Genomic DNA, 143,202 nt, shown 5'->3' with positions numbered 1-143,202 from the left:
GAGAAACACTGATCTGGGGGAGGCAGTTTCTGGGCCACAAGTCATAGCCTGGCTTTCTCTACTTAAATAAGCCCTAGGTGGTGGGAAGAAACAGAAAACACAATTTCCTGCCTCATACTTGAGGCAACTCACACTTATTCACACCTCGGCAAGACTTCGGCACTGTGCGAACATCAGTCAACTTTCTGTTCAGTTCATTCAATAGTCTCTGCCAGGAGCAAGGCTGTGAGAGGCAAACAGGTGCTCAGACGTACTGCGCGGTCCACACCGTCTGGAAACGCACAGACGAGTGGGCGGTGAGACAGAAGTGCCGCCAGATGAGAATGTAAAACAAACGTAGATGCTCATTTATGGGCGAGGATCGATGGGAAAATAGTCACATCTCAGTGACAACCAAAGGTGAAGGAAAGGCTTATGAAGGAAGGTGGTCCTTCGGGCCCTTTTCATCCTGCTTCTAGCTTGGAGATGATACTTTATGAGGAAGGTGGGAGGTCTACTGCAGGGCAGGGTGATCTGAAACAATGTGGAGGTTAGAAAAGCAGGCTAGGGAAGTGTGATGGTGACAGTGTAGTCACGAAGCAACTCAACTGTCCCTAGCGTGTTTCTGGGAGCAAAAGTAGAATGGTAGGACACTGGTCAAAGCCTAGGACACCGGGAGGGGTAACTGTGTTTCCTTTTCCCATGCAATACTTTTGATATCAAACTCACAGCAGGCATTTGCTGTTTACTATGCTGTGCACTGCACTGGGGATTTTGTGCTACTATTTTATTCCTCAGTACAATACTTTTCTTTTTTCTTTCTTTTTTTCTGCTAAAGATATTATTTTGACAATGCTCAAGAATGCTTTTAGTTAGCGAACAGAATTGTAGGCTACAAATTGTTAGAAATTGCAGTGAACAGTAGAAGATTTTTAACTCAGAGGTTTTACATGTTTGATTGAAATGATTTGAGAATTTAATTTTCATGCATGCTGTAGGGGCCTGGAAGACAATGGTGCCAAAAACTATGCAGTCCTGGGAGGCCTTCCTTGCTCAGAAGGTTTCAGAAGGAAAAAATGTTGGGAGCTGGGCAAGAGGCCGTTCTTGTGATACTTTGGCAAAGAATCTGGGTTCCTTTTACCCTCATCCAAAGAACTTACCTAAGGCTACATTTAAGAGCAACAGACTAATTCGTTTGGCAGAAGTAAAGTCAAGGCTGCATAATATTGAACCTGTGGTTGTTGTTGTTTTAACCTTTATTTTTATTTTATGTGTATGGGTATTTGACCTACCTGTGTGTCTGTGCACATCATGCATGAAATGCCCTCAGAGGCCAGATAAAGGCATCAGATTCCTGGTATTAAAGATATGGACAGTAGTCAGCCACTGTATGGGTGCTGGGAATCAAACTACGGGTCCTCTGGAAGAGCAGTCAGTGCTCTTAGCTGCTGAGCCATCTCTCCAACTCTGGCATAGTTATTGAAATGGCTGCTATACAGGTTTATAAAGAGAAAGAGGAAATGGGTCAGAAAGAAATGCTAATTTACCAGGGTTTTGTTTGAGAAAAAGATCATCAGGAAACTTAATGTTTTAAGGGCAAGGCTTCACTCAGCTAAACTTGGGAACAAGAACCTAAGGCATTTTCTTCTCCTAAAAAAGAAACTGAGTCAAAAACTGCTGCTCCTGAGATTCTGGGGCCGAGCATCCATCCTGAACCGTCAACGAAACCTGGCAGTGCCGTGCACAGGGCGCCGCCATTAGACCCGCAAAAGACGCAAGCCTAAAGGGGGCCATAGAATCATCCTCTAGTCTCAAAGGAGACACTCAGGCCAGGCAGGGTAATCCTTATGTGAAGACCCCGAAAGGGCAAGAGGTTATGAGTGTCCGTGTGTGAAGCTACGAAGGTTAAATGTGACTTACAGCAGAGACCCCAAGATGTTAGACAATGCCAGAGCCAGGAGACATGTGCCAAGGAGAGCTGCAGGCAGAAAGAAGGGATATATGTGTCAGGCAGCAAAGTTGGTGGTGCAGAACCATCTAAGGCCTTTGACCTTAAAGTCCACAGCATCAGACACAGAGCCACAGGACTGATGTTCACCCTACTGGGGTCTGGTCCTGTTTGGGTCCAGTATTTCCTCTATGCTCCCAATTCCTCAATGTACATTAGAATAGTAATGCACATTTTGTGCCATTATATAAGTATGTGATTTTTTTAGTTTACAGGGAGTTAAAAGTATGAGACTGCCTTTAGTTTCAGAAGAGACTTTGAACTTGAAATCTTTAACTAGTATTGAAGCTATGAAAGACTGAGGATTTTTGAAGTTGGACTAAGTGCATTTTTACATAATGATGCAGCCATGAGGCTACAGGAGCTGCGGTGTGGAATGTGGTGGTTTAAATGGGAAGCACTTCTGTTCTTGTTACTTGAACACTTGGTCCCCAGTTAGGGGTGCTGTTTGAGAAGGTGTAGGGGGTACAGCCTTGCTGGAGGAAGTACGTGACTGGGGATGGGCTTTTCCGGTTCATGCTCTCTGCTTCATGCTTTAGTTCAGCATGCAAGCTCTTGGGCTTCTGATTCTGCTGCCTATTGCTATGCTATCCCTCCGCCTGCAAATATGTGTGCGTGCATGTGTGTGCGTGTGTGTGTCCACAAACCAAAGTAATTTCTTTCTTCTGTAAGATGCCTTATTCATGATGCTTTGTCACAACAGACAAGTAATTGATGCACAATAAAATTAGCAAATATAACAGATGAGCAAAGACCAGAGAAGGAATTGATTCATATGCAGCCAGGTTTTCTCAAGTGTCCAATCCCCCATCCCCACCCCAGCTATCTTTAATGAATTAGCCATGGTGAGGTTCTTAAAAACACTAATCTGGTTATGTTGATCCAAAGCCTAAAGCGTCAGAATAGTTTCAGGATCCTTAATGTATCATACAAGTTCTCTGTACACCTAGAAGCTTCTGTCTTTCACGTCCTGTTCCATCAAGCCCTGGTTTATTATATGCACCTAGAAGGGCTGGTATTTACTGAGCATATACTGTGTGCCAGACGCTATGTGTGCAATCTATGTATGTATTGATTTGTTTTTCTCTACATGACAACTTCATGTGGCCAATGTCATCGCAGCTCTACTCTGTGTTACAGGAAACTGATTCACACAATAGTTTAGCCGCCTCCCAAGGTTACGTAGATTGCAGAGTTACACTAAGATTGTTCCATTCTAGACAGAGAAATGCTGAATTTTGCCACAGACAGCAGGCTGTCTCCATCTTCCATGGTGTCTTAATGCTCTACTGCTGTGAAGAAATACCATGACCAAGGCAACTTATTGGGGGTGGAGGTGCACAGAGGCTTACAGTTCTAGAAGGTTAGAGTCCATGCCTATTTTGGTGGGGACCATGGCAGAAGACAGGAAAGAATGGTGCTGAAGCAGTAGCTGAGAGCTCACATTTTATCCACAAACATGAGGCTAGTGAGGAGAGGGTAACAGAAGTTGGGGTGGGGGCAAGAAAGAACTGGGAATGGCATGTGTTTTTGAAACCTCAAACCCTGCCCCCAGTGACACACCTTCTCCAAAAAGGTCACACATTATATTCCTCCCTAAACTTTTCCACCAATTGGGGACCACACACTCAAATATGTGGGCCTTGGGGGCCATTCTCATTCAAATTGCCTAGTGTGATTTGACTCAGTCCTCCCTTCTGTCTGACTCAGTCCTCCCTCTGTCTGACTCAATTTTCCCTTCTGTCTGAAACACCACTGCTCCTTTTCTGATCAAACACCATTTTGTCTTTCAAGATTTGGTCTAGAACTTAATTTGCAAAGAGTTACTACCCACTAAATTAGCTTTAAAATATTTAAACTTTTTCTAGAATGTAATTCAAGTAACCCTGTGTCTATTTCTGAGTTGCTGGCTTGTCTGTGTATAGGGCTAAAGTGATTAGAGCACAGACTGCATTGTGCTGGTCTGTATCTGACCAATCTCAAAGAGAACAAATCAGAAACCCTACTATTTCCTTCCTTCTTTCTTCCTTTTTGCCCATATATTTGAATGCTTGTTCCCCTGTTGGTGGACCAAGTTTAAGAAGGGTTAAAAGCAGCTTTATTAGAGAGGTATATCATGGAAGGCAGGCTTTGAGGTTTCAAAATCCCACACTATTCCCAGCTCGCTCACTCTCTCTCTCTCTCTCTCTCTCTCTCTCTCTCTCTCTCTCTCTCTCCCTCACTCCCTCCCCCCCACCTCATAATTATACAACTTCTGAATCATTCTTTATCATACCCATTGTTTCTCATGTCTCTCTTCACATCCTTTCTTGAACTCACCTACCCTAGGCCTCTGCCAAGAAGTTATGATCTCAGTTGGTTCCCTCTTGACCTACCAGAACCTTTTGCAGTTAGCAACTCTCTCCCCCTTGAGGTCCTCTCTGTTTGTTTAATTTTCAGGATACCAATGTCCCATTCTGCTTTTCTTCAGTCCCCTCTTTTCTCCTTGTCCTTTAAACATTAGGCAGAGTACCTCCAACTTCAATCCATGGGACTTTTGTTTTTTGTTTTTTTTTGTTTTTTTGGGTTTTTTTGTATTATTTTGTTTTGTTTTGTTTTGGGTTTTTTTGTTTTGTTTTGTTTTGTTTTTTTGAGACAGGGTTCTTCTATGTAGCTTTGGCTGTCCTGAAACTCACACTGTAGACCAGGCTAGCCTTGAATTCAGAGATCTGGCTGCCTCTGCCTCCCAGGTGCTGGGATTGAAGGCTGAGTGTGCCATCACCATCCTGCTCTTCTTCTCGTTTCTCACTCACAGACGTTCATGCCCAGGTGGTCATCTAGTCTCATAGCCGTAAATATAACCCGTGTGCTAATGAGTCTCAAATATGTATCTTCTGCTCAGAACATTGTTTTGAGCTCTGTCACCCAATAATTTGCTGGCTTTCTCCATTTGGGTGTCCTGTAGATGCCTTAGACTCAGCATACCAGAATCTCCTCTCTATATATACTCTTTTCTGTCTCAGGAAGTGACTGAGCCCTCATCCTGCCAACTTCAGGTAGCTTTTCTAGTTCTGCTCTATGACACTTCACACCAATCTATCAAAGAATCACTCCTATCTTCACAATGAGCCCAGATTTAACCAATCTCTCTCTCTCTCTCTCTCTCTCTCTCTCTCTCTCTCTCTCTCTCTCTCTCTCTCCATTTATCTTGGAACAAGCCATCCTAACAAATATCTTTGCACTGACCTCCCTGTCTCTACATTCTCAAATCTCAGTCTCCTTCTTAATGTGGCAGAGTACCATGGATGCTCAAAAGCTCCTACTGGCAGCCCAGAATCTACAATACCTTCAAGGTCCTGCATTTGCATTCCTTCCCTGGATACTACCTTGCTGATCTGTCCACCTGTCTCTTTACTGCCTCTCCAGTGCACACAACATATGGTCTTGCAGCAGTTTTATTTGCCTTGTCTCCTGTAGAATGCCTCACTAGATTTCTGCATGTCCAGCCTCACTAGATTTCTGCATGTCCAGCCTCACTAGATTTCTGCATGTCCAAGTCTCTCATCTTTTCAGTGAGCCTTTTCCCGCTCAGCCCATCCCCCTTATATTAGCTATTTGGTTCATTGCATTGAGAATATTATTGGACAATAGCAGTTAAAAGAAGACTTTTTTGGGCTTACACTTTTAGGGGATACAGTCTATCACAAAGATGAAGGCAGGAACACAGGGCAGGCAGCTGGTGATCCTGCACCCACAGTCAGAAAGCAGAGAGGAGTGAATGTTCACTTTCCTCATTTTGTTTTTGGGTTAAAAACACATCGCATAAAATGGTACCACACACAATTAGAATACAGTTTCCCACCTTAATTAACTTAATTTAGATAATCCCTCACAAACAAGGTCAGAGTCTTATCACTCCAAACTGAAACACACCAGTTTTAAGCCTTAACCTTCCAACTTCTGTCCCCATAGGCTCATAGCTATCTCATAATGAAAAATGTATTCAGTCCTACTTGAGAAATCCCCATAGTCATCGACAGTTCCAGCTCTTAAAGTTCAAAGTTGGCCAGCGAGATGGCCCAGTGCAAAGCAAAGGGACTTATTATGTAACCTCAACAACCTGAGTTTGATCCCAGGAGTCCACAGTAGAAATAAGAGAGAAGTAGTGACTCTTGAAAGTTGACCTCTGACCTCTACCCATACACTTGTGCATATGTGTATGCACACATAGAATAAAATAACTTATAACAAGCATGATAGTGCATAACTTTAATCTTAGCACTTTGGAAGCAGAGATGAATGGATCTTTGTGGGTCTGAGGCAGCAGACTTTACATAATGAGTTCTTGGCCAACTAGAACTATATACTCTCTCAAAAAAGATCTTAAATAAAATTAAACAAAAGTCTAAAATCTCTCCAAAGAGACAAGGCAATCTCTTTTTTTTTAAGTTTTTATTTAAGATTTATTTATTTTATTTATATGAGTATACTGTAACTCTCTAAAGATACCCCAGAAGAGGGCACCAGATCCCATTATTGTCAGACCCTTCTGGGCCTTGTCAGTGTTTGACCCTTGCTGAGCCTTGATGATGCACGTGGAAGCCTTTTGTTCCTAACAAAGGAACATCCTGACCTTTCTGTTTGGCCTGGGTGGTACACCTGGGCAATAACACTGTTAAGTCGGTTCCTGATTTTTGTTCCTGTTTTTTTTTGTTCCTGAGGGCATAAGCCTGTTTTTCCACTGTGCTTCCTGGAATTCTCTACCCGGTGAACTTGGGGTATATATTCTATGAACCTCAGTAGAGCTTTGGCATTCTCATTACATGAATGACCCAAGTATGTGTCTTTTTGTTAAACCTCGCAGGCCTACACCCGGTTCTTGGTACAGTGGTGGTTGTGAGCCATATGTGATTACTGGGAATTGAACTCAGGACCTCTGGAAGAACAGACAGTGCTCTTAACCGCTGAGCCATCTCTCCAGCCCAAGGCAATCTCTTCATTATGAGCTTCTATAAATTCAACAGCCATCTCCATACTTCCAATGAACAATGACACAGAATAAAAAGTCCCATCCCAGAAGGTAGGAATTGGGGAGTAGAGTAAGAAAAGATCAGGCCAGAGCACAAACTGAAGCACAGCAGTCTTGCATGGAAAACGCAGGCCAGCTCCATAATTGGCATTTGGCTCATGACACCAAAGGCTCACGCAGAACCACTCCCCTAGCCCTACCATCGGAAAAAGACATTGCCTATTTCTTGAGCTGTCCTCACTCGGGACTTACAACTTCTTTGTCAGATATCCTGTAGTCCTGTCATCTCCAACATCCTGTGTTCTCAAAGCATCTTAGGGCTCACCAACACAGCTTCAGGTAGTGGCCTATAGGACTCCTTGCAAAGATCCTAACTTTTCTGAGCATCACGTAGACTCAGCAGCTCTGTGGCACGATAATGCAAGGTTTCACGATCCCCTCAGTCTGGTATCTTTTATACCTGAAAAAAAAAAAAAAAACCCAATACTCCATGGGCAACACGGCCAAGTCCTGCTGATGTTTGGGATGGAACTTGATCTGACCCCCTCACTCGCACCAGCTTCTGTGTGCTGACCCTGAAGAGACGCTTCCCTTGGTAGTTACTTTTAAGGGACATGCAGCTGCTTCCACAGTGTTCTCATCTTAGGCTCTTTCCTACCCGGGAACCCAGATTCCATAAGCTGGAGTTCTTCATACGTGGGATCATGTCTTCAGGACATCCCTCCAGTTGTCTTTAAATGGCACTCACCTCCATAACAATTACAGCTCCCTCCAAGCCTGGTTCGTCTGTATGGTTAAACTTACTTCGCTCTATTTCCTCACCAAACAGCTCACCTCTCCTCTTTCTGCTCGGTTTTTTGCTCGTTCAGTGCAGACTTGACTGTGCCCAGCCCAAGTGCTATGTTGTCTTGAGATTTCCTCCACCAAACGAATCAGTCAATTTCTCTTGCCTTCCACTTCATTCAAGCACTCCTCTCAGGGTGCAGGCAGAATACACCCAGATTTGGGATCAGGGAGATGGTTTAGAAGGTAAAGGCACTTGTTTCCAATCCTGATGCCAAGTTCATTTCCCAGGACTCACATAGTGGAAAAGAGACAAAGCTCTGTAATTTGTCTTCTGATGCCCATACGCATGCCATGACATACATGTTAAGGTACATGTAGACACACACACACACACACACACACACACACACACACACACACACACACACAGTGGTTTTTGTTTTTTTGGGTTTTTTTTGTTTGTTTGTTTTTTGTTTTTTTCGGAGCTGGGGACCGAACCCAGGGCCTTGCGCTTCCTAGGTAAGCGCTCTACCACTGAGCTAAATCCCCAACCCTGTGGTTTTTGTTTTTAATTCAGCCAACTTCCAATAGAGTTATTTTTCCTCTCTAAGCTCCTTGTCTCTCTGCATTCCGTTCCTCAAAACTCCCACCAGAATGTCCGTCAAGCTCCCTTAATGCCAGACAAGGGCTTTTCAAGCCCAACGTTCCAAATTCTTTCTTATTTCTTCCACAAACATCTTCCAAGGCTTACAAACAACACAGTCCAGTTTATCACAGCCAAGGCCCCTCTTCTCTGTATTGGTTACATAGGTTACTGCTGCAGCCAATACCTGTCAAAATAGCCTCAGGGAGGGAGGAGTTATTTCAGTTTATAGGTTCAGAGAACAGTCCATCACTGCTGGGAAGGTTCAGTAGTAGGAAAAGGGGGTCACTGGTCTCAATGTGTCCTGTCTGGTCCAGTTGTTCTGGAGTCAGTTGTCTTGTCCTGCAGGAGTCAACGAGGGTGCAGAGGTACCTGGAAGAGAATGGGGGACAAGAGACGTGAAGGACGCCAAGACAAAAGTCTGATCAAGGCGACAAGTTTATTTTTTCCCAAGGCTGAATTTATACCATAACAGGGGTAACAGAGAGAAGGCGGAAGTGGGAAACATTTACACAGGCCAAGGCAATTGGCTGACATCAACAGGATGTCAGAAAGGTCACAGGTTTGTCATATCAGTGGGCCACCAGATTTGTATTAGTCTTCTGCAGCTGGCTGGCGATTTTCCATGAACCCAGTCATACTTAACTCTAACTATATTATTAACATCAATAATGGAGGGTTTTAAGGGCATCACTCCCAACAATGTCCCAGTCAGCAAGCAGAGAGGAAGGACCTCTTATGCTCTGCTGTCCCCAACATTTAAAATGCTATCTCAAACATTTAGGATTCCCATCTCAATTAACATAATCTAGGTAATTCCTCATAGACATGATCTTATGTAGATCTTAACAAGTTGGCAACCAATGATCTGTCACAACTCCAATATTTTTATAATTTCTTTTTACTTTAGTTCCTTAGCTCTCATCAAACTATACATATGTATTTGTCATTTTGACTAGTGTGTATTATCCATAAACGGAGAGATGATTTATGTCTGTCTTTTTGTCTGTCCTTAATCACTAGATGATTGAATGCACTGTGACCATAACACCTATACTTTACGAGCCTTGGTTCAAGCTGATGTACCATCCAAATCTCTTGGCAGTGAGCAGTAAAATTTCCAGGGCATTAAATGCTATTTGATTCATGTGTACATATAGAAACACAGCCCCATTCCAAAGTAAAATTACTGTATTCTTCCATATGCGTGCATTGGCTTGGCTTCAGCCTGTCTATTAGAGTGGGGAACAGACACCAGACTGGAATATGGTTCTCTTACAAGCAGAAGAAATGACTTGCAAACCAGCTACAGGATGAGCAAAGTTCCAGAAAATTCTCTCTTCAAAACATTGAAAAGTTTCTGGCTCACCTGGGAGGAAATTTCTGGTTTATTGCATCCTCTCCAAAGTTATGGCTTCCCAATCCTGCCAGAAACCTTTCAGAATAGGGATTCCAACTCTGATAATTGGTTTTAAATAGAGACACATTACACCTCCCCACAGAGCACTTACTAGGCAAGTACTACTTAGGCTCAGCTTACTTGCCAGATCCCTTCAGGCTGGGATATTGGTAGGGTGTGCCCCTTCCGGTCCCCAAGCCATGCCAATTGGCCCAGACATCTCCCAGCCCTGCGTCCCTTCTGAGTCTCTCTGCTTGGTACTATTTCTCTTGTTCTTCATCAACCATTTGAATTCCACAAATAATAGTTTGGTGTCTGTTTTTTTGACTTACACTGGGCTGCAATAGGTACTAGGAATGACGGGAGGCAGAACAAACATTTTGATGAGTGGAGAGAGGTGAAGGTGCTCCATCTCTCTCTGGTACACTGTGTGAGCGCTATGTTCTGTTAAAGCACTGTTAGAATCACTACTAGTCAGGCTGGGAATACAATTCAGTTGGAAAAACATTTCCTGCACAAGCTTGAGGATCCGATTTTGGTTCCCAAACCCATGTAAAAATACAATTGAATGGTACACACTTACAATCCCAGTGCTGGGAAGGTGAAGACAGGCAAATCCCTGGAACGTGATGTGTCGGCGCCAGCACCGACCTGGTACCGAGAATTGTCGGCGCCAGCACCGGCCTGGTACCGAGAATCGGGCGAAAGCCTACGGGATGAAAGAAGCACACACACACAGGTTATTCGTGTCAAGCCAGGAGAGGAAGAGAGAGAGACTCCTGTAGCTTTATTCACCACTTATATACCCAAGTTCCCCAGGTAATATCTGGGAAACACAGTGGGAAACCCTGGCTCGTGACTTCGGTAACAAAAGACCGACTTCAAGATCTGAATTAATTAGGGAGAAATCCGAGAAGACCAGCCTAAATCTCCAGGATAAAGGCTGAGGAAGTAAAAGGCAGAAGTAAGTTGACCACCACCCAGGTGTGGTCCAGGTGTGTCGGTTCCACATGCATCAGCCAGGCTCAGCAGAGGTCATGCAGTGGAGATATCAGTGTTTACTACTTGGTCTTTTCTTCCTGTGCCGTAAATACATGGGAGAGGCCTCTGTCCAACAATCCCATGACTTCTTAACTGTGGCCATGCAGTTGCAAAGCAGCCAGGCCCAAATCCAATATGGCACTACAGTGATGGACAACCAGACTAGCCTATCAATGAGCCATAGAACCTACTGAGAGACCCTGCCTCAAAAAACAAAATGAATAAAACAAACAAAACAAAAACAAAGTACATTTCAGGAGGAATGGACTATACACGTGCACATGTGCACACACACACACACACACATACACACACATATACACACACACCACACACACACACATGCTATGTACAGATATACTCCATGCACACACATATGCATTTAGCTCTATATGTACACACCTGCTATGCATACACACACACACACACACACACACACACACACCACACACAAACTCTACATCTACTAACCTACTACCCATAATCAATCAGAGCATTGCTAAAGAAAAGCTCTGTGAATTTGTATTCTGAACTCTCTTCATAGTGTTTGTTTTCCTGTAAATAAGGACAGATTAGTGGCTAGGCCAATGTGATTGCCTAATTAGCAGCTGTTGGACTCTCCTTTGCTACAAGAGCTGTCTTAAGCAAAAAGATTATCTGTCTAACAGCCAACAACACTTCCTTTTTATGGAAACACCAGCTCTCTTGAACACCCCTTCAATACCTTGAGACAGCTTTGCAAAGACTGAAGCTGATTGCCCTGGCTTCCTGGCAGAGCCCCAGTCTGGGCTTTTTTGAAGCAGTTTTTACTAAACTTTCTGCTCAGTAAATCTAGATGCCCTTGTAACTATGCCTATTTTGGCAGAGGGTAAACGTTTTCCCTGGTGTTCAGCGGTCCTGCTGTGATTGGTATTTTAAGGTCAGACCATTTTTGATCCAAAACTCAACCTTCGGTTACTTCAATTGGCACTAATAGGGAATGTAGGTTGCTGTCATTATGCAGGTGAAGGCAGGTCCAGGATAGAACAAGGCCTGTCATTGGATGAGAAGGAAGGATGGGTGGGAGAAAAGTTTTAGAGAGCAAAGAAGACCTGAGCAAGGAGGGAGCAGTTGAGAGAACATGGAGGAGGATGTTACAATTTCTCTCTGCAATTTACCATTTGTTATGACTATTCTTTTTTTTAAAATTTATTTATTTATCACATATAAGTACACTGTAGCTGTCTTCACACACACCAGAAGAGAGTATCAGATCTCATTATAGATGGTTGTGAGCGGGCTGGAGAGATGGCTCAGCCGTTAAAGGCTAGATTCACAACCAAAAATATAGATGGTTGTGAGCCACCATGTGGTTGCTGGGAATTGAACTCAGGACCTTTAGAAGAGCAGCCAGTGCTTTTTTTTTTTTCCTTAAAGATTTATTCATTTATTGTATATAAGTACACTGTAGCTGTCTTCAGATACACCAGAAGAGGGCATCAGATCTCCTTACAGATGGTTGTGAGCCACCATGTGGTTGCTGGGAATTGAACTCAGGACCTCTGGAAGAGCAGTCAGTGCTCTTAACCTCTGAGCCATCTCTCCAGCCCCAGCCAGTGCTCTTAACCACTAAGCCATCTCTCCATCCCTGTTATGACTATTCTTAAGGGATGGATGTGTGCAGGATTTTGTGTGTCTAGATGAGCAAACTATATCTTATCTAAGTGCGCAGTTTATATCCTTATCACTTGGTTGTAAGTTAATTGTGTGGATGTACTGTACATTGAGTAATTAACATATAAATCTGGTTGTTGGGTCCCAGTTTATTGAGTCATGACTTCACTGGGTTGTTGGGAGTGTGAGCAGAGTCCATGACAGGAAGCCGTGCTAAGCTATAGAATACTTGGGGCCAGCATGGCGTGGGACCGCACTAGCACGGCCTGCAGAATGCTATGCGTGTCAGGCATGGTAACACATGAAAGTGGCTGACAGAGAAACAGCAAGAGCATGCAGATCCATGTTGAGTGGGAACTCACAGGAACCATCTCCAGCACTTTTTAAATTATACTGCAACAAGGGAAGGTCGTGGTTGTCTAAATACCCCTTCTCTGGCCACATAAGCAGGCTTCCAGGGATTGTTCAGTGAGTCTTCTGGGAGCCACTCCCCTGTACAGTCTCCCTTCACTTGAGGGATTTTTGGTTGGTAGGTTGGTCGTTCCCTACATTCAGTAGTACAGGCTGAACTGGTGACACCAAGCAAGAAGCAGCAGTGACAGTTAGCATGGCTGAGACAGTTTAAGTGAGTTAATGGCCGAGCAGTTAGTTCCCGAAGACCTGAGCGCAGTAAGGCAGCTGATTACTTGATCATGAAGAGGTACTGGCAGTCTTTGGGGTGACCCTGGAGGTGACAGACATACAAGTGATTCTGTGGTGCACCTTGGCTTTCCAAGTGTCCCCACCTGGCACCCCAAATAATCCCAGAGGAGGAGGTACTCCGAGTAGTCCTGGCAACAGCTGAACAACTAGAGAGTAATGGTAGACAGGTGAGAAAGAAGGTTATCAAAAAGAGGAGACAGACAGACAGACAGCTCTGTGTGTGTGTGTGTGAGAGAGAGAGAGAGAGAGAGAGAGAGAGAGAGAGAGAGAGAGAGAGAGAAGAGAGACAAAGAGATAGAGACACACACAGAGTGGGGGAGGAAAGGAAAGAGCAAGGAAAGGAGGGAAAGGGAGAGAGGGAGAGAGAGGGAGAGAGAGGGAGAGAGAGGGAGAGAGAGGGAGAGAGAGGGAGAGAGAGGGAGAGAGAGAGAGAGAGAGAGAGAGAGAGAGAGAGAGAGAGAGAGAGAAAATGACAGATTGAAGAGCCAAAATTAAAATATAAAGGGAGACAGAAAGGAGTCTACAGGCCCTGATCACTGAAAAAAGCTGTCAGATCTTCAGACTCTGAGTTAAGAATGACAAAACTGGCTATGCCAAGGGTTAAGGATGCTAATATCCAAGACCTTTATAGGAGTGTGGTGCTTGTAGGGCTAAGGGCCCTGACACTCAAGGCCTACGTAAAGGCAGAAGGCTCCAGTTGCTGCTGCTTCTGCCTGTCTGCCATTGCCAAGTTTGGAGGCAACCAAAAGCTACCAGGGACCCGTAGGAGAGCTTCTCCTTGTTTACCCACAATCCCCACCACATGGTAAGGAAAACAAAAGACAATTATTGGCGAGATGATAGGTGACAACACCATTCATTAGCATTAGAGAAGACAGATGAATATGTGTGCAAACACCCATACACAGAATACACTAAATATACTAAATACTAAAAGAAGGCTTGAGACACAGGAATAGGTAGAGGTGATTCGTGGCAATGGCAGGATGTCATTGGAACTCTGACAAACTTGGTTCCAAGGCCCAAAGTGGTGTGAACACTGAGGCAGAGGGAGATGACATTAGTGGGCACCAGGCACACGTGTGGTGCATTTCCTTATATGCAGGCAAAACATTCCTACACATAAAATAAAAACTTTGAACGCATTGGTCGGACATTTTGTGAGTTATTTGCTTCTTCAAGGCCAACAGGAGATAATTCCTGCTGTCTCTTCTCCCAGGGCAGAAATTTCTTCTTCTTCCTTTCTACCAGGCTAGGCAAGCTACTCAGAATAATCCTCCTTTAAGGGTTTCAAAATTAACTGGACTAAAATCAATTTCAGACCTTAATTATATCTACAAGTACCTACACCAAGTTAATGTGTGATCCATCCCTGTCACTGCCTCCCCCCCCCGGGACCATCCAAGTCTATTCTTCACAGCCCTCCTCCACGCAGGACAAGAACTCAGCCCCACCCCTTCTCTTCTTGGATAAGATGTCTCAGAAATTAATTGGCTGGTTAGATCCCATATTGCACCATCTCCCTTAGCCATGGGGTGTATCTCTTCTACCACATTACCATATTCCAACCTCCACATCCTCCTAACACACCAAAATTCCTAACTACAAAACTTGTAGTAGACAAAATTTTTAAATTGTATTTTCTTTTACGTATATGAAAGTGTTGACTGCAAGGGTGTAGGAACACCATGTGTACCTGGTACCCACAGAGGTCAGAAGGCTACATTGAATCCCCTGGGACTGGAGTAACAGACGGCTTGTGAGACACCCTGTGGGTGCTAGAAAATAAATCCAGGTCCTCTGAAAGGAGAACAGATGCTTTCAACTGCTGTGCTGTCTCTCCAGACAAAATCGTTTTTGTTTCTTAAGCTGTTAAACTTGTGATATTTTGTTGCACAGCAATAGATATTAGTTCAGGGTGGAGGGGGGGTGAGGAATGGACAATGAAGTGTTAGATTATAGTTAGTTACTTTTTCTCTCTTTCCCAGAATTCAGACAGTAGCCTGGCCAACCAGCTGACAGATCTCTGCTTCAGAGATTAGAAGACCGGTGAGGAAGAGTAGGAAACGTAGGCATCATGTCATGTCCAGCATGAGAGGGAAGGAGAAGCAGGCCCAGTCTATCTTTACTGGGACTGTAAGATATTTATATTCCTACCCAGGGTTCGTCTCTTCCATGCTCTTAGTCATCTACGCTAAGCCAAACCAAATTGTGTGGTGTAAAACTTCCGGCCACCCTCTGAAAACCTATAAAAGTCAATGGAATTACAAACGGTTGCCAGTTTCCTGATGTAAATGCTGGAACCAAACTCTAGCACTTTGAAAGAGCAGCAAGCGCTCATAACCCTAAGTCACTTCTCTAGCCCTGGGTCTCAACTCCTGAGGGGGAAAAATACTAGTTAGCTAGAGAGATAGCAGTAGACCACCGATAGCACTTAGAGGCCACCGATGGCAAGCCCTCCAGGATTTGAGATGCTTTTCCTGACAAACAGGGACTACTCATCCATCTTCTGATGCTGCCCTGCCTTTAGCAATGTGGCTGCCAGTCACTTCCATTACTGAATCTGGTTCCTTTCTTGGATCCTAACTTAAGGGCATGTCTTTCTATGGTGTTTTTTTTTCAACTGGCCAACCAGTTTTATATCCCAGAGACTAAACTCTTACTCGGGACGCCACCAAAAGACACACCAGCAGCATTCTTTTCCTACAAAATTTCCAGTACTAAAGACTACCCGAGACCACCCACCAGGCTTCCTCCCCTTGTCTGGCTAGAAAGAGTTGTAAAATTGATACCTACATCTCCTTCTCCAACTATCTAATAATAAAATCAGAATTATTAGCCCAGCCCATGCAACTTTGTAAACCTATTTTGGTTAAACTGTGATAATTCTCCCAATGACAGTAATTTGGTTTCCAGAACTAAAGTAACTTATTTTTCTATTTTCTTGCCTCTCCGTCCTCAGTCTGATTGTAACCCTAGACTACAGGCTACTCATCGATTATGTGCCATGAGTCAGGTTTCTGTTGCTGTGATAAACATTATCACAAGCGACTTGAAGAAAGGGTTTATTTCATCTCACGACTTAGTCTGTTGTGAAGAGAAGTCAGCGCAGGAACCTGGAGGCAAGAAATAAAACCACATCCCATTGAGGAATGCTGCTTTCTAGCTTGCTCAGTGTGCTTTCCCATACAGTCCAGAACCACCAGCCCAGGGGGAGCACCACTCACAGAGGGCTGGGCCATCTCACAGTAATCATCAATCAAGAAAATGCCCCCACTGATAAAAGTTGCGATGGTTTGTATATACTTGGCCCGCCCAGGGAGTGGTACTATTAGAAGGTGTGGCCCAGTTGGAGTAGGTGTGGCCTTGTTGGAGTAGGTGTGTCACTGTGGATGTGGGCTTTAAGATAACCCTCATCCTTGCTGCCTGGAAGCCAGTCTTCTTCTAGCACCCTTAAGATGAAGATGTAGAATTCTCAGTTCCTCCTCACCATGCCTGCCTGAATGCTGCTATGCTCCCACCTTGATGATAATAGACTGAACCTCTCAACCTGTAAGCCAGCCCCAATTAACTGTTGCCCTTAAAAGAGTCGACTTGGTCATGGTGTCTGTTCACAGCAGTAAAACTCTAACTAAGACAAGTATTTTCTTTTCTTCCTCCTCCTCTTCCTCTTCTTCCTCTTCTTCCTCTTCTTCCTCTTCTTCCTCTTCTTCCTCTTCTTCCTCCTCCTCTTCCTCCTCTTCCTCCTCTTCCTCCTCTTCCTCCTCTTCCTCCTCTTCCTCCTCTTCCTCCTCCTCTTCCTCCTCCTCTTCCTCCTCCTCCTCCTCTTCCTCCTCCTCCTCCTCTTCCTCCTCCTCCTCCTCCTCCTCCTCGTCTTCTTCTTCTTCTTCTTCTTCTTCTTCTTCTTCTTCTTCTTCTTCTTCTTCTTCTTCTTCTTCTTCTTCTTCTTCTTCTTGACAGGGTCTCACTATGAAGTCCTGGATATATAGACCAAGGAGGCCTCACATTCACAGACATATATTTGCCTCTGCATCCACCATCTTGGGATTAAAGATGTGCACCATCGTATTTCTGAGCTGAGGTACCTGTCAGTGATGGAGAAATCATGAGGACTGGGTCTTCCTAAGGCTACGAATGGGAAGGAACTACCTGCCAAGGAGAGAGACTGTAGAAGGCTGCAGCCTGAGTTCTGGAGAGATAAAGGAAGTGAGCTAGTGAGTCTGTGATCTAACAGTGTCTTTAGAGAAGGGCTATCTTAAATGAAGTCATTAGAGTGACTTACCTTAACCCAAAATAGACAGTGAAATTAGGATCCAAGCATGAAGGAATGGACATGTGGGTACTGAGAAAACAGATACCTAGACAGTACATTATGATTCATAACAGTAGCAAAATTACAGTTATGAGGCAGTAGTGAAATAATTTTATGGTGTGTGGGGGGTCACCACAGCATGAGGAACTGTGTTAAAGGGTCACGGCATTAGGAAGGTTGAGAACCACTGCCCCAGAGAGCCCTGACAAATTGATTGTATTAGACGAGATTGGTTAGACCACATTCTGTGGAACTGAGTGTGACAGACCAAGAAGAGAGCTAGAAACTTTGCCGATGGTAAAGGCAGAACTGTATCATTGCTTTACTGGAAGCTCGCTTGGCTTTAGGGAGAATACCATGCAAAGCTCTCCTGGAAGCTCTCTGGCTCCTGGGCTTCCTGGCTGGGAATTATCTGTGGGGCCTTTTCCCAGTTTCCTGGCCTCAGCTGCTGGGAACATTCTCTCCAGCCCTTTTGTGGCTGCAGTTTACTTAAGTTAATAAAATGCAGGAGGCGGGCTGCAGAGATGGCTCATTGGTTAAGAACACTGACTGCTCTTCCAGAGGTCCTGAGTACAATTTCCAGCAACCACATGGTGGCTCACAACCATCTGTAATGAGATCTGATGCCCTCTTCTGGTGTGTCTGAAAACAGCTACAATGTACTTACATATCATAAATAAATAAATCTTTAAAAATAAATAAAATGGCAAAGCGTAGGTCTAATCCTGCTGCTTCTGTCAGCTCTGTGACTCCTGGTCACCTCCTCTAAGCCCTTTGTTTCGCCATGTAAAGTGCAAGCTCTGTGAAGTCTGAGAATTTTGTCCTTGAGTCTGGAAAGGAGGAAAAGGGGAGGGAAAATGGGACAAACACAGGCACCTGGGTGGTTCCAGATTCTGCAGCCTCCCTGCTGAGTAAGATCCAGCAGGTTACCTAGCACCACCTATCAGCCCTTCTTCTGCAAAATGGAGGAAACTCGGTTGTGGAGGGCAAGGGAAGGAAGCTCTGCTGGCAACTACAGGCATACAGCTTTGAAGGAGGGTAAGGCCATCTGTACGCTGGGCTTTCTGGCCCTCAACGCTGTAGATGGGGGCAAAATCAGAGCTTACACTGGTTGGGAGTGTCTCCCATAAGTGAAAAGGCAAAACATTGACCCAAATTTTTTTTTTCCACGTGGAGAGGTTTAATGAGAGAAGAGTAGAAGAAGAGAGGAAAGGCGGCTGGCCATAGGCACTTGGAAGAGGGGGATGAGGACAAGAACAGAGAAATACAAAGAGCAAGAGGGGTAAGAGAGAGTAAGAGCCATTGACCCAAAATTAATACAGAAGTGAAATTTTATTTCTAAAAACAAGTACAGGAGTCAAAACAAGTTATGAAATTTTTAAGCAGGCAAATCAAAATTATTAAAAATTCAGGAAAACCATACACACTTGATTAATCAACTGTTCTGCGTGCTTATGGCTGGCCTACTTTTTTGGCTCCCCACTCCGATTTTTTGAAAGGATTTCATAGTTGGGGAGGGTTGGGGCAGAAGGATAATTCAGTTTCCTGTAGCGTGAGTGATCAAAACTTGACAGTCATTAAAAGCGCCTCTCAACTTTAGAATTACTGCTAGTAATAAATAGATGTATTTGGAGGTTCGTCCAATTTGGGCAGGGAAAGTTACTATTGCAGTTTTTAAAGATGTCTTTCATGGTTTTCTTAAGCAGTAAGTAATCTTAAATACTTAAATAATCTTTGCTTAACGGATACTATTCAGTAACTAGCTTGCACTAGCGGTAGCAGTCCCTTGGGAGTTTTATGCTTGTTTTCTTCATCAAATCAAGGAATTTAAAACTTTTTCCAGCGTGTGCATATGAATTCCTCTTTCAATATTACTAAGCAATCCAAGAGCCTGTTAAAAACCCATCTCATCTTCTTGATGCAGTATCTCTCAGGGGATAATCTGAGTTTTATGTAACAACTCACTGCTTAATGTTAGTAATTTCACATGAAAGTACGCGGAGACGTGTGCACGCCGTGCCTGTCACTGCCTTGCTGAGCAGAGCCCTGATAGGAGGGAAGTACAGCTGCCCAGCCCGCAGCCTTGCACCCGGTGACGAGCATCGCCGCTGCTGTGGAGCCAGAACCCTCCACACTGCAGCCGCTGCACTTAGAAACAAGCATAGGGGGTCCTGTTCCCACCACTAGGTGCCTGCCTGTCACAGCCCTGCCTCCCTGGCTGGAGCTCTAGGAGTCAGTTCTGGAAACCATTTTCACACCGCCAGAGTTGGCAACAATGGAATTCTGAACATCTGTGGACCTTTTTTTTCCTGTAACAAGGGACAGCAGTTTTAACCCGGCAGTGGCCACAACATTTCACTCTGGTGTCTTCTCTGAAAAGCCATTTAAACAAGACTACAGGCAGCTCCCACCCAACCCTTCCCCTTCTCCCTTCCCCCCTCCCCCCACAGCCCAGGAGAACCTATGTGGGAGATCACCCTGCAGACCCTTGGGCTTTAAAACATTGTCTTTCTATTTTGTTCCCCAGATGCCTCCTCTTATGTACGAATTTGCTCTTTGGCCAAGGCGTTGTCCCAGTGCTGGCTGTACTACTCTTGAAAAAGGCATTGTTAAAGGTGAGGTGGGCCAGGAAATAAAGTCCCTCACATGTTGTATAAATGTATTCCCCAGGCAAGTTTGAGTAAGACAATTCTGAGGACTGCAATAGAGACTCAAAAAAGGAGAGACAGGCCTGGCACGGTGGCAGGGCGCAAGACCCAATTATCAAAAAGCTAAAGTCAAGCCAAGCTAAACTCAGCTCAAACCTACGAACAAGCACAAAGGCTTGTTCTTCGGATTCTTTTCTGTGCAGAGAGGTAGAAATGATGCTCACACTTGTCCCAGCAGGAGGGAGAACTAGGAAGATGAAGCAGGGGCATTGCCTTGAGTTTGAAATCACACTGAGCCAGGTAGGACGTACTAGGTCAGCCAAGGCAACACAGGCAGACTTCGTCTTAAAAGGAAATTAAAAATATCTTAGTAATAATAATTTTACCTAGAACTGATGTGTTGACTTGAGCCTGTAGTCCCAACACTCGGGAATCTGATCAGGACAGTGGCAAGTTCAAGGTTAGCCAGAGTAGACCCTGCCTCAAAATAGTAACTTTTCCATGCTGTCACTTCTCCTCACTGCCTCCTCTTCTGCCCTCCCCCCAGTTGTCATGTGTGCATACGTAAGAGAGATGGAGTCCCACCGTGTGGCCTCTGGCTGGCCTAGAACTTGCTACGTAGAGCAAGTTAGTCTTGAGCTCTTAGAGCTCCACCTGCCTCTGCCTCTTAAGTGCTAGGATTAAAAGCATTTAATTAATCACTTTTCTTAATAAGTGCTCAGGCTGAACTGTAGAGGCATTACTTTTCCAGTTCATTAGGACACACACCGTCACTTCACCCCAGCCGTCTGCCACCAGTCCTCACTTCCCAACTATGAAGTGGGAAAACCCAATGGAAGGCAGCCTGGCTAAACTCTACCCGTATCCTGGACAAGTGACCTCTAGGGCACACTTTCCCTGAGGCGAGCATTCTGTGACCTGTAGGTGAGAGTGAGCATCTCCTTCTGCCTTTCTCTCCACCCAGAGCAGAGGTGGTAGCTCTAGGGGAAAGCGGGAAAGCTCTAGGGCAGAGGGCCAGAGAGCAAGGGGGCTAGTGCTGGCTGTGCTAGCAGGTGCTCTTCCCTACCTCAGTCAGGCTGGCAGGGGAAGGAAGGCTCAGGAGAGCAGTCTGGAGTTGCCCTTTCTCCTAGCAGTGATCTTCTGATCAGCTTCCTGTGCTTTGAGGACCGCACTGCTTGAGCTACCTGCTCATGTCACAGCCCGACATCTGTGAGGAGACAGCCTCTGGTTAGCTGAGGAGAGAACAAAACGCCTAGGATGTTGGATAGAAACACGGCCCATGGAATCCACGAGTAGAAGGGGAGTAGTAGTGCCAGCACCCACAGCTACTTGATGTGTCCCTTTGGGAAGCTACGGTCTCGGTTCCCCTATACAACAGTGGAGAGGTGTGATCCTTTGTCATTGTAATTATGGAGGCCTCAGTGTTGCCTAGCACAATACCAGACAGTTGTGGGGGCTCACTGGGAATGGAGCAAGACAGGAATAGACAGGTAGCGATATTTCATTGAAATAATTCCCTGAGATTCAAGTGCCAGACCCCAAGGGGTCCATCCAAATGTATAAGGAAAATATAAGGGGGAAATGAAACACACACACATGTAAGTAACTATAAAACTAAACATAGGTAGCTTGAGTGATGGAGGGCCAGAACAGTAGTTTGAATGCGATCGGCCCCTCATAGGGGAGTGGTACCATTTGAACGGGTAAGGAGGTGTGGCCTTGTTGGAGGAAGTGAATCAGTGGAGGTGGGCTTTGAGGTTTCAAAGCCCATGCCAAGCCCAGAGCATCTCCCTCTCTTCTCCCTCTCTCCCTCCCTCCCTCCCTCCCCTTCCCTCCCTCCCTCCCTCCCTCTCTGCCTGTGGGTCAGGTTGTAGCTCATAGCTACTGCTCCAGCGCCTTCCTTGTTTGCGTCCTTCCGTGTTCCTCACCATGATGATAGTGGACTCACCTCTGGAACTGTAAACAAGCCTCCAAGTAAAGGGTTTCCTTTGTAAGAGAGCCACCGTCATGATGTCTCCGGCAGCAACAGAATAGTGACTAAGACAGCCAGTGGCACTGGGAAGGGTGCATTGTCCCCCCAGAACTCTGGGAGAACATTGCCTCTCAGCTGGGCCTTGTAGAAAGTAGGGGTATGGGTGGCTTTTGTTGTATTTCTGTAGAAACAAAGTCCTGCCGTGTAGTTTGGGGTGGCTTTGAACTTGTGATCTTTCTGTGCCTGCCTCCTAAGTGCTGTGGTTGAAGGTGCGTTCCAATTTACTGGCTGAAGGATAAATTTTGATTAAGGGTCACAGTGGGAAACGACACAAACAAACAAAACCCCACCCACATAGAAGGAAAAGAATGGACAGGGGAGCAAAAGGCAGAAGCCTGGGGCTGCCTAGACTAAAGCTAAGGGGCTAGAGAAGGGCGGCTCCTTGGTATGTTAACAAAGCTGCCCACGAAGCCAACAAGCTAGTGGAGGCGTTGATACTTTGTAACGCCGACCTGTGTTTATAATTCTCCTGGACAGGGAAAGGATACTCAATGAAGGGGTATCTCCTCTCCTAGACCTTGTAAATAACTTAACCCCACCTGGCCCACACATCCTGCATATCAAAAGAAAGGGCGGCTGCTTCTCCTTCCCAGGGCATTCCTTGGTGCTGAGGTTCTTTGTGTAGGGTTGAGGCCTGAGGGATGGGGGTAGGGCTTCCTCCCACCCCACCCAATCTTATTTAGCATGTCTATTGTTATCCAGAAGATTAGACGCGAAAACACAACTGGTAACGTTGTGGTAACATTGTGTGTGTGTGTGTGTGTGTGTGTGTGTGTGTGTGTGTGTGTGTACAACTAATGAAAAAATAGGCCGTGGATTTGAAAGAGAGCTGAGGGATGAGGCATGCCTGGGAGGGTTTGGAAGGAAGGGGGGAAGGACATAATTATCTTATAATCTCCAAAAATGAAAGAAAAAAATTTAAGAGCAACAACTATGGTCCCCTCCGAGCAGGGGGCTGAGGCGGGTGTTTGTTAGTGGGCCGTGTAGAAATCCTCCTGAGTTACAGCATTGTAAATTCCCGCGGGGCCGAGTGACATGGCTGTAAATTGCTGCTCTGTGCTCAGGTATGTGATCCTGCACTCGGCTGTATTTATCACTTTGCTCACCGCTCTCCCTGGCTTCCTTTTTCTAGCACATTGTGGGTAATATGTGTCTCCCACACAGATTCCGAACAACAGAAGATAAACTCATACGGTGTTTCTGCTCCTCTGTTCCAGCCCCCGGGGAAGAGTAATCTCCTGATGTTCAGCAAATGTCTGCGGAATGGAGAAGTTCCCCTTCTAATCTAATTACTAGATCTCTGGCTTGGTACCCTGCACAATGGAGCCCAGCTCTGAAGACACGGCAGGAGATGACACTTTAAGCAACTTGGAAACATCTTTTCCTTCAAGATCTGGGTGCTGTGTTCTAGTGGCAACAGACTCCGCTTATATTCAGTGCTTACCAACCAGCAGAGAAAACAGACAGGGATCTAATTACAAGTGTGATTGATGATACTGGTAGGAATGGCGGGGAATCGACGGCAATAGAGAGAGAGCCACTTGTCTGCAGGCATTAGCAAGGATTCTTAAGGTCTGAAGAATGAGAAAGACTGCTTAGAGTAGGGCTCTAGCGGAGAACATCAAAGAGAAGGAAACACTCAGAATCACTCAGAGCACTCAGAAGAAACCTGGTGGACAAGAGGAGTGTGGGGATCCATGAGGCTGGGGAGAAGATATCCACCCCAGACAGGGTCTGGAAGCTGATGGCTACTGTGCCTGACTGAAAGGGCAGTAGAGATCACTGGGGAGTTCTAAGCAGTGGAGGGATCTAGTTAAATCTAAGTTTAAGAAAGATCCCTGGAGTTAGAAAAGAGTCAACCAGAGGAGGTGAGCGAAGGGAGAGGCCCCATATCTATAAGTGGAAGCAGTTGACAGTGGTATCAGCTGAGGTGGCCAGAAGTCGGTGAGCATTTGGAGGTCAGATGTGAAGGGATGGGAGGAGTTAGGAACGGACTAGCAGAAGTCTGGTTTGGACAATAAGATGCATGTATGTGGGTGCGTGCGTGAGTGGGTGTGTGAGTGGGTGCCCGCCGGCATGCCTATGTGTGGAGGTAGGGGGTGCATTCTTGACCAAAAGCTCCTGATGATACTGTGTGACTTCCTGGGGAGGCATTAACAGAAGCCTCTTTAGCCTGGACAACACATCCACTACAAACTAATGAAACAATTTAAGCCAAGTGTAGCTAAGTGAGCCAGTGAGTTTACTGGGGTTATTGACAAGATCCGGGTGAGTGGTTACTTACAGGAGTCTGGGCCACTCAAATGCAGCAGGACCACTGAAAAGGCCTGCTCCTCCCCAGCTATGAGAGATGATTCACCAAAGCCTTAAAACTCTCCACACAACTTGCAGGCAGCCTGGCTGTGGTGAGACTCCTCACCCCAGCCGCTCTTCTTGCTTTTTTTTTTTTTTTTTCCTTTTTTTCAGAGCTGGGGACTGAACCCAGGGCCTTGCGCTTGTTAGGCAAGCGCTCTACCGCTGAGCTAAATTCCCAACCCGCTCTTCTTGCTTTTATAACCTTTGGAAGAGGTCTTGTAAGTCTTGGTTTTCTAAACTACTTGAGTTTCACCAGCTTCCTAAACTGGGTTTAGCTTCCTGAATCTTTGGACTCTCTCTCTGTCTCTGTCTCTGTCTCTGTCTCTCTCTCTCTCTCTCTCTCTCTCTCTGTCTCTCTGTCTCTCTCTCTCTCTGACAAAACACATCAGTTTGGAGGAAATGGCCCTCAATGGAATGGTATGCCTAATGGAATATTCTGTTGTTCCTCTTGCTGGGTTTTAGTGGAAGGGCTACATTTTCCTCATAATTTGCACTTTCTTGAATCTAGTCCTGAAGCCTAGACTAGGGCTCTGCTCTGGAAGGGCTGAGGGATAGGGCTAGAGGAAGATTGAAGCTAAAGTATTCCTGCCAGGAAGCAGGGGATGTGGTGCCAGAGCCTTGTTTCTTTGTCTTTGAAGCTGGAACAGAAGCACTGGAGGGACATTAAACCAACATCCTCCATCTATGTGTTTAGACAATGCCGTCCGAGCCAGCAGCCAGACTCTGCCTGGCAGGAATTGCTTGGGTTGCTCACTGACATAGAAATGGGTCGTCAGCAAAAGACAGAACAGTTCTCCTAGCCAGTTTGGCTGTAAGGTAAGAAGCCCCATTGAGTCACAAACAGGAAATAGGAGTTAGGAAATGGAGTCTTAGCTGTAAAAATGGACTCTGGGAGCTTTAAGGAATGATTCTCAAAACCAGCACATTCATAGACTAACCCCAACGGCCTGATAAAACCCCACAACGAACATATCCTGGGAATAGGCTTCACTTGGTATCACAGGGAAAGCAGCAGTGTACCATGAAGTATTGAGGTCCAGAGAGGAGCACACGGGTCTAGAAAACCTTTCCTGATGCCTCCAGACTGAGCTCAATAATCCCTCTTCTAGACTTTTAAAATGTGGATATTTTTCTTTCTCTGCATTTCTCTCCAGTTTTGCTGTGTTTCTTTGCCCATTTTTCTCCTGGACTGTGAGTTCCTAAAATTCAAGGAATTTTCTCTTTCTATCTCAAGCTTGGTATAGGAAGCCTTTAAAATACAGGGTTGGGAGATGAAAAAGTCAACAAACCGAATATTGAATTACCTGCTACCAAAATCATCAGCAAGCCTCTACTGGGGGCCTGTAGTAATTGAGGTGTTTAGGGGGCTGCAACAATTGAGGCGCTTGCATAGGCTGGGCAGCACAGTAGAGCTAGCCCTGGTGGTATGAGTGCTGATGAGCTGCCCCAGGGTGTGAATGCGGGAGAGCTGGCCCTGCCCCTTACTAGCTGCTCAGAGCAGTAGGCACAGGGGAGCTGCCCCCCCCATACCCTTCCCCTTCTCCCCCAAAGTATAGGAGAGCTGACCCTTGTGGCATGGGTGCAGAAGACCCAGTTCTGGGGTATGAGACCAGGAGAACCAGCCCAGCTCCTAGCAGTGGCAGTGCTAGAGAGCTGGCCTTGGTGGCATGAGTGTCTGAGAGCTGGCAGGCTACAACCCAGCCAGCACCCAGGCCCAGATCCATGGTGTTGAGTTGGCCCACCCCAACTTTTACTCCATCTATGAACTGAGGAGCACATGAAAGGGCAGGACCAAAACTGTCAGATCTCCATGACACAGGGCAACAACAAGATATCTGAGAGGAGTCCCGGTGAGGATTCCAGTATTGATAGAGTAGCAGAAGCCAGAGGCCTCGAACCAGATCAGTGTCTCATCCCACAGAGTATGTATAAGTAGAGCCGAGTGGCCAAAAGGGTGTGCTGTGTGACACACCAGGACACTCTGCAGCTTTCATAATGAGATTTTTTTTTTTTGGTTCGTTTGTTTGGTTTTTGTTTTTATTTTTTGTTTTCTTTTGTGAGGGAGGTTGCAAGGTCAGATATGGATGGACTGGGAGATAAGTGGGATGGGGGTGTGTGACGAGAAATTCACAAAGAGTCAATAAAAAGAAAATTGAGATCGCGTCATTAGGAGCTGTGGCTTGTCAATGGTAATTCTCATAACTCTGGTTGAATAGCCCTAACATATATACATAATGTCTATGCTGTGTTTTGTTTATCTTTTCAAATGTCTTTTTAAAGTTCTATACTTTTGTTTTCCCTACTTACCATTGTTTTTAAACTCTTTTGTAAACAATTTCTTTATACATGTATGTTTATGTATGTAAATGTTTGTACTTGAATGTATATGTATGTGCATATATGTACAAGTATTCACTGTATGCTAAACATACTCCTTCTATTCCTGTTCCCCCTCTTCCTCCCTTCCTCGTCTTATGGACAGTTTTACTTCCACTCCCATGTCATTTACATAGACAGAATTTTATGTAACTTTCTGGGAATCCCAGGTTCCGAGGCAGTACATAAAATGTTTGTTTTTCTACTAAGCCTAACCCTTTTATTTCCATTTATACAATACAAACCTTATTCAATTTCACTGGTAAATCTACCATGGAATTCAGTGTGCTTTGTACTGTTTCAGGCAGCTGTGAGCCTAGCTACTTCCTCAATCTCAGCTCTACCTGAGATAAAAATGTTAACCACAGCAATGAAACTCAATCCAGATGCAAATGGATCTAATGGTGTGTGGGCTTAGGTCTTCAAAGAAAGCACTGAAGAAGGCTGAGAGCAGGAATCTATGATCTTGGGCAGGATTTTAAAAAAACGAATACTGATTCACAGGAACTTTCCTGAAAACTGTTGCAGACCCTACTTTCTTCCTTCCTGTGGACACTCTCAGCCCTCCTTTCTAGCCTATACCCATTCCTTTGTTGTCCCTCCATCCCCAGTGACCACACAGGATCTAAATTCAGGTAGATGACTTTCACTCTCCTTCCTGTTCTCCACTAAGATCTCTCCAGCCTCGTTCCCAGCTCTATAACGGCCTGCTTACAGGTGCTTCTCCTCTTCCCCTACCAACCTCCATTCCCTGGGGGTTCGGCCAAAGCTTGGTGTGGACTCAGCTTTCCTCTTTCCTGTGGTCTCCCAAACCTCCCTTCTAGGCCATCCCTATTCCTTTGTGTCAACTCCCAATACCAACATGCAGAAGCACTCCATAATCAGGTAACCCATGACCACTACACTTTCCTAATATCCAAAGAGGGCAACAAAAAGTAAAGGAAGTAACACACATCCAACAAAGACAAGATAAGACATCAACACCTAGGATAACCTTAATCATCCTCACCCCAGATGCCTAGATACCACAGCAAAACCATAAACATCAACAGCCAAGACAATGTGCTTCCAACAGAACCTAGTAACTCTACCTCAGGAGGTCCTGAGGGATGCTAAAGCCAGAAAAGCCATTCCAGACAACTATACCAGTAAAGCATGATCACAATAGACAAAGAAAAACATTCTATGGTAAAGTCAAATTTAAGCAGTATCTGGCTAGAATTCCAACTCTAGAAAAGGCACTAGAAGGAAAACCTCAACATGAAGAGGTTAAATATACCCCAAAAACACAAGGAATAAATAAGCTCAGAACAGTAGATCAAAGGAGAGGGAAAATCCCACACCACCACAAGATAATGGGATTTGATGCCCTTTCCTGCTGTGCCTGAAGACAGCTACAGTGTACTCATATAAATAAAATAAATCTTAAAACAACAACAATCCAAACTCATGGGACACAATGAAGGTGGTTCTAAGAAGTAAGTTCATAGAACCAAGTACATACATTAAAAAAAAAATTGGAGAGATCTCATATTAGCAATTTACTGGCAAACCTGAAATCTCTGGAAGAGCTGTCCTCAACCTGTGGGTCACAATCCCCACAGAGGCTGCATAGCAGATAGGTACGTTACAATTCCTAACAGTAGCAAACTTAAGTTATGAAGTAGCAGTGAAATAATTATATGGCTGGAGGTCACTACAACATAAGGAATGATATTAAATGGTTGTAGCATTAAGAAGGTTGAGAACCACTGCCCTAGAATATTAAAAAAGAAATATCTCAAAGGAGTAGATAGCAAGAAATGATCAAACTCAGGCCTGAAATCAATAAACTAGAAACAAACAGAAACACTACAAAGAATCAAAGCAATGAGTTGATTCATTAAGAAAATCAACAAGATTGACAAGCTCTTAGCAAAATTAGCTGAAAGATGAAAAAGAAGATCCAAATTACCAAAATTAGAAATGAAAAGGAGGCATCACAACAGACACCAAGGAAATTAGATAATCATAAGGACACCTCTTAAAAATCTGTACTCCTCCAACTGGAAAACCTAAAAGACATGGGTAAATGTCTAATATATGATATGATATACATGATATCCCTAATTTAAAGATCAATCGATATCAAATAAGTGATTTAAATGGACCCACAAACCTAAGAAAATAGAAATAGAATTAAAACTCTCCCAACCAAAACTAGCCAGAGCCAGATGGATTCAGCACAGAATTCTACCTGACCTTCACAGAGAAATTAATGCTTGACTCCTTAAATTATTCCACAAAAAAAGAAACAGAAGGAAGTTTGCCTAATTCATTTTATGAAGACACAATTACTCTGATACCTAAATCACACAGAGACCCAACAAAGAAAGAAAAGTACAGTCCAATTTTCTTTATGAGCACAGATGTAAAATTTCTCAATAAAATACAAACTAAATCCAAGAACACATCAAAAAGACAACCTACAATGATGGAGTCAGCTTTATCCCGGAGATGGAACATTGGTAAATCAATGATATAGTCGATCATATCAACAAACTGTAAGACACAAAACGATATGATCAGCTCATTAGATGCAGAAAAGGCCTCTGATATAATCCAACAGCCCTTCATGATAAAAGCCCTGGAGAGATTAGGGACACGAGAAACATACTTAAACACTATAAAGGCAATTTACAGCAAGCCCACAGACAACATCAACCTAAATAGAGAGAAACCAAGCAATTCTACTAAAAATAGGAATAAGACAAGGATGTCTACTCTTTTCAAGCCTATTCAATGTCATACTAGACATCTTAGCTAGAGCAATAAGACAACTGAAAGGGATCAAGGGTACAGATTAAAAAGGAAGAAGTCTAAATATGCAGATATGGTTGTATATCTAAATGACCCTAAAAACTTCACCAGGACACATATATATCTGATAAATAGATTCAGCAAAATAGCAGGATACAAAATTATCACTACTGCAAAGAAATCAGGGAAAGAATTCCTTTCTTAATAGCTTTGAATTTTTTCTTGGGTAATTCTAACCAAGAAAGTGAAAGATGTATAATAATAATAATAATAATAATAATAATAATAATAATAATAATAATATAATAATACCTTTAAGACATTGAAGAAAGAAATTGGGAAAGATATCAGAAGAAGGAAAGCTCTCTTGTGCTGTAGAATCAATAGTATTAATGTAGTAAAATGGCCATTCTATCAAAATCAATCTACACATCCAACTCCATCAAAATTCCATCACAATTCTTCATAGAAATTGATTAAAAACCAATTTTCAGCTTTATATAGAAACATAAAAAAATTCAGTATAGCTAAAACAATTCTGAACAATAAAAGAACTGCAGGAGGTTTCACCATTTCTGATTTCGAGTTGTACTACAGAGGTATGGTAATAAAAACAGCATGTTACTGACATTAAAAAAACAGATACATTTATCAATACAATTGAATTGAAGACCTAGACATAAGTTCATACACCTGTAGGCTTTAATAAGTGTTCTTAAATGCTCTAACCTTCCTTCTAGCCCACCACCCACCAGAGGCAGTGGAATGGAAAAGTTAATAGGGCAAAGGTGGATGTGGACCTGTTTAGAAATGGTTCTTTGGGGCAATTCCAATTTTCATTGTCAGGATATCAGCAGTTCAGTTCACGCGAATCAGCAGAGGTAGCTCAATCCACTTGCAAACACCATTCACAAATTAGCAATGGCTGTTCAATCCAGAAGAAACAGCAAGGCTTTGCCAATTGGCCAGAGTCCACGGAAGCAGCAAGAAGCTGCTGGAATATCACAAGAAGTTCTTTGGTGCATTTCTATCTACAAAGTCATGACAATGATAATGAAGAAGGCAAGGCAAACCAATGCCCCTCTGTGGTCCACTTTCTGTTGTGTTATATTTATACACTTTCCAAAGCTCAGGTGTTTTCTTAAGTATCTGTTCTAGCAAAACATCATATGCCCCTTTTTCAGGAAGATTCCAGAAAAAACACCACCTGTCTGTCCTCAGCAAAATGTCTTCCCACATGTTTGCTTCAGCAAAAACATCCTCTCATAATACAGTTTCCAGAAAAATATCACATGACACAACTGAGTCTCCAAAGAAAGCAGAAATTTCTACCTCACATACCCATGGACACTTGGGTATGTCTTTTTGACAAAGACGCCAGAAATACATAGTAGAAAAAGACAGCATCTTTAACAAATGCTGCTCTTGAACTGGATGACTGTGTATAGAAGAATGCAAATAGATTCATATTTATCATCCTGCATAAAACTTAGTTCGAGATGAATCAATGGCCTCAACGTAAAGCTATCTTACTTCAATTTAATAGATAGAAAAGAAAGAGGAGAATAGTTTAGAACTCATTACTGGAAAACACCTTCTAAGCAGGACACCGATAGCACAGGTACAAAGATCAACAAATCATAAATGGGAACTTAGGAAACTGAAAAGCTCTATATAACAAAGGGCACTTATTCCACCAAAGCATCAGGAAACAGAATGGGAAAAGTTCCTTATCAATTACACAGATAGCAGATTAATATCTGAAATATATAAAGAACTCAAAAAAGTAGATATCAGAAAAACAACTCGATTTTAAAAAAATGGGTACAGAACTAAACAGAGTATTTTTTTAAACAGAGTATTCTTAATAGATGAAATGTAGATGGCTGAGAAACACCAAAAAGAAAATTTCAGCCCCCTCAGCCCTCAGGTAAATGCAAATCCAAAGTACATTAAGATTTCATTTTATGTCAGTCAGAATGGCCAATATCAGTAAAACAAATGTCAGCATGCTCTGGCAAGGATCTAAGAAAAAGGGACCCCTTATCCACTGCTGGTGAGAGTGCAAACTTATACAGCCATTTTGGAAACCAGTGTGGTGCTTCCTCAGGAAGTTGTGGATAGGTAGATCTACCTCGAGATGCAGCTGTATTACTCTTGGGCCTATACCCAAAGACTCTACTGGCTGGTTTTGTGTGTCAACTTGACGCAAGCTGGAGTTATCATAGAAAGGAGCCTCAGTTGAGGAAATGCTTCCATGAAACCCAGCTGTAAGGCATTTTCTCAACTAGTGATCAAGGGGAGAGGATGCAGCCTATTGTGGGTGGTACCATCCCTGGGCTGGTGGTCTTGGGATCTATAAGAGAGCAAGCTGGGTAAGCCAGGGGAAGCAAGCCAGTAAGAAACATCCCTTCATGGCCTCTGCATCAGCTCCTGCTTCCTGACCTGCTTGAGTTCCAGTCCTGACTTCCTTTCATGATGAACAGCAATGTGGAGGTGTAAGCTGAATAAACCCTTTCTTCCCGAACTTGCTTCTTGGTCATGATGTTTGTGCAGGAATAGAAACCCTGACTAATACATCCTACTACAGAGACACTTGTTCATCCATGTTCATTGCTGGTCTGTTTGTTCATAATAGCCAGAAATTAGAAGCAGCCTAGATGCCTGTCTATAAATAAATGGATAGAGAAAATGTGGTACATTTACACAGTGGAATAGTATTTCACTATTAAAAGAAAAACAAAATCATGAAATTTGCAAGTAAATGGATAGAGTTAGAAAAACGTCATTCTGAGTAATCTAAGCTGGATTTAAAAAGACAAATATGGTATGTGCTCTCTTATATGTGAATAGTAGATCTTAAGCCTTTGATGGGCATACTACAAGCCACGTAACCACAGAGGTTATGTATAGAGTAAGGCACTGAGGGACTGGGGGGACTGGGATCTCCCAACAGAAAGGGAAATAGAATATATAGTTATGGAGTGACCTGGGAGAGTTAAAGGGGGAGGGAGAGAAAATAAATAAGTAATACAGGAGTACAGGAGGGTCAACAAATCCTATGGGCCACTTGAGTATATGGAAACCTATTTCCGTAGGAACTTTGAAATATTTACATGTATGAAAGAAATCTAATGAAGTCAGCAAATAATGAGGAGACCATGCCTCAACCAGACATGTTTTGTCACCCACTAAAACTTCCAGTGGCAGAAATAAATTACATGTAGTTGAGTTGTTGACCAAAAAGACGCCATAGCATCCCACAAACAACTCAGACCACAGTCAAGGATCTGTGGTTGCTCTCCAAAAACTGATAGTGATGCCTTATTGCTGTGGAGAACACTTAGCACAGGGATGTGGAGCTGGTGCCCACCTGGAATCTTGACCCCCTACTGACTACTGTTCTTGGTCCTGGAAGGTTCTCTGTGTGCCATCAGAGGAGAAAGGTAACCATCACCCAGCTACAAAGCTACAGTGGTGACCTTCATGCGTGATAGACTGGTGCAATAGTGGTGCAGACATTGTGGAAATCACCAATCACCCTCTGGATTTAAGGCTTACTTCATGAGATGGAACCTGAGACATTGCTCTGGTGGCCAAAACCCTGAGAGTTGGTGGTACATGGGCCTAGGGGAAACCAAGTGGCATTGTTCTGCTAAAGGAAGAGTAACAAGAGTCCTAAACACATTCTTCTGTATCAGAGATCAGTGTCTGTCTCAGCCATCTTCAGAGACGTTTCCTCTTGCAGTAGATGGGAACCGATATAAACATTAACAACTGGACAATGTGCAGAGAATGGGAAACTTTGGGGCACCCAGTCCTTAATAGATGTCTTCATCAAATCCATTTCCTGAGTGTTCATGGAGGTATGCAGAGGAGGAAGCCAAAAGATTGTAAGAGCCAGAGGAGGGAGGACACAAGGAAGTAGTGTCATCCAGGCACAACAAGACTGATGCACATTCGCACCCACAGAGACTGGCAGCCTGCACACCGTCAAGCCAGACTGCATCCCAGCATCCAAAGGGGGTCCTTGCTCCCACCCATAACCAAAATATTATTTGTAACTAGTACCCACTGGCAAAGGAAATAAAAAGTTTTTTCCTCCCCAGTGGAGTCTCATTAGATATACAAACCACAATAAAGGGTAAGTCCCATGCCCAGTGGCCAACATAAAAGAAACTCAACATTATTTCTGTAGGTTTTTTTTTAATCTTACTGTTTTGAGTTTGTTTTGTTTTGTTTTGTTTTTTGTTTTTTATTTTGCTTTTATGTTATAGTTTCTGACTTTGTGTTTTTATGATGTATGATGTATATGTGTATGTGTGTGTTTGTATGTGTGTTTCTTGGGACTTTTTTTTTTCCGGAGCTGAGGACCGAACCCAGGGCCTTGTGCTTGCTAGGCAAGCGCTCTACCACTGGGCTAAATCCCCAACCCCTTTGTTCTTGTTTTTAATTCTGCTTGGGTTCTTTGCCTATTTGTTTTCTAAAGAATGAGAGAAAAGTGTGGAGTTGGGTGGTGGGAAGGTGGAGAGATCTGGGAAGAGATAGGGAAGGGGAAACTGTGATTAGAATATATTATGTGAACTCTTTTTTTCTTTTCCACGTGAACATTCAATAAAAGTAAATATATGAAAATAAAGATTATTTATTTATTTATTCATTCATTCGTTCATTCATTATGAGTATACAGTAGCTGTCTTCAGACACATCAGAAGAGGGCATCAGATTACATTACAGATGGTTGTGAGCCACCATGTGGTTGCTGGAAATTGAACTCAAGACCTCTGGAAGAACAGTTAGTGCTTTTAACTACTGAGTCATCTCCTCAGCCCCCAATATATGAAAATAGAATAAATAAAATTAATGCATTTAAAGTGATTATAAGGAAAAATAATGAAAACTAAAGCCAAAAGAAGATAAGGGAAGCAGTGTCAGGCAGCTGTCTGAGTTCAAAGCCAGCCTGGTCTACAGAGACAGTTCCAGGACAGCCAGGGCTACACAGAGAAACCCTGCCTTGAAAAACAAAGAGGAAAAAGAAGAAGGGAGGGGGAAGGAGAGGGAAAGAGAAAGGGGGAAGAGGAGGAGGAGGAAGAGGAAAAAGAGGAGGGGGAGGAGCAGGAGGAAGAGGGGGAGGAGCAGGAGGAAGAGGAGGAGGAGGAGGAAACCCCCTCCCCAATATTTCTACTTTCCCACTTGTTTGTTTTCCCAATTTTCAGAGACCTGTCAGAGTAAAGGACAGGGTAATATAGGAGACAAAGTTGTCTGCTACAAGGACTATGTCTGCTGATAAAACATTCAGAGTAACACTTGGATAGAGAGGTAGGAAATGGAGAGTTAACAAGACCCACAGACAGATCCTGAGCTGAGAGGCCTGGGTTCTTGTGCCTGCCTCCCTTTGTGACTTTGAGCAGACCACCTCTCTATCTCAAAGGAGATGAACTTCAAGGTGTCTAAAGTCATCCTGTCCTGAGGCCTTGTGTTTGAGTCATTAACTCATCTTACTTTCTACATTTTTCCCAATATGTCTATTTTCCACTCCTCCCACAATTCTTCTCTCTGGGATTCCTGAACCCGATGTCTCTCTTAGCAAGTCTTCTCAATGGACCAATTACTGGAAGCAGAGCTTCTAATTCCTGTGAGCTTAGACAGTGAAATCATTATTATGCCTAATAAGAGTTAGCTGGTCCATTTCACACAAATTGTCTTCCTGTGTGGAACCGAAATGTAAAGCACTAAAAACGAGAGGGGTGGACTGGAGGACAGTGAGTTGTACACAGACAACACTAGTGCACAGGGGGAATGGGCCTTGGCCAGCGTCTTCTTGTAAAAGCCAGAATAGTTCCAGTCCATTCACACCGTCTTTTCGTGAACATTTCAGTCTTTCACGGTCAGTGGTCCCTTGCAATGTTTTTGTTTTATTGTTACTGTGACCAAATACCTGATTTAAAAAAAAAAAAGACTTAAGAGGGGGAAGGATTGATTTTACTAGTGATTTCAAACGTTTTGATCAATGATGCTGGCTAAGGCAGATATTGCCTAAGAATCACAGTTCACATCATGGCAGACAGGCATGTAGTCGATCGTTAAAGGGATGGGCCAGAGACTAATGCCTCAAGGACACACCTTGCAGTGACCTACTTTCTTGAACCAGGTTCTCCACTTTCCATAGTCCTATTCCCTGTCCAACCATTCATTACAATCCATGATCTAATTGTATCTGTAAAGGTCTACTTCACCCATCTCCTAGCCTTGAGTCTTCTCCAATAGCCATGCTGCTTCCTCACTTGGGCTCCGACACCCAACCTCTTTCCATGGTCTCTGACTTCTACAGGAGGCCGAGTGAAGATGGCTGCATGTGAACTGAACTAGCAGGTCTCGCTTCATCTGAACTTCCTCCTGACAGCTTTATGTCTTGATGAACCAGAAAGCTGGGCATTCAAAGAATGTCTTCCTTGCTCTGCACACAGATAGAGGGCAGACACCATTCTGACTGCCAGGCCCCTGGTCCTTGGTAAGATGTCAAGCACAGTTGGCAAATACGAGGTTGGGGCACAGCAACCTCGTATTTTATGCCTAGAATTTCTATTTCCACTCCTTTTGCAGGGCTAGGTCTTTCTGGACTTAGGGCTCCTTAGCCTCTAAGGAATGGTTCAGGATGCTTCGGTGGATGCTTGATCTTCCTCTTCTCGCCATGCGTCCGTCACAGTGGAGATTGGAGTGCCTTTGTACCATTAAGTCAATTCCTTGCTCCTGCACCATTGTTAGACACCAAAAGCTGGCGCCTTACGGAAAATGAGAAGGTGAGCAAATGGATTGTTACAGAACCAGGAAGCTCAGGGCCTGGCATCTGGAAGGATATATGCAGCTACCAGAGACACAAGACACAATGAGAGAGAGAGACAGCGACACTGCCTGGAGGAGTTTGGAGAAAGGCTATGTCTCCCACACTGTGGGCTGCAATCTCTCCACACACAGCCCTGCAGCAGATGGTAGAGAGGAGAAAAGGCAAGGTGCACTCTGAGGCACCATCACCCTGAGGCACTCCAGCAGAGGGCCCTAGGGCTCTGTTAGAGCAGAGGGCGTGTCAAACAACCCTTTCATAGGGGTCACACATCAGATATCCTGCATATCATATGTTTACATTATGATTTATAACAGCAGCAAAATTAGAGTTATGAAGTAGCAACAAAATAACATTACAGCTGGGGGTTGTCACCACAACATGAGGAACTGTATTGAATGGTCACAGCATTAGGGAGGTTGAGAACCACCGTGTTACGCATCATGATTTTTTTCCAGGCTGAAAAATAAAGATGTTAGCCTTTCTTTCTTCAGTCTGTGGTAAACATCAGGGAGAGAATCATCCTCTCTCTCTCTCGCTCAGCAGTCACATTTTCCACTTTCAACCATGCTGCTGCTACCTCAGTGATTAAGATGGATGGCCAGCTTCTTCTCTCTCAGAAGTTCTAGACTAAAGAGACATAGACAGTCCTTGCCTTCAAGGAACTCAAAAGTATAACGAGGAGGCAGATGTCTCGCTAAGGAAACAGTATATGTAGTACGTTGGGACGCTAGGTTTCTCTTCATAGGCCCTCTTGATACTGGAAGACTAAGCCTCAAGATGCCTCTTTTGATGAAAGGTAGGTGATAAGACTCCAGGAGGCTCAGTTAACCGGAGGAGCGTTGGTGTTAGAGAGAGGAAAAGGGTACGAAACAGATCTTACTCAGAGGCATGTTAGGAGACCAAAGAGTGCAGATGCATGCTGGGAGCAGAGCCTGGAAAACAAGAGTTTTCCCAGCCCCAGTTGCTCACTCACATGGGGTAGCATTTGAGATTCACCTCGGCAGGCATCTGAGGACAGAACATAGCAAACAAAAGGGCACAGATGCAGTTCCTCAGGTCAGAGAATTTGGGGGAGTGAATTGAAACTAGTAATGCTAGTTGATGCTTTGAAACACCCCAGAACAATCCATCCTTTCAGGACCGGGTCTCAGAGCTGTTCTAGAAAAGTCTGTCAGGAGACCCTAACACGACTGGTCTTGGGGACTGTTAGGCAAAGGGGCATAGGGCTTTAGGACCTGTGATCCTGAGTAGCTTGTAGGAGTCTGGAGAGGAAAGAAAGCCTTTCTTTTGGGATGAGCTGGTGAAGATTTATATTTAAAGGGAGAGGGCAAGGCCAGTAAAACTGCTGAGAGCACTACTTCCTGGCATTTTCTTTATCTGTGTTTCAGGGTCCCCTACTAGCATGTACTCATTCAGAGTAAAGGGGAAAGGCCGTTTCACTCCCAGAATTCCCTGACCTAGGAAGCTTTGCGCATGTCTGTTTGCTGTGTTCTGTCCTCAGATGCTGCAGAGGTGAATCTCAAATGTGACTATGGAGGGCAACTTTCCTTGTGCAGTTATGGGAGCGGCTGCCCCTTTCTTCCTTCTCTATTCCTTTATTGTGTTTTGTTACCCATAACACTTAACATAATCTAGCACGTCATACTTTTCATGGACCAACCCCTCCCGGCCAGTGAAACTTTAAAGGAAAAGAACTTGTGTGTGACGTATGTGTCATTTTTACTGTGATGGGGTGTCATTATATAGGCTGAGTTCCTGGGTTCTCCCTGAACTTACAATTCTGTTTGTTTTTGTTGTTTGTTTTGTTCTTGCTGATGCTGTTTTAAGACAGGCTTCCATTGAAGTCCTGGCTGTCCCGGATCTTCCTAAGAAGACCGGGTTGGTCTTCACTCATAGAAATAAGTCTACTTCCTACTTCCCAAGTGCTGGGATTAAAGGTTCCCAGTCAATTCTCCACCTTTCTCTCCTAAGGTAGTCTTACAGACATGCACCACTATATTCAGATTTATTCGTTTATTTATTTATTTATTTATTTATTTATTTATTTATATTTAATTGTATTCTGACTGGTTTTGTGACTGGACCACATCAAGTACCAAAGAAATATCGGTTGAATGGCCAGTTAATGAAAAAATAGACTAAAAAAAATCGAGTATATCTGAATGCATGTGTTTGTATGGTTGCTCCCCTCAGGGCAGGGTGGTACTCAATCTCCGGATTAGATATCCCCTTTTTAAAACTGTGGTTTTGCCTATGCTTGCAAGTATTTTTAACATAAAGAGAACTTCAAGTCCTAACATATTATGCTCTTGAGTATGAAATTTTGGGTTTTTGTTTGTTTGTTTGTTTTTGTTTGTTTAGTTGGCTGGTTTTGACTGTATTTCTGTGTCCTCTAGTTGTTTGAGATTGTGTCTGGACCACTCGATCTGTCAAGATTTTTGAAGGAACTGTGGCCATCTCATATCAGCAGAGGGCGCTAGAGCTGTGTGCCTTAGTTCCAGCCCGAGGATCAAGCTAGCTTGGCCAGCTTTTAAGGACTCAGGAGATCTAGAATCTGAGAAGGAAGCAGCGGAGACCTCTCCAGATGGGCATAATTGGAGAGTTGTGCAATTCTTGGGACTTCTCTATTATTTCTTCCACACTCACTCAGCAGCTCAGTGAGCAGAAGGATTTATTTAGGGATTGGGGGAGAAGATGGCTACTACACTGGGCTTTGGACAGGAGCACCCTCCGGAATGCACTTCTACTTCGATTCTCCACTTCTTCACCCCACTGCACCTCAAGTTCGCGAGTGCTTAGAGATCGTTCGGTGGCTGCCCTCTGTGGCAAGCCTTCGGGGGAGGCACAAGAGAAAGCCACAGAGTTCTTTGGCTTTCCCTCCGAATAGATAGATGTCTGGGATGAACAAAGGAAGAGTTAACTGCGCCTCTTCGTGGCTGCTACGGACCCCAGCGCTGAGGGGGGCCTCAATGTGGCTGGCTGAAGCCCTCAGAAGGGGCTCAAGATTTCTCCAATCTGAGATTTGTAAGCGAGAAGAGCTTCTTCCCCTCCAACACTCTCGAGTTAATTGAGAATTCTTAATTTAGGCATCTAGAGTTAGATTCTGGGGTTTGGGATTAAAACGAAAAAAAAAAAAAAAAAGAAGGATCATAAAGCTTTTAAACCCCCTCCCACCCCCCAAGACGCATAACAAGCACACCACTCCTAACATAGTCACCCAAATTGATGAAGGTTCGTCCTCAGTCCTGACTGCCTCCCATGCCCGGCTCAGTTACACCACTGGGGGCAAAAGTAGGTCTGGCACCAAGCGCCGGTGGGCCAGGACCCAGCGGTCCTTGCTCCAGAGCCTGCAACGCCGCGTTCTCCCCACCCCTTCCCACCCCTTGCCTCTGCCCTCAATTCCTTTCTCTTTGCTCTCCTCCCATCTCGGTTCCTGCGAGCAGAGCGAGTGTGTGCGCGCGCGTTGGGGGACCAGGGGAGGGCAGTGGAGGGAGGCGCCGTCGGAGGGAGAGCAGACGTCAGGAAGAGAGGGAGGGAGCCGGGGAGGGAAGAGAGGGAGAGAGAGAGAGCGGCGCGGAGGTTGAGAGAGGCCCGGAGAGATAAAGCCGGAGGGCAGAAATTATTAGGGGGCGCGGGACGAGAGGAGGGGCCAGGGGAGCGAGCCCGCGGCTAGAGAGGCAAGCGAGTGTGCGCCTTGTGTGCAAGGGCGGGAGGGAGAAGAGAGAGCCAGCGGCGGCCCGGCTTGCGCCGACTCGGGCCCAGCGGCGGGCGGACAGCATGCTGAGCTTCCTCATCTGGATCCCCACTCTCTTCAACACTTTCTCACAAGGTAAGCTCCAGCCGCGGGCTGGGGAGTCCAGGGAAAGGGCGCGGAGTTACCCGGAGAACACCGAGGAGTTTTTGGTGAAGCGGCCCAACTTGCTTCCTCTGGCTGCGCGGGAGAACTGAGAACTTAGGTCGCAAAAGCCGAGCTCCGAGTAGAAAAGGGACCGGAGTGCCCAAAGTCTTTCCTCCAGTTCCTGGCAGTCCTCCCTCCATCTCTCCACCTCCTGGGCCCAGGGCCGGACTACTGGGTCCTGGCCAAGAGAAAGGCTAGGAGGAGATGGGATTTTAGATTTGGGGGGTGGAGTGCGTGGAAAGCACAGACGCAGGCTCCCTAAGATGAGGCTGAGGGATCCTGCTACCCCAATCCAGCTTAGAGTCACCTTCATCTGAAGTGCGGCTGCATACGGCTTGGGGCTGCCCCTCAAAGGAAGGCTGTATTAGGACCCCCGCCCTGGAGGCTGTGGGTGAGAGGTAGAAGTCCGGATACCAGGGTTGTTTGGGTTCATCGGGAGAAGGGGAGTTGACTGAGCCAGGCACTCACCTCAGGTCAGGAAAGTGCAGATTTCTGGAACTAGCTGGGCAGAGCTGCAAGTAAGAATGGGAGAGAGATGAGTGTATTCGGGTACACTAAGCTGGATGTACGTGAAGGAACCAAGGGTCCAAACCCCAGCCAGGCCTGGGGTCTGCAGGAAAAGGGTCTTGCCTCCTGAGACTGACTCCAAGGAATATTTAATAATGTTGAGCCCCTCCCCCAATTGGAACGCAGAAATTGACACACAGATAGCTTCCAACAGAGACATTAAGACAGACTACTCACCTACGGAGACGTCCCCCACAAACACCCCCCACATGGAGACAGACACATGCACAAAGACATTGATTGACACCTCTGAAGAAGGAAGATTCCTCTTCTAAGCTGACATACACTTGCCTAGTTACATACCCTGGCGTCAAACTTAAACTGTTACATACATGTTTGCTCCAGTCAAAGGACAGAACATCCACTCACACAGAACTGCTTCCACATACCCCAGCCATGGAGCAAACAAAGAAACTTGGGCAGACATTCTTATAGGCAGGCGCCTACAGAGATGTACAGTCTTCAAAATGGAGGAGGTGGTCTCTCAGTGGGGTGGGTGAGTGATCTAGAAAGAGGGAAGCCGCAGAATGGAAAGAACCTCAGGCATTGGCCAGCTCTCTTCCTCTCCTGAATGGTGTGTGTGTGTGTGTGTGTGTGTGTGTGTGTGTGTGTGTGTGTGTGTAGGGGGTGGGGTGTTTCACTGGACCCCTCCTCTCTTTGCTAGCTTTTCTTCAGCTCTGAAGGCAAAGCCTGGCTTAGTTTAGGGGTCTTCATTCCCTTTCCTTTACTGGAGCCCCAAGACTCTTAGAGCACACATCTGCAGTATGAGAACGGGAGTGGAGTTAGGGGGAGGGAGGAAAGAAGGCCTGGTCTCAGGTTGGCCACTTGGCAGAAAGTTGGGAAGATAAGTTAAGTTCTGACTTTGTTCAAGCCAGGTTGCTAGAGAGGGGGAGGGGAAGAGCATGGTGAGTGAGGGGCAGCTGTGTCAGTTCTGATAGGTGTCAGAAGCAGGCATGTATCTGTCCCTCTCTTGCAGCCCTCATATTCCAATGAAATAGAATGAGCTTTAAGAAACAGAAGCTGCAGTTAGCAAACAGGAGAGACATGTAGCTTGAAACACTAATTCCGGGGTCAGAAAAAAAATGCTTGCTGTGTACCTGTCTATCATTGTGGGTGGGTGTGGCTAGGGAAGGGAACTGAACCCCAGTCTACTCTACTCCATCAGAGGTGAAAGCAAGAGCCTTGAATGGGTGCAGATGTATGTTTGGGGGGGGGTCGTTGGGAAGGAAAGCAAAGGGAAAAGGGAGTCAGGAGGGACACTCAGCAAAGGGTTGGGGTGGAGACCCTTAGGGGTGAAATGGGGACCTGGGGGCGCCAACACGCTAAGGCTGAGGCAGGGAGAGAGTACACAGTGTGGTTGGCTGTGAGCTGGAGGTGGGGATGGTAGTGGGAAGTGAGGAAGAGGAGAGGTAGTCAGAGGAGCAGCAGAACTGAGAACCGTGGAGAGCTAGGAAGAGGAAATTCAGCCTCACTGAGAAATAAAAACTGTATTCTAAAGACTTTCAATGGGCTTCATCTATCATCATTTTTTACTAAATAATTTTCTGTATCTTATCTAAATGAAAACCATTATCTCCCCCCTCCCCCGCTGCTGCGTCCATCACGCCCCAGCTCCCCAGACTGATTGCACTGAAAATTGAAATATTTATTCATTTTCTAGGAGATTTTTCTCCCTCCCTAGTCTCAGGGAGGAGAAATTGAAAAGGAAGGATTGTAGTTAATCAGAGCAATGTGGGATGACAGGATGGCTCCTGTGGGAGCTGCCTCCAGAGGCTGGTGGCTCTGGCTATAGGAGGAAAATCTCCTCCTCTGGCACCCCCTCACCCCAAGCTCCTCCTGGCTGTTCTGCCTTTGCTCCAAGGAGACTAAGGGGTAAAACAAAGAGGCCCAGGGGCCTCCTATGTTTCCAGCATTTAGCTCCCTGTGCACAGTTTTATCCTGGCAGAGAACTGTGAACCTGGTTTCTACAGCTCTGTTCTGCACACAGACGCATGCCACACGCTCCGAATGCCCTACTTCTGGGTATTGAGCTGGGGTAGACGTAGCGTAAGGGGGCAGAATCCGAGCTATCAGGTCTCCCCTTGACTTGGTTTGAACTGCAACTTCAGCCTTCTACTCGAATTCAAAGGGAGACATGAAGCAAGTTCTGGGGGCCACAGGCACGCACACACCCATCTGCAACCCCAGGCAGGGCAGGAAGGAGGTGGCATTCAGGTCTTCCCACCTTGGCTCCCTATTACCACTGAGTGGCTGCTGGTCTCCACTCCCCCACCCTCCCACTTTGCCTTTCTAGTGGGGTCTGATGATGATGCTGCTGGCTCACCCACTGCTTGCAGAGAGCCGCTGTGTGAGGAAGCCTCCTCCGAGATCCCCTGGGACTCAGTCTTCACTTCTCTCTTATGCTCCAATACGGGCACAGTGCTGTGGACATAGCCTGGTGGATGAGTGATCTGCACTGCAGAAGGGAGGGCATATTAAATGGCGATGACATCACAGTCTCAGCCTGGAACGCTCGAAATCCTAGTATTCAAGAGGCTGAGGCTATGAGTTCAAGGCCACCTTGGATTACATATACCAAGTTTCAGGCTAGTCAAGGTGAATTCTGAGTCCCAAATAAATAAATAAATAAATAAATAAATAAATAAATAAATAAATAGACAAAAGTCGGAGACTTGCATTCAGCAAGTCTCTTCAGGATACCATGTTGGTATCCTGAAGAGGTTGTGGGCTCCGGTAGGGGCCTCAGTTTGCTTATATGCAAAGTGGGGGTGATGATAGATATGTTACTCCATGGATTATTAACGTATTAATCTATGAAGAGTGCATGGGTGTGTGTCTGAGCACATGTGGGCAGACGCTGAGAGGGCTGCCCCCTCTTCTCTACTTCTGGTTCTCTTTGCTTTCCAGTTCCATGTCTTCTGCTTCACTCAGCCAAGGCTTTGCCTCTCTCACAGGGAGAAGCCACGCGAGGGAGGCAGACCTACCTAAAAGACAGGTCAGCCTCTCTTCCTGGTTGGTGTCCTCAGAAAAGGTCTGCAGAAGAGACCAGGGGGAGGGCAGATGGGAAAAGTTTGAGCTTTTGTGTGAAGTGAGAGGGTGGGGTGTTTCAGTGTGAGAACCAACACAGATCATTTATCGAGCTCTCATGTTAATGACTTTAAATGCATATTAACTTAGGCTGTACAACGGTCCCCTGAGATAGGCTGGGTAATTAATTCCTTTTGTCCTAGATGAGAAACTGAGGTTCGGATGTGTAAGGTAGGCAGTGACAGAAACCAGCTGATTCAAAACCTTCTACACTATTCCCCCTTGCCAGAGACCTCTCAGCTAGCAGGGACTGACACAGGTCTGGGACAGGATCTCCTCCCTCCACTCCCACCTCTGGTCCATGGTAGAGTAAATGGGGAGAAAAAGATTGTCTCATTAAGGTAATAATAGCATTTAAACATTTAAAAACAGTCTTTTATTTTGAAATTCTGCCCTGTAGTTTTGGGTTACTCTTTCTTTATGATTCTGCTGGTTATTTCTTTAAAAGGCTTTACTTGCCAAACAGGATTTATACCCTTGTGTTTGTTTCTTAGATGAAACTTAGTCTTTCTAATCCATGGATTTACACATGGAAGCCTTCCCCCCTGTCCCCTCCAAACTGACACTGTAGTGTTAGAGGATCCTGCAAGGGCTGATGCAGTGAGTGGGGTCTGGGGAGAGCCTGTGCCTCTCACCGTTAGCCTTCAAACCAGCTGTAGAGGCTGAGAACTTAGGTGTCTTGTTCAGCTCACCTGGAGGGACTCAGCTTTGCTTTTCAGCCGATTCCCTAGGGATCTGCCTGGCCTCAGGTCCTGAAAGGGATCATGGGAGGTCAGCCACATACCAAGGTATCAGCATAACCTTTCTCTGAGTTCCTGCTGTGTGCCTTTCAAAATTGATGTTCCTGCCATTTCATAGATAAGAAAACCAAAATTGAGAGGTTAAACAACTCACTGAGGGCCATCTCCAGAGTGTTAACACCCTGTTCCAAGCCCTTTTATGTCTCCTCAAAGCTTATCTGTGCTGGCAACCTCTGTTAGATGGGAGGAGAATCTAGGCCTGCTGTCTTGTTCCATGCAACAGGCCTCTGAGATAGGCTGCATAATTATCTGTGCTTTTGCAGCTAGGAAGTGCTCGGCCACCCCTAGTTACCTTGGGTTTGATATTATCATACAGAGGTGGGAGCAAAATATTAATACCCGTCAAAAAGAGGTTTATGCTGCCCCAGTCTCTTTCCTCTGTTTTCAGGTGTGTTTTGGGGGTGGAGGTGGGGGATTGAGTGGGGGGGTGTGATGGAATCAAGCCCAGGGCTGGGCAAGTGCTTCATCACTGAGCTATAAGCCTGGCGCCCCCCACCCCTTTCTTTCCTGTCTGTCTTCTCACTTTGTAACTATGTAATGCTTTCAGATTTTAGTAGCTGTCACATGTGCCATAACATTTGATAGATTATCATGTGATATAGGCAGGATCATTGTTATTTTTCCATTTAGTAGAGGAGAAAATGGAGTTCCAGAGAAGTCAGAGGGCTCGTGAAAGGGCTGTGAGCTGAAATGGAGGAAGCGGCTGGGAGGCATGATTCCCAATCTCCCCAGCTCCTGGGCCACGTTCCCCTCTGAAGGCAGGGAAGCTACTCAGTGAGCGTCTGACGGAGCTGCACCCTCCTGCTTTCTGTTTGCTCTCCAGCTCTTCCCAGGGCTCCAGGCCAGTCAATCTGGCAGTCTCTCAGAGGAGGTTTTGACCTGGAAAAGGCTGGAGGTTTTGGTGGAGGAGGAGAAAGAGGTTGCTGTGTTCTTGATCTTGAAATGTGAGACCAGGGAGTAGAGAGTCCTAGGAGCCTAGGTGCAGAATGGCTCTCAGAGTGGAGAAGGAAGTCAGGCATGATTGGGGAAGGGCTACTTTGTGTTTTGCATGGAATAGTAAGATTAGGTGTTATTCCATTTTATAGATGGAAAAGCAGAGGCCTAAATAACAAATAAATAACAAATTGTCCAAGAGGACACAGCCTGTGGTAGACAGAATCAGGATGAGAAACAGGCAGTGACATGAGAATGGTCCCAGAAAGACACTGCTGAAGGCTGCAGGCATTGGCCTCTTTATTAGTATTGACACATGCAAGCCTGTAGGCACGGTCCCATGTTACATGAGCATATACTGCTCTTCCCCAGGCACTTCTGGACAGAAACATCTGTGGCTGTCCTGGCCCTTCATCACAGCACGGATGGTGTGAAAACATTTCTGTTCCATAGTTTTCCTTTGTGGCTGTAGCAGCCCTCCTGACTCGTGGAGGACACTATTCTCCTCATGTGTGCACGCTGCAGGGCTGGGAGAGTTGGAGCCCTTGAGTTCCCTGCTCTCTGACTCTGGCCCCTCTGACTCTCCCATCCCCATCTCTTCAACTTTCCATTCTTGATTTTCAGACAGTGTGAGCTTGATTGAGTTCTTACAGCACACAGGATGAAAGCTTCTGCAGCTTCTTGGTGCCTCTGAAGATCATTTTTCTTTCTATTCTACTCCCCCTCTGTCTATCAGCTTCTCCCATGTGGAAGGGGCTCCCAGTTTCTCGTTCCTACACATTTAATTTCTTCAGCAACTTTTATTAACCTCTCTCGTCTCTGGGGACTGCAGTGCTCATCCGTCTCTGCCCTTCTCAAACCCATTCGACAAAATTGGGATGGTATTGAAATAAATGGGCCTTGCAGCCAGCCACCCTCTTCAAGATGGAGGCTCTTAAATCTGGGCTAGAAATCTCTAGCAAATGCTATTAGTTTTCCAGGAGAGATAATACTGCTGCTTCACTCTGGGTCTGAGCCCTGGGAAGGTGTTGTCAGAGTCTCCCAGAATGCCATGGGAACTGCGTTTTGAGGCAGAGAAGGGATAGCAGAATTCTGAGTCTCCTGTAGCTCTCAAGGCCCAGCGGGGCTATTTCAGGAAGCTATTCTATGTGTGTTATCTCTTTCCCCAGCTCCCTAACTTGGCTTAAGAATAATAAATTCTTCTTTAGGACAGGATTGCTTGTTCTCTCTGACCTGCATTTCCTTCTGAGGCAATATGAGGAGTATATCCTAACTGGAGGCTGTGGAGAAAACGCAGAATTAGTTCTTTCCCTCACCAGAAGTGTTCAGTCATGCATGGCTTAATGATCAGAACTGTACAGCCACATATGGAATAATGGTGGCAAGGCCTTCAGAGAGATGTATTATTAGGTACTTTGCTCAGCTGGGTCAACGTCACAACATGGATTTGTGCATAGTACAGTCTATTGCTAGGTGGTGGGATCTTGTGCTTCCTTAGGCGTAGGTCTTTTCTCGCTGGCCCAGAACATCACTGTGGGACTGGTGTGAAGCCTAGTGGTTGAGCACATGCTGATGTGCAAGCCCCGCCTGAGGTCACCCTTCGGCCCTACCCGTAGAACCATAGTGTGAGAGGGCACGCGGATAGCTTGTGTATACAAGGTGAGTAAGGTACTATCTCTACGCCTAAGGGTCTTTATCCTACATGTGAAATTATTCAACTCCATGGGTCTCTCGTTTCTTCCTCTCCAAAATGGGGACAACTATTTTTTTTTTAATCTTGTAAAATTATTTGGAAAATGGGTACAAATTATGTGGGATAATTTTTTAAAATTACAATGTGGGGGTTGGGGATTTAGCTCAGTGGTAGAGCTCTTGCCTAGCAAGCACAAGGCCCTGGGCTCGGTCCCCAGCTCTGAAAAAAAAAAATTACAATGTGTAGTTCCTTCTTTCCAAGAAACTAAAAAAAACCCCAAACACACACTGACTCACCCCCCCCCCCGTGTGTGTGTGTGTGTGTGTGTGTGTGTGTGTGTGTGTGTGTGTGTGTCTGTCTGTCTGTCTGTCTGTCTGTCAGGCGGGCAGGTGCAGTGAGACTTTGGAGTGGGGTGGGGATGGGCAATGAGGATATCCTCTGGGCAGATGTGTTGAGCTGAGCTCAAGCTGAGATTGCTGTCAAAGCCCTGAGGCTTAGAAGGTTGAAAGACAGTCCCCAGATGAGCTAATTCTGGGCTTTCTTCTTCTTTTTCCTCTCTCTGTTTCTTCCTTTCTTCCTTCCTTTCTTTCTTTCTTCCTTCCTTCCTTCCTACCTTTCTCTCTCTCTCTCTCTCTCTCTCTCTCTCTCTCTCTCTCTCTCTCTCTCTGTCTCTCTTTCTTTCTTGTTGTTGTCGCTTTGCTGTTGTTATTGGTTGGTTGGTTGGTTGGTTGGTTAGTTTTTTCCAGACAGGGTTTCCCTGTATCCCTGACTGCCTGGAACTAGCTCTGTAGACTGGGCTGGCCTCAAACTCATAGAGATCTGCCTGCCTCTGCCTCTGCCTCCTGAGTGCTGGGGTTAAAGGCAGGCCCCAGTGCTGACTGCTTTGTTCTTTTGAACCTTGTAGCTCAGATAGGCTGCAGACTCTAGAAGCCTCTGCCCCTTGCATCGTGGGTTTTCTGATTTTGTGTTGAAAACAAGTCATGGTCTTTATATCATTCTATCAGGTCTTCTCCTCCTTTAAACTCCTAACCTGGTAGCGCTGCTGTGGAGATTTGTAGCCCCTATGGTAACATAAAAAGTAATAAAATAAAATGTGCAAATGAAATAAAGATCAATTTGGCTAGGCGAAAGTGAACAGAAACCATTATGAGAGTGTCATTGGAAGTCCCCAATCTGTGACCTGAGTTTGGAGACTGGGAAGTGGGGGTGCTCTCTGAGAGTCCTTTGTCACATGATATCACTGTCTGGAAGCACGGTTCAGCAGAGAGAAGGCAGAGGGCCTCCTTACCCGGATACCTGGAGTTGAGTGAGTCAGAGCCATTTGTCCTTGTCCACTCTGAGCCTGGGCATAGTCTATACAATCCAGGGTTAGAGAAACACCGGGTTTAGACTTTCACAGTCAGCCTCAGACTGTGTCTGCAGCCCTAGCTCTCCTTACTGAGGGATAGAGCTTCTTAGGATCTCTTAGGGCCTCAGCAAGGAGGGGAGCTGCAGGATTTCAGCGGGAGCCTCCTCCAAGGGGCCCTGGCAAGGAGACAAGCACTAGCTGGTGTGTGTGTGTGTGTGTGTGTGTGTGTGTGTGTGTGTGTGTGTGTGTGCGCGTGCGTGCGTGCGTGCGTGCGTGTGTGTGTGTGTGTGTGTGTGTGTGTGCGCGCGCGCGCGAGCGTTTCTGTCCACGTGCGCGCTTGTAAGGGGGTGATCCTAGGCCCGGGGATTAAAAGGTGAGATTTAGTTCTCGTCCTTGAGGCACTCCCAGCCTGCTGTGGGAGGTGCATCTACAAACACACACAGACAGTCCTGTAAAGCAGAGGTTGTGGAAGTATGTGGAAAATGTTGGGAGTCTGACTTTCCTGGTGGGGGCTTGAAGCTGGGAGTACATGGGAGGGAATGGCTCGCCTGCTTGCTAGCTATGCCCGCAGCTGCGCTGGTTCTGGGGTGCCGGGCAGCAAGATGTCCTGGCTCCAGATAGCCCTTGTGCCCCTGCTCCAGAGGGAAGGAGCCAAGGACTCCCCAGGACTGTCTTCCTTCTGCCTGAGGATTTGGATTTGTAAGAACAAAGGCAATTACGGGAAATACCCTTTCCTCAAGTCTCCCAACCTCATGTGTCCACTTTTCTCTCCCCAGCCTCTGCTCCTGCCCAGTAGAGCTGATTTCTAAATTAACTTTCTCCTCCTAATCAGCTCAGCTGAGGTTTTATTATTATCCCCCCTCCCTGAATTCTTCATGCACAGCCCGGGGCCCTGTGTGCTCCATTACCAACACTGCCCCACCATGAGGCCCTTTTAACTGTTTCTTCCCATTCTGTTCATTTAACCGGGAGCTTATTATAGAGAAGGAAGAGATGGGCCAGAGGGACTGAAAACAGAGTGGAATAGGAGAAGGCATTTTCTATGCATCGAAAACCCAGGGCTGGGCATGCTGACTGCTCTTAGAAAAATGGAAGTTTTCTTCATTTTCATTTTTAAGTGACTGAGGACTTCCTGCCTAGACCATGAGATCCTTTGCTATGATCTCCAACCCCAGGATCTTAGCCCACTGCACTGTGGCTCTGTCCTATCTCTTCTCTCAGCTCCTTCAGGAAATCTGCCAGCTGGACTGCATTGTGGGATAGGGGTCCCCAGAGTCCCCACAAAGGCCTTTCCCTTCCACACTCGCTGTGGCTATGCTGACAGAAGTGAGCAACATTCAGTGTCAGCACCGGCTACTTTGTGGGTGATGCTGGACTGATGCACTTCTCTCCCAGCCCACACCTGGGGCTATCTCCCATCCCTGGTCTGTTCATAGAGTGAGAGAGCAATCTCATTTTAATGCTAGTATGAACCAGAGATTAACCAGAAAGGAATATCCACCTTTGCAAAATGACTGTTATGATGCAGGCCAAGGTTGAGTGGAAATGACTTTTGGACTATCTGCACTCCTCTTGTGTTTCACTTACACAGGACATGGAGAAGTTGGTAATATTTGCATCTGAGGGTTTTGCACACACTTGCAGTTTCACTCCTGGACCATGATGTAACACAGCTTACTCTGTAAAAAACAGGTAACCACCAGTATCCTAGGACCCCCACCTCCACCCCCGCCAACCAGGGGACTATGGGAGTATTAGCCTTTTTGCCAGAATTGCCACTGTGCCCCTTAGAGCCTTGGCTCCCTCTGCTATGAAGGGCAGATGGTTGTTCCTGCCTCGAAGGGTGACTGTGGCAATTGAATGAGATGATGTCTGAAGCAGAAGGGTCTGGTGTTTACTAACCCTTTTTTCAGCAATGCACAGTACTTGATTTTCCAGGGTTCGCAGTGCAAGACAAACATGAGGAGGGGAATGGAGCAAGAGAGGAGCCATAATGAGCCAAATGCATTAGTGGTGTTGAGCAGGCGAGCAAGGGAGGCAACCAATGATGTGACTCCTGCACTTTGTACTCTGAGATTTCAGCCCCTGGGGTGGGGCTGGGAGTGGCACTCTGCTTTAGAATTCAGTTTGTGTTCTATGTCTGGAAACTGAGTGGCCTTTTACCCTTTGCAAGCCACGGTTTCCTCACATTTAAGATGGGGGAATCCTTAACCACATACTTCTAGGTGATCTGCATCCTCTAAGTGTCCTCGAAGGACAGTAAGCTTGAGTATTAACTTCAAAAGCCATCTCTGTAGAAGCATCAGCTCTTTGTGTTAGGACAAAAAGTCTCAAGCTTTTAAGAACCCCCAGGAAAACAGATTCTGTATTGGCAAGAGATTCCCTGGTGATGTTTGGTACTGCCAGACCTGTTGAGGTGTGAGAGGGTGTTTTTGTTTGTCTTCTAACTGGAATCGAGAGAGAACAGAATTCCTGAGCAGGGCTTATTCTGATGGGGTGCTGATTTAAAGGCATTGATATGCTAGTTTTAGGAAAGCGGAAGTGGAAGTTTCTTTATCCCCGGAGGCTGAGACCTCAGGCTCTCCCTGCCACCTGCCCACCTCCAGCCCCACCTCCCTGCCACCTGCACACCTCCAGCCCCACCTCCCTGCCACCTGCCCACCTCCAGCCCCACCTCCCTGCCACCTGCCCACCTCCAGCCCCACCTCCTTGCCACCTGCCCACCTCCAGCCCCACCCACCTCCCTGCCACCTGCCCACCTCCAGCCCCACCTCCCTGCCACCTGCCCACCTCCAGCCCCACCTCCCTGCCACCTGCACACCTCCAGCCCCACCTCCCTGCCACCTGCCCACCTCCAGCCCCACCCACCTCCCTGCCACCTGCCCACCTCCAGCCCCACCTCCCTGCCACCTGCCCACCTCCAGCCCCACCTCCCTGCCACCTGCCCACCTCCAGCCCCACCTCCCTGCCACCTGCCCACCTCCAGCCCCACCTCCTTGCCACCTGCCCACCTCCAGCCCCACCTCCCTGCCACCTGCCCACCTCCAGCCCCACCTCCCTGCCACCTGCCCACCTCCAGCCCCACCTCCCTGCCACCTGCCCACCTCCAGCCCCACCTCCCTGCCACCTGCCCACCTCCAGCCCCACCTCCTTGCCAGGTCTTCCCATACTTCCTGCTTCAGAGCTGAAAGCCCCGACTGGGACTGTGTTGCTGGAAACTCTCCCACGCCTGAGCCATCATTTCCACTCTTTTTTTTTTTTTTTAAAGTTTTCATGATTCATCATGGGAGGTTTGAGAGAAACATTTGGACAGAGCTTCTAGCTATAACCTTGACCCTTATTGGCTTTGGCTTGAAAACTGGATCATGAACAAGATGTGTGACTGAGAAGAGAGAGAGACTATGGCTTACCTGGGCATGGCTGGAGGGGAGCAATGGGTACCATCTCTCAATGGGCCAGTTTCTCAGTCCTACCTAAGAGATGCTCAACCTACAGACCCCACTCAATTGTCTCCTGGCTTCTTTTTTGTTGCTTTGTTTCTAGACAGGGTTTCTCTGTGTAGTCCTAGTTGTCCTGGAACTCACCCTGTAGAGCAGGCTGGCCTTGATCTCAAAGAGATCTGCCTGACTCTGCTCCTTGAGCACGGGGATTAAAGACATCCCCCACTGCTGGGCCTCCTACTGCCTCTGTGTAAGAGTCCTGTCTACAAGCAGTCTGGCACCCCACTGGCTCTCTTGCTTCCTCCTCTACCCCAGAAAACAAGTTCATGCAGTTCAGTGCAAGGGTAACTAGCAGAATCAGCCTAGGGAGCTTGCAAGATACAAGGAGAGGTGAGAGCAATTATGTTTGGCTTCCTGGGACAGAAAGAACTTGAGGTCAAAAATGCAAAACAGCGGTGATCCTCTAAGAACATTGTCTTCAGATTCCCAGGATGCCTCTCTTGAGGCTGGACTGATTGAATGAATTTGGAAAGCAGTGCTTGGCCCTCTTTGAAGAGAAAGGAATTTTATTAGCATTGTCCACTCTTCCCGTCTCAGAGCTGACAATAGCAAATAGGAAGTTCTTTGTGTCTAGCCTGAATCTTTCCTGCTCCTACACGGGAACTATAATTCGAGGTTGAGACCCAATGCATCTACATCACTCTATATCTGGATAAGTAATTTCCCTAACAGTTCATTTCTTCACATTTCATGGCGTGCTCCCTTTATTCAGAAGCAAGGCCCAAGAGCTCAGAGGTAGGACTCCCCCAGGCTCCGCCAAGAAGTTCTCTTTAAGGGTCTGACTGAGGCTGTCACCCTATGGGGTCTTTGGCCAGGGCTGGAAGCTTGAGGCTCATAGCACTAGCACCTTCCCACCAATCGTAGTAGAGCTTGAGGGCCTCTTCATCCTCCTCTGAGTGGACAGGCTGAGAAAGGAGCTGTGTGTACTACTGGACCCGGCCAAAAGGTTCAGAACGGAAAGAAAAAGAACCTGGAAAGGCGGGGGCAGGGTGGCCCATTCCCAGTCAGGCCTCCTGAAATCAGGAGTGTCCTCGGCCCAACTTTGCCTGTGTGGATCTCCCGTGTTGCTGATGTGGGCAGGGTAAGTCTATTGAGCATGGACAGGGAAGAAGACGGAAAGAGATGATGGAGCTGCGCCATGGCTGGTGGGAGGCCTGGAGGGAAAACACAACAGAGAACAGAGGAGCCAGCTGGGACAGGAGATAGAGCGCAGGATTTGATAGAGAGAGAGGTAGGAGAGTCTAGTGAGAGAAGCTGAGGCCCAGGGAGGTCTGCCTGATTAGGGGTCTGTAGTTAGAACCTCTGAGACCTGTCCACTGTGGTCATGTCAGCTGTGTCCCCTGCAAGCATCTATTACCTGCAGCCAGTGTGAGATACTTCCCCTACACTGTGGTAAGCAACCCCTGCTCCTTTAAGAATGTAGTTGGACGTCTGTCCTTCCAGGGGAAGGGCTGGGCTTTTGGGAAGAGGAGTACAGTGAGCTCCAGGGCAGCCTGGCATTCCCCTTTTCAGGAAGGCCGGACAGCCAGGGCCTAAAGTCCCAAAAACATTACCCGTGGCCTGGCTTGGGACAGTAAGCACAGTCTGCTCTGTGGCTGTCTTCCAGCAACCCAGCTAGCCCCAGTCTCTAGCTCTCTCTGTCCCTGGATGGGTGTTCTCAGCTCTCTTAATCCTGCTGTCCTCTGTCTGTCACTAGGCAAGAATGCATGGCTCTCCTGAAGCATTTGGTGCTTAATAATTTGTGGATTACAGCTAACTCTCGATAAAGATTCCCCTAATTGCTTGGCTCACCTCAGGTTCTATCATCAAAGCGAAGTGGCGAGGCCCCCCTCTCACCCTCCTTTTCTTTTTATTATCTCTTAATTAATCACTCTGGCTTTCACACTTAGCAGATAATTACAGTCTCCTGGGCACGAAGCTCATTTTCATAACCTCCTGCTCCAAGCCTGCAGCAGCATCATGGAGGGGGGTGGGAAGGAAGAGGGAGAGAGGGGAAAGCAGATAGACACATGCTGGAGGAATGTGGGGGAGGTGGCAGCCAGTGAGACAGGTGAAGAAAGGGACAGGGAAGGGGTTTGTGGATTGGTGAAGGGAACACAGGACCAGGGCCTTGCCGGTGTGCCTGGGAAGGCATCCTCTGGTGATAGACTTTCTTCATGGAGTCATACATCAGTTGCTCGGGGTCACAACGGAAGATGAGATGTGCATTGCCACAAAGCCTAGTGGGGGCACCGCAGAGAAGTCCGAGTGAAGGGTGCACACCCTGAAAAGTGGGCACAGTTGAGATGGCAGCAGCATGGCTGTGACTAGGGACCCAGAGGTTAGAAGCAGGACATGCCCTAGGGTTTGAAGCTCAGGGAAAGGCCAGGCATTCTCCCACTGCCTTCGATTGGGGGCAGGGCCATGTGGGTCACAATATGTTTACTACCCCATTTTAGAGATGAGAAGAATCTTGGCTGAGATCTACTGAGTTCGGGAAGAGTGAGTAACTGGCCACATTACACAACATCCAGTTAAATCCGATGTGGCCAGCAGGGTTAGAGCATAGGCAAGAAGAGGAGGCTGTGTGCCTCTTGCAGCCTCTAGAGCTAAGGCCACTACTTGACCATCAGACTTTCCTTGCATGCCTCACTCCAAAATGTATAAAGGATGCACAGTCCGATGGCAGTGGCGGGTCTGAGAGGCACACGGGAGAAAGGTTTACCCAGTGAATCCAACATGGCAGTGGGCTGGTACACAAACCTCTGTCATGTGTTTTCCTGTCTGGCCCTCGTTTTGCTCCTTAACAGGCCTCATGCTTACTGCTGCTTAATTCCCTACAGCAGAGAATTCCAGCCAACCTAGTTGCCCCTAAACAGATGAACAATGAGAAATTGTTATCTAAAACAATGAAATACCACTTAGCCTCAAAGAAAAATGAAGTTCAAAAACTTTGCATAGTGGAGGACTTTGGATGTATAATCTCTCAGTAAGATCGCATTCTTGCATACACATACATACGTCTATACATACATGTAAACAAACACTCCTGCAGACATATAGTACAACTGAAGGGAACAAGGAGGGCGAAGTGTAAGAGGTTGAAAAAGGCACCAACCCAGGCGATGAGCACGGAATAGGAAAGAGAATGTAAAGTTAATGCTCTTCTTGCTCTGATTCTAGTGTGCACTTTTTTGGATTTGGTTTTGGTGGTGGCCAAGTCCCTATTAGGTCCTGAGAGCGTAAGGTTTAATGAGAGGCTTCACGGCTTTGGCTTCAAATCCCAATCCAAATGTACACATTCATCAAGCAGGTAGACCTCTGGTCTGGTTAATTTTGGTGTGTGACGTTTTTACTTATTTGCAAGTTTTATATATATATATATATATATATATATATATATATATATATATATGATGAAGTTTATTTAAAACAAATTGGAAAAAAAGTAAGACGAAAGGAACCATGAGGAACGAGTCTCTGTGGCTTGGGCTTCAGCGGATCTGGAAGGCCTGCCGCCCTTGGTCTGTCAGATGAAACGCAGGGGTTTCTACTTCATTGCTATTAGCCAGCATTAAGACCCCTCCAAGTCTCAGTTTCCTTTTTGGTAAACAAGAATCTTGAAAGTTTTGAGACCGCTTTGCTTAACATCTAAAGTAGAGTCTGTGGCACGGCAAGGCACTGTTAGCAAGAGGCAGCTGCTGTTTGTCCTGTTGTCACCACTGATGGATACAGCAAGCCTGTGCCCGGCAAACGGCAGTAAGGCCTATTCCATATCTTATAAAGCTGGTAAGAGAGGACCTTCTCCATGTTTTTGACTGGAGGGTGGGGTCAAGCGTCTCCCTCTGCACCACTTCTGGGTGTGCCAGTATGCAGAGCCCTGGCAGCTAGGCCACTCTGTCTCCATGCCGGTTTTCCATCTCTCTCCACAAATCAGGCTCTTTGGCAGGGGCTGCCTCCCACTCAGAGTGTAAGGGCATCAGCTTCAAGCACTAGGGCCTGTATAGCAAAAGGCTTATCTTTTCCAGTTGAGGAAGGCTTGCAGTTTCTAGTTTCCTGGGCACTATAATAAGAAAAGCCACATTTGGAGGCACTGTGGAAATAGCTCGCGTTGAACTGTAAGTACACATGGGGGTTTTAGCCCCACTGTGCTCCTAATCGAATGACCTTAGTGACTTGGATTTTCCGAGCATAAAACAAGAAGATCACTCATTCTCTAAAACACTTTATGGATGCAGTTTTCCAGCGGCCATCCAGTGGGAGTTCCTCAAACACTGGCCCTGGATCTTCCGTTTTCTCTTGTGAGCCACTGTCAGAACTGCCCATGTCAGAGAGAGCCAGCTAGGGATCCAGGAGAAGCAGCTTTTGCTCAGGACCTGGATGGGTATCGATATGTTAGTACTTGGCTTGGAGTAAGATGTGCAGGGACTTCCCCAACGCGCATGCTTGTGCACTCCCCATATGCACAGGTAAGCATACAGAGACATCCACGCAATGTATTCATCCCTATACACACATACACACCCCACACATATAATCCCACACTCCCCCATGCATACTCCAGACACACTCATACATATACCTATACTCAAAGATTCCCCCACTACAAATACAGATGTGTATAAATACCTATTACACACACACACACACACACACACACACACACACACACACACACACACTGCCCCGGGGGCAGATGCCCTGGCCTGTGTGGGATGTGGGGACCCCAGGAAGGGTGTGGGTACTTATGTATTCATGTTGATAAAATTTTCCTCCCTGAAGAAGCCTGCTCTGGCTTTTCTCTGAACTTTAGCTTTGGTCTATGAAAAGGTTTTGCGGTCTTGTGGGAATATAAACATTTGGCAGATTTCTTTCTCTGAAAGCTGTTTCGGCTCTTTTCTTTTGCTGGGAATTTTAACCAGCAAGATCAAGGTCCCTCCACCCATCCTTCCTCTCTCCCCTTTGCCTGAGACCACCAGCCCCCCTGTCCCTTCACCTCCCCACCCCCCTAAATGAAAGCAAAGTTAATTGGTGTATACTGGGAGTCACCCCGAGCCAGAAGGAAGGAGTGAAGCAAACAGCTCTCCCAAGAGGAAAAACTGCAGGAGAGAAAAGGAAGCGAATGGCATCGCGGTGAAAAGTGAACTCCAGACACTGAAATTCTTTTGGTTTTAATCATCTCAGAGGGCAACCAGAGCTGAGTTGTGGGGGAGGGGAAGAAATGAAAACCAGGGCCCTCCACTTCCAGCTTGCAGGACTCTGTAAAGACTAAAACTTTCTCGATGGAGGGAGGCTTCTTGTCCTCCTCTGCCTTGACCCTCAGCACCTGGCACCTGTCCCCCACATGGAGTTTGCCTTCTCAAGAGAGCCCTTCCTCACTAACCCTCCCATGTATCTATTTACAGGCTAAGGATTCTCAATTTTAAAGTACTGACCTTTTCAGTTTTCCAGCCAAATTGCAAGTTCCCCAAGGCCCCAGGATTATGTGTTGTTCAAAACAAAGCAAACAGCAAAGTCCAGGCTCTTTCATGAACCATAGTTTTTCTTCATTTCCATGGATGGAAAAGTGGAGCAGGTAAAGCGTTGAAGGGGCTGAGTGGGACCTGCTATGGCAGAAAGGGAAGGTTCAAGGGACCCTACCTGTCCCTCAAGGACAGCCTATGGGAAAGGTACAGGTCAGTAGAGGCCTCTGGAGTGTAGGGCGTGTGTGTGTGTGTGTGTGTGTGTGTGTGTGTGTGTGTGTGTGTGTAGGGTCTTTTTACATTTCCTCAGGCTCAGTGAGATGACAACAAGGAAGCTTGAGAGGCACATTGGTGGTTGGGGGAAGGATGGGGGAGGAGGGAGAAGGGATGGGAAGGATGAGGCGATGGAGTGAGTCAGGAAATTTTTTGACTGGGCCCATAGCGATGCCTATTCGAGGTCACCAGTCGTCAGGTTCTCTCTTTTCATCTGAAGACAGCTCCCCATATGCTCATGGACACCAGCTAGCTGTTCCCCCTTTTCTAACATTCTTTCTCCCACTTTCCTAAAACTTTGACTCTTGGGTCTTTAGTCCTGTCTCCTTCTCTTCCTCCTCCTCCTCTTCTTCTTCCTCCTCCTCCATTTTCTTTTTCCTCTCTCTCTCTCTCTCTCTCTCTCTCTCTCTCTCTCTCTCTCTCTCTCTCTCTCCATCTCTCCCAGTTGCCCAGAATGAAGCAAATTGCTTAGGTTGGCTTAGAATGAGGAATGAGATAGGCACCTGGACTTTGACCTTTTCATCGACTCCTCTACCTAGACATGGCTCCTTACTCTTTGGGGGCTTCAGGTTGACCGGTGACAAAGGAGAAACTTGCCAGGAATTGTGTATGATTCAGAAGGAATATGTCCTTCCTTCGTTTCCAGAAAAGGGAGGATGGAATTGGACTGCTGGAGTGAAATCCAGACACTCCTTTCAGTGTGACTGCAGGCACGTCACCTCTACATAGAAGCATTATGCTGTCAACACAGGGTGACCTGCTGATAAGCTCGGTGCCGTCTCTGGGATGATTCTGCCATCCATGGGTGGTCTATTCCAGTCTTACTGATTTATCCGACCTTAATATTCAATGGTGCAGAGTGCCCAGGTTCTGACTGTGTCCTTACACGAGTCCCTTAACCAGCAAGAACATGAATTTCCTGCCCCTACCCCACCCCCACCCCCACCCCAAAAGTAGAGAGAATACAGGTGACAGGGTCCCTCTTTTGTCTTGGTCTTGTATCTATCTACTTCTCAGGGTCTGACATCAGCACTCAATAATGGGGGTTAGTATAAAATGTGAGCTTAGAGGTAAAGAGATTTGGGCTCAGAATGCCACAATGACTTTCTTAAGTGGGTATATATAGTTGATTGTTGATGGGGGTCCCTTCCCTGTACTGAAAGCCAGTGGAACCTCCTCTCTAGGTGTGACAAAAAATGACCCTTCAGACATTTCCAGAAGTGTCTCGTGAAGCAAAGTTGCCCCTACCTGAGGACCACTGAGCTTGCATGAGGAGGGGCCAGAAGGAGAAAGGCCTAACTTCCCAGTCATGTGGGGTTTCCAAAATTGACATGTCTCTCCCTCCCTTTACACATATATCCTAGATCAATATTTCATAAAATTGAGAGGTCTTAAGTTAATGATCATGAGGAAATGTTTTATCCCCTCATCCATTTTAGAAATGGTAAGCTTCCTGTTTAAGCCGTGATGTATTCTGCAAGGTTTGGGTTAGGAAGGTGGAGAGCACAGGTCCTGGGACATCTCGTGGATGAGACTCTGATTCCCTGAAGGGCTATTGGAAGATCTATCACACCTCTCCTTTAAACAGGCAAAGCCTGACTCCTGGGGACGGCAGATAACTGTCTCAGATGCTCCCCTTCATCTCGCCTTCTTACCAGGCACCCTACCATCCCTGAAATGTCTGTTGAGCCATCTCCCAGGCCTCAGGCACCTTAAGAGTAAAGTTTGAAAGCCAAGATTTCATCCATCCCTGAATGGTACAAGTAAAAACATGGAGAACAGGGAGGCCCCAGAGCGGGGACCAGAGCTGCAGGCTCCACCATAGCTCTGCCTCCTGGCCCTGCTTACCCTTCTCAGTAGCCACCACCACATGCTCAAAAGCTCCCGCCCCCCAGTTCTCCACAGACTGCCTTGCTTTACCTTCCCTGTGCAGATCTGAAAGGCCTCTCTGGGAGTCAGGGGGGTTGGCAAGATAAGAAGCCTGCTACCCATATCCGCTGGAGGATGAAAGGTCCAGAGAGGAAGGTTGTGAACCCCAGGGAGCAGAGGCTGACCCTTCCCCAGGTCCTGGACTGTCAGCAGGACAGTCCATATCTTTCCCCCAAATATGCCTACTTTGCCCCCATTCCTCTTCAGGGGCCCAACTCTTGCTGTCATGGCTACCAGGAGGTGAGATTGGTTTGGAAGTCCAAAGATAGAGAAGAAGGCTTAGACAGGAGGCTGATGCAAAGAGAAAGTGACGGAACTTGATAAAGAAAACAGCACGGTGTGAAAATGGAAGGCAGCCAGGAAGGTGAAAGGAAGAGGAAACGAGAGAGACAAGCTTCATTCCCAGAAAGATGAAAAAGGAGGGAAAAGAGGGGGAAGGGAAAGAGAGAAGTCTCAACTTTTATTTAAAATCCGAAAGCAGTTATATGCCTGGAGCTGTTGCCATAGCAACAGCAAAGAAAAGGAGATAGCTTGTAGAGGGGGGAGGTAGAAGGAGGAAGATTATTCAATAGAGGTAAATGTTTAAAGACAGGAACAAAAACCATTTACAGATAATTAAGTAACACACTGCGGGCTCTTTGGTCCTGCAAGTGTCAGGGACTGGCCTAAGATCTGGCCTACTTCTGCCTGGTGCCTTCTGTCCATTCCCCATCCCTTGCTTACCAAGAAAACTTCAAAGAGGCAGCCAGGGATGCCAGCCACAGCCATGCCCGTCTGTCTAGTCCTCTGCCCTCCTGTAGTCTAGCTCCTCAGAACAAGGTAGAAAATAAAGGAAATAAGATCTTCCTGGAGGGTAAGCTTGCCCTAGCCTTTGGGTGGCAGGGCTCATCCTTCCAAAGGTCCACAGCAACAGCAGCATTCTGCCTGGAGGCATTGTTGGGGCTATGTTTAACGCCACATTGAATCTCTCTGCGTATGCTCACTTCTGGTCCATTCCTGGAAATACTGTCAGTTTTATCCTTAGAGAGTCAGGCACCAGGGAAGTAAAGTTGTGAACCAAGACCAAATAAAATAGTCTTTGCTCCTTCAAGATCTGCCCTGACTAGACTGAGTGTTTGGCATGGTGCCTGTAGTGGGCACTGAAGAATGTTGCCCAGGATAGGGCTCTACATGAGAACATATTTTCATGAGGATCCATTGGTAAAATGTCTAGAGTAGTATTTCTGGTTAGTTCTTATGTATCGTACACACACACACACACACACACACACACACACACACACACACACACACACCCTCAAGTGCCTTCATTGAGCTGCAGAGATGGCTCATGAATTCTGATCTGGTGACTTCTGACCCCTGAGGGCACTGTGTATTCACATAGTTCACAGACATATAGGCAGGCAAAACATACATACACATGAAATATTTTTAAGTGTGTAAACTATTATGGTCAGGAATTTTGAATTTTCATTTTTTTGTATGGACTGCTTAGAATCTAGAGCTGACCCTCACAGTTCATCTCTGATGATGTTTTCAATATCTCATTCCTTTCTCTCATTCTCTCTCTCTCTCTCTCTCTCTCTCTCACACACACACACACACACACACACACACACACACACGCACACACGCACACACGCACTTAGCTTTACTGCAACCTAAGTGGTTTTCCCCCTCCTAATCCTCGCCATTCCCACTCATTGTTGTTCTCTTAGTTTATTTTTTATATTACTGACCAGATGTGTCTATTTATGTTGCTTCAAATCTTTTATGGAGCAAATAAACTAATTAAATGAGTTAAGCTGTATTAACACAGTGTAGCACTTGGCCAGTAGTAAGAAAGCAGACAAAATGCCAACTTCATGGAAACAAATAACACGACTCTCTAGCTTTTATTCAGGGCTCTGTAAAGAGGGACTGGAGACCTCAGAGGGCTAGTCCTGTTAAAGGTTACCTGCAGTTAACACCCTGTTGACTGTACCGGACAGCGCCTCAGCATGTTAACACCCACTAACCTGGTTTCTTTAATCTTTTCCACACACACTCCGGAAAGCTTCGTGTCGGTATGAGGATATTAACCAGGCTTGTTTGCTTTTTCGAATTGACTTGGATGCTATTAAAGCAAGCTTCTAATTCCTTGCTCATACTCAAACATTCTGGGTGCAAAAGTCTGCCTGGGATTAAGATTTTTTCCACGGATAATCTTCAGGGTGAGAAACTTGTGTGTCACTGAGAGCTGGCAGCATTCCATTGATCCGTTTTGCTCCGCTAGACAGGGAGAGAATGGCGTCTCAGGAAGACAGAGTAGGTGGATAAGAGCTGCCACAGAAAGGCCTGTTTCTTGCCTGCCTTAATTCAAGGGGGAGGCTCTATCTAAAAGTTCAGCTTCTTTTTTGTGTGTTGGTTTGCCACCAATCCTTGGTTGAGTCCCATAATCAGTCATGACAACTGTGTGTGTGATCCATTGGGTGTGCTGAATGGACCACGTCTCGCCAGCTTTTCTGGGTGGGAATTCAGCTCTCTTTTTCTCCTCTGAGCTGGAAAGGATGCTCAGTAGATACATGCCATGAAAGGCATCTTGTCTCTCTCCTTTGCTTAAGGAGTCTGCAGGGTTCCCTTGTTTTCTGTTCCTCCTTTTGCCTCTCCTCTCCTTCCGGGGTCCTCTTTTTTGTTTCACATTTTCAAGGCCCCCCTCTTGTTTTTATTTCCATTGATTTTTAAGAAAGAAAATACTTTTAGAATTGGGCCCCCATCCCACCCCACACCCCATAATTGATTATTTATTTTTAAAGGAAGGATTTTATAAAGTCCAGGCTGGCCTTGAATTTTCCAGGCCTGTACCCACCTCCTCTAATGCCCCCTCCCTGAATTCTTTCCTGGTTGGTTTTGAGAGGGAGAGGGAGAGGGAGAGGGAGAGGGAGAGGGGGAGTGAGAGAGAGAGAGAGAGAGAGAGAGAGAGAGAGAGAGAGAGAGAGAGATATTCAGTTTGAGCTATTTGACTCAGAAGACAAAAGACCCTTCAGAATTAAGAGAGGAAGGAGGAAAGGAAACACACAAACACAAAAATCAGTTAAGAATCTTCATCAGGGTCAAAACCTGACAGGAAAGCTTTGTTTGAAGGGAATGTGAGGGCAGGGTAGGGGTGGAGGAACTGGCAATTGGCCCTCAAGAGGCAAATATCTTGAGTTGGAGGAAATGTGTGGATCAGTGGATATTCCCACTGAAGTAGTGGAGGGGTCTGAGTCTTGTTCCTGTGTGGCTGGCAGAGTATGTTGAGAGCAAAGACTCAACAAGAGACGGGAAGGGAAGCAGGAAGCGGCCATTTTAGTTCTATACTGTATCAGAATTGTCAAGAGTCTACAGAGACTCCAGGGGCGGGGGTGGGGGTAGAGGTCTTGAGTGCTGGCTGTCATCCCAGCCTTCTGTGTGTGGAGAGGGAAAGAGAAGCCAGTGAGCAGAGCTGAGGTCTGGGAAGGTTTAGGATTAACAACATTCTTGGTCAGCAGGGAGATCACTGCCCCACTGCTGCCGTGAACTAAGATGGGTGAGGGCAATGGTGCGGTGGGCAGAGAGGGAAGGCATTGAGTCATTCCAACCATTAGGACATTGGGCAGACAGAACTCAGAGATGTCCTCTGAGTGGATAGAGACAGTAGAGGATTGTATGGAGGATTGTTGAAGGCTAACAAGAATGAGACAATTAGGGGTGGAGAGATGGCTCAGTGATTGAGAGGACTGGTTGCTCTTCCAGAGAACCCAGGTTCGATACCCAGCACCTACATGATAGTACACAGCTGTCTGTAACTCCAGTTCCAGGGAATCTGACACCCACACACAGACACATGCAGGCAAAACACCAATGCACATAAAATAAAAATAATCATCTAGGCCTGGTTCTCAGCCAGCACTTGAGAGGCTGAGGCAGGAGGACCAGGGGTTTCAGCCTTTGCTGTCAAGTGGGTTCCATGTAGGCTGGGGATACATATCTACCCAGTGTTATGAGGAAGTGCCCCCAGCAGGACCCTGGACGGCAGGGATCTCTAGAGTCCAGAGGGGGGAAAGGGGTGGAAGACAGGACTCTGGCAGCAGGAGGCCACACAGATGTGCCTAGCAGGCCCTGACAAAGGCTTGGCTTGGCCAGTTTAGGAACTATTTGTGGCAAGTTTTGAAGTCCCAGGCTGCTTTTGCCCTAGAACCTGGAATTCAGGCACCAGTTGATATGTCGAGAGAGCATATGAGCTGCTTTTAATGTTAGCGGGAACAAAACACAGTTAGAAGAGAAACTTGCTTCTGCTACAGCTGCTGCAGCACCCAGGTAACCTGCATGTGGTTCCTTCAGACAACCTGGGAACGCCTTTCTTCTTCCTGCCTCTCTGTCTCTGACTTGAACCAAAATATAGAGGTCCATAGCCTCTACCCTGTCTCTTAGAAATCCCTTAGACAGACATACTGCCTGGAGCAGTCCTGTGCCACCATCCCTGGAACAGACACGTGACGAGCATGTGGGCTTAGGGCAAATGACAATAGTCTGGAGAGGATGGGGTAAGCAGCCCTGGAGTGCCTGAACTCCTGTGGTGATGTGGGGGAGAGAAGCACTTGAGTTACAACTGCAGAAAAACAAGATGGCTTACAACTCTTTATGTCCCTTGCTGTTACCACTCTCTCAGGCAGACAAAGGAAAAGGTGTGATTGATTGGTGAGAAAGGAAGGAGAGAGTAACCTTGGGCACAACTGTCTCAGCTGCAGAGCCCTACACACGCAGTCCTGTCTGGCCCCTCCACCAGCTTTTCACTCAGTACACTGACTGACTGTGGTGGAGGAAGGCAGGAATGGAAACTGGAGGCCTAATTGCTAGGTCTCTCTCAGCTCTTCCAGGGAGCACAGGGCAGGAAATTCCTCAGATTCCAGGCTTGTAGGATCATTGCTGAGTGTTAACCGCAGAGCTGGGGTAAGAGGCTAGAGGCAACGAGAACTGCCTCCTCTCCTGATTCCTTTCCCTTTGTTTCAAAACAGGCTCAATTAAAAGGGTTTAGAGGGGCTGCTGGCTAGAACAAAAGCCCCAACTGTAACAATCCTCCCGGAGAAAAAGTCCCCAGATGTGGGAATCCCAGAAAAAATTAGTGCTGAATTGAGTAATTCTGAAGTTGAAAATAAACTGTTGTGGACTTGCACAGGAATTTGTTCCCAGAGTGAATTTTTTCCCCCCAGCTCTCAGGGAGAGGAAAGGAACTGGCTTGAGAAGAAGCTCACTAGGAGGAGATAAGGATGGCTGTGTGGAGTGGGCAGGAGGGGTGCTGTATCCCCAAGGCTTTGCCTCTCTTGGGATGAGATTTCTCCTACCCAGGTTATAGGGGTCTGTTTGCATGTCACCCACCCCTCAGTGTCCTGGACAGGGCAGTCCAGACCGCCTCTGCCTGGTCTGCCATCCAGATGCATTTTGCAAACCCTCCAGGGAGCCGGCTCAGTTTCCCAAAGAATAACTGCTCCATCCCCTTGGGCTTCCAGAGCAACTGCTGGTACCTCGGTAGATGCTGTCCCTGCTGAACTAAGTGAGCTGTTTACTGCCCCAGTGCTCTGCGTTCTTTAGGAGACAGAATGTGACTTGGTTATGTTATTAACCTTGTAGTGGAGTGACAGAGCAGCTGCTTCGCAGTAAGTACATACACACGCACAAAAAAATTTTTTTTGGAAAGAATAGCAACCTTGTTGAGTGAATGTCCCTGTCCTGGGGGTTTAGATTATCCATTTGTCAGACCTCTGTAATGGATGTGCAGTGCACGGTCTGGTTTCTCCTCCAGGTCTGCACTCCACATTGTCATGTAACATGTTCTCTGAGAAGATGAAAACAGGGTGTGTGTGTGTGTGTGTGTGTGTGTGTATGTGAGAGAGAGAGAGAGAGAGAGAGAGAGAGAGAGAGAGAGAGAGGAGAGAGGAGAGAGAGATCTTTCCTAGAGCAATAATAGTTGCTACTAAAAATTCACCACCATGAGTTCTGGTGCCAATCAGAACTGACCTCAGTGCCACCCACGCCCCTGCTGGTATGGCGCGATAGACCGTAGATGACCGAGATCGGCGTTTCATTACAGCTGATGATAGGGCTTCCTGGAGAGCAGAGGGATTGTGGGTCTGAGGAGGAAGAAGCCGCGGCCCATAGCCACTGTGATTCTTGCTGTTGCTACACATTCTGGGACTCGGGCAGGGCCTTATAGTGTTGTGCACCCAGCCTCAGCAGCCTAAAAATGGCCGGCATGGGCTGGCATTTCAACCAAAGCCTCAATCATTGCGTCAAAAATGCTGTGTCCCAGAGCTGTCCATTTTGGGAATATGAGATATTTTCATTCTTCAAACTGCCATGGCCCTATTCTCAGGGTGACCACGACCCAGGGTTCACAGAGAGAGCAGAAGCCACCCGGCTGACTCCCTGTTGTTAACTTTCTGCTTGGCTGCCTCACAGCTCTGGTTTGAATATTCAGAGTGTGGGTAAGGTATCCTGCATCTTCGTTTTCTTTCTGAGTCTGCTATTAACTTTGTAAAAGCTATCCAACCTCCTTGGGCTTCTAGAACTCCTAACTGGACAAAGTTGGGCTCGGCAAAGGCTTTTTTTTTTTGAGACAAGGTCTCACTATGTGGCCTTGACTAGCCTGGACCTCCATATGTTGACCAGGCTGCCCTTCAAACTCACACAGACCTGACCACCTCTGCTTCCCCAGTGCTTGAATTACAGGTGTGTGCTGCTGTGGGGATGGTTAGCAGCTGAAGCTCTTTTTCCCTGTTAACTTTTTTGTATAAGTCTGTGAGTGGAAAGAAACATTCATACACATGATTTTCGACTGAGTACCATTTCCTTCCGTAATAAGTTATGTTTGCATGATTTTACCTTTCTCTAGCCTCGCCTTCTGGAGAAAACCACAAGGCCCTTAGGAATTCTATAGCATGACAGTAGCGGAAGGAATGTGTAGGGCTCTCCTTAGTCCCCCTGTTAACCTCCAGCTTTCAGAAGAACGTCTATTGTTACATATATAGATAGATACAGATATAACTATGCATACATATATGTATAGACATGTATGATGCATTCATAACTCAAACCATACTTTATATGCAGCATATATAAATATTCTGCAGATACATATAATGTGATTCAAGGTGTTAAACCCCAGAAAGACAGGGAAATGGGATCGGCTGTGATGTGGATGGTGCTGGTTTGGCTAGGTTTTCTGGACAAGGTTAAATTCATAGCAAGGCTCAGAGGAGCCAAGAGTTTTGGTTGCAGGAGAGGAAAGAAATCCACTCCAGGTGTGTGAGCGGTGGTGGCCGAGGGGTGGGGCTTGGTAAAGCACCTGGATTCTTAGCGGGCAGCTTCTGTAGGTTCTTGAACAGAAGGTCAGCTAAGGAGGCTACATTCCTGACTGCTAAACACCTGGGTGGGGGAAGGTAAGAATCAAAGACGATTAGAGAGGCCATTTTCCCACTGAAGGAAGCTGGAGGCTGAGGGGATGGGGAGATGGTTATAGACATCCAGAAGAAGGGAATCTTGCTGTAGAGAATACTGGGCTGAATACCTACCCTGTTGCAGGGTGTCAGTTCTGGAAGAGACCTTAGAGATGATCTTGTTCCTGGGTTAGAAAACTGAAGGCCAGAAGAGGAATGTGACCGGTTCAAAGCAAACAGCTTAGCCAGGCTGGAAGACCTGACTACTGATTTCCATTCTAGCAAAGGTTCTTCCTGGGGTGTGTGTGTGTGTGTGTGTGTGTGTGTGTGTGTGTGTGTGTGTCCCAGTCTCTTACGTAGCCTTGGCCTCAAACTCACTATGTAGTCAAGAATAGCCTGAATTTCTGTCCTTTGTCTGCCTCTTGAGAACTGGCATTAAAGCCTCCGCCACTGCACCCAGTCTACGTGGTACTGGAGATGGAACCCAGAGCTTCTTACACAGGAGACAAGCACTCTGCCCACTGAGTTCCTAGGTTCCTAGCCCCACCCACTGTCTTTGGCACCCAGAACTGCACTGGCTAGAGTGACCTTAACACACCCTGCATCCCTGTGACAGATGTACCACCACTAAAAGGCAGGACTTGTTCTGACTTTTTCCTTACCACCGAAATGGAAGGCCCTGGGAAAGAGTAACCTCCCCATACCATCTCAGACTTTGCGGTAACCTGAAAGAGGGAGGCCGAGGGCCACCTGTTCAGGCAGGTTCTGCTGGGCCTGGCTCCATGCACCCATCCACCACATTCATCACTCTCTGTCTTGTATGAAGGTGCCTACAGGGCTTCCACTGAAGTGATGTGGGCCTGCCTAGCTGGCTTCCAGCTTGCTCCTCCCCAGGATTCCTGATCTATATATGGTCAGTGTGGGTCAAAAGAGGCTTGAACCTGGGATGGGAAGGGCGGAGGAGAGCCAGTGGAGCCCACTCAATGATAGGGTTCCAGGGTTCCAAGTGTCTTCTAAAGCTCTCTTGGGTTTGGCCTGCAGCCATGAAAAGTTCCACCTAGATGCAAAGTCCCTGGCTTGGATGATCATGCCATGGAAAAGGTGTACACAGCCATACCTTCTATAACCCAACTGTTTGAGATGCAGGGGAGTGAGTATGGGTGAACACTGACTCTGCTTGGATTGTGCCAGACTGCCACGTCGTTTCCAGGGAGAGCCCCCTTTATCCTCCTGTCATGCAAAGCTATTGTTTTGCATACCAACAATGCGTTTCCATTTTATTGACACTTTGGCAGGCCTTTGCCGGGTGCCAGGTACAGTTAGGTGCTGAGGAAATAGGTGAATACAATGTGCTTACTATCTTCCTAGGAACTCACAGTTAAATATGTTTTTGTTTAACACCAACAACATCCAATCAAATATAGCAAAGAGATTGAATACGTAGAATAGCACTTTAGGGCAGAGGAGGGAGGCCTAATAGGGAGAATCTCTTACCCACCAGACAGGGCCATCAATTGTCCCCTCTTTGAGTAGGAGAGAGAGAGAGAGAGAGAGAGAGAGAGAGAGAGAGAGAGAGAGAGAGAGAGAGGTGTCAAGCAGAAGAATCAGGAGACTTGGATGACTTATCTCATTGGCAATAGATACTCTCTGTGGACTGTATTAGTTACTTCTATATTGCTGTGACAAAATACCATGACCAAGGCTGCTTGTAAAAAAAGGAGTTTTAATTGGGCTTCCAGAGACTTAGAGTCTGTGATTGTGGAATGAAAGCAGAGAGGCAGGCAGCTGGAGCAGCTCATGTCTTGATTTACACATAGGAGGCACAGAAAGAACACTGGGAATGGCATTAGTTGTTTGAAACCTCAAAGCCTACCTCCAGTGACACGCCTCCATCAACAAGGCCACACCTCCTAATCCTTCCCAAACAGGTCCACCAAATTGGGAACCAATTATTCAGACATACAAGCCTATGGGGGCCGTGATCTTTAAACCAGCATATGGACTGAGCGACACGTATCACTGCACTGGCACTCAGGGTCTTACGTACAAATAAAGATGGAGTCAAATAGTTCCTCAGATCTCTTCCAGATTGTGGTCAGGACAATTGAAAGGTTTCTTGAAAGGAGTACAATTTTAGAAAATGGAAAGAGAATGCTCAAGTTATACTGTTCGAAAAGCTACACCTGCCTTTAGGACTATCTTAGAAAAATGGAGCTTGGAGGTAAAGAGGGAGGAGAGTAAAGACAAGGATCTGGAACTCATGTCATGAGTAAGTAATGTGGGAGCCCCTAAGGGAGACTGTGGTACGGTCTTCAGTGCCAGCTACAGAAAACTGTACAGGAGAGTGGAAGTTTCCAGAGGACAACTGAAAAAAGGCAGGCTGGGAGAAAGAGGTCAGGTGCTCTCCCTATGTCTCCCTCTCTTCACCTCCACTCAGCTCAAGATTGAAGCCAGAGGCAGTGTAGCCAAATGAAACTAATCAGAAGTTGGAACTTCTTGTCCTAAAATGAAAAAGCCATCCCAATTGGGTTCTCCCTTTAGGCTTCCTTAACAGCAGATGTGGCAGCCTAAGTGTGGCTGGCAGACACCTGCCAGCAAGCTGACCTGTGGCGCCTCTCCACAAAGTCTAGGGTGCTGCCTCTGGGTGGAGACAGCATCCTCAGCCCTGAATCCGCAAACTTTAAATTGTCCCTGGACTTCCTGTTCGTTGATTGCAAGTGGTCAGGGCAGAACTGTGCAAAAATACCTCTTCAGCGAGAGGAAGGAAGGATGAGAGGCAGGAGGGTGGGTGAGAGCAGAAAGGGAGGAAAATCGTGAGAAGGGCAGTGTGGAAAAGAGGACAACACCAGTGGAAGGAGGACTGGGCGGGGCCAAGAAAGGGGTGGGACAAGACTGAGGAAGCAAGGAAGTGAAGCTGGCAACGGAGGGAGCTTAGGTTGCCTCGGGAGAAAGGGCAGCCTGGGCCTGAGAAGAGAAACAAAGGGAGATGGAGATGGAGGGTGGGACTCTGAGAAGGAAGCTGTAGAGAAAAGAAGTGGAGGTCCTCAGAGAAAGCCGGGGACAGGTTGAATAGAGTGAACAAGGTGGGCAGAGGAGCCGTGAACCTGAGAGCCTGGAGGGAGGGAAAAGAAGGGGCCAGGAAGGTACGGGGTGGGAAAGGTGGAGAGCGAGGAAAACGGAAGGCAAGAGAAACGTGCCTGTTGTACTCTCTAGTATGTCTGCACCCTCTGGAGTAGGAGGAGCTCTTGAGGTCCAAGAAATGCTGGACCAGTTAGTTAGGCGTGCAGCAGTAAGTGGCTCGGTGGTAGGATGGGCAGGGCAGGGCAGGGTCTGTTGTTAACTGTGGTGGCAGGGTGGAGAAGGGTCCCCACCAGGTCTCCCAGGACTCTCTGGAAGCAGACTGGCATTTCTGCTGCACGGCTTGGCTGCTATGACAGAATGCTGCACTAATCTGCTTGGAGTTTGGGGCCCTGGATAGTCATAAGGAGTCCACAAGCCACATGAGAAGCAAGAGAGGAAGTGGCTGCAGTCAGGGCTTTCCTTTTCAGTAACTCTGTCTGTACTGACGCTTCTCACGCGGCCATTAGAGGGGGGAGATGCTGACCCCCTGGAACTGAGGTGTTCATTCTTTCTCCCTGGTTTGGGTCTCTGGCTGATGCCCTTTAGGTCCTGTGGAGTACAGGAAGGCGGTTTGGAGATCCTGTTACACGAGGGGTTCATAACCGGATGCGAGTTTGCGAGAGACGGAAGGCAGCAAGCATGCTTTGAGAAATGTGAAGCGATGACATCAATTTTGGGCCAAACATGGCCTTTCAAGTCAGATAGACCTGGTTATAATCATCTGTGAGGTCTTGAGTAAATTTCTGCATGTTGTTTTCCTCATGCGCTAACCATGCCTTGGCACCTTCCGAAGTGATAGCAAGTCCTCTTAGGAGATTGTTCAGTTCGCCCATTATTTTCCACAAGAGGTGTCGAACACACAGAGACGTGAAGCCAGTATCCAAAGTCACAGGCAGGATGTGACAAATGGTTTTAGAGTCAGATAGGCTGCCCTAGCGCCTACACTGGTGGTTTGTTTGTTTATTTGTTTGTTTTCAAAAAGTAGAGAGCTGTGAGGGAGTGGGACAGGCTGGAAATTTAGTGTGTAGTAGGTCTCCTCAGAGCGATGCTGGAGATGTAGAATTGCCCTGTGAGTAGCAGGACTAGAAGACTATGAGTGACAGAAATCAGGTCTCATGAGAAAATCTGGAGGAGGTCTTACCTTCGGGGTAACTTAATAAATCGAATTTCATTCTTTGGGACAGGGCTGGTGAAGCCCCAGGAGGTAACCTAGCAACCTCAGGAAAGACCAGTACCCCCATCTGCACAGCACATCTCTGTTCCTCAAGGTGGGGCCTGCTTGCTTCTGCCACTAGGCCCTGTGACATAATAGATAACTGTTCTGTCTACTCCAACTTCTCCACTACTGACCCTTGACCTTTGCCTTTTGTAAGACACAGCCATGTTACCCTAGCCAAGCTGTGACTTGGTTGGCCTGGTCTGCTTTGCTCAAGGTCTCATGGTCACCTGTGTGCTCAGAGTGAACTGCACAGTAATTTGCTCTAACTGGTCTGTTACTTAAGCCTCCCTAACGCTGGGGTGGGATGGTGACATGGGCCTGTGTGAAATGTCCCTTCCAGAATGGCTAGAGATGAGTTGATGCAGATTTGATGGGATTCAGGGGAAGCTTGAGCTATTTCTTTCCTTTTTAATTGCTCCCAAGCCGGGTCCAGCAAGCTTCAGGACTCTCTCTAGGGAATGTCTCTCGTGCTGATGTGCCAAGCTTTATGTGAGGCCCAGGGACCAGGGTGGAAAAGCACTTTCTGATGCTGGGGCACAGTGCCCGGGAGTCGTTTCCTGCTGGAGTTTTGGGACTGCAGCATTGTAGGGGTTTGCTTGCTTACCTAGTTTTAAAATGTATTTTTCTCCTTACTTTTGTCTGGATATCAAACAAGGGCTTGTCCAAGCTAGTCAAGTACTATAACCATTACGTGCATCCTTAGTATCTATCCCCCTTTTTATCGATAGATAACGGTCTTCCGTTTACTAAGGAATTCAGTTTCTATGTGCAGTTTTAGCTACAATTCCATGAGTAGAGAGTATCTCCATCTTCCAGTCGGTAAACTCATGACAGAGGCCAGGCTGCAGAGCCTGACCTTCTCCAAGAGCTCGTGACTGGTTTACCACATGACACTGAATGCTGAATTGAAGCTTTAGGCCTTGCTTCCCTTTACGTTAAAATAAATGATCTTTGTCTTTGTGGTTATGCGCACAAGCCTCTCTGTTAGGCACATAACTGTGTCTGGCTCAGTGTGGACATGTGAAGAGATACGCCTGGCCCACCCTTGCCTGCCTTGGACTGTGGTCCAAGCCAGACAGGGCAGTAGAATTAAAGGAAGAATCTACACTATTTTCAAGACTCTGTGAGCCTAGTTGCCCGGGTGGATCTCCGTGCTGCCAGGGCGCAGGACGACATGTTCAATAGCCATTCTAATTCTCCCTTCCTCTTTCCATTAAAAAAGCTGCCTCCATCTGCCCCTTGTGTGTACGAACAACAATGCATATTTAAGAGTCTAGATATATTATTTTTAAAACAGTCTTCTCGGGCTGGAGAGATGGCTCAGAGGTTAGGAGCACCGACTGCTCTTCCAGAGGTCCTGAGTCCAATTCCCAGCAACCACATGGTGGCTCACAACCATCTGTAATGGGATCTGATGCCCTCTTCTGGTGTGTCTGAAGATAGCCACAGTGTACTTATGTATAATAAATAAATATTTAAAAAAAAAACAACAGTCTTCTCCATGCCGCCAGTGGGCAGTTGAATGGGTTGTAAGGCAAATAGTTATGGGGTCCTATGTTTAGATAGTGATGGGGCAACCTCAGCCCCCTCCAGCCGTCCGTAGCAATATAGTGAAATTTATTCCCCAATATATAGCAATTTCATCTCTGAGCTTTTAATACAGAATAAGCATATATAATTAATGTAGGGAAGAGAGAGGAAGTATGAGGTTGCAGCTCTGAAATCAGAAAGATAAGAGTTTTAATCCTAGACCACCGAGTAGTCAGTCACATATGTGAGGCCAGCTGACTTATCCGAGTTTGCTGAGCCTCCGCTGATTCATATGCACTTGAGAAAATTATCTCTGCTGCACAGGACTGCCCAGAGAATTCAGTGGGATTATACGTGTAAAAATGTATAACTTGGGGGCTTAAAGTTGCCTTGTGAAATTTTAATTTATATTTTTAGGAGCTAATGCACGTGGCACAAACATTTTAAAAGTGTAGGATGATGAACTGTGGAAATCGCTTCTCCGCATTGTGCCCCTTCGGCTGCTCTCTCCTCTCTATGCATATTGGACCTCGACAAATCCTCTGTATTGAGCAAGGCATGGTCTGTGATTCTTCTTCTTCAGGCACAAAAATAGAAGTCTGGGCAGGGTACATAGGTCCCCTAAGGTCACTCAGATGAACACTGAGATTACGGAAGCCAAGGACTCCTTTGACAATCCTGCCATCCCCACCCTCACTTCAAACTCTCACTATGATTTTATAATTAGTGGAATTTATAATTATAATTTTAAGACACATTTTAAAAAGGGGTGTGTGTGTGTGTGTGTGTGTGTGTGTGTGTGTGTGTGTGTGTGTAGGAATGCGGGTGCCTGCAGAGGCCCAGAGAAGGCATCAGATTCCCTGCAGCTGGAGCCATGGGCAGTTGTGAGCTGCCTGGCAGGGGTTCTGGGATGTACTCCTGCTGGGATGGCCCATGGCATGAACTCCTAACCGCTGGGCCATCTTTCTAGCCCTAGACTCTTGCATATAATTTTAGATGACTTCTCTATCACCGGAAGCTGAACCTCCCACCTTAACGTCTTTTTTGCACTCGTCCCCAGCAGGGCTTTAGGAATGACTCTGGAGAACCGTAGCACATGTCTAATGACCTGCCAATCAAGCCTGCTCCCCAAGAAGCCCAGGTTTCTGAGTCAGAAGATGTGGGCTCCACACTTAGTCGTTGCTTATCTTATCTTTGTGACTTTGGGTGAGTTCCTCCATTTCTCTGGGAGTCTTTGCCTGTTAAGCAGTGTTGGTTGTTCCTTGTTTCCAGAAACTTGTAAGCTGACATTTATAAAGCCACATGCTACAAATTGTGAAGTCATAAGCAAACCTGGGATATTATTTCTCTCTGCAAAGCCTCAGGAGACTGAGGAATCCAGAAAGAAGGGGATTCGTGCTTGGAAGTGTCGTCAGGGGCTCCGAGAGAGTCTTGCTAGTCATGTATCCCTTCCCTAGATGAGGCTTCCAGAATCACGGTCCCCAGCCGTGGGTTGAGTGCTGCTGACTCATGCACTATTGACTGTCCGTTCCCTAGCTGATCTCAGCCCCATTTGCTTCTTCTAGTCCAAAGGGAGCAGTAATCCCATTATGAAGACATGTCTCATTAAGACATCTCTAAGATAGAGCCAGCTCTGTCGACTCTGGGTTGCTGCCTGCGAAGGCCTCTCCCTTCCCCCATTCATTAATGAATATGGGAGGTTTTATTCCCCCCCAACAAAAGTGTTAATTAGACATTGCTCTGAACAGGGATATTACACAAATGAATTAAACTTAAATCAATCAGCAAGCCAGCTCTGTGCTTCAGGTCCCCTGAATGAGGAGGGAATTGAAGGCTGTGAGGGAACAGGTGGCGGGATGTCTTCCCTAGTGGAGAATGAGAAGGATGCAGCTTCCCTCGGTTTTAGGCAGAGACCTCGGTTCTTACACTTCCTCTGCCTCCCCGTCCCCCTTGTATTATTTCCCCCTTCCCACCATATCCATACATACACACAAATGTCCTTGAGGTTTTGAGAGTCATGATTCAGTCAGTTTATGTAACTGAAGTTGGCCTGGATTTACCAGTGGTACCTCCTGGGTACCTTGTAGAGCCCAGGGCCGATACGTCAACGAGGAGTCACCAAATCCAATCACACCATCACCTTTCCCTGTGCCGTTGGGTCTTCTGGAGCCACTAGTTTTCTTGTCAGAAAACGGTACCTGTCTTGCAGGTGTGTAGCGGGGAGAGCTACGTGCACAGTGAGTCCGCATGGTGGGTGATTTCTGAACTCTGTGAACTTGTAATACTGGTTGTCCCTTGTTCATTGACTGCAAAAACATAGAGGGAAAGACTGTGACCTTGTCCTTTGAGGATACCCAGTGAGTTATGAAGGAGACGGGCTGGAGAGATGGCTCAGCAGGCAAAAGCACTTATACTGTCTGTTAACCTGACTTTCCTCCCTAGAACTCACCTACGTGGTAGAAGGAGAGAGGCAACTCTTGAATAAGCTGTCTCCTGCCTACATGTGTTCTGTGGCAGGTGTCTGCATGTGTTCATGAGTTCAAGGCTGGCCTGGGCCTTATGTATAAGCAAGTATCTTCCCCCAACCCCCAGCACATGCATTATGTACATCTCAAACACACCACACATCATATATACACCACACACTTATCACACACAAACTTCACAAATACCACACACAAAATTGCATACCTGCATATGCACAACACATTATGAGGTATTTGGTATGTGTTGAGAAGTTGGAACAAGGATTCTTGTTGCTCTGATAAGGGGGCCAATAAGGAGCAAGAGATGTAGAGGAACAGCCATGAGTTGTGAGCCATGAGCCACCAGGGTTGTGCCAGGCAGAGGATATATGTGCCTCCATCTGGCAGAGTAAAGTTTGAACAAATGCATAAAGCACCTCTCTCTGTCTCCTCTGTCTCTCTCTGTCTCTCCCCCCCCCCGCTAAAAATTGATTTTCTCTCTATTTATGTGTGTGTGTCCATGCGTGTGCATGTGTGCATATGTCACCACACTTGTGCAAGATGCCAGAGGAGAGCCTCAGATCCCACGGAGCTGAAGTCACCCCTCTGACATGGCACTAGGAGCTGACCTGCAGTCCTCTGTGAGAGGAGCAAGTCCTCCTAAGCACTGGTCCATCTTTCTATCCCCTGCCTCCTTCGTTTTGAGGGGAGGGCTTGCAGTTCTGGACAAGGAGAGCTCTGTGGTCTTGTTCTCTGCAGTGCCTGCTCTTCCTTTCCTTGGCGCTCACTCATGGCCTTTCCTTACCACCAGCCCACAAGGCAGTTGTTCAGTCATTCTCTGGAGCCCATCAGCTCCTGTCAACCCTCAGTACACACCAGTGAGTTCTTGCTCAGACAGATGAAAATGTTCTTCAGTCTACGGCTGTTTGTTATTTTGATCTTTAGAATTAGGGATTGAAGCTAGGACTTCGTGCATACTCGCCATGTGCTAGGCACATCACTGAGCTGAACTCTCAGCTAGCCATTCTTTTTCTGTTTTAGCTGCCTCGGATTCCTACAGATGCACCTTTCACAATTTCCGTTTTGCTTTTACGTCCATCCAAGCACTTGGCATTCTTCATATTCCAGAAATCTATAACTGGAGCTAAGCGGTGCTATTAAAAGTTGTTCTCCAGTATCTTACCCATTTCTCAACTTTTTTAAACTTTCCAGTACGATCTGACAGGAAAAAAAATGTCTCAGTCATGTGAAGTTTTCATTGTTATAACAAAATGGCCATGATTATAAAATAAATAGGAAGTTTGGAGGTTTCAGTCTATGGTGGTTGGCTATGCTTTCGAGCTTTTGGTGAGGCCGTCTGCCATAGCAGGAGCACACAGCATAGGAAGGCACTCATGTTATGGGAGAGAGGAAGCGAGTAAGGTAGAAGAGGGGTGCATGGCATGCCATCATCCGTCCCTGTCCCTGCTCAGTAGCCCAGCTGTCTTCCAGTATGTCCCATCTCCTAAAGGTGACACCACCTTTAATAGTCTTACGAACTAGGGGACACCCTCTCCACACATGGGCTACTGGAGACATTGCAGATCCAGACTGCGGAGAGAAGTCAGATGTGGGATCTGGTTTATAGACTCTGACCAGGAGTGAGGACTCGGGTTCACTGAACAGCCGAGATTCAGCTTCCTAGGGCTGAGATTTTATGGGTCAGAAATGAAAATGGATGAGAAAGTGATCTGTGAGTGCTTCGCTGCCCATCAATGCAAGCAATTATTTCTTGCTATTTCTGTGCACTCGGTGCTGAAGAACAGGAGCTCTTCATGGGCGACCTATCCCATAGGCTGGCAAAGCGAGCTTGCTCATGGGTTTGGGCCTATCTGGATATGCTAGAAAACCGTATGTTTGTTTTCCATCCCACCACATAGAAAGGAATTCTTTTTCTCTCATTAAAAAAAAAAATCAAAGCAGGCTGGAGAAATGGCTAATGGTTAAGAGAACTGGCTCTTCCGCAGGACCCAGGTTCAAATTCCCAATACATACATGGGGGCTCATAGCTACCTGTAACCTCAGTTCCAGAGATTCTCGCACCCTCTGGCTTTCATAGGCATCAGGCATATAAATGCAGGCAAAATATTCACACAACCTTTATACAAGAGAGGGAGGTCAAGACATACTAGAGAAAGAAAACCAACATTTAAATTATGTGTATTTCTACATGGATTTTGTGTGTGTGTGTGTGTGTGTGTGTGTGTGTGTGTTATATGTGTATGAGGGTGTGTGTGTAGTGTGTGTAATATGTATTTGGTGTGTGTGTTTGTGTGTATATATGTATCTTTAGTGCGTGTGTGTTGATGCGTGTGTGTGTTTGGTGTGTGTGTGTGTGGTGTGTATGGTGTATGTGTGTTTGGTGTGTGAGTAGTGTGTGTTTGTGTGTGTGTTTGGTGTGTGTGTGGTGTGTGTGTATGGTGTATGTGTGTTTGGTGTGTGTGTAGTGTGTGTTTGTGTGTGTTTGGTGTGTGTGTTTGGTGTGTGTGTGTGGTGTGTGTGTGTGGTGTGTGTGTATGGTGTATGTGTTTGGTGTGTGTGTAGTGTGTGTTTATGCGTGTGTGTGTGTGTGTTTGGTGTGTGTGTGTGTGTTTGGTGTGTGTGTGTGTGTTTATGTGTGTGTATGTGTATGGTGTTTTATGTGTGTACTTTTCTTTATTTCTGCTTTTCATTTTTTAAATTGCTTTTGCTTTGACCTTTCTTTCTTTTGCTTTCTTGGGTTTTTGTCTGGTTTGAGACCTGTAGAACAGAAGCGGCAACTTTTAGCAGCTGCCTGCCATTGCCTCCTGTCTAGGCAGCTCTTAAGCATCTTCCTAATGGGTCGATTACTTTTCATTTGGCAGTTTCTGTTTTCTTTTAGAGAAACCTGTTGAGAACAGCCCCCTTGGGACTAAGCCTGAGGCAATGCGCTTCAGAAGGAGAAATGGAAAGAGTTTGCGTGCTCTGTGGTCACACCTGTACACACAGCTTCACAGCAGTTTCTGACAGTCCTGCCATTGACTGACATTTTTCCTCCACCAATGGAGGGAAGGGATCAGGACTAAGGAAAGAACCTGCCCTCCAGTGGAAACCAAAGGTGGGGGAGGGGAGCGTGGATCCATAGGGAGCAAGGAGAGAATTCCAGCAGGAGAGAATGGACTTAGGAGTTTCTTCCCTTTTGTCTGCACCAGGCCCTATAGACTTACTCTATTCACTGTTGACTGGTTTACTTTAATTCACACAGAGGTCTGTTAAATAGGAATTAATGACCCCATTTTCTATTTTCTGTATAAGCAATAAGATCTAGAGAAATGAGGGAATATCTGAAATCCGAACTCATTTCTCTAGAGTTCTGGCTCCTTTTATCACGATCTCTTGGATGAGGGAATATCTGAAATCCGAACTCATTTCTCTAGAGTTCTGGCTCCTTTTATCACGATCTCTTGGATGAGGGAATATCTGAAATCTGAACTCATTTCTCTAGAGTTCTGGCTCCTTTTATCACGATCTCTTGGCCTTCCATGTCATCTTCACGATGAAGGAGCTACGTGTTACGGCTAGATGGAAACCACGTGGCTAATTCCATGGCTGGATGTGTAGATGGCATGTTTTATTCGTTTGTTTGTTTTATTTTGGGGACAGGATTTTACCCTGTAGCTCATTCTATCTTGGAACTCACTGAGACTCCCAGGCTAGCCTTGAACTTGAGGTTCTCCTCCTGCCTCAGCCTCTAAAATGCTGGGATCATAGGTGAGTGCTACCATGCAGATCTTGTTTGTATCTTGGTAATTTGGAGCGACATACTCTTACCCCTTACAGAGACATTTAGAAAGGTAAAGCACACTACAGGATTACACCGAGCCAAGGGGTAGATTTATGCCCTGGATAAATTTCCAGTTAGTCCTCAAATCCTCACGGATACAGACAGCCAAGACTGTAAGAGCTACAGCTAAAGCAGCAGCCAGGCTACAGGATCTGAGGGATAATCCAAAATCCTAATAGCTTGTTTGTTTTTTCAATGGAGAAGAAACCTTGAGTCTTGATTTTACAAATCAAAGAACAAGAATTCACATACTACAATGCAAAAGGAACTCCTCGGAGCATAGAAGCAGAGTGAGGAATTTCAAACTGTTCATTCATTCATTCATTCATTCATTGTTCTAGACATATTTTCTAGTGGAACTTCTTTAGATGGATACTACAGATCAGAGAGAGTAGACAGGGGAATAGGTTTGCAGAGCTACTCTGGGATGAATAATACAAAGCTCGTTGGCAGACTGGCACCAGAGGCGTGCTGCCCTGTATTTATGGATAGCAGACAGGGTGGGTTCCTGAAACCCTCCAGATAGACAGGGTCTACAGGAAGGAAAAAAAATAACAGGCTCTGTGGAAAGAAATCCACGAGTTCATGGGTAGTGTGAGTTGTCTAGGGTAAGGCCTTAGGAAGAGGGCCTTGATGGATAGAGTCCTACTTACTAGAGAGACTGACATAACCCTGATCAATCTACAGAGGGCAGAAGTCTTCTGCTTAAAAGCAAGAGGGTGGGCTGGAAGATGAATAAGATAATCCCAATAGCTGAGAGCTTTCCTACTCTCTGGCTTTAAAGGGGAAAGAGAAGACAATTTAGGGTGGAGAGCAAGCTGACTAAAGAAGAAAGACTCTGTAGGAGAGACCAAAAGGGCATCGAATGGGAGTGAGGGTATCCAGCTCGAGGACTTCGTGGCTTTTATCTGTGCTAAGGTTTATTTTAGCTATTCCCTTGGGGACCCTATGCATCTCTTGGCCATAGGGCCTGATTATCCCTTGCAATGGTATTCAGACAGCAGCTACTAGTATTGGGCCTTGACCAAGTTGCTACATCCCTCTGATATTTCTCCCTGGTGTGTGTGTGTGTGTGTGTGTGTGTGTGTGTGTGTGTGTGTGTGTGTGTGTGTGTTTGGGATTGCAGGGATGATCCACCAGTCCTCAGTGTGTGAAAGACGTTAACCACCTTTGCCTTCTCCAGGCATTGTAAACATGATATGGATTTTGTGTTTATGAAGTAGTCAGCAGGATGCCTGGAATAAGCATTTATATAACAATTGACCATGGTCTCCATTGTTGTTGGCCGTCACCCCTCAGCTGTCCTTCTAAACTCTGGATGTAGCCCTCTTCCAGGGAAGAGTACCCTCTGGTGGACCACACAGGGCTCCAATCACATAGCTTCCCTTTGGGGTTGGTTCTCAGGTAGCTGCTAGCTCATCTCGAGTGCTCTAGGCATCTGGTCTCTTTCCCCAGGGCCCAGAGTAGAGCTCGGGTGCCCCACGGTAGACCCCTGCCTCGTCCTCCCCACCGGGAATCAGTCTGTGGTGTCAGCTAGATCAGAGCAGTGCTGCCATGGTAGCTGCTGCTGCTTCCGGCTGAGTCAGGGTCTGGCTCTGCCTACCAACCTTCTCAGGAAGTTCTTCTTAGACTCACCACCGCTTATCTGCCTAACTGCTGAAGGAGGAAACGAGCCCTTTCTTCCCGACAGAGGACGGTCTCTGTAGAGGATTTGTTCTCTGGTTTGTGATCTGCATCCCACATGTCCATCGTTCTGCTTGGCCTTCAATTCCACATGTGTTTCTGTAGCATCTTCCACTCTGTGCCTCATATTGTTGTTGGCCTGGCGTTCGGCTGAATGGAGGCAGAAGGGTCTGGTCCTCCAGTAGCTGGAGGTGTCCCACAGTAACAGTGGGAGTGGACAGAGAGCAATAAGGAAACACAAACCTGTAACTATTGATAAATGTTGGGATGTGCAGACAAAATGTTAACACGGAGGACTGGCATCTCCAGATTTCTTTATACTTTGTCTTCATCTTTTAGGGATGCTTCTTGGTATGCCATAAGAAAATAAATCAATCTGGTTCCTCAGATCTCTCACACACTGAAGATAGCATAAACAGTATTCCAGTTGGCCTGGGCAGGAAAAAAATCCTAGGTGTGTGGAAGGAACATTAAGTAGGCAGATCCTTAGCCAAGACTACCAGGGAGGGACTTTCTTTTGTTCACCAATTCAGGATCTAGAACCAGGACACCTAAGTTGAACGGAGAGGCAGCATCCCATTGACCATAAAAAAGTGTTAGTGTTGCTTCATGAGTGAGTAAGCCCTGCTCTAGCCAAGCTCAGGAAAAGAAGACACATGCTGGACATGCTGGGTGGGGACTCCTGATTACGGAGGGAGAGTAGACAAGGTAAATGCCACCATCCCATCTTCTAATGCTGAGGGCTTCATCTCCCCTCCCAAGCTCAGCCTGCCTGGTCTTGCATCATAAGCGCTTGGGCTCTGCTGTCAATGCCTGGATCTAGATTGCCTTGGAGCTGTCTATGAGAGAATAAAATGGAAACGCTTAGACATCCTTTTACCTTTACGACCCTACAGAGTTCTCAGTTAGTTTTCTGTAACCAATTGCCAGTGGTAAAAGTGCTGGGTGCACAGCATGTGGATTCTTTTTATTTTATTATTTTTGCTCTCTTTACTGCCCCCAGTTCCTATCAGGTGGAGGAAACAGTACACTGACTTGTGACTGGGGTCAGAAGTAGTAGGAGAGTGGCAAGCAACACTGGATGAGGATGGCATGTCAGAACCCAGCAAACCGAGGCAGGGGTATAGGGACCCAGAACAAGTAGTGAGCCTCTGTGTCCCATTGTGCTCACATTTCTATTCTGCCCCTACATCTGGTCTTCAAACTAGGCTGTCCTCTTGGATTTCCCATGATCCCTGAGGCCACCGTCTGGAGGGGACCCTATGGCTTAGCACATTTGTTTCCTTCCTCCGCATTCCATGTGTAAATATGCCTATGATATAAAAATTGTCTGGCCCTGTGAGATATGAATTGCCTCTTTCAGGGCATTCTCTCCAGATGTCCTAGAGGTTGCTACATGTGTTCGTGCACTGAGCTCTGAGGGAGGTCCCAGAGGTAGGGATTGAGTCTGTCTCGCTCTTGAGAGAGAACGGTATTTGTCGCTTGTGGGTAGTGTTGTTATGGTTTTTTCTGTTGGTTTGTTTTGATGTGTTTGGTTTCTGTTTTTTTGGCAACCATGCCATCTCCTCACGGCTGTTGATGTGCTTAAAAGCGGAGTTCCAAAAAAGGTGACAGTTGATGCACAGGAGGCTCCCCTGCTGGGAGTATGGGACTGGGTCTCTCTGCTGTGTTTTCCCTCTGGGCAGCTCCTCTGCTCTCGCCCAGGTCTGGGGGAGTGATGTCATGCTCAAGTCCCTTCATTCAGTCACTGACTTGTTTGCTCCCTCAACCAAATTTACTGAGGCTTTTCCGTAAGCCAGTTTCCAGGTTCAGCCTTCAGGGATAGAAAGAGTAGGAGCCAGGCTCCCACTCTGTGTCTGTACTCATTTGAAGACATGCATGAGCCAAGGTCTACTGGAATGGCAGTGTCCCCACCCTGCCAACAGAGAAAGCAGAGAGGGCAGTCTAGACCGCCAGGAGCTCCTGACAGTGACTTGTGACCCTTCCCATGGGGAAAATGACTCAGATAGGAGAAGCCACAGAACAAAGTTGCCAGTGACCTGTTGGTAAGGAGGTCCAGCCTGGAAGTTCAAAGCATGGGGTGAGGTTGACCTTTGTACCCCTCTCTTGCCTCCTGTTTCTTGGGAGACAGCTAGAACATTCCTCAGAATCTTTCACAGACATTTCCATCACTCCACTCCATTGCTCGTGGCTTCAGCTTCCTCGTGTGAAGTAGGAGAGGTAGGAACCAGGTGAGATTATGGGATTGGAAGATCTTGATGCTACTGTACTGTTTGCCCAGTCCCTGCTGAGGGCTAGGCTGTCTGTGTACTGCATCCACTAAAGCCTTCTCCACTGGGAGTTGGTACAGTGTCCCTGCTCTGTAAGGAAGGAGGTGAATAGCAGCCAGGTGGCACAGGCAGGCAGCCTGTTTGGCCTTTGCCCCTCTTTGTTATTCTCTGTCTTCTGCCTGTGAAGCGCGGTGGTGTCTCATATTTAGGGGCATAACCAACACAGCACCTACTCTGAGGGAGTGGGAAGGAGAGGAAGAATGAGAAGCTGGATACATAACTGCGCTGTGAGAACCACATTGCAATAACTGGGAAAGAGACTACATGAAAAGTTTCTTGAAAATGTGAATTATGACAGTGAGAGTTCTCTTATACCCCCTCTCATGGCCGGGGTCGGGGGACTAAGAACACTGATGCCGGCCCCTCCTCTTCTCCTCCTCTGGTTCACCCCCAGCCCCTTTCTTGGCCCCTTCTGCAAGCTTCCCTACCCCAGCCTGTGGTCTTCAGCCTGCTGGAATCAGATATGGTCTTTGTCTTTCTGCCTGGCTGCTCCCTTTCAGGGAGCAAGGAAGGGCTCTGTGTCTGGGAATGCTGTAGCTCAGGGAAGCCTGGGGCAGCCTGGAGACCTTTCCTCTGTATCACCTTCCCTGAGACTGGCGAGCTCCGTGGAGGTGGAGAAGGCCTCCGCTTTCCCGGGTCACTGCTCAGAGGAGAAGGGGAAGCAGAGCAGAAAATATGGCCCGTGGAGAGGCCCGGGGAGCATGCTGGGCTGGTATGAACAGGGAACTGAGGGCTAGCAGCGTGGGTTGAGCCTCCTGCTCCCTATCTGCTCCCCCTCGGATCAGCCATGGATGTCTGAGAAGACCCATGCCAGGTTGGGTGGTGGCTGCTCCTGTGGGTTCACCATGCGCTCGCTGCTTCCCACCAGGGGAAGGCATACTGCTTGCTACCTTCATGCGATCTGAGAAGCATGGTGCTGATGATAAAGGGGCTAGTGAAATCTCGTGTCATCTTATAATCATGATTATTACTAATAGCTTCATTTACATAGCATGTACATGGCTAAGTGCTTCATACACTGTGGTTCATACACTCTTTGCAGCCATATTTTATAGATTAAAAAGAAAAGAAACCCCCAACGCTTAGGGGAGTTAACTTCATTTGTACATAGTGATAGTGGGGAAGCTTTGAGGCAGTCCATCAGCGCGCTCATGTTCTCTGTGGCCGACCCTGTAGTTAATCCTGGCTTTCCATCCCAATAGCTTTGTGAAGCGTAATTGTTTAATTTCCCATCACCTCTGCATTCCCATCAGTACACTGGCATTAATGATGCGTATTTTCATGGTGCGTATTAGGATTCTCTGAGACAACTGCATAAAACATTCACTCGGAAGGGGTGAGCTGGAGAGCAGAGGTTATGCTGTACCTAGATGTGGGCAGTGTGGGCGTGGTCTTCCCTGTGTGCAGACAAGCCATGTCTGCAATACTTAAGTTCCATATATTGGAGGCATCGTGTGAACAAGGCTACTCAGGAGTGACAGAGTAGAAGGTAAGACCACTGCTGCCCACCTCCAGACCAAGGCTGGACCTCTTGTGAAGCCCTCCCTGGGGAGGGGATAGTCCTGTGCATTGTGCTGGGAGTTCACATCTAGAGAGAGCACCCAGTCTTTCTGGACATACACATTAATGAGCAGTAGATGGATACGGGGGACTGGAAGGATGGCGCAGCGGTTAGGAGCACTGGCTGAGTTCAATTCCCAGCAACCACATGAGGGCTCACAACCATCTGAAATGGGATCTGATGCCCTCTTCTGGCATGCAGGGGTACATGCAGATAGAGCACTCATAATATTAAATTAAACAAACAAACAAACAAACAAACCTTAAAAAAAAAATTAGAAGGACAGACAACAAGCTGCACAGCCTACTCTATCCACTTATCCACTTAATGCTTTAAAGTTTCCAGGTTTGTTTTCTAAGTGCTGGGTTGATAGTAATAACTAAAGTGGGAAAAGAAAATGCCTGCCTCTTGAACTATACAGGAAAGATCCCGTAGGTACATTAATAACATGAGTACGTGGGCTAATGGTAAGGGTTATGGAGAACAACAGAGCAATAGAAGGGGCACCTAGGATGTGGCAAGGTTGGTTTAGAGTTTAAGTTAATCAAATTTCTGTTGTTGGGACAATGCTTAAGCAAACTAAAAGGAGGAGAGGTTTACTTTGGCTCATGACTCTAGCAAATTGCAGTTGCTTGATTCCGTTGTCTTGGTGAAGCAGCATCGAGGTAGATGAGTGTGTGTGGCAGAAGCCTGCCTCATAGCAGCCAGGAAGCTGGGAGAGGAAAGAGCAGGAATCTTACTTTCTGCCATTAAGCCTTTCCTCCTAAAGATCTCACTGTCTCCCAGTAGCAGGCTAGGGACCAAGACTTTAGCATGCAGGCTTTGGGGAAGACATATAAGATCCAAACCATAACAGACTGGAGAACTTACTTAGAGATGATAACTTAGGAAAGAGAGAAAGGTGCCCTGAGAACAGCAGGTCCCGAATGTGCCCACAGTTGTCAAGGTAACACTAATTGGATGTAGTAAACTGAGGAAGAGCTAGGAGTTGATGTAATGGGTGGATATGTGTGTACATAAATGGACTGTGCAGATCATGAAGTCTTCAGTACCACGATTCGCTTCTGACACTCACCACCCTGAGCTGGCAGAGTTCACAGTGTGGAGCGCACATCCCAACAAAACCCTCTGCACTTCACTTGGTAGTCTCGGCGCTAGCTCAGGAGTTCCCTGTGACACTTTTGGATTTGATAAATTCCTAAATAACTCACAGAGTTCAGAGAAGTACTATACTTACAGTGTCCGAAGGAACCTGCGGGTTGAGATTTGAGAAGGGTCTAGTTGGAACTCTGTGTCCTCTGCTTGAGCAATCAAGACTATCAGCCTTCCTAAGTCATGTTGTGCTCACTACACTGGAAGCAGCCAGGACCCTGTCTGTGTGTCTGGAGTGTTTACTCGAGTTTCACATCTGAGTTTGAACCCACTAGCCTTCCTCTCTCCCTGGTCAGGTGCACATCTGTCCAGCTTAGTCACCTAGTTACTGCCTACCATAAACCCAGGCATGGAGTTGGGCACAATGACCCACTCTTAATCTCAACACTGAAGGAGTAGAAAGAGGATCCGGAGTTCAAGGCTGTTCTTAGCCATATAGCCAGTTCAGACCATTTTAGACTACATGAGAACCTGTCTCAAACAAGCAAAAAACAAATCAAAGCAAAACAAAAACCAGCTATCAGTCTAGCATGAGTAAGAAAACTATTCCTGTCAGCTAAGTCCCAAGAGCTTAGAAGTTCTGTCCCAGGAACTAGGATAAAAGCCAGCAAGCTTTTTAGTGTAAGACTAGGTTTTGAAGGAATCTTCTGGGCCTGGACTTTCTTCTGAATGATTTCAGAAGCCATCTGTGGGTCAGAGGAGAGAGGAGGTGGGCAGAGGAATGAGGTGATAGAATTTCTGTTTGAATGACCCTACTCCGTCTGCTCTGTTAAGAGTAGACCTCAGAAGGAAGGGGCCAGGACTCGTAAGTGGCCACTCTAGCTGTCCAGGCAAACAATTTGGTGGGTAGCACAAGAGACACGTAACACCAGGGGCCCCCATTTTTAGAGCTACTTTGAACACAGAACTAGCAATATTGACTGGTAGTTTGTATTCGAGGTAAGAAAAAGAAGTCAGGTGCTAAGTTTTGCCTTAAGTCCTGGCGGAGTAAAATTGCTGTGTTCTGACAGTACAGGCTGAAGAGCAGGAGCTCACTTTTGCTTTGGAGACTGGTGCTAGAAATGAGATCCAGGGCTCCTCCCATGCTGAACTCATACCCTACTACTGAGCTAAATCTCCAGCCCAGGAGTTCGTTTTGGATGAAAGTGTGAGGGGCCAGTTAGATACCCAACTGGAGATTTTAGGTAGGGCTTTGATAGATGCATCTGGGACTTGACGGAGAGTTCTGAGCCAAGATAGCACATCAGAAGAAATGGTGTCTAAAACCCCGTCTACAGGCTGGAGAGATGGCTTAGTCTAAAGGCTCAGTCAATAAAATGCTTGTCACACAAATATGGTGGCGGAGTTCAGATCCTTAGTACCCATGAAAAGGCAGGTGTGGTGGTGCATACCTGTATTCCCCGCACCAGGGAAGGAAAGATAGCAGGGCCCTTGGATTTTGCTGGCCACCAAGTCTTGTGAATATGTAAATTTCAGGTCCAGGGAGAGACCGTGTCTCAAAAAATAAGGCAGAGAACAGTAGAGATACTCAATGCTGACCTCTGCCCTCCACTTGCAACTGCACACATATGTACACAACTGTGTGCAAAGGTGCATAGACAAAATGGTCAGATAAGCAGCTAAGGAAGAGGGCTGGCCCAAGGCAAAACCCTGGAAACACACACAGAGAAGCTTAGTCCTTATCAAGGAAGCTCTTTGTAACAGGCATAGACGATCACAGATAATCACAACTAATCAAACCAAAAAATAGTGGGGCCTGGTCCCAATGGATTCGTCTACAACACAACTCCAGAACCAAAGACTGGGGACAGTTATGGAAGAGAGGGTGGGAAGACAGTAGGAGCCAGAGGAACAGGGAGTTTCGATGTGAGATTGTGTCTCCTTGGAGTGTCAGAAGCCATATCCACATGATTCCTAAACTTGAGCTGAACAAGAACAGCAGCAAGGCATGCTAATGTGAACAGAGGCGAGGCCAGGAGGCGTCAGCTAAGGATTCTGAGATGGTGAGAATCAGCCTTTACCTGGGAGGAGAACACCAACTGTTTACCTGATACCAAATGGTCAGCCCTAGAAAATAAGTAACGTTATACAGACTGAGCATATATATGTTGCAGACACACACACACACACACACACACACACACACACACACACACGCACACACACACACCAGCAATCAGTAATCAGTAGACGGTGATGGGGCGGAAGGGAGGCTGTGAATTTGAAGGAGAGCCATAAGGAGTCTATGAGAGGTATGAAGGGAGGGAAGGGAAAGGAAAATGATCTCATTATGTTATAATTTTTTTAAAAAAATGAAGTGGGCAGGGAGTCAGAGAAAAACATGTGTGGGAGTCCTGCAGGTCCAGTGAGGAAGGCTCCGGCTAAGTTGGTGTTCAACTAGAGTTCTGCTGTGGTCCATGAGGCAAGATGGTTAAGGACTAGCAGTAGGTAGGCCCAACAGTAGAATACACACATGGCTGGCCCATGCAAATCCCTAAGTCCGCTTCCAAGCATCGAGAAATTGTAAAGAAATACGTGACACCCCTGCCCCTCTTTTAGGAGGACTAAGCTGAGGCTGATGTTGCACTCATTAGGAAGCTACCCTAATGATCTTAGTGAGAAACGTTCGGGATGATTTTGAGAGGGATGGCGGGATCATGTGCCTAGTTCTGCCAGAGTGAGTTGCTAGGAGGAGAACAGAGATTAGAGATTTCCCAGTGGCTGTCTGGGGTCAAGAGAGGAGAAGATGCAGTGTATTTACAGGAAGGTGGCTGGGGGAGCAGCATCAGTGTTGGAAATGAAGGATATTTGGTCAGAAGTAAAGGGGACTCTGGGGGAATGTCATAACTTTTCTCACATGCTTAAAGGACTATCGTGTGGGAGAGAATTAGATTCATTTTATGTGACCCCAGAGGAAAACCTAGGATTGATGTTTAGAAGCTGCGAGAAGAAGGATTACAGTACACGCTGGATTGGAATTCCGTGTGTGTATTATTTTCTCATTTGGTTAATCCCCACTCAATGCCCACTGTGGAACCAGCACTTGCCAAGGCACCAAAACAGACCTCTGCTAAAAGCACACACAGCTCCTTTCAGACAGCGGAGGGGAACTCAGACAAGTGGTGTAGTGTGGGGTGGAAATGTCGACCTGGCAGGGGTAGGGAGTGAGGATGTGGGGGTTCTGTGGCTCATATGAGCGTTGGCACACTTCCTGGCTAAGGATATTCCGCTGTCTGATAGTGGAGGCTTACTTAATCAAGAGCAGTGAGTTTTCTAGATGGTAAGGCTGTGTAGATACAGCCATCATAAAGATGATGTCTGATAGGCACCGGTGATGGTATAGTATCACTTGCAGAGCACTCTGGATTCTCACTCCGGCCCTGGCAAAGCCATTGTCTTCTGCCTGGTAGCTGGCTCCAGGGCTTGGGGTTTGGGTATCAGGTGAAACATCTCCTGCCTCCACCTCTGTCTTCCAGCTTTGCTCCCCTCAACCTGCTCTGACCAGGCCATTTCTGTCCTCTGCCTGACACCTTCTTTTGTGCTGCTCCTCCCCCTGAACCCTTTCCTACTTCCTCAGTATATTTCATTTTTTGTATTTCAAGAAGTTCTCTGGAACTCGAGATCTTGAACCTGTGACCTTCTCCACAGTTCTCGGTCCTTGGATTTGTCAGGTGTGTTGTGAGACAGGTCTAATTTAACATGAAGGGCTGGTCCTTAGAACACTGTAACTAAGGAGGGTGGGTAAAGAAGAAGGAGGTAGAAAGAATGGTTCTAGTTGCATCTTACTTGAAATTGGTATTATCTTCATTCTACAAAGCATGCACATTGCCCCAGGTTGGCTGGCCTGGTAGGCTGCTACATGGATACCCTTGAGCGCCCCATGCTGCTGCCTCTCCCAGGATGGAAAAGGAAAGAGTTAAGACAGGTCAGCCTTTGTTCAGCCTGACTGCTCTGAGCTTCAACTGCTGGACCTATGAGGGAAGAAATAGGCCTATGCCCTACTCTCCATGAATCCACAGCTCCAGAATCACTGGACATCAAAGGTGGGACATGGGGAAATGAAATGGAATGATCACAAAGGAAAAGAAACCATGTACTTTGTTGTGCATACAACAGTAACAGAATCTTCGCTTCGGCAACTCAAGGAAGGTCCCTGAACAACCACAGGTAAATCCTGTGGCAGTGAATCTCCGCTCTGGGTGCTGCTGTAAGAGCGGAGCAACATAGCAGAGCAGCGTACTTGCTCTCCCAGTGGAAGGGTGATTACGAGGATAGGAAGGGATATGCTATTAGGCAAGCATAAGATGTGTTTCAGTGTGTTGGGGTGATCATAGGCAACAAAGTCTTATGGGCTCAGTCTCACTTCTCAGAATACAGAGAAACAAGGTGGATGCGTTAAGGGGACATAACACAGTTGAGCTCAGAGATTCCAAGAGGAGCAGTCTGGTGGGGCTTGTCAGGGAACGTTTCCTAGGGAGAAGGCATTTGGGTTGTATTTAGGAAGAAAAAAACTTGGACTAGCAAGCGAGAAGCCATAGTGAATAAGACATTTGTAAGATGCTGGAAATGGGGGAGGGAACTAACTTTGAGGTTCAGCTCAGTTCGTCAGATGCTGCTTGAGAGGCTACCAAGACCAAGATATCATGGCTGTGTGCAGAGGTGAGTCGAGGCGCCTGTCCTCTAACAGCATACCAAGGTTTTGCAGAGTAATGAGATACGCATGCTCCCTGGGAACTCTGTGGTGGCCTCGGCCCAGGCAGAGTGTTAGAAAGGCTCCCAGGCACCAAGCCGGAACTGCATCTTGAAAGATAAATAGAAATGAGCAAAGGGTAGGGCAGGGAGCTTCCCAGGCTCGGGTAGATGCTACAAGTTGAGATTCCTCAAAGGTGAAGAAGTGCATGCTGGGAAGTGTGGAAGAGGATGCTGAGGAGGTAAATAGCAATAGCTGTGGGTAAGACCTAACCTAATCTGTCCCTCATCTGAGGTCAGTGGAGGACCACTGAGGGGTGGGCAGTGATGTCACCAGGCTGGAGCTTTAGGAAGCTCGATCTGGAAGCTGTGTGGAGAATGGATGTAAGAGGAGCGAGCTGGAGGTGGGGAACCACTAGGAATGCATTGCAGCAGTCCTAGGAAGCAATGGAAAAGATCTTAACCACTGCAGTGAGGGAGGAGATGAAGGTTTAAAATTGGAACCTTTAGAAAGGGTCCCAGTGATAACCTGTCATGAGGTAGTCTCGGATGAGCCTCGGGCCTAAATGAGGGTGAAGCAGTCTTAGAGTCTTTGCACAGAAAGATTAAAAAAAGGAGGCTGAGACTCATCCCACATCTCTGAAGTCATGGCCCTTGGTAAATGAGGGAGGGACTTTAAAGACGGGGCCCACAGCCTTTATCGACTGAGGCTACATGATGGTGAGCAGTTCTTCTCAGGTGACTGAGCATCAAGGGCTTGGCAGGTCTTCGGGTTTAAAGCCAAAATCAGCATTGGGAGAGGGGAGTGGGAGCCGAGGGGCACGCGCCTGTGTTGGAGGGCGTCTGCATCATGTGTTCCATGCAGGGTCTTTTACGGGACAGAACTGCAGGGTGTGGTTGGCATGGAGATGACACTTGAGCAGGAGTCTAGTACTTACGCCACATGATCCCTAGGATCTCCGTGGTGGCCTTGGCCCAGGCCGTGTGTTAGAAAGGCTACATTTCTGATTTTGTGGTTGACTGGTTCTGTGATTTGAGACTTCTGGAGATTCGTGTCTCCTCTTTTGACCCCTGATTTCTTCTTTGTACACTAAAAGGGTCAGATTAGATTAGCAGGTTTTATCTAACGTGAAGTTTCACATTTCTGGAGAATACGGTCAGATATTAAGTCTCACACAGCTGAGCTGGCCTTCCGCACTTGTTGGGAAGTGACTTTGCGTTCACGATCCTCTTGCTTCCACTCTTCCAAACACTCTTGCCCAGGAAGGTAGTGCCAGACCTTATTGGGGAGAAGGAACGTCTGTTGTTCCCCGCAACTCCATGCTCCCACTTGCAGCCTTCACCATCTATAAAAACAGACATTAAGCTATTGTTTTTAATGGCTCCAGGTCACATAGCAAATATCTTAGATGACAAGGTGGCCATTAATGAAGTAGAAACAGTGGCTATTTTATTACTTTGCATAATCCCTTTAAACGCAGTGAAGAGGCGTGTGTGTCCCTTTCTTCCTCCATTCTCTGGCTTTTCCAAACCCATCCTCTCTTCTTGTTTACTCTTTTCCTCGGGAAGATAGAAGAGCAACTTAATAAGCCCTCTTCCTTCCCTGCATCAGCTACAGAATGAAGTTCTTAGGTGGCCACCAGGCTGCCCACACATGGTTGACATCTGCCTCCCCTCCTCCACACCAGGATTCTTGTATGTGTCTTCATCTGCTGTGTGGTCCCGCAGCCTGGAAAGGGCTCACCCTTTCCTCTCAGAGCCCACATTCCTCCAACCATGAACCCGGATGCCTGGTATGTTCTGTGTTCCTTCCACTTCTTAACCGTAAACCGTAAACCGTCTTAGTGTTAACTCCTATGGATCCCGCAGATGCAGGGTGGCTGTGGAAGCAAGGGGAAGCGGTGGCTACTTCTTTTCCCAACTTACACCGGGGTGATCTCTATTAGCCCCCGTGATGAAAGTCCAAACTCACGGCTCAGCATGTGCGAGTCCGGGGTGTGATCTGATCAGCGCCATCTCCTCCGCCCCATTCCTGGCCCCATCTCTTTAAGTTCATCAGAACCATTTGCAGGAGCCGCAGTCCGCCATTGTTGCAGTCCACCATCGCTGCAGTCCGCCATCGCTGCAGTCCGCCATCGCTGCAGTCCGCCATCGCTGCAGTCCGCCATTGCTGCAGTGCGCCATTGCTGCAGTCCGCCATGCGTCCCTTCCATTGCTTGCATGGAGCTTTTGCTTGGGGGACATTTTTCCTCCCAATCGTTTGTGCACCTTGTGAGCACCTCCCGCATTTTACATCTTTGGCTTGCTCCTCTCTGCCAGCCTTTCACACTCTGTCCTTTCACCTAGAACCCTATGCTGTATTTATATTAAAAAATCTGTATTTACCTGTAAATCCCTGAGGGGGGAAGATGTGGCACTCTACCTCTTATCTCCATCCCATAATACACATGTACACACACACACACACACACACACACACACACACACACATTTCAAACTCCTTTATTTTAAAACCTTTTATTTTTGTTTGTATGTAGGGGTGTGCTGTGTGTGTGCTTGAGCCATAGGCGTCAAAGAAGGGCATTGGATCCTCTGAGGCTGGCATTACAGACAGTTGGGAGCCACCATGTGGGTGCTGGGAACCAGGATCTTTTTCAAAGAGCAGTAAGTGCTCTTAACCACTGAGCTGTCTGTCTAGCCCTAGCCTCTGGCTCTGTGTAGCTAAGGCTGGCCTTAACCTCCTGCCTCTACTTTCTGAGTGTTGGTATTACGCATGCGTGCCATTGTGCCCAACTATTTTTTTTAACCCCTCTTTTATCGTCATGGAAATGGATTCCTTTGAAGGTGTCTCCATCATCCCAGCTGTCAGAAGGCTGAGGCAGACAGGAGGATCACTGGATGTTCAAGGCCAGTGCAGGCCTTACAGTGAAACTCAGTCTCAGAAAGACCACAACCAATCTCTCTCCTACACACCCGAGCAGATGCTTTTCTAGAGCTTCATGGTACTAATGCCTGGAGGCTGTGCCTTACTCACCCCCTTATCTCCACAGCACTGGCCATAAACTCTGCATGAAGTGGCCCCTAGGGCTGGAGAGATGGCTCAGTAGTTAAGAGCACTGACTGCTCTTCCAGAGGTCCTGAGTTCAATTCCCAGCAACCACATGGTGGCTCACAACCATCTGTAATGGGATCCGATGCCCTCTTCTGGTGTGTCTGAAGACAGTGACAGTGTAACCACATACATGAAATAAATCTTTAAAAAAAAAAGTGGCCCCTAGTGGAAGAGCAGAGTGGGTTAGATCCACCTGATTAGGTTTCAGGGTTTTTTTTCTTTTTCCTTTTACTGGATCCTGGGCAGAAGGGATGGGAAGAGTAGTCAGCTGGCTTGAAATGAAGGTTAAGACAGGGCCAAATAGAAGACGGACTCAGTGTGATGCTCATGGAATTTACAAACAGGAGTTCTCACTACTGAGTCCTGTGGCACTATGTCAACATCGACATCATTCTTGCACTGTTACTCAAGCTTCAACGATCTTAAATACATCCCAGGCTGTGGGGAAACATGCTAAAACTGAATAGTTACAGTCGCTCTCCACAGAGGTTAGGGCATATCCCTTCCCCTCCCCTCCAGGCCACTAATATACCCGAGGGCTGGTCGTAATACTCATAGTGATTTTCAGTGTATCTCTCTGACTTCAAAAATACTCCGGCACCTGGGAGTTTGAGGTCATTTTCAAGGTCTGTCCAGCCCATGTACTTAACAGACGGGGAGATGAGAGCTGGGAGTGTTGCTGGCCCTCGTGCCTACTTCCTGGCAGAGTGGGTTGTCCAATCCCGGTCTTGTGATTCCAATGAAATTGTTGTTGTTGATGATGTTGATGTTGTTGGTGTTGTTGAGGTGTGTACAGGGATGGACTCCAGGCTTTTGTGCATGTTAGAGAAGCACTCCACCATTGGGATATTCCCTTATTCCCCCAGCAGACAACTCCCCCTCCCCCCCAAACTCTTTACTAAAATCTGCCCCACTGATTTGTCCTTAGATTTCCTCTTGTCTTCATCAATTCTGTTTATTCAGCAAATGGTTATTCTATCAGATATCAACTCCTGCAGAGACACTGTCCTGGGAACATTAAACTAGAGCAGTGAGGTCGACCTAGATGATCTGACTCGTCTTAGCAAGGTCATCCCCATCTGGATGTGGGGGCTTGCATACAGGAAACCTTCTTTTCATGAACCACTTCACTGGCTTCTTCAGGGGCATCAGTGGCTTTTTTGCCACCAATTTCTGGGATTGCTTGTCATCCCTGTTACATCAGGAATGAAACTGAAACTCAAGAGTCTGAGCCTTCGCTTGGCTGAATCTGGATCCAAGCACTCGCAACTCTGCCACCCTCAAAAAGCAGGGAAGTCAAAACAGCCTTCTGTTGCCTAACCTGAGAAGGCTGACTGGAGAAGGCAGAAGCATGGTAGATCAACAAGCCAGTGAGGGGGAGGGGCCTCTCCTCAGTGCCTAGAATCAGACATTCGCTGTCGTTACCCACAGCTGTTTGAAGCTCTTGGTCCCCTGAGGTTCCTTCTACTTCGTTATAGAAGAAACATATCTTAAATTGCTTTTGCAGCTCTGTCAGACATGTGAGGTTGTCTAACCGAGATGCCAGTGGAAAGCAAGAGAGAGCTCTGCCTTTGTTACAGCTGTTCCTCACCTCAGAGGTTTGGACAGCATACCCTCTCTAGACCACCGTCTAGGCACCATCTGGGGAAGGCCAGCATGCCAGTAATTTGTGTGCCTCAAAACCACTTTATTGGCCTCTTGTGGCATTGAAAGTCATGTAATTATGAGCAGAATTTATATGTTTCCAGGGCTGCCTAGGCACCCTCCCTGCGTCTCCTTCCAGGCATTGCAAATATTGAAGGTTGGCTAAGAAAAGAATCAAACATGCCCACCTTTATTATCTGTGCACCCTGTAGATAAGGTTTTAATTGAAAATTGGTTCATCTGTTCCCTATGCTTAATTACAAGCTGCCTGCAAGGCCTGTGGAGCTCAGGAATAGGAGCTCAGCACTCGCAAAGAAGACCTGAGCTTAGGGTCTTAAATGCACTGTATCTACTACTGAATTCCATATCCAGTACTGAAGCCTTCTGGTTGCCTATGCATAAGCAAGCATTGGGTTTTCCTCGCCACCTTATCCCAGTGTCCATGTCTGTGGCTTCTTCCGTGAGGACAGGATGTAGCTAGCTCATGCCGGCTTCCTCTCAACTCAACAGGGATACACTCCTCCCACCCCATCCTTTGCACTTCTTTCCTTCCAGGCAGATGAGCCCAGCCACTCTATCTATTATCACCTTCCCCGCTGCATTTCTGGGCTTGTCTAGCAGCTACCCATTCTCTTCCAGGGAACTCCTTCCCTCTGGCTCAACCCTTCTATACATCTTTCTCTAACAAGCCATCGCAGTAGTAATGGCAGATCTTGTGCCCTTGTGTCTCCAAGTACTTGTTTCTTTCCCCAGGCTGTATGGTCCTGTACCTTCTCTAATTCTTCCTTCCAGGGCACAGGTTCTGCATCCAGGGAGGTGTTCAGTAGAGTAGGGGAGTCTGGGTTTCAGGCCCTCTCTGCATTCCGAGAGTTGATCAACAGATGGCAAAGCAAGATACATCAAACTGGCTGTCTTGCTCAGGCACCCAGGACCTATCCTTGTCGATGCTTCCCCATCCCGGCCTGCTCTGTCTTGGCCCTACTCACATATCATTGCTGCCATGTTTGACTCCAAGGATAATTCTCCTGCCAGAGAACAGGAGGAAGAATTCATCTTCTAGCTGCAGGCGGGCAGCTGTGAAATACGATTTCTAAAGTGTTTATAATACACCGTGTTTAGATAGCACTTTCCATCTTCCAGAGCAGCTGGCTGAGCAGTGGGCTGCCCAGCTGGGCCAGGGACTGGGGGACTAACTCTTCATCTCAAACAGAGGCCTAGCTCTGGTGCCTCAGTGTCTCCTTTCGAAACATCGAGGAAATCATTACGTCTTGGCCTTCTGCTAGAATATGAAATATGGTCTCTCTTCCCTGATCCCATCCTCTTCGATCAAACCTGTATTCTCCTTAACTTAATGCTTTAGAAAGTGACAAGCATCCCTCACTTACCCACTGAACTCATGGTAAGTGCCTGTAGGTAGTCAGAGTCTAGATACAGAAAGCCTTGTGGTGTGTGAGACTCTTGCCTCTGGCACTGTGGCCTAAGAGAAGGCAGCTGATGATGGGCCCAGTGACCTGTTGTCTGGGGTCAGTAGAGCTCAAACCCCTGTGGGTTGTGGATTCCCAGTGAACCCAGCTAGTATCTATGGACACAGAACAGATACTTACCTTGTGCATGGTGTTCTGCTCACGGTCCCCAAGCCTGTAGCCTTTGACCTGAGCCTTCCTCAGCTACCACACTTCCTGAGCTTCCACATATGTGTGAAACAAATACACTTCTCTCTCTTACCTCTTTTGAAATTTTCTCATTAATTCTTTGTGAATTTCCCATCATGCACCCAATCCCACCCATACCCAGTCCCTGCATATCTGCCCTCTACCCTTGCACCCTTTTAAAGGGAGCCCTTAAAAGAAAAAAAAATTTAAAAATGTAACCATGGAAGCTGAAGTGTGTCACACAGTACACCCTTTTGCCCAAACATTTACTTGTAAATGTTCATTGCAGTGAGTCACTGGTCTGGTTGGAGGCCTTTGGCTTGTTACCCCATCAATACTGGATCGTCACAGGGCCTCCTCTCAGATATGCTGTTGTTACCCTGTGTCATAGAGATCCTGGAGCTTTGGTTCTGCAGGACTGGCCCCTTTGTGTGCTCTAGCAGTTCATAAATAGGATAGATGTTGGGATGGACCAACACAAGGCCCTGAATCTGGGCCTGGGTTGTAGCTGAGTTGGTCAGCCTGCCAGCTCTCCCACACCCCAGCCACCAGGGTGAGCTCTCCTGCCTTGCTGAGGGTCAGGGTATCTCTCCAACAAGGCCAGCTTCTGCACTTTGCCGCCAGGTTCTTACACACTGCCCAGGCAAGAGGCAGGGCCAGCTCTCCAGAGTGCCCAGGGCCACAGCCCACAAGGGCAGAGGAAGTACCCTTATCTCTTAAACTCCTCTCCAGGGCTTTTGTCAGATACAGAATTCTTTCTTATATATAGACCACTGAGTCCTTTCCCACCATGTATCCAAAGACCAGTGAAATCCCAGGGTGAGCTGGGGAATAAAGAAGGAACCGAGAAGTTTCCATAGCTGTTTCCCCCTTGTTCTTTCCCGAAAGATAGCTGCTCCAACTGTGACATCGTCAGCCTCCCATATTATCCTCTTTGGAACAGCCCCCTTCCCCCCAGGCCACTGCAAGGCTCATGGTTAGTCTGTGTTTGTAAGGACAGTTGTATTAATCTGTAGGCAGTCTGGGGTTCTAGGAGTCCTGCCTTGGGCAATAACAGTTCAGAGACTCAGAACCTCAACGCACTTGATGCTGCTGGTCACCGGGGTGCACTCTAGCCTTTAGCGGTTGGTGACTGTGCTACTTCAGACAATTCGTCAGTGAGTTATCCGTGAGAGAGAAGTCTGGTTCACAGGGCAGGTTGGGAGGTGTTTTCCAGGAGGGATAGATATTTCAGCCGTCTCCCAACAACATTCTTCATGGGGGTGTTGCGTGTCTTTACCCACGTCTGTGGCACCTGTGTCTAGACACAGTGGAGGTTTGTAGAGAGTCAGACCTAAGGCTCCAGGCTGGCTTGCACTTTGTGTTGCTTGCGGCTTTCGGGTTTTGTAGTGCCTGAAGTATGGATACGTCTTCCTTGCCCTCAACCCCAGTGACTCCTTTCACTTCCCAGGAGGACAGTTTCTTACCAAGCTTTCCCAATGGGTTGCTATTGTTCCAGTCCTTTTGCAGATGACACCATAGCTGAAGAATTATTGACTGTTTCATTATTATTATGAACTTTCTCTCTTCCCTCTCCTCCCTTTCTGTCCTGCCCTGGGCTTGCAAGGCCCACTTCTGTCACTGAGGAATGCGTGGAGGCCGGTAGCCAAGAGCAGAGGCACATGCTCTGCTCCTCTCCTCCCAAGTGCTCCTCATTCCACTGATAGCTGGCCAGAGACTACAGGTCCCACCCAGGGGCTGCAGAGTTCCACTTGGCTTTCGATCCTGCTTGCTTCCAGACTCAGAACTGAGTGCAGATGTTCTGAGCTCAAAACGGCTTAGGTCAGTGAACAGTTGGGAGCTAGAGAGATGGCTCAGTGTTTTAGATTACTGGTTGGTCTTCTGAAGAACCAGGGTCCTATTCCCAGCACCCATATGTTGCCTAGCAACTACCCTTAACTTACTCTCAGGGAATCTATATATATATTTCATGCACACACACACACATACACACACACACACATATGTATATGTATATATACATATGTGTGTGTGTGTGTGTGTGTGAATGAATGAAACAAACTGTTGAAGGCCGGAAGTGATTTTTTTTCCAGTCTCCCTGAGATCCTGGTTAGGGGGACATCTCTCCTGAATGTATGTTCCAGTGGACATCAGAATGTCTCTTCCCCTAAAGAAAAAACCACGGCTAACTCCATCATCCCATTCCATGAGCTAAGGATCCAACCTAGCACATCTATCACACGTCCCAGTTATCAGATCTGGCTGTGACAAGAGCAGGACATAATACTTCCGTCCTTTCTCAGGCGCCACAGTGACAGTTCCAGAAAGATGTGGAAAGGTCTGGGGAGATGTCAGAGGGAAGAACAGGGCTCAGCGTCAGGCGCGATGCAGTGGGAAAAGGCTTCAGAGCAGTTCAGCACCCTGAATGGCTCCCTCTCCACCACGGCCTTCCCCCTGTACATCACAGGACTGGAAAGCAGTTAGAGGCAGATGTCAGGTTCTGCCAAGTCAACTGGAACTGACAGATTTCTGTCTGTTCGGACTTGCCTGTTTGCCTACCTCACTCCCACTGCTCTCTGTCAACATCAGATTCCTTTGTTCTGAGCCTCACATCCTGGTAACAGATCCCCAGACCTCGCTCTACTCCCAGTTTTTAGGACCAAGGCACTGGAACAGTGAATTCACACCAGCCTGAGAGTTAAGTTGACACCTTCTGTTTGTCTCTGCGGTTAGTAATCTCTGTGAATTTAGAGTGTCCATCCAGGTATGTGGGGGCAGAAAAGAAATATGGGGTGGACTTTGTTGAAGTCAGATTAAAAGGAACATAAGAGATGGACTCTGGGATTGGCTGGTGCTTGGTGCCGCACTCCACATTGGGGTAGCTTGTAAGAGTGAGGGTGTGGCTTAGGATTTTACTGACTCAATACATAGCATTTGATAACTCAAGCTGATCTTGGCACTAAGGTGACTAAGATTTGGTGTTAAGATGATTGCTATGATTGGCTTAAGATGAATTGGTGCTGGATCGAGGTTGGGTTAGGGGTAAAGACTCAAGCAGGAATATGCAGCCATAGTGGTGGTATTGATGTGGTTTCTGTGTAAGTTCCTTCTTCCAAAGCTTTGCTTAATTCTTTCCCCCCAGTGCTTACTCAAGCTTGTCTGTGCTGCCTAAGGCTTGCCGGACTTACTGAAATCCTTTTAATGACAGTGACCATCTGTTATCCCTCCTAGCTATCAGCCCTTTCCCCTTCTCCTCTCCTCCTCTGCTTCCCCCAGCAGGGTGTCTGCATTCCTGGGGTTGTGGCTGAGTCTCTCTGACCTTACATCTTCTCTTTAATCTGCTTTAGACTCTAGGATGACCCATCTGCCCTGTACTCCCCTCCTCCTTCCTCCCCTCCTCCTTCCTCCCCTCTTCACTGTCCCTTTAGCTTCAGACTCTTACAACTGTACTTTTTTACACACTCGGGGTCCTTTTGTCTTTATTTAGTTTGGGTTTTCACCATACTCAGGGGAGCTGGTCTCTCCTGATTTCTCCGCATGACTTTCCCCTTTCTTCCATTTCTGAAATCCCAGGCGTTCCCTATCCCTGGGCTTCACTCTGCCTCTGCTCCTCTGTCTGTTCCTTCAGCGCATGCTCCCATCTTCACTGAATCTGGGGAAATTTCCTACCATCTCCTTCATCAGCCCTTGAAGGCAGACCCCCCCTGGAGGAAGCATGGGCATCCAACCAGGAGCAGGTAGCTCTTCGTGGAACCAACGCTTCTCAGGGACGCAGGTGAGGAGGAATGCTAGGATTGAGGCTCAAAGGAGAGAAATCTCTCTTCTTTCATTTCCAGGGACGTAGCAGGACTGCATTAACTCCTCCTATGTTCAGCATGGGAAAGAGGGTAGATTAAATGTCCATATTTCAGGAGAAAGTAACTTTGTTCCAGAACTCTCCGAGCAAAGACCAAACTGCTTCTGCCTTCCATTTCAGAAAACTTTGCAATCCACCCACTGAGAGCCTGGGTTAGAGGCGTCTCTCTAACCAGCACCCTCCTTAGCCCTTCCATTGTTCTCAGAACCATCCTGTGATCCTGTGAGAACGTCACCTCCCTTGTATTAATTAATCCATCTACCCATCCATGGAAGGCTGTGAGCTCAATTGACTCTGATGTCAAGACAACCATAGGCTATTTATTGGAATGCACGACCCCACACGCGCCCCTCCCCCCATCAAGAGATAATTTGAAGGGAATGTTTGCTTATCCAGGGAACACAGTGCTAAGTGTGTTGTGAGATGCCTGTCACAAGCAGTCAGAGGCCTCTCAACATGGAGGATGGGGTAGCTAAATCCAAGACCACTGGGTTATTGCAGGGACCACGAACTGTGAGGGTAGAGGAGGAAGAGACCTCCCTTTCCTGGGACAACAGAAGGTTATCAAAAAAATTAGAAAAGAAGCAGCAGTATCACTGCTGAGCAGATGAGAGGGAAGAAGTAGGCTGCTTCCTGGAGGCCACTCGATGCCCGTGTCTACGTCTTCTCCTCCAGTGGCCCCATCGAGCTCATATCTGAAACCGTCCATGAAGTAGAAGCTCATGGGAACTCCAGGTTTAGAACCCAAGCAGTCTCAGATCGATGACTCTTGCCACATACCTACCCATGATGTTTTCACCATGGCCACGCCATGTGGTAAGATCAATTATTTTAGCCTTAATTCACCTTTACTCTTGGGACAGGTGTGTCCTATTTAACAAGCAAGCTGAAGCAAGCAGAGTAAGAAAGATCAGGATCAAATACAAAAAGTTCGCCATGTGGCTCCCTGCTTAGAGTCATCAGCTGATCTCTGAGCCTTCTCTCCTCTGTGCAGGCTGCTGCCTCTTGAGTGCTGCCATACTGGGGCCCTGGTCTACAGTGGTTGGCTTTAGAGCCTCCACTCCAGGCTCCCTCAGCTCCCTGCAGCAAATTAACATTCCATGCCTCTTATATGTGTAGAATGAATAGTTAGATGGATCAATTCCACAGCCGGTTGGCACTGCCTTCACTTTATACAAGATTGATCCAGATAACCTCAGCTTGGGGCTTCTGGAAGTGCCTTTGTGGGAAATCTTTTTAATGGAGATTAATTGGAAAAGCTTACTGTGCCTTGGTTTTATTTAGGAAGAAGGTTCTGTATTTTTCTTTTTGGTGAAGACATTACCAGTGTGTAGTGTGTGTGAGTATGTGTGGTGTGGTTTGTGGTGTGGTGTACATGTGTGTATACACAATAATATGTGTTTATTTAAATTGGTAAATGCAGACCAGTGTACACACACACACACACACACACACACACACACACACACACACAATCTCTTCTGAGTCTTCTCAAGCCTGGTCCAAACCTTACTATGTTGGCACATAGCTCTGAATCTGGACCCCCTCCTTCTTGCCTTCCTACCTTCCTCCCTCCCTTCTTTCTTTCCTTCCTTTCTTCCTTCCACCATTTTTCTTCAACAGCACGAAAGTGTTCAGAGAGTAGACACTGAGAAAGAAAGAGTGTTAAATGTCTAAAGATGCCTGATCTTGATTTCAGTTATTTTACATGCCCAAATCCTGGGCACTCGCAACTGCTCACTGTACTTACACCTCCTTATCTTGGCCTGTGCTGTCCCTTGTCTGAAATGCCCATGCCGTCCCCAGTTCTCTGGCTGCTGAAGTCCTCTTTTTCAAAGTATAATGCCATTCTTATCAGTATATGTGTATTCATTGAATATCTACTGTGTGCTGTGCAGGGCCACCTATGCCTAAACTGCGTGTGCATAGAAAAGGCCTACAGTTATAGTAGGCCTAACAAGTGTGAGCCTTGCCCCCGAAGGAGGAGCGGGCCATACATGTAACAAAATTAGGTTTATTTATCCATTCAGTACGTATGGGATGGGCATGCTAGAGAAATGGGAGGCTGCTCTTGCTATCACATTCTACCAGGGGAGCTAGAGGAGGTGATAACCACACACCTTAATGGTTACTTCCATTAAGATATTCATGCAGAAGGTACCCACTAAAGTTCTAAGATCTACACACCATGCTTACAGGCTTGTAGAAGAAACCAGACTACTGTTCTTCTAAACCCACCCATGCTCTCGTCTCTTTGCCATTAGTTAGTTACTACAGTTTTGGTACTGTTAGAACTGTTGAGCCCTTTTCTGGTTATCACCTCCTCTCCCTAGTAGAATGTGATAGCAAGGAAAACTTCCCATTTCTCTACCATGCCCATCCCAAGGCTTCCAGGACATGGTGGCCAGACTAAACTATTTCTAGGCTCCCGAATGGATGTGCTTTCCACACAACTCACTGCTGCCCGTGCCTACTGTCTTCAGAGAACACTTTGTTCTCCCTTCTCCCATTGCCGTTCAATATAACTGCTACACCTCCCTCAGAGTCCAGCATCGTTATCCAACAGCTCTCCTGGATTCTCTCTCTAAGCCCAGGCTTTTCTCCATTCTGCTCCTTCACACTATAGTGTCCGGATACTCAGGGATAGCTAGTGTGCGAGGACAGATCTACCAAGTCTGTCTTTGCATCCAGAATCCAGGACAGTGCCTGGTAGGCCCTCAATAAATACTTTTACCTGAATAAATGTCCATTTAATTGAGATAGTCATTAATGAGGATAACTGAATAAGCATTTACTGAGAACCCATGGTATGAATGGCTAGTCATTTCAGAAGATGAGTAAGATTATATCTGTTATTTTCTATCTTGTACTCTGAACACCAACCCAGAATAAAATACAGAAGGGGCATAGGTGTAAGTCAAGATGAGACTGGATGATGTTCAAATCCCAACACTACTTGTTATGTTGAAGTCTTCTAGTTAGATTAATTGCCGTGGGCTGAAGGGCTGACCTACACTCTATCTTGACTTCTCTCTTAGATCATTTTTGGCCTATTCTTTTCCCTTTAGATGCTTCTAGAATTAGGATTCCTTCCCTTTAAATTTCAAATCTGCCTTGATTGAACTATCACAGTTGATCATTTGCTGGGTATGTATCTAAAGAAAAAAGAAAACAGAGGTCATAAATATACCCTCTGGAACACTAATGAGAGATGGACATCCTGCTTTGTCATGGACACCTCTAGTTACGGCAGGACACTACTTTTAGAAAGCTTGCTGTGGTAGCGGGGGTGGCACAGGTCTGCAAGCCCAGATTCTTGGATATTGAGGCTGAAGACTAAAAGTTCCAGTCTTTCCTGGGAAGTTGAGTGAGATCTTGTCTCCAAGAAAGAGAAGAGGGCTGGAGAGATGGCTCACTGGTTAAGAGCACCGACTGCTCTTCCAGAGGTCCTGAGTTCAATTCCCAGCAACCACATGGTGGCTCACAACCATCTGTAAAGAGATCCGATGCCCTCTTCTGGTGTATCTAAAAGACAGCTACAGTGTACTTATATATAATAAATGAATAAATGAATCTTTAAAAAAAAAAAAAGAAAGAAAGAGAAGAGAATTCATGATCTAGAATGCTCATTCCCCAGGCCCTACCATTATTATGTGTTTCTGTATCCGTGAATTGCAGTCGTAGAGTCTCGGGTCACACCCAGGTTGTAAGAAGCACGCACAGTATATTTGGCCTCAACCGTATTCAGGTGAAGAGCCAGGAGTTCATGTAATTAAGACCCATGCCCTCCTCTATTGATTAAGCATAGACTCAGATGATCCCTCTAGAACAGCAGTTCTCAACCTGTGAGTCACGGCCATTGGCAAACACATATTTCCAATGATCTTAGTTAGAGACTGGGACATTGTTGAGGAGCAAAATTACAGTTATGAAGTAGTGACAGAAATCAATTTATGGTTGGGTTCCCAAGACCATCTGAAATATGTGTTTTCCAATAGTTGTGACCAACAGGTTGAGAATTGCTGCTCCAAGAGGTCTAGAGACACCTGCAAAGGGTATCAGTCATGATGGATTGCAGAATCTAGGAGACTAGATCTGCTGGGAGGTGGTGGTCGGGGCATGGGAATCTAATAAACTCTCATTAAACTCAGAAACAGAGACGCATCCTCAGGAATGTTAGCACGGCATGGTGTCCCGAAACCCAAACTTTCTTCTGGCTTTTTCAGTGCCTAAGAAAAGGAAAACTTCTTACTGATGTCTAGACCTTTCCAGGTCAATCTTTTTCTGGAGAATGTTACTAAAAGCTCCAGAAAACCTCTGTGGAGGGACCTAGCCCACATTTCTTCCTAGACCTCAAGGCTGTGAGGGGGACCGGGGTGCCACTCTGACTCTGCTTAGGCTAAAAGTTCAGAGCAGCAGTAACTAAGAGTTTTCAAACAGGTAGAAGATGGCTTTCGGGCAGAACCAGCACTTGGCAGGCCCGTGTGCAGGAGGAAACGGCTTCCACGGAGAGAGGCCATGGGGTTAGACCAGGAAAGTATGTATGTACGGAGACTGGGGCAGGAAATGAGGTAGAAATGACCAGAGCGCCTCGCTTAGAGCCTCCTGTCTACCTTTGTGGGGGGTGCCAGGTATGAGCCTTGCTGACCCGGGGCTTCCTGAACTGCTGCAGATAATGGCCCACCTCTCCCGCTCCTCTCCTTGTACAATCCTCTCAAAAGTTGTTCCAAGTCTCAAAAAACTTCACCCCTTTTCTTTGTCCTAAAATATCAAAACCTTCGGCTGAGGACGAGGGGTGGTGAGCCTAGAGCTGTGAGATCTGTTTTCATGCCTTTGGCTTTGGCTTCCATCTCCGGCAGTCTCCGGCTTCCGCTTTCCGGCTTCTCTGCCGCCATCTTCGTTCTCCTTTCTTCTTCCCTGTACTGATGATAGTCTTCGGTACTTGGTTCTTGAGAGTCGCTTCGCATTGTTCAACCTGACAGCTGTCCTTATTTTAGTACCTCAGTGCCTCCAATCAGATTCTCCATCCCCATCTTGCATTAGCACAGGGACAAGCACACCCTGTTGTGTACCCAGCTCTAGAAAGGGGACTCTGTAATTGGGAGGCTAGCTCAAACCACAGGAGATTTGGAGATTTTTTTTCCCCATGCCCCATGATCCCCACACCCCTCTGTTTATTTCTTCAAAATAAAGGGGTTTGGGTTGGATTTTACCAGTGCCCTTTCCAGTCCTAACCTTCAGGCCATGGCTCTTCCCCCCCCCCCACCCCCTTTCTTTCTTTTTCTAGCAAATGGCCTCAGGGACCTGGGCTTTTTATTTTTGGATCCATCCCAGGGGCTATGTATGTTCAGGGTTCTATTTCTGACTTATTTTTCTCTCTTGCCCTTTTCTGTCCTTATGTTCTTTTTTTCTCTTTTGTAACATAGTGTCACTTCAGCTGCATTCTTCCTTACCTGATGTTAATTGTCTTTCTAAAATATTCTCACGTAGCCCAGGCTAGCCTCAAACTTGTTATGTAGCCGATGCTGGCCTTGAGATGCTGGTTGCCCTTCTTCTGTATCCTGAATTCTAGGAGTATGAACATATACCACCACGCCAGATTTGATGTGGGGACGGAGCCCCGCCCTTTCATGTATCTATGCACAAGTGCTCTGCCGACTTACTAATCTGTTGCCTGAGTTTTAATAATCTTTTCTAGTCCATTCCAGCTCCTCCTGCGTTCATGGCCCGGATGGAGTGGGGAGCAGAGGTCTCCTTCCTCCCCTGCCTACTTTCCCCTCTCTCTCGTTTTGTTCTAGTCCTCCCTTCCCTCTTCTCTCTCCCATTTTCTTCTTTGCCTGTCTCCTGGTTGAGCTGGGACGTTGGTTACCACCAGCCTCTTCTCCCTCCCTCCCTCCCTTCTCTTGCCCACTGCAGCCAAATGGAAATTCAGGTTTTTTGTTTTTGTTTTTGTTTTTGTTAACAGAACCAGACACGGAGCCCTGCCGGCCCCTTTCTGCTTCTGCCTGTTGTACTTGCTGCAGCCAACCCCACTTGGCTCTCCAACCCTTGTACTTTCTATAAAACATCCACGTGGCCTCCTGCCAGGCCATATTTGCATAGAGCTGTCAGATCAGGTCTGGCCCAGGTACCTAGGGGCTGGAGGCCAAAATGGGACAGGTGGGACTGTTCTAGCCACACCTGCCAGCCTTCTTCATTTGAAGGGCAGTGTCCCTGTGTGTTGGCTCAAACTAGCCAATGACCTCAAAGCCCCATGCGTGCCTTTTCCCTCCCCTTTATTGATTCACTGTTGGAGGGGATGTAAGAACTCTAAGGGGACTTCCTTACAGTGGAAAACAAGGAATGCCTCTGCCTCCTAGGTGGGGTACCCCATGTGGGTCTTCTCTGCCACTGACCTGTTGTCACAAATCCACAGCTGTCCCCTACATTCTGCTGTGCAAGAAACACTAGGATAGGCCCAGGTATCCAGGCTCCCTGTAGTCTAAAGGTGACTGGGCATATCCTTAAGGCTTGGCTAAGCAAGAGGCAGGGATAGTGAGCTCTTAGAACCTCAGAGTCAGGAGACTCCTATGGCCAAATTATTCAGCCCCTTCCTGCTACACCTAAAGAAACTATTGCCCAAAGGAGTGGGGTGTCTTTCCCACAGTTACACCAGATTGGTGACAAAACCAAGACCAGACCCACCCATACCTCTTCAACTTCTGGTCCATGGGTTTTCTGCCTCTCTCTGGCAGAAGTGTGTGGAGACTGTCCCTCATCCCTGACCTGCTTCTTGTATTTCAGGGCTCTCTTCCTGTCTCTTTGGGAGACTGATCTTCTGGTGCAGACCCATAAATCTTTCCCATCACAGCAAATACCAGCCGGCCTCTGTAGCCGGCTCCAATGCATGGAAACAGGCCAGGCTGTGGCCATTTGCAAAATCCCATCTGGTGCCTGGAAAAAGCTCCCCTTGGCTGTTCTCTCTACCCCCAGCTTTGGAGATAGACATTGAGGTTCTGTGGCCACATGGGTTTCAGTGGTGAATGGCCTTGAAGGAGGAAGGTGGTGAAGAGGGCACTCAAGGCCCCTATGACCCCAGTTTTTGTACTTGGAGGGGAAGGTGACGCTGGGGGATCCTGATGGCAGAACGGTAGAAGTTGCAATAGTCCGGAGTATTTGGACATGGATCTGGGGGTGCGGACTGTTGTTTGTGCACGTCACTTCCAGTCTGAGGGTCTGCCTCAGGCTGTCCGCCCAGGCTCTCTGCTCTTTTCTGTTGTCTGCCCTCACTCTGACCTGCCTCCGCTTTGTCCACAACCTTCTCCTCCAGCACAAGTACAAATCTTTCTTTCTTTTCTGCCTTCCTTCTTTGCTGGCCCATCCCGGAGACTTGAAATCCTCTTTTCTCAGAGAATCCACTGTGAAAGGCTCTGTGGTGGTTGCATTGAGTGAGTGGCTGGGGTGGGGAAGGAAGTCCAGTCAGGATGAGGAGAGGGAGGCAGGAGAGGGAGGGATAGTAGAGTGGAGATTTAGTCCCATCTGAGAGCTGTCAGTGTGAATCAAAGGCTTCCCCTTGAACAGCAGCATGGTCTGGAGTGATGAGCTCAGGAACTGCTTCGGCCCAGGGGCTTCATTATTGCTCTCTGATAAATCCAGGGAGACAGGGCTCAGCCTCCGCCATCCCTCTCTTCTGCTGCTTAGCTCTCTGGCTTCGGTGTGCTTGGCTCCACTCTCTCTGGTTCTGGTGCTATCGAGCTAGGCTTTGGGAACATGACCACTGGGGCATGTGGTCCAGAACACGGAGCAGACTGGTGCCCATGGGCACAGACAGATGTGTCCTCACATGCAGGGATGCAGACAGGGTGTTCACGTGGGCAGGGAAGCAAACCCATGTGCTCTTGTTTCTGTCCATGTGTGATTGTAAGCTGTTTATCACTGGGAGGTTATAAGCACGTCCATCGTATCAAAGATTTAGGGGCCAATTCCTAGTTCTTCATCAAAAAAAAGGGTTTGAGAGCTAGAAATGTAGTTCAGTGGTAGAGCTTTGCCTAGCATGCACCAGTACTTGGGTTCAATGCCCAGTGCCAGGGGGGAAGAAAGCAACAACAAAAAGAGATTTGACCCCTTTGTCCTTGCTAGGCTTGGCAGAAAAGGAGATTGGAAATTTGTTCATGAACAAAGACTGGCCTGGCTCTGGCCCCCAGTGCTCTAATGGGTGAAAGGACAGACCTGGGTCATGATGACGGGAGGAGAATATACTAGATGAGGGGATGAGGGGAGGGCATCCAGACAGGTTGTAGAAGCCTGAGGATCCATGTCTGGCCTAGGAGGGCCGCAGGAGAGGACAGCAGCCAGGCTACAGAGATGGCACTCGGGAGAGCTTGGTTTCTTGGGGGGAGGGGGGATCTGTGTCCCAGCCTTAACATCTGTATGTCGAAGGGAAGCTTCTTGGCATCTCTGAGCTGTGGTTTCGTACTACAAGCAGTGACTTCCTGTGTCCTTGGGTTTTGGTGTCCCAAGGGTTAACCAGTAGGTCTTAGTGCAGCAGTGGTCACTCACCAGTGCCCCTTGTAGCCCTGCTAGCGGTCATTGGTGGCTTAAAGACTAGTATTTTGTTTGTCACTGAAACTCCTGGCCTTGGGAAAAAATGTTCTGGCCTTGGGTACCACTCACTGTTCCCTTCACACCAGGCTTCTCCTGGGTTGATCGTAACATGCAAGGCTAGTAAGTACTGGGGACCATGGGGCCAAACCCCAGACCTGAGTCTCATTGTCTGTCCAAGAGGTAGGCAGGGAAGTCTAAGCTGTAAAGTAGAGGTCAGAGATGGCAGATGGGCAGGACCTAAGGCTGCCAGTAGCCTAAATCCAATTCATTTACAAGAGTGGCTATTGCTGGAGTAGGACAGTACCAAGAGAGGAGACTGTGGAGCTGGGAAGCCTGTGTGTCCCTCATTTCTGCCAGACTATGATTCCCCTTTCTTTAAAATGCAGGTAATAACTACCACTGTGTAGCAGGTTATGACGCTAGGAACATCGTCTGTAAGGCATCAGTGTGGCATGCAATCAGCACTTTATAATTGGAGGTATTTATTATCGTGGAGCATTGCTGGAACTGAATGAACAGAAATGGTAAATCAAAGCCTCCGTTCTCAGAGGCTCCCAGGAGAGTGGGGAGACAAAACACACATGAGTAATTTTTAATCTGTGGCAGGTTGTGGTATGTGCTCTACCCAGACGCCCAGACATCGCTGTGAGAGAATTAGGGGAGGAGCAATCGTGAGTCTGAGCTTTGTGTCTCGATGGTGGTGGTGGGGGAGCAGGGCTCTCTAGCTCCCACCCTCTTTTTAGGTTAGCGGGGAGCACAGAGCTCTGCAGGGTTCTGCTGCACTCCCAAGTTCTACTAGGGACCTTCTGATTCCCTTACCTCTCCAGCATGAGTCTTTCCTCATTAGCTCTGTTCACTGTTGCCCTGAGGGAGAGCCCAAGCTGAGTCTTCAGAAATCCTTGTGGAGGTGGGAGAGAAAAGGTTGCTCAGACAGTGGGTCCTTTCTAGGTAGCTTATTCTGAGGAAAAGACTGAGCCGACCTTACCTCTGTAGACCTGAGCCTCTCTGCTCTTGATCTTTCTTGGTCTGCAGCTCTCCTCTGCCTTCCTTTCCACCTTGGCCCCTTTGTGACTACAGATGTCTTTGTCTTAAGGGTCTTTCCTTGTTTCTTGGCACCTCTGCCCTTGTGTGGACGTCCATTTTGGCTCTGCTTCTCAGTGCTTGTCTCAGTACCTCTGTTAACGTCCCAGCGTGTGTGTGTGTGTGTGTGTGTGTGTGTGTGTGTGTGTGTGTGTGTGTACGCGTGTGCACTGCATGTGACCTGTCCTTTGTAGCTGCTTTACCTCGTCAGTGCTGGAGTCTGAAGTCTGGGAGGGAGCAGGATCAAAGTGGGAATGACTTTAAAACACCATTGGAAGCACGGGGCTGTTGTTTTGATGCTAGCAGGAGGCTAATTTGTGCATCTGCCTGTGGCCAGGCCCTTTCTGGTTCTTTCTCTGCATTGCTGTACTATACTGGTTTTGTTCTTGGGCATGGATGAAGATGTGCATGGCCCTGGACATATGGATGGGACTGTGATTTCCCTCTCAGTTCTGAGCAGGCTCCGCTAGACTTAGCTGGTAGTTCAGATACTCAGGACTTCGGAAGTGGGTCTGAGTTGTGATGTGCCACTTGCTAGGCCACATGTCCTAGGTTTTTGGTACCTTCCTGACACCAACACCAACACCAACACCTTTAGGATACTTCTAACCCTTCCTGCTCACAAGCTTCTTGGGCTTTCTCTTCCGTGGTCATACTTCCTTCACCATCTGCATCGGAACCTTCTAGACTATCTCCTTATCCTTATCCTTCCCAGTTCTGCTCTATATCCCATTTTTCAGAGTTCCTCCTCCCCCAGGAGAGAGCACTGTTCCTTCACATGCTGCCTGTTTCAGTCTCATTTGGATGGTGCGTGGTGAGGGGAAGATAGTACCCTGCCTCTCCCTGAAAAGTTCCACAAGGTTGGACTTGGATATTGCCCACACTTAATTAAAGCACCCTTGTGTGCCAGGCAGTCAGGTCCTGTGACAAGTGATGTGGCTTAGGGTTGTGAGTGACACAGTCCAGACTCAAAAATGGGCCCCTAGGCTGTGCTCCTTGGTGACCTGGGCAGTGCGGCCCTACTATAGCAGAAAAGAGAAGTCAATAGAGGGGGTTGGGGATTTAGCTCAGTGGTAGAGCGCTTGCCTAGCAAACGCAAGGCCCTGGGTTCGGTCCCCAGCTCCAGAAAAAAAAGAGAGAAGTCAATAGATAGGTTCCTAGGTATTGTAAGTAAGTCACGGGAGGCATCCCAGAAGAGGTGACTCTTTGAATCCCAAAGGAGAGAGTGGTGTTTTCCAGGGACCTGTAGAAGGACGTGAAGGGTGACCTAAACCCAGTTTTTCTCGAGTTTAGAAAGTAGAATTAAGTTAGATCAGACTTACAGTTTTCTCTAATTATAAGTTGATTTAAGTACCACCCATGACATCTGGTCTCTCTCATGCGCTGTCTTGGCTTCAGGGTTGTTTGGGGACACCAAATACTGCTTGTGAGCTTGGTACAGAAAGTGGTCTTCCTGTGGATTCAAACTCTGAGACACTCCCCCGCCCCATTCCCTTCATCTTTAGACTTTGCTTCCATCCTGGTTTTAGACTAAATTGCTTCCAGTAGGGCTTTAAAAAAAACAAGATTTTACGTCAGACTTCACAGAAGCAGACACCACCATTCTGTCACTTCTTCTCGGGCTCTCCAATAGGTACCTCTAGTTGTCCAGCTGCTTAGGGGTCAATAGTGGTCGCAGCTATTTAGTAGATACATGCAAAAGACTTCGATAGGCCTGGCATCCCCCACACCACATTTGATTCCACAGAAGCTCAGAGAGAAGACGCATCATTCTCATGCAGGGAAGTGAGGTTCGGAGGGTAACTTGGCTAGGCCCACTCAGGAAGAGTTAAGAGAGTCTTCTCCTAAGCCGATTCTCCCAGCATATGAGTAGAAAAGGTCTTTGGCAGTCTACTCCAGATTTGTCATTGTACAGTGAGCAAGTGGAAGACCGGATAAGGAAGGACCAGGTCAGAGTTGCCTGTTTCTCACTCCATGGAGATCTGTTTCCTGACTCCAGGTGGATCCCACTACCACCCCACTGCAGGCCCATTGACCTCCTCATTGCAAGTAAATGTGCAGCCAGCTTCCCACTGCCCTCTGGAGATGTCAGTAAGAGACCATCCCCCAGGCTTCATGTAGAAAAGCTATGACTATCAATCCAGACTCTGATCCAAGTTCACACACAGGGCCATGCCTCTCAGCAGCCCTTGACTTAGGCTCTAGGGTCCATGAGGAAGAGAGACAGGAGTGCACAGTTTGAAGCACATGGCTGCACTTGAGAACGTGCAAGGATATGGATAAATTTGAATACTCACGTGTGCAAATGCTTGAATCGATAACACGGGCTGTTCACTTGACCAAGCCTTCCGCCAGGATCTCAACACCTGCCGCCCTTGTTTCTGGAGATGTAGAGGAGCCTCACCTTTTTCTTCTTTAAGAGACAGGATGGGGAATCAGGTCTGCAGAATTGGGGAGCTATTTAAACACACAGGAAGGAACCCTGTTTCTAACATCCCCACCTTCTCAGATCCAAAGAGATGCACTGTCACACTTACCCAAGGGCAAAGCCTGCTTCCCGCATCCTGTTCTGACCACCAGATCCCAGGAGACACAGAACGACGAGAGAGGTTCTATTCTAGCGAAACAGATAGGGCAAACACTTCCACCAGCAAACTGCCTCCCACCTCCCTCGGAGAAAAACAGGGACATGATCCCTGACAGCTTCGGACAGGAAATCCTGTCGTTCAAGCTGCCACAACCAGCCTCGGTGGTGGGACACGCTGTGCCTGCACAGGGCCCAGGAGCATTTTCCAGAAAGGCAAATATAGGACATTTGGAAAGAAGGAGAGAAAATAAAGGAGTAGTTGACCAGGATCTCGGGGCTGGGGTGTTGCTCAGTGGTGGAGTACCCTGGGTTTGATCCCGGAGTAAGAACTGTGTTTCCACAGCCTCTATATTGAGGGAGAGGGAGGTCTTGAAATAGGGGGCGGGGGTGAGTAGGAAAGCTGAGTTGAGAGGAGTTGGATTAGATGGTTGTGGCCTCTATAGACTCAGGGAGCTGGAGGAAGAGGTGAACCAGAAGTCTAAAGCTTTGAAGAGAGCTTATTTTGACTGCCCAGCCTGACCCATTGGAGATGCGACAAGGAAGCCTCTGACCTAACCCCCTTGTCAGCCCCTCGTCAGTCCCTCTGCTTCTGAAGAGCCCAGCATAGGATGCTAATGCCCACACCATGCTGTGTGCAGTGTGCGGGCCTGACGCACCACTGGGGCCAGCCAGTGATGAAGCAAGCCTGTTGGTGGGAGCAAGAGAGAAGAAATCCGCAATCCAATTCCCTACTCCATTTAGGCTCCACAATTAAAGGCAATTACTCTGCAGTTCTCTAATCAAATGCTCCCAGCCAAGCTGCCAGCCAGGCAGCCATGTGTGGCTCCTGGAGCCAGAGGGAGAACAGAACAAAGTCCCACACTGTCTCAGCTCCCATGATGCAGGAGGCTGTGTGCATGCAAGATGTATCAGTGTGTACATCCCTGGGCCCCAGCCCCTGGCTCGAGGGTAAACACATGGAACAGGGCCACTGCTCCATGAGTTGTATTCAGGGCTATTTGGCTTTGAATATACGATCGCCTAGGAGTCGTCAATGCACACAAGTAGGCTTGCTATACCTGGAGAAGTTGGCCTGCACAGAACGGGGAGAAAGGGATTATGGCCTAATAGTCTCCTTTCTTGTGAATGTGTCATCCATGAACCTGAGTGCCTAAGAGGAGGCAGCAGATGCAGGAGCTGTAGAGAACAGCCTAGAACCTGGACAGCAAGGGCTTGATCTCTAACCCCAGCTCTGCCGTTAGTGCAGTGGGTGGTCATTAGGTCAGTGCCGCTCCCTGGATGTCAATGATTAAAGGGATTGCATGGCACTGGCTGCGGGAGAAGAGTGGGATGCTGTGAGGAACCCCTTGGCACAGCCCTTCTCACGTATCTTCTTACCCACTGCTAGCTTTGGCGTTGCCTGGGACCCAGACTCGCTTCAGCCAGGAGCCAGCTGATCAGACCGTGGTAGCCGGACACCGGGCAGTGCTCCCGTGCGTGCTCCTCAACTACTCTGGGATCGTACAATGGACCAAGGACGGGCTGGCTCTGGGTATGGGCCAGGGCCTCAAAGGTGGGTAATGGGCTGGGACGGTACCTTCATTAGAGCGCATGCTAGCATGTGCAAGGCCTTGAGCTCGATCCCCAGGACAGTAGATAGAAAGGTGTCTGTGTAGCCGCTCAACCCCCAGCGTCCAGAAATCTCCTCTCAGCCTAGATTCCTGGATTTGCTCCCCCTCCTTCCCTGTGTCCTGTTGTGTCACTTTTACCTGCCAACTCTCCCTTTCCTCGGACTGTGGACTGGCTCAGGAAAGGCAGTGTGCAGCCTGGGAGATCAAGGGAAACAGTGAGAGCTTCAGACAGAGTCAGGGACCCACCGTGGGGTGCTGCAGACAGGTCACGTAAGAGGCACTGAGCTAGCAAAACATGCCCAGCCCCATGCAGGACACAATGCTCGGGCACTGTCTGCCCTCCCTGGTTTGTTTTTGTTTTTAATTATAATATAGTTACAGCATTTTACCCTTCCCCGGCTGCCTTTTGAGTGCTTCGTGCTTTTCTTTGCCCCCTACATGGTCCATGTCGGCTTAGGGACCATCAGCCTAAGCGCTTTCTTGTTTAATAATTCCATAAGCATTTGTTAAGCACGAGCTATAGAGCCAGTGATGAGGAAAGCATAAAGATTCGGTTGGAGACAAAAAGCACTAACCCTCTAGATCCCAAAGACAGCACAGAGACCTCAGAAACACTTCTTGGTAAAGAGTTATACCTGACGCTCATTACAGCTCGACCACTTGCCCACTGAGTGAGTTGAGGAAAAGACACTTGGTTTTGCTCTCTTTGCCTTGGTGAGCTGATTGGTGAAGCACATTTAACAGTCACAGCCTGCCTGCCTTCCAAGTGCACCCTTGGCTTTTGTACCGAGCGGCAGAATGTGCTTTATGAGGATAATATTGTTAGCTATGAAGCACTATAGCGATGTGAGTGGGTTGGGGGGACTATATATTTCTGGTCTTATTATTTTTGAAGGCGGTGAGATTATTTGCTGTGTGTCTAGGTTGAGGAAATCTGCATGGTGCAATCTATAAAGAAAAGAGATGGATTTGACGGATCTATTGTTGATGAGGGAGAAAATGAGAAAGACTCAGGTCGATAGATATGCAGTCAGGAATCCTTAGCCTCTGAAGAGGGAGACAGTGGGAGGGAGATGGTAGGTGTTTGGGTGGGAGTTAGCGGGAGCCTGTAAGCAGGGCAGCCTGGGTACAGGGACCCACCCTATCTAGCCTTAGAGAGGAGTAGAAATCTCGTTTGGATTGTCCTTTGAGAAGCCAGTAAACCTTGCTTATTCCCCTTCTGTGGTGAATGAGGGCGAGGCCTCGTGAGCCGCACAGAACACCCCGTAAGGACTGAGATGCCCCCCGTTTACCAGTGCCCTCTCTCTTCTCTCCATGCTGGCTACCTTTTCTTTTTCTCCTCTTCCTTTGCTGCCATTCCAAGAGACATTTGCCCCCAGCAGCTATGCAGATTTCATCTGCTCATCTCTCGCTCTCAGTTCCTCGTCGTCCCTCCTGCTTTACGGCCCCACTGCTGTGGAGTCTGTGTCTGCTGCTTCACAGTCTCACCTGCCAGTGGTACGCAGGAGAGAGAAAAGGAGGGCGAGCTCCCCTGGAATGGATGTGGGTTCTGCTTTGGGGAGGATCTGAGGAGTCCTTGGTGGAGAGTGGAGTGGTCTAGGCCTCAAGACTTGGCCTTACTCTAGTCTTCCCTTTTCTGTCCCTGCAGCCTGGCCACGGTACCGAGTCGTGGGCTCTGCGGATGCTGGGCAATACAACTTGGAGATCACGGATGCCGAGCTGTCTGATGACGCTTCCTATGAGTGCCAGGCCACGGAGGCTGCCCTGCGCTCTCGGCGGGCCAAACTCACCGTGCTCAGTAATGACTCCCAAGCTCTGTTTCTCATTCTCCAGTTCCCTCTTCAGCATCCCAAAACTTCCCCTAGCCTCCCCTTCCCCCTAATGTCTCTGTTCGCCCTGGTTTTCTCTCAACAACTCCTTACACGAACTTCTTCAACAACTAAGGCCATGAGACTAAAAAGATGTCCAGGCAGTTAACAGCACTTACCATCTTTTGCAGAAGATCTGGGTTCAGTACTTGGTACTTGCATCCAATGGCTTACAACCACTGGTAACTCTATTTCCAGAGGGTTCCAGTGCCTTCTTCTGGCACACACACTAGATTGTACTTTTTAAATAACTAAAAGCAAGTTCCAGGACAGCCAGGGCTATACACAGAAGCCACATCTCAAAAAAACAAAACAAAACACAAAACAAAAATATAAAAACAGACCTAAAAGCACGTAAATCATGGAGGAGGCTGTGCTGTGCCAGCCTTTACTGGGTATTGTAGTTTCTATACGTTTGATATCCTGTGCCCAGATCACACTAAGGAGCCAGACCCTCCTGTGGGGACAGGGCTCTCTGCACTGAGAAGTATGGTGATGGAGACTTAGCCCACGCTTTCCCTGGTTTCCATTGCAGTCAGGTTCCTCTCCAGCTTTCTGCTCTCCCTGAACCCCAGACCTTTTCCCTTTCAGCCCAGCCTGCCTGGCTGTTCCTTCCCTCCTCATGTTCCTCTCTTGTTAAATGTTCCCTGAAACACAGGGAACAGGGGAACAGAGCCAGAAGAAACAAGCCTAAGGGGCTGGACCCAGGAGCGAGTCTTTTCGCAACTATAGTTGCTCTTCTCTTGGAAGTTGAGCTCCCAGCAGTAGCCAGGCCAGAGGACAGAGTAGATGCCACCAAGGCAAGCTTTGGGCCATCTGAATGATGAGAGGACTCGCCTCCACACAGAACCGAAGGGCAGGCAGCAAGGGCTCATCTTCAGGTCTTAGATCCCCGCAGCTCAGGGGTCTTGGTGCTTCTGTCTCTGCTGTGCTCTCTCTCTGGGTTGGACCGTTCTGTCTGAGAGCCTCTCTTCCCTTTGTAATCGACTCTCTGCCCCTTTCTCTTTCCTTTGCTCTAAACTTCTCATCCTTGCTCAACTCCCTCCAACACGAAGTCAATGCAATGGGGAGAAAGGAGAGAGGAGCTGAATGAGTGAGTTTGTATACTAAATCCCTTCCTATTTGGGGGTGCAGGGATGTCGGGTACTCTCAGCAACAAAGAGAGTTCTAGGCTGCTGGGAATCCCAAACCCTGGGTTCAGGTTATGCCTTGGCCATTTTTGTACTGTGACCCAACCACTGGGCAGGGGTCTCTCTCTGGCATGGTAATACAAGCCATAATGCTCTCAGACTGCCTTTCCTTCCTTCCTTCCTTCCTTCCTTCCTTCCTTCCTTCCTTCCTTCCTCCCTCCCTCCCTCCCTCCCTCCTTCCCTCCCTCCTTCCCCCCCTTCCTGAGATTTAATATTTTATGCTAAGGGTTAAATGAAGTCATATGCACAAGGTGCTTTAGCAAACAAGAGTTAAACTCCGGGTAAATGGTAGAAACTATTGTCAATTGGCTTCCAAGTTTACAACTGACGGTTGACTTCAAAGACCTTGGGAAATTCTAGAGAAATGTGGGTTGGTGATGGAGGTGACAGATGGTCTTTGCCTGAGTGGAGGGAAAAGAAACATGGCAAGGGCAGAAGGCCCAGTGGGAGGGAACGGTTTGTAGCAAGAACCGAACGTCTCTGCACAGATAGGAGCTCAGCTCTTGAGTATGGCAGGAAGGCACCGCTGTAGAGAGCCAGGCAGACCAGGAGAGCCTTCCCCATGGCTCCACTTCTCAAGTTTCTTCCTCTTGTGTCCACAACCCTGCCCCTGTCACTGGAGTCGCTTGTCACGGGAGCAGAGACAGGGGAAGAGCCAGGACTGAGGGATAATTAGCTGACAGAAGCCTTAGAACCATTTCCTCATAATAAAAAAGCTCATTTGATACATCATAGTACCCTGCATGCTATGCTCTGCAGTCCTCACTGACCTCACACTGGCTCGGTGAGGGGACTTCGTTAGGGCTCCAGAAACAGGCTCAGCGCCTTTAGCTCAACCAAGACCACGTGACAGGAAAGGGAGGTGCCAGGATCTGAAGGGCACTGATCTAAATTCCATCCCTTCTCCACTCTGCCACTCCACATGTACAAATTGAACAGAAAGCTGTGTCAGCAACTGTGCCTCCAGCACAGAGACCTTCATTTCACCCACGCCGGGACAGCCCTGTCTGCCTCCAGCTCTGTGGACCTCCCAAGATCTCCCCCTCAAGGGTCTCCTCTAGAAGTTTCCTCTCAGTCTCCCTACTCTTATTCTCAGAAGAAGAAAAAAAATGAATTCAGTGCAGGGCTAGACTACATAATGAGTCTCTGTCTCAAATTAATTAACTGAATGAATAAATAAGTATTTTATTTAAAAAAAAGAACCCTTGTCTTAAGGGAACTTTAGGACGCCTGGCCTTTGGAAACACAGGATTTGGCACACCTCAACGTTTAGAAGCCTGTGGCCACGGTATAAGAAAAGGCATGGTATTTCTTAAAACCAAACGGACAGCAGCTCAGTCCCTTAAACACACAGCAAAGGCCTGTTTTAGCCATGCCTTAGGCAGCGGAGAGCTTTCCCAAGGGGTTGAAGTAGGGGTGACAGTCACCAGTAGTAACCACTGGGCAGCTAACTCTTGGTACTGCCACACGTGGACACTTGGAGCTTTCTGCATCCCCTGGATAGGGTTAGCCAACAGCAGCTCTGAGAGAGGGCATGCCTCATGCAGAAACAGCAGAAGCAAATCGAGGAGCTAAAGGTCTGCAGGGTGTGGCTCAAGAACCCTAAAACAGGAGGCTGGTGCCTGAGAACCCATGCCCCTCTGGAGGTGTTTGAGCAGAAGAAAAGCCTTAACCGCCAAAGGTGTAGTGGATAGAGTTGACCATCCGGCTGTTCCAGGCAGATGGACGGGGCTAGACGCAAGGACACCCTTCCTTCCCCAGGGTATGATCTGAATTCAAGGCCTTGAGATAGCCCTCTATGCTATCCTTGAGCAACAGTGGTGAGTACAGTAGCAGACAATAGGAGCCGCTGGGAGAGAGTAGCCCACGAGCTGAGAAGGCATGTGGCCTTTGGGTGAAGTCTCCGTGTGAGCGCTGTGTAGAGTGATTGGAAGTAGGGCTCGGGTGGCACTGCCCTGCTGAGGGGACACATGCGGAAGGAAGGACACCTCCGTGGAAGGGGGCACAGTCAGCTGCAGCCTGAGCTGATTTTGTTCTCCTCTTCCTTCCAGTTCCTCCAGAGGACACAAGGATTGATGGGGGCCCGGTGATTCTGCTGCAAGCAGGCACCCCCTACAACCTCACATGCCGAGCATTTAATGCCAAGCCTGCTGCCACCATCATTTGGTTCCGGGATGGGACACAGCAGGAGGGGGCTGTGACTAGCACGGTGAGAACCTGCCTGCTCTTCTGGCCCCTCTTAGACCCAGCTCCATGTTCTCTTCCCTTTCCCAGAGGTCTGACCTCATACAGGGGCAGATGTGATACAGCCCTTTAAGCCATCTGACCCAACTCTTATCGTACAGTTGTGAAGACTGAGGCCCAAAGAAGATAAATGGACTTCTAGGTTCACTGTGCCATTCCATAAGTACCTCCTGTGCGCTAGGGACTGTGCATGGCAAACACTTCATGGGCAATTTGTCTTAAACCTCAGAGCAGTCCCAAAAAGCCACTGCTAATTCTAACTTACAAAGGTGGAAATTAATGGTCAGAGAAGTCAGGGGCCTAGCCCAAAGTCACACAGAGAGCAAGCAGCGAAGTTGGCGTTCTGTACCTGAGTCTGTCTGCACTGTTGACCCTTTACCCTCTTCCTTTTGCGTGGCGAAAAGGCTGCAGAAGCCAGGGGTGTGTTCCTTCTCGGGTGGGGAAGGTATGGCAGGTGAAGGACTACGTCACTCACCCAGAATCAATCACACAGCAAACCTGATGGCAGTGGTCAGCATGTTTGTGCACCTTGCCCTTGGCTGGGCACCATGAGCGGTGTCTCCCTTTGGGGAAAGAAACTGCCCACCTGTGTTCCTAGAGTGGGAGGGTGGGGAGCTTGGATTCTGGCTTTGGCTCATCGTGACCTCCATTGTGAGCAAACATCTTCCTTCTTACCATTTCGTAAAGGATAATTTGACCCCAGTGGGGCCCAACTCTTTTTTTTTAACCATCAAAAGCTGTTATTTTTCTCCTGGATGGGGGTGGGGTGGGGGTGGGGGGCTACGTGTTTTAAAATACATTGGCAGCCAAACAAGTTGATTTGCTAATAGTGTTTGTTATCCATTCCCGCCTTAACCTGGGATTCTCTTCAGTCTGGTGATTCCAAAGATCACTGTGTTTTGCATCAGTTGGGTGCTGCTGTGGTCCCCTAGAGAGGCCCGCATGGCTGTCTGAATGAGAGGCCTTTCTCTTGTTCACAGTGTGGTTTCTTTAGGTAGGTGACAATATAGAAAATGACCGCAGTGTCAATGAGCCCATAAGCTTCTGAACTGTTGAATCTGTCTCCTGTCTCGGTTCTCTAGGACCTTAGACCCACCACTGAAACACATGACATGTAGTCGATGTAAGGCACCCAACTGTAAGTGTTACCGGTTCAGGCAGGAGAGAGCCCAGGGGCCTGGACAGGCCTGAGAAGTATTTCTAGAAGAGGAGAAGCTCACTGAGGTCTTAGTGAATTCCAGGAATAAGGCTCGGTTGCTCAGAGAAAACGATACTACAGACTGAATGCTCAGGGCACCGTTAGTGAGTTAGCATTAGGATACCAATACCAGAGTATCTGTTAAAATACGACTTGCACACTCTTAAGATGTAATAAAGCGGGGCGGGGAGCTGTGGTAGAGAGGAAAACTACCTTTCTGTTCGATTGTTCTGTAAATTGCAGAAAGCCTTTTAAAATACCCAACTACTTAACAGTACAGTCCATGAAGTTGGAATAGGGAGGGAGGGGGCTGTGCTCTTTAAAGGTCCACCCTTTGGTTTCTCTGAGAGCAGAGGAGGGACTTTTAGCCTTGGCTCCATCTCCCCCATCCCCAGGAGCTGCTGAAGGATGGGAAAAGGGAGACTACAATCAGCCAGCTACTCATTCAGCCCACAGACCTAGACATCGGCCGCGTATTCACCTGTCGCAGCATGAATGAGGCCATCCCCAATGGCAAGGAGACGTCCATTGAGCTGGATGTACACCGTGAGTAGGGCATTGCGTAGGCTGCATGAAGTGGGGACATAGGCAGCTTTAGAATACAGAATAAGGATTCTAGGGGCCCAGGACCAATGCTCCCCAAGCTACAGACAGTAGCTGTTGATAGATGGAGCATTAAGTATAGCATTGTACCTGCTTATTGGAGTTGTGAGCAGAAAAGACGATATGGCACAGGAGCATCTAGCATGGCTAGAATATGCTTCCCTGGCAAACATCCATGCATTCCTCCCAGTTAGGGATGCTCTTACCCTAGCCCTTCACAGTAAGCTAAACTAACCCACACTGCCACCTAGTGGCCACCTCAGGTCATTACATGGGATAATGTGTTCCTTCACTATCATTCTTGGCCTGAGCCCCCAGGGAAAAGACTCTGTGTAGAAAGGGTGAGCGAGATAGCTGATATTTTGTAAACTTGACTTCTCACTTCACACAAAGTGGTATGAATATACACGTTACAGAGGGAAAGGGAGAAACTCGGGGACAGAAAGGACCCTGACCTCCTGTCCCGCACTTTGCAGACCCTCCTACAGTGACTCTGTCCATTGAGCCCCAGACAGTGCTGGAGGGCGAGCGCGTCATCTTTACGTGCCAGGCCACAGCCAACCCGGAGATCCTGGGCTACAGGTGAGAGGGTCGGGGTTCGGGAGTGCTATGCACGTTGTAAGTGGAGAAGCTCTTGAGACTGGGGTGGTTGTGGTGGGGGCGTGGGGAGGGGCTATGGAGGAGGCTAGTGTCCCTGAATATAGCCGAGAGAGTCCCAGGTTCTGATCTCCCATCCATGCTGCCTCATCCTCTAGGTGGGCCAAAGGGGGGTTCCTGATTGAAGACGCCCATGAGAGTCGCTATGAGACAAATGTTGATTATTCCTTCTTCACGGAGCCCGTGTCTTGTGAGGTTTATAACAAAGTCGGGAGCACCAATGTCAGCACTTTAGTGAACGTTCACTGTGAGTAGCCTGGAGGGCAGCCGAGGGGAAGGGGCAGAGAACAGGGGCCTTCAGAGGTCCTTGGATAGAGGGGAGGAAACCTCCGCTAGCCTGGTAGGTAGACAGGGGTAAACATGGGAGGTAGGGGGCAAGAAGACAGCCAATCAGAGTTAATGACTCAGGAACCTGGGACCCTGACCAGCCACTTCTCTCTCCGTCAGTTGCCCCCCGGATTGTAGTTTACCCAAAGCCCACAACCACAGACATTGGATCTGATGTGACCCTCACTTGTGTCTGGGTTGGGAATCCCCCCCTCACCCTCACCTGGACCAAGAAGGATTCAAACATGGTAAGCCTCTCTCTGCCTATTCTGAGTGCTAGGGTTGGGGGGGGGGGCAGACTTTGTGGAGCAGTGACAAGAACGGGAGGGATGGGGTTGGTCTTTCACATCAAGACTGGGACATTTCTAGGTCTTGGGGTTTGGGAGAGGAGTGGATACTTGCAGTCAGCCATCTCTCGTCTCCTTGGACTTGGCATAGAACTCAGGGGGAAGTGCGAAGGGAGCAGGTGCTGTGGTGGTCAGATCTAGTGCAGTAATGATGGGAGGCGGGAAGGGAATCTGTCGACCAAAGCCGAGGTGCACGGATCTAAGGACTCATTAGACAGTTAGGGCCAGGATTGTAAAGAGAAGTTTCAGGATGAACTGGCTTACCTGGCTTAGCCGTAAGAGCATGGGGGAGGAGTCATCAGAGAGGACCTGTATCCTTTCACAATGACCGTATCGGTCACCTGTGCTTAGGGAAGACTTAGCCTGACTCAGGAACCCGTTTACCTTCTGGGAATTCACTTGTGGCCCTTCATGCTTTCTTTCCCATGCCTCCAATTCCGGGGGCCCTCACCGAACCAGGGGCCCAGGCTTCCTGGCTCCCCACCCGAGGCTAATCTCTCTGCCCAGGTCCTGAGTAACAGCAATCAACTGTTGCTGAAGTCAGTGACCCAGGCAGATGCTGGCACCTATACCTGCCGTGCCATAGTGCCTCGAATCGGAGTGGCTGAGCGAGAGGTACCCCTTTATGTGAATGGTGAGTACCCTAAGAGGGTGGGACCTGTCCAGTGAGCACTGCTGGCTTGAGATCTGACTGGTCTGACTGGGTCTTCCTACCTGTAGGACCCCCTATCATCTCCAGCGAGGCGGTGCAGTTTGCTGTGAGAGGGGATGGCGGTAAGGTGGAGTGCTTCATCGGGAGTACCCCCCCTCCGGATCGAATTGTGAGTTCTGGGTTGGCTTTCACAGGCAGCCCTGGATGTGCCCCACCTGCCCAGCTTCATTTCCCCACCCTTTGCTGCTCTCGTCATCCTCCGCCTTTTCATCTTCTGTATCATTTTACCTGTTCAGACCCGACCTCCTCCCGGACTCGTGTGATGCTGAACTCATTATTTGAACCGCAGTTCTCATCTGCAGGGGAGGCCGCATCCCTGTGTAAAAGTCATTACAGCCGAAGTTGTGAGGAACCTAGTAGAGGGCCAGGCAGTGGTGGTGAAGGCAGAGGCGGGTGGATCTCTGTGAGTTTGAGGACAGCCTGGTCTACAGAATGAGTTCCAGGACAGCTAGGGCTACATGGAGAAATTCTGTCTCAAAAAGAAAAAAGAAAAGAGGAAGAAGAGCGAGCCTAGTAGAGCTCCTTGGAGTCGGGCGGTGAAGGCTCCCTCCTTGCAAAGGTCCTTCCTCTCTCCCTCCTCATCTTCCCACCTTGCGTTTTTTCTTTGTACCCCCCCTCTCCTTCCATCAGTCTGCCCTCCCTCCCTCCCTTCAGTCTCTCCTCCCACCTGTCCCGCTCCTCTCCCATTTCTCTTGCCTTCCTCCCACAATCCCTGACCATCCCTCATTCCTCTCTCCTCTCTCCTATACCATAAACAATTGATTCCTCCTGTGGCCACTAACCATCAAAACCCTCATCACATTTAATGACCATTTGGCTAACTCCAGGGCTGCCCAGGGATACTTCATTACCACAGCTGCCTAGGCAGAAGACAGTGTGGTTCCCAGGAGCTTTGCCTCAGAGAGCTGGGAGAACTGATCCCTGGCAAGGAGCCAGCACTTAGCTGTTCCTCTTCCCGAGCCTCCCTTATGTCACGAGAATACACAGTTAGGACAGCCTCGGCTGGGAGGTCAGGGATGGAAGGCCTGGGGGTCACGCCTCCTGACTCCCCGCTCATAATTAAGAGCAGGGAGATGCATCTCCAGAGAGCAGAGCAGGTTTCTGTGGGTTGATTAACGCCGGTAAGAGACTTGTGTGCAGTTAGACTCGTAAGGCTGAGCACTGCCCCACGATGGCCAGCATCTGCCACTGCAGAGATGAAGGAACAGAGGCCCGGAGAGGGAAAGCATGCCTCCATGATGGCCCTGGGGTGGGAGGATATGAAACAGAGCCCAGGGATCTCAAGTCCCTACCCCAGACTTCCCAGCTGAGCTGCCTCCACATCACAAAATGCCACCCAGTGTCACACTTAGAGCAGGGGACCAAAGCAGAAGCCAATTCCTGGGCCTCTCCCCTACCTTCATACTTGGTACATAAACCTCAAAGTTTCAGTCTTCGGGGTCTCTCTAGAGGAATCTAATGTCTACCGTGTGGAGCAGAGGTTCAGTGTCAAGAATTTGCGGTAGTTGGTGTGGCTAGGGTGAGGGTACCTAGGGCCTGAGGGCTACACGTGTGCGGGGTGAGGCCACCTTAGAGTGGATTGGGTATCTTTGGGGCATGTGCTTCCTCCACATGTCCTTTTCTTACACTCAACTTGCCTTCCCCACCCCAGGCATGGGCTTGGAAGGAGAACTTCCTAGAGGTGGGGACACTGGAACGATACACTGTGGAGAGGACAAACTCAGGCAGTGGTGTGCTGTCCACTCTCACCATCAATAACGTCATGGAGGCCGACTTCCAGACCCACTACAACTGCACTGCCTGGAACAGCTTTGGACCAGGCACAGCCATCATCCAGCTGGAGGAGCGAGGTCAGCTGACTGCCCGGGATAGCCTGGAGTTCCATCTTCTCTTTCTGTAGCAAGCTTCAAAGCAAGAGAACGCTCTCTCGGGCTTCTCTGCCAGAAGCTGACTTTAGTGCTCTAATTAATTTACTCTGTTCCTTGAACATCTATATGTGTTGAACTTGAAGGAAAGGTTGCAGGCACGAACAGAACTTTATCCCCACCCACAAGAAACTTTCCTCTTAGTGAAGGAACTTACGTAGTAGAAACAAATGAATCCAGACTGAGAAATATTAAACGCAGCAGATTAACATGATGTCACTGAGTTATTGAGAAGATTGAACAGAGGATATTTGTAAAGATTAAGGGCTCCCTACCCCTTCAAGCATCCTTGGTTTTATAAAAGATATAGTCTCTCTGGGCACCTTTGACAAGATGAAGGAGGTCCCTAGACTTTTGACAGGTATGTCTGATGAAGGGAAACCAGCACTTGTGTGTTCCTGAGGACTAGCCATTGACAAGGGAGATGGGAAAGCCTGAGGAACCCCTGGGTAATGTCTGTAGGGAAAGCTACCGGTTCAGGTTTAAAGGTGCAGAGTGGAGGTAGGGAACAGAGAAGCGTAATGTGGGGGCCCAGCTAGGAAGGATCTCACAGGGGAAGATCTGTAACCAGAGTCTGGATCCAACTAATAATTCCAGAAAGAGAAGGCCAAAGGGGGAGTTCTTGGGTGTCTTCTCCGCTAAGGGAAGTGGAGGCACAAGAGGGGAGTGTTGGGCCACAGGGGGGCAGGTAGAGCAGACACAGCTTTGCAGGTAAGGAACTTGGGAGTGGAGGTTGGAGTTTGGAGACAGCCCTGCCCACAAGGGAAGGACCAAGCTCACAGGAAGGTATGCCAGGTAGAGAAAGAGAAAGCTCCAAGGCAAACTGAGGGCCGGGATGGAACACTGGCTTCCCTGATGTCAACTCTGGTTAAACTAAAGCACAGATTTCAAACCAAACTCAGCCCAGCTCTTCTCCAGTGTGACCTGGGACTTAGATGTCAACACAGCCCAGCTCAGGCAAACTTACCTTTGCACACAATGCAGAGTTGCCCCAGTATATTGTAGCCAAGTCTTCAGGTCCCTGTGTGTCTCCATCTTCATTCCTACTTTCCCCCCTTCCCCCCCCCCCCGTCTATAGAGGTGTTACCTGTGGGCATCATCGCTGGGGCCACCATCGGTGCTGGCATCCTGCTCGTCTTCTCTTTTGCTGCCTTAGTGTTCTTTCTCTACCGACGTCGCAAAGGCAGTGAGTACAAACGCTGTACAGCCACAGCCAGCCCTTCATCCCCCAACCTTACCCTTCAAGGTCGCGTCAGGGGGTGGGGGTTAGAAATCAACAGTGTAAACTGGTAGAAAGCCCCCCAGCCACATCTCCCTGCCCTAGGTCGAAAGGATGTGACGTTGAGGAAGCTGGACATCAAGGTAGAGACAGTGAATCGGGAGCCACTTACAATGCACTCTGACCGGGAGGATGATACCACCAGCATTTCCACGGCAACTCGGGTCATGAAAGCCATCTACTCGGTGAGGATAGTGCTTCTTTCTTTCTCCGTGCCCTAGGCCCTTCATAGCCCTATGTCTGGCCCCACCAGTTTTTAATAACTTGTTACCTCTTCTTCCTCTGTGAGTTTAACCTGTTCCTGCTACCCCAATTCCTGTGTACCAACCCGCTCACAAACAGACACACCCACGCTTGTATACACATTGGTACCCTCATGCACACTTACTCATATAGACCCTCACATACATATGACTAGCTTCCTCTCCTCCTCTCCCCTCCCCCCTCCAATTCCCTTTGCCTCATCCTTCCCTCACGTAGAAGACAACTGTAGATAGTTTTGGTTCAACCTCCTCATTTCTGAGCTGAGACTGCCCTTCCCAACAGGAGCAGTGTTATGCTCAAGATGTCATATTACACACTAGCAACAAAATTAACGCTAGAAGCCAGGTCTCTGGTGTCCTACCTCTATACGGTGGGAGACAAGCCTGCCCCAACCCTAGAGCCTCCTTTAGCCAGAGGCCTCTGAGCCTCGTAAAGTGGGTAGAAACTGTCTGTCTCTTGACACCCATACCTGTTCTTTAGTCCTTTAAGGATGATGTGGATCTGAAACAGGACCTGCACTGTGACACCATCGAGACCCGGGAAGAGTATGAGATGAAGGTGAGGGAGAGGCCTGGCTCAGAAATGGGAGGGTCTGCAGGGGAGGTGAGGACAGCCAGGGAGGAGTGGTCGGGAGGTCTGCAGAAGGAACAGAAGAGAGAGTGGTACTGGTGAGAAGACATGTGGGGTAGGGTGGACATGGGCAGAAGTCCCATGAGAGCTTATTATCCTGGGAGAAGTTCCCACTCTATGCTCTTCTCTTATTGCCCTCAGGATCCAACCAATGGTTATTACAACGTGCGTGCCCACGAAGATCGCCCATCTTCCAGGGCGGTGCTATATGCTGACTACCGTGCCCCTGGCCCTACTCGTTTTGATGGGCGCCCATCATCCCGCCTCTCCCACTCCAGTGGTTATGCCCAGCTGAATACATACAGCCGAGCCCCCGCCTCTGACTATGGCACAGAGCCGACACCCTCTGGCCCTTCTGCTCCAGGTGGCACCGATACAACCAGCCAGCTGTCCTACGAGAACTATGAGAAGTTCAACTCCCACCCCTTTCCCGGGGCAGCTGGGTATCCTACCTACCGTCTAGGCTACCCCCAGGCCCCACCCTCTGGCCTGGAGAGGACCCCCTATGAAGCCTATGACCCTATTGGCAAGTATGCCACCGCCACTCGGTTCTCCTACACCTCTCAACACTCAGACTACGGCCAGCGATTCCAGCAGCGCATGCAGACTCACGTGTAGAGGCTGGAGTCTGGCTGGGGTATCTCTGCGGGGCAGAGGAGATGGCTTCCCAGCATTCCCTGACATTCAGGGACATTGCTCGTTGCTCCTTTCGTGGACCCAGCCTTTCTCCTCCTGGCCATCACAAATAAGGAGCAGGTCTCCCAGTAACACCCCATCCCAAGGATGGTGCTCTGCGCATGCCCCAGTCTCCCGGGCCAGCCCTTTCCTCTTCTTCAGGAGGATATCTCTTCTGACCTTTGTTCTGCCTGACCCAAGCATGGGGAAAGGAGAGGGGAGGTTGGGGGAGGGGAGGAGAGAGGAGAGGAGCACAGTCTGTCATTTCCTTCTGTCCTGCTTCTCTGAGCTCCCGTAGGTGGTCATGGAGATATGCCGAGGTGGGCAGGCCGCTGGAACGTAGGAGAGCGCACCAGTCCCGGTCTTGATTTCTTGATACCTTGTGTTCATCTTTCCCATCTCAGGGGATTACAGATGAAACAATGAGTTCAAATCCAGCCCTTGGTCAGCTGGGGTCAAAATACCAGTCACTCTGGCTGCTACTGTGGCTCTCTGTCTGAGTGAAGAGGGCTTCAAAAAATCCCCAAGATCACTGATTCCTTTCTTCTCAGCTTTGTGCTGGACCAGCCAAGATGTGTCCTGGATGTGAGCAAGTCGCGGTCAGGACTAAGTCCTGGTTGACAGGCAAGGGTCCACTGTGTAGTGCATGGCAGTTTCCAGGTCCAGCACTAGTGGGAGCCACGCAAGTTTCCTTCTTCTAAACGGTATTGGGCCCCACTTCTTGGTGTTGACTCTTGAGCCTTGGTAGAGCAGAGGCTACTTTTCATGGGGCTGTCTTTCAAAAGCAATAAAACCTCCTTTGGAATGAGAAGTTGTAGGGTTTCCCCGCTATACGCAAGTCCCTATGGAAAGGAAAGGGGCGCCCGCCCTCCAGCAGGCTCCTAACACCTCGTATTGCTCTAGCTGAGTCTCTGAGCACTTTGATTCTAGTACATACGATCTGGATGGTGAGACCTGCCTTCTGGTGGATTCTGATAGAGCGCAGCAGTGTCCCGAGCCTCAGGCTCTACTATCCTACCTGGTCTAACTACTCACCGTAGCTAGAAACTGCCTTGCAGATGGCGTGGTAGGGGCTTTATCCAGACAAATTTTGGTTTCGTCTCCTCCTCACCGGCCCCCATCCCACCCAATCAGATTCCTTCTTTCATTTTCAGTGCCTTGAGTGTCAGGTTTGTGATGATGTCCCTGTGTGGGGAGCAGGGACCTTGTGAATCTCAGCTTGTCCCATGTTAGCATCCAGGGAGACACAAATGAAGAGGATGGAAGGGAAAGGGGGCCGGGAAATGGCTGCCGGAAAATTCTTACCGGCCTAGATGGTGATCCTAGTGCAGAAGAACACACCAGGCACTGAATTCCATAGGCCATGTTGTCTTTCCCACACATTCTGCACACATGAGTGCCCACACATTCCATGCCACGTCTCATCTACCACCTTCTGACCAAAGAGAACCTGTAACTAGTGTTTCAGCCTCACCTTCCCAAGAAACCAACTGCCCAACAGGATTCTTCCATCCACAGTCCCGATGAGGCCTGCCTGACAGGAGGAAGTATTCCCAGAATACTCCTGGCTTCTTCTCATTGGTCACCATTCGTTAGTCATGTTTACTTTAATGAGTTACCTGTTCATCAGGCCCGTTCCATCACTAACCCTCTAGATGGGTCTGTAGGGTGACATTCCCTGCCATCTCCTTTCCGATAAGGACCAGGTAATGTCCAGGAATCAAGGAGAGCCGTTTGCAGCCTGGCTGGCAGGCAGGCAGCTGCTGCGTCCTCTTCTCCAGTGAGTGCGTCCACACAGAGCGGCCCTTCCTGCAGCAGTGACAGACTCATAGCTGTATTCCGGTTCAGAAGACTCTCGCTTTCACGAGAGCTCAGGGAGGCAGTGTAGGTTCTAGTGAGTATGGATTTGTGCAGGTTTTCAGTTTCACTCGCACCCGAAGCCGTGGGCGATCAAACATCCTGTATAGACTTTTGAAGTCTAAATAGAGTGACATTTTAAACAGCAATACTCCCTAAAGTAGTCATCTTGTTTGGGGTTTGGCTTGACTATCTTATTTCTCTCTGATTTAAGTAGTAGGTCCCTCCTATGGAAACCAGAGCATCACTAAGGAAAACTGTGGGAGTCAAGCATCATGCAAGGGACGGGAAGCAGCAACAGACCCCTGCCCCTCACATTCCGCCATCAGAATCAGAGGTGGGCCCTGCTGAGTGACTGGCGTTGCTTGTCATGGGAATTGAAAGTCTCTTAATCACGGGGCTCTTCCGTCTGAAGCTGGAGTCTTCCAGCTTGTTGGGACTTTGAGTCTAGGCACCCTGAGTGTATCGCTCTAGTTGAAGAAATAACGATCCAAGAGTCAAGCGGTCCAGGATTCCGTCCGCAGCCGCCATTTGCTGAGTACCTGATGGTACCTCCTTTTCCTCGCTTCTATCTTCCGGTCTTTGCCTAGAGCTGCTTGTTCTCTGTTGGCTCATCTGAGGGGCAGATTGCCCATCCCTCAGGAACAGTAAGCAGTCGGGGTGAAGGTTGGGGCAGGAGAGTCACTGCCTGCTAGAAGGAGCTTTAACCACCAACCTTTTGATCTTGTCTGTCACCCTAACCCTGAGTGAAATGAAGCTATTGTGTTGCTCTCCTGTTAGATTCAGTAGGCTGCTGTGATCATGGTAGGGCTCAGTTATGGATGCAGACCTGGGGAGACAGTCTTTCACTTCAGTCTTCAGGAACGGTCATCGTGCTAAAGACCACTCTCCTTGTTCACCAAGCAAGGTGAAGCCTACAGTCCCCGCAGTCTTGAACCAGAAGGCAGGAGTGAGCAGTTGACCCCTTCCTGTAGACTGAAAGGGATGGCGTTAGAGGGAAGAAGGGGGTTAGTGGTTCTGACATAAACTGCATATGCAATAACTTCTTGTGGCTATGGATAAACCTGGCCCTTTGTAGAGATCCTGGCCTGCTTGCTGGATCCTGGTGCCCACCCTACCCCACCACTGCCAAAGTCTAACAGACTATGCATGGAGCGGGAAAGAGAGAGGAAAGCTGGTAGGAATGGGGCAATGCTCAGCTCTCACCAATGTCTGGGTCAAAATGAGGAAGATGAGCTCGACTAACAAGATTCTGGGTGACACAAGGCTTGTCAACCTGTGTCTTGCCCCCTTGTGCTCTGTCAGGAGCCACAGCTCCTGGGCTCCTTAAGGTGGAATTGGGTGACCGGTGAATACTTGGCCCCCTACATAGCAATGTTAGGCAATCGGGATTTATAGAAACTCATGTTAAAGCCAAAGACCGTGTTTGGACATGTAAAGTCTGCTGGCTTAGTCACTGCCTCATCCTGCTGTGTGAGCAGTTCTGTCCCTATGGGTGAATTACATGACATCCCAAGGCCACTGCAGGCTCAAGACACCTGATTTCTCTGCTATTCCATTTCTGTGGAATCTAAGCCCAAGCTCTATCTATACCCATCGAGCCTAGCACTGATGGTAGAACCCTGGGGACACAGACCTCAAGACTCCACTGGCAATGTATTGACTGTTATGAAAGGACTCTAAAGCTGTCACCTAAAACACAACATTCCCTTCTCCCTGTGATTTTTTTCCCCCTCCTCTCCTGAAGACAGTGCATTCTGACCAGCGCTGTCTAACCTTCCTCAGCTTGCTGCTGACACCACCCGTGTGGGGCTGTAGAGAGGGCTGAGGTCTGTGGCTTGTTATATGGATTTGAGAGGAGGGTGCAGCATTTAGCTTTCCTGCATCACTGTGAGGGAGCCGCAGGTTCCTTTCCCAGAGGAAAATAATCGTTGCCCAGAAGACAGAGGCCATACTAGGAAGTCCTGGTGCAAACCTGCTCTCAACGAAAGTAATAATTTTGTATGCACAGAACTCCCTTACCAGTCCTAGTACCACATCTTAGGTTTTTAACGTCCACAACCACTGGCCTTTGTGAACTAGTGGCCGGGATCTTCCGTTGGTTTCAGGAGCAGTCCATCATCCCTGGGAACACCAGGACTGGAGGGAGCAGGGGGCGGCGGGCAGAGGGGAGCATTCAGTTTGCTGACACCATCAAATACATAGGCTTCTTAGCAAAGATGATGCACAAGGCCGTGCTGCCTCCACTTTTAACTGCTGACCCCAGTCCTTCCTGGGGTTCCTATCTCCATCCTGACGCTGGTTGAATCTTCTCTACCAAAATCCTCCTCGTAAAAGGATCCATGATGACAACTAAGAGGAAAAGAAGTATTTTTGTTAGGATGAACCATCATAGATTTTTAGCGATGTGTATCTGTGTGTCCTTTACGCCTTTTCCTATTCTGACATTTTTTCCCCTTTTTTTTTAAAAAAAAAATATTGTGTACTATATTTTTAGTCTCAAACACACACTATATATTATATATTTAATTTTATATATATATAAATATAAATGTTTTAAAAAGTACCATGTTTTGTGGTTATTTTAATACATGGGCAATTAGTTACTTTAAACGCCTGCTCAGTTTTGGGTACATGGTTCAGTTTTGGGGAGAGTGGGTGGACTTGAAGATTGAGGTTGCAAAAGTTATAGATTTGCACTTCTTCCAGGCCATGCGATAAGCATTTTATTCACCGGTTTGCGAGCACTAGAGAAGTCTGAGGCCAGATCTGACAGCTCTAGGACAAAGCGGGGGCTCAATGCTCAATGCCATGTCTGGCTGTGAAGATGGAGAGACAGGAGCCTCTGTTTCCACAGTCTGAATCCCACAGAGACCGGGGAGTCAGCGGGTATCTGGACTGGCTTGTACGCTAAAATGCTATGGCCCCGGGTTAAAAGCAGTTTCAGGGTTGCTGACCTTGTGAGCTTTTAGTGCAAGTGCAGGAGCCGATGGCACACCGGTGCACACTCATGGGCCAGGGTCGGACTTCACAGTAGTGTTTAAACACTGGCAGAGCGGCTTTCAGATAACGGTTCTGTAAGTCATGAGAGAAACTCAAGGCTTTGTTATCTCCATCGGGTTAATGGCCAAGAAGAGTCAAGACTGTCCCTGGGAGCCTTTTTATATACAGGCAACACAGAACACAGCTAGAAACAGAGTGTGAGAAAAGAAAGAGCAGCTGGGAATAGTGCTCTCTTGGTACAGTTCCTGTCCTGCATGCATCGGGTATGAGGCGCCAGGGTGAGGACAGGGAGCAGGCATAAGCTCTTTGCAAAGGTTATAGATTACATCACAGCAGATTTATCCCAGGGGAGAATGCAGCTGCCACAGGGGTTGGCATTCCACAGCATGTGGCCAAGAAGTGAGGCCCAGTGCAAGGTGACTCTAGAGGCCAGTCAGGTAAGTTGAACCGATACAGACACTGTTTATTTTGGGGGTGGGTGTTTATTTTGTTGTTGTTGTTGTTGATTCATTTATTTTGAAAGAAGCAGCAGCGCCATTGATTGGATCCAGAATCAAAAAGAAGTGGGCAAAATGCGAGGCTGGGCCTACAGAGATGGAGGCCCAAGTGATCAGGCCACATGGTGTTGGGCAGGAAGCTTCCTGTGCTGCGTGTGCTCGAACTCTGCACAGGGCCATCATTACTGTGAAACAAGACTGTATAGCACCTCACCTGGAGTTCCAAAGACCTAAACCTACTGATCCCCAAGAAGGCTATGCAAGCCATACTTATTTCTATGTGTTATGTCCCATCCTGGTTCCAGCCCCTCGTAGATGCCCCTAAGGCTCAAGGACAAACAGTAAGGCATGGCCCTTACCATCAAACCTTATGAGTCGTTAACAGCCACTCCTTCTTTTCAAGGTTTCCAGGCTCAGGACACAAGCTCTTGGCCTAGCTTTAGACAGTGTCTTTCTGCACTTTCCCATCAAAGCGTGAAGTTCTGAGTCCTCCAGGACATTACCTCAAATCATCCTCCCCAGGAATCAGACCGAGCACCTGTTTCCCTCACTCCACCTTTTGACCCAGTCAAATGGAAGTGAGTCCCTTGTCCTGTGTCCCCTGCTATCCCCTAATAGAAGGGTCCCTTACCTTCCCTTTCCCAAAGTTTACACATTTGGAGAGTCCACCTCAAACCGCCCCCCCAAAGTACCTTGCTTAGCTCATTAATCATCTTTTTCCCCACCCTGAGAAGCCTCAGACTGATACACCCTGATTTATCATTTCTGCTTTGATCATAGGATTTGTGTCTGACACATAAACACTTTACTTTTTTGTTGTTTAGATGTTTTGTTGATGTGTTTGTCTCATTTGAGGACAGTCTCATTGGGTATGGTGGCAAACAGCTTTAATACCAGTACTTGGGAATAGAGGCCTGTGGATCTCTGAGTACAAACCAGCCTGGTATACAAAGCTAGTTCTGGGACAGCCAGAGCTACGCAGAGAAACCTTGTCTCAAAAATCAATCAAACAAAACTAAACAAAAACACAAACAAAACAAAACAAAACAAAAAGACAGGGTCCTGTGGTTCAGCATACCACTGGGGTGTAGGAACTCTGCTTGGGCAGGCTAAACAGGAGATGCTGGCTGTCAGGTGATGGGTTAGGAGGAAGCGCCATGGCTCAGGGGGTGGGAGAATGTAGCCTAGACTAGGGCCTCAGCCTGAATGAGAAATGACACAGGCTGAGACCAAAGCTGGGGCTTCCAAGTTCCTGGTCATCCAGTCACTGCTGGAAACTTCATGGAATCAAGAATGAAGCCCACACCCCACACCCCAGGCCTAAGAGGGGCTGGTGTTGGGGGTTCTCAGACTCCTATACATCCAGATGCTGCTGGAAGTTATGGAGGAGTTGGGAACGGAGGAGGCCCATGGGCTAGGGTCAAATCAACAGTGATTTTCTGGGAGCAGGGAGAGGCTTCTTCAGGAGACAGGCTATGTGACTCTGTAGACAAGGTTTTCTCCATGCTCCTCACTGTGGTTCTTGGTGAAAGAGACAGTCCTTGGTTCTAGACTGTTTATTGATTGTTCATCATGGAAAATGGGTACATACCACCTCCTTAAGGTGAACCAGAGATTAAATATCTTTTTGCAGGAAGGAATGTCTGGGAAGGAAAGCTTATTGACTAAACCCTCAAGTCCCCTCTAGATACCTCATTAGCATAAAAACTCTGTTCTGGGCTTTGAGATCATTGGTCACATCCTTATGTGGAGTGTGGTCATGTTCTGGGCCAAGAATCTGGTAGGGAGCAAAGTGACGCCTAACATCCTAGGATGGGTTCCAGGGTCTCTGAACCCACTCGACCTTACCAAGTTTCCTGGCACAGTCCACTGCCCCACAGGGTCTCCCTATGCCTAGCTGGCCTCTTCCTCGCAAGTGCTGAGATTAAAGGCATATGTCACTGTGTCCCGTAAGCCTTAGCACTTAATAACTGGATAGTAGGTTTAGAGGCAGAGGCAATGCATTACTTTTCCATATGCCTATACGTCTATTTATTTTGACATGCTCTCACTCTACAGTACAAGATGGCCTGGAACCCACTATGCAGAGTAGGATGTCCTGGAACTTGTGGCAGTCCTCCTGACTCTGCCTCCCGAGTGCTGGGATCAGAGGTGAGCGTCTTGTCTGCAATATTTAGCATCACCCAGAACAGTAGAGTTGACCCCTGTGTGCTGGAGGAGTGCAGTGAGAGAGAAGTCAAATCCGTGACATACAGTGCCTAGGGGAATTTAACCAGTGCTCAAGCTGGAGGATTACCAAGAAGAGCTTTGGCTCTGCCAAGGCCAAGCCGAGAAGCCATGGCCAGTAGGTACTGGTGCCCAGCTCTCTTGCTGAGTCTCTGACAGTGCTGACTTGATTACCTTTTGTCAGTATGCTATAAATGGAAATGGTATGTCAATTCCAGACCAAAACATTTCGTTGTTTCAGTTTCTTCCTCCTGTCTTAGGGACAGAAGCTCATTAACTATGCTGTTCGAATTTCAAGGGTGAAAACCTGGGTCTCATAGAGACATGAGTAGATTCAGCCTCTCCTACTTATACAACAAGAGATGGATAATGTTAAAGAGGAGATCTAATGGACATGGATCGATTACCCACAAATAAAGGGATCCAGGGACTCCCTCCCAGGTTTACAAAGTAGTAACATGAGGCTTAGGTTAAATAGAGGAAGAACCGGGGTGAACAGGCAAAGAAGTATGCTTGAGAAATGCCGATTAAAGTATGGTCTGGTTGATCATTTTCTCAGTTCTGGTTTGGTAAAGTGGTCCAAAGAAATCCTGATCATCGTCAGTACTTGTCTTAATTAGGATGTCCATTGCTGGGAAGAGGCACCATGACCAAGGCAGCTCTTATAATGGAAAACATTGCATTGCGGCTCCCTTACAGTTTCAGAGGTCTAGTCCATTATCATCATAGCAGGAAGCATGGAAGCTTCCAAGTAGAAGGAGCTGAGTTCTACATCTTGACCTGAAGGCAGCAAAAAGAGACTGACTTCCACAGACGCCAGGAGGAGACTGGATTGCACACTGTGTGGATCCAGAGGGTAGGAGACCCCAAAGCCTGCCCCCACAGTGACATACTTTCTCCAAGTAAGCCACACCTACTCCAGAACCACACCTCCTAGTAGTGCCACTCCTCATGGGCCAACCATTCAAACACATGAGCCTACGGGGGCCAAAACGATTCAGACCACCACAGCACTTGAAAGGATCAATCAGATTCCCAGGAGATGACTGCGTCCTAGTCATCCTCGTCTGATGGGGCTTGGGCGATCTCTGCTGTGCAAATGTCTGCTGTGAATTCAGAGCAACTGGTACTTTAAGGTGATTTGTCTCTGGTCTTTGAAGGATAAGACAAACTTGATAGGCATTCTTTGAATGATTGGCACACATGTGCGTAGAGTTAAACAGGTGATCAAAAGTAAAGGGCAACGGCAGACACAAGGAAGGCAGAAGTCCTGTGTCTAGTGATCTTGTGAGGCTAAATTAGGAGTCAGTGTTTCTTAAGGCAAAGAGCTTCTTAGTATCCATTCACGGTTCCGGGTGCTGAGCGTTGCAGGGGTCTCTCCTGGGCCCCTGAGGGATTGTGCAAAGCAGAGTCCCTTTGTCAATTCATGAAAAACATGGGTGTTGAGGGAGAAATTAATCTTCATTTTTTTACTATGATATTGAATTGGGAGTTGTCTGGAAGTCAAATCAAGGGCCTTGTGTGTGCTGAACAGGGCTCTACCCCTGCATGCCCCCAGCTCCCAGGAGCCTGGTGCTTTGTGGTTACCCGTTGCTGTAAGCCAGCGTATGCTATCTTCATTAACACAGTGTTAAAATCCTGCCTTTCACGGCTTGTTTTCTTCAGGAAAATTACACCTCCACATCTCTCTCTTCTCCTCTGTGAAATAGAAATAGATTGCTTATAGTCTCCATTCTATCGAACCTGCCTAGTTTTAGAATCTGAAACCTTAGTTCATGCTGTCTTTTCTGAGAAGAGAGAGGGGTAGTAGACATCTCTGCCCATCTCTATCCTTTGTTCCTATCTTAGACATGGGGGAGGGGATGTCAGCAATTGCCCTGGGGGGTCAGAAAGAAGTATCAACTCCAGAATGAGGTCTAGGTTAAAAGCCAAGCAGTGCTGGGTGTAACTGGGTGATACATGACAGGTGAGTCCCACGCTTTATTGAGCTACCTTGCCTTTGTCCCTAAACTTCTTTGAGCCCTCCATGGAATGAGATATACAAAAGCCTTTTGTAAGTTTCGGGATGCTGTCCAAATGTGAGTTGTCTGGGACTGGTAACACTGTAGCATTCCACACCGGTAACATCATCCCATACCGCACGCCCCACGGCCTGGTGCAAATGCTCTTCTAGCCATGACCTGACAGTAGAAAGTGCTTGTTCAGCTGGGCTTAATAGGTCCTAGCTTGCCAGGCCCCAGGGTTCTAAATCCAAAGGATCAGTTCTTTGGAAAAAAGAAAAAAAAAAAAAAGCACCTAGGGGAAGAGAAAGAAAAATCAGTTCATTAGCGCTCACTTTCCTGTTTCCTTTATGTGTTGTAATTATCCGCACACAGGCAACCTCCTGGGGAGAATAGAACCTGCAGCAGCCGGAACTGGACTAGGAGCTTTGTCTTGTCTTCCTCTGCACAAATGCCTACTCTCCCGTGCTCTCCCTGCAGGCTCCTCCTGGGCACAATTCATATTTTGAGACCCAGATCAATATTCCCTTCTCCCAAAAGACACATTGGCTAAGGCACCTTTTTAAACAGTGTCCTGTCAACATTTCTAGCAGAGGCTGGCTCCTTGGAATTACACAAGACTGGGGCTGAGGGACACCCCAAACCCGGCTCTCCTCAGAATGGCTACAATTCATTCCCTCACCAAAATGAATACTTAACATCGTGACACAGAACCTCAAAGTCTGTAGGCAGCTCTGGGCTGTCTGACCCAATTAGGCAAAAGCATTCGTTTCAGCTCAGAGAAGACACATGGGGCTCTGCATCAAGCCCATCAAGGGACACAGCGTGGCTTTGTATAGAGTATGGAATCTTTATACAAAGTCTCCCAGTCCCTGTGCCTTTGGGGAAATCCTTTGGCCTTTCCTTCTCGGTCTTGGTTTCTTCATTGATAAAACTATTCTTCCATCCATGCTACAAATGCTGATTGACCATTCGCCATGTACTTAGTCTCAATATCCATCCCTCAGGATGATACCAAGAACAAAATGCAGGCCCTCTCTCATAACCATAATTGAATTAGGGGGAAGAGACAATAAATAGGTTGACCACCAGAGAAGGAAGTGCTGAGGACACAGAGATAAAAAGCTGTAAACACAGAGGGTAGACAGGAGAGTGGGCTGTTGATGCTGCTTGATCAGGGAGGGGCTGTTGTAAGGTCGATTACAAGTGAGGTAAGCCGGGCATTTATCTAGAGAAAAGACAATTCCAGACAAAGGCAGTGGCAGCCGTGAAGAGCCTGAGGCAAGACTGGGTACCTAAGACCCAGTGAGGAGCATCGAGGAAAAGTGGTGAGCTATCCTGGTAGAGAAAGATAGAATAAATTGTTATGGCGGTTGGAGTCCAGTTTGGACATTTCCGAACTCTCAATATCTTGTTGAAAGTAAAATAAAGGTAAAGATCACAAAATAATAGGGAAACTCTATCCAAAGCGAAGAAGTGATGAAAATCAGAAAAGAGAAACTCAAAACTGGCAGTGAGACACATGAGTGAAGGAACGGAAGGGCCCTGACAATTGTTGGGGGTCCCCCCCTGGGGGGTTCAAGAGAAGGAGTTTGGTTGCTATGGGTGTGGTCTGGGTGGATCTCTAGTTTGACTGACAGGTTTGGATTACATGAGACTTTCCTTACCGTGCATGTCCCTTCCCATAATGCAGCAGATTTTAATCATTTGCATATCCAATTATTGCCTTATTGTGCACACACTCAAAGCAGGTTCATGCCAGATCAACTGCTCCAGTTTTTTACCCAGCTATAACTATTCTATGACTGGATGGAATCTAAGTTTGGGGGTCATTAAGAGGAGGAGCCCCTGGTTCTAGGCTATTCCTTATGCTTATCTGACTCAAAATGACTGTTTTTATAGGTCGAAAGTAACTGTTCACTTTTGTGATTTTATGTGATTTAACCCAGTATGTACAGTCTGTTGGTGGTAGTGATTGTCCTTGGTTACCTGGTTATTGCCACCTTAAAAAAGGGGAGGAAGGGTGTCTTAATCAGGGTTTCTATTCCTGCACACACATCAGGACCAAAAACCAAGTTTGGGAGGAAAGGATTTATTCAACTTACACTTCCACATTGCTGTTCATCACCAAAAGAACCAAAAGAGGTCAGGACTGGAACTCAAGCAGGTCAGGAAGCAGGAGCTGATACAGAGGCCATGGAGGGATGTTACTTACTGGCTTGCTTCCCCTGGCTTGCTCAGCTTGCTCTCTTATAGAACCCAAGACCACCAGCCCAGGGACAGCACCACCCACAATGGACTGGGCCCTCCCCCCTTGATCACTAATTGAGAAAATGCCTTACAGCTGGGTCTCATGGAGGCATTTCCTCACAGAAGGCTCCTTTCTCTGTGATGACTCCAGTTTGTGTCAAGTTGACACGCAAAACCAGCCAGTACAGAGGGTTTCTCATTATATTGGCAAGATCAATTGGAAGATATTTCCTCTTTCTACTGAGCTTGGATCTGCTTGCTTCCAGTTTTTACCCAGCGGCTGTAGTTTTGACTTCTAAGCCAGGCAGACTCTCCGCCTTTCTTCTCCATCGGATTCTCCATACCGTCGTCTGGCTCTTAGCAGAGACAGACGGTCTACTCACCACAGTGATTCTGACTGCCATCTTTTCCACAGAACTAAGAGATGACCACAGATTCTCAGACAAAAGTCTTTAGAAGATGAGCATGAAGACATCCCACAGGTAGTGCTTGGCTACGGCCTTGCCAGCCATTATGACCTGGGCTCTTTGCAGTGTGTCCAGATGCCTCATGTATTACTATGTGAGCCAATCTGGCATTTTAAAAAACTAGCCTCCAAGTATCACAATGCCCAGACCCTGTCTGCTATCAGAATACAGATCCATATGTGCTCTGGTTTGAGAAAACGGGCATGGGTTCTGGCATAAATGCCTTTTACTAGCCATGTGACCTTGAACAAGCTACTGAAACTGTCTGAGTCTCAGGAGTTTCTTGCTTTCTGTGACATTCCCTGAGACTACTTGAGGGTTGATGATTAAGAAGAGACCTATGAAAAGGATAAATCTAGATTCGTTTAGTCAGCTGACTGTTTAGTCCCTTTCATATATGCAATTAGATATATGCAAATCTTGCGCTTCGGAAGGCAGACCCTCAAGTAACTCCTCCTGTTCTCCATTCTTTATGCCCCATGGGACAGCTAGGAAAACATTCGAGCACAGGGCCACTGGTTGGCTATGTAGGTCTAGTGCCGGGATCCGGATAACATTCGTGCTGATGCGTTCTTGGGCCAAGGAAACACCATTGTATCTGGAGTCTATTATCCTGGTGTCTTTTAGGGATGTCAGAATAGTGGCAATAAAAAGCATATATTCAGGAGTCTACAAGTTGAAACTTAGAACACATGACACTTGGGGCAATGGAGCGGCATGAGTGAACTCAGAGCCTCAGTATGCTAAGCACACGCTGTAGCTACACTCCAGCTGATGACATGAGTGGTGTCTCTGCAGTATTCGCTGCAGATCAGAGCTAGAACAAGCACGTAGATCCTTGACTGAGGGGCTTCTCTCCATGCTGTGCTCCTCTTGTGAGATGCGACACCCAGGAAGCACGGGCTCTCAGTCTTCAAGATCATTGTAGAAAAGGGAGACACATGAAAGTCATCCTTATTTAAAGACTAGCTCTAACACTTGGGAGGCAGGGGCAGGAACTGGAAAGGAAACTCTGAGTTCGAGACCAGCCTGGGCTACATAGTGAGATCCTGTCTCAAAAACAAAAAAGACTCTTAGGACGTATTTGTTCACAGAGGCCCCATTCCACATTAAGTTCTCCTCTTCCACCACCTCAGTAGCCACTCCCCTGCCTCTACAATTACCATTATCATGCTCTCTGTGCAAAAATACAGCTACCATCCTAAAGAGAGTAAAAGTCATTAATTCTGGAGCCAAATTCAAGTGATCACATCCGGGGAAACACCAGGTTCTGTGTTGCCACGTGAGAGCAACTCATGGATTTGTATTAAGGGAATAAAGGAAACCACAGATCAAGGAAAGGATGCAGTTACCACAAGGGGAAATCTCTCCTATGGCCTCAATTGCTGTCTGATGACAGTCTTAGCTTTGGGGTTGGTGGAAACTAATGGTCTGTTAAATCAATAGATCCCTAAAGAGGTGTCAGAGCCTACACAGAGGTGGGCGAGGTACTGATGCACAGAGGGCTGAAATGGGCCCAAGACAAGATAATTAGGCTTTGGATCTGCACCATCCCAACCTTTCCACATCGCTCAAGTTCTATCAGTCAATCAGTCTTTCCAGACACAGAGCCCTTCTAGGAATTCTTGTTCACAGTGATTATTACACCCTGTGTGTTGTATCAAAGGGTTGACAGTTTGAAGCAGGAACTGTAACATGAAAAAAAAGCCCTTAAAAGAAAACACAAAATTCTTCCAAAAGTTGATGGCATCTAGAAAATACTTCCTCTCTACCCTTCGAAGC

General features: G+C 47.6%; 1 protein-coding gene and 1 long non-coding RNA gene across 6 annotated transcripts; one reads left to right on the top strand and one right to left on the bottom strand.

Annotated features, from left to right (window-relative positions):
- Window positions 1-40,108: 40,108 nt before the first annotated feature.
- Kirrel1 (kirre like nephrin family adhesion molecule 1) lies at window positions 40,109-133,543 on the top strand. Of its 5 annotated transcripts, none has more exons than XM_006232676.5 (16): window positions 40,109-40,414; window positions 74,420-74,562; window positions 114,979-115,143; window positions 116,850-116,999; window positions 120,311-120,468; window positions 122,097-122,247; window positions 122,781-122,886; window positions 123,060-123,208; window positions 123,409-123,536; window positions 124,095-124,269; window positions 124,356-124,456; window positions 125,999-126,197; window positions 127,351-127,458; window positions 127,597-127,736; window positions 128,296-128,373; window positions 128,587-133,543. In XM_006232676.5, exons 2-16 carry the CDS (start codon window positions 74,430-74,432, stop codon window positions 129,061-129,063), a joined length of 2,418 nt encoding a protein of 805 aa, XP_006232738.1. In that variant the 5' UTR covers window positions 40,109-40,414; window positions 74,420-74,429; the 3' UTR covers window positions 129,064-133,543. The 5 variants fall into 5 exon arrangements, with proteins under 5 accessions (XP_006232738.1, XP_006232737.1, XP_006232740.1 ...); XM_006232675.5 differs by having other exon boundaries at window positions 74,417-74,562; NM_207606.2 differs by having other exon boundaries at window positions 40,147-40,414; window positions 74,417-74,562; window positions 124,143-124,269.
- LOC134485634 (uncharacterized) lies at window positions 89,364-92,879 on the bottom strand. Its single transcript, XR_010063837.1, has 2 exons — window positions 92,535-92,879; window positions 89,364-92,423 (listed from the first exon to the last, which is right to left on the bottom strand). It is a non-coding gene; the product is annotated as an uncharacterized LOC134485634 (long non-coding RNA).
- Window positions 133,544-143,202: the final 9,659 nt, after the last annotated feature.

The sequence above is a fragment of the Rattus norvegicus genome, chromosome 2 (genome assembly GCF_036323735.1).
Source record: "Rattus norvegicus strain BN/NHsdMcwi chromosome 2, GRCr8, whole genome shotgun sequence".
Lineage (NCBI taxonomy): Eukaryota > Metazoa > Chordata > Mammalia > Rodentia > Muridae > Rattus > Rattus norvegicus.
This window is presented reverse-complemented; position numbering and strand designations above follow the sequence as displayed.

What these genes read in the sequence shown, in the direction of transcription:
- Kirrel1 (XM_006232676.5), top strand. Translation starts at nt 74,430, where the DNA reads ATGACTCTGGAGAACCGTAGCACATGTCTAATGACCTGCCAATCAAGC. An exon ending in CACTTTAGTGAACGTTCACT is followed by an intron (nt 123,209 to 123,408) that starts GTGAGTAGCCTG and finishes TCTCTCCGTCAG; the next exon opens with TTGCCCCCCGGATTGTAGTT. An exon ending in CCCCCCCTCCGGATCGAATT is followed by an intron (nt 124,457 to 125,998) that starts GTGAGTTCTGGG and finishes TCCCCACCCCAG; the next exon opens with GCATGGGCTTGGAAGGAGAA.